At 47.2% G+C, this 140226-nt stretch overlaps 9 protein-coding genes and 2 long non-coding RNA genes across 23 annotated transcripts in view; 7 read left to right on the top strand and 4 right to left on the bottom strand.

The window, feature by feature from the left end:
* The window catches only part of pfdn1 (prefoldin subunit 1), a 36210-nt gene extending 31543 nt beyond the window's left edge, over positions 1-4667 (bottom strand). For all 3 annotated transcript variants that reach the window (XM_064351935.1, XM_064351936.1, XM_064351937.1), the window contains exons 1-2: positions 4562-4667; positions 2595-2761 (exon numbers count right to left, since the gene is read on the bottom strand). In XM_064351935.1, the coding sequence (XP_064208005.1) occupies positions 2595-2761; positions 4562-4636 (242 nt within the window). In that variant the 5' untranslated portion in view covers positions 4637-4667. The remainder of the gene's footprint in view (positions 1-2594; positions 2762-4561) is intronic.
* On the top strand, positions 3825-9220 carry LOC135263650 (uncharacterized). The gene is made up of 3 exons (XR_010332503.1): positions 3825-4005; positions 5992-6072; positions 8656-9220. It is a non-coding gene; the product is annotated as an uncharacterized LOC135263650 (long non-coding RNA).
* A 194-nt stretch (positions 9221-9414) lies between these two features.
* Positions 9415-15523, bottom strand: LOC135263648 (proheparin-binding EGF-like growth factor). Of its 2 annotated transcripts, none has more exons than XR_010332502.1 (6): positions 15258-15523; positions 14320-14535; positions 13418-13598; positions 11391-11546; positions 10625-10756; positions 9415-10477 (listed from the first exon to the last, which is right to left on the bottom strand). XR_010332502.1 is itself a non-coding variant. In XM_064351934.1 (6 exons), exons 1-5 carry the CDS (start codon positions 15298-15300, stop codon positions 10641-10643), a joined length of 669 nt encoding a protein of 222 aa, XP_064208004.1. In that variant the 5' UTR covers positions 15301-15523; the 3' UTR covers positions 9415-10477; positions 10625-10640. The 2 variants fall into 2 exon arrangements, 1 of the variants encoding a protein (XP_064208004.1); XM_064351934.1 differs by having other exon boundaries at positions 10625-10713.
* Positions 15524-18689: 3166 nt separating this feature from the next.
* On the bottom strand, positions 18690-27638 carry LOC135263646 (heterogeneous nuclear ribonucleoprotein H-like). 4 transcript variants are annotated; one of them, XM_064351930.1, is made up of 11 exons: positions 27506-27638; positions 26207-26319; positions 24995-25150; positions 24458-24601; positions 23519-23657; positions 21349-21533; positions 21095-21207; positions 20611-20746; positions 20370-20453; positions 20085-20183; positions 18690-19601 (listed from the first exon to the last, which is right to left on the bottom strand). In XM_064351930.1, exons 2-11 carry the CDS (start codon positions 26289-26291, stop codon positions 19492-19494), a joined length of 1251 nt encoding a protein of 416 aa, XP_064208000.1. In that variant the 5' UTR covers positions 26292-26319; positions 27506-27638; the 3' UTR covers positions 18690-19491. The 4 variants fall into 4 exon arrangements, with proteins under 4 accessions (XP_064208000.1, XP_064208002.1, XP_064207999.1 ...); XM_064351932.1 differs by having other exon boundaries at positions 21355-21533; XM_064351929.1 differs by having other exon boundaries at positions 20081-20183; positions 21095-21533.
* A 1103-nt stretch (positions 27639-28741) lies between these two features.
* On the top strand, positions 28742-33897 carry zgc:110540 (deoxynucleoside kinase). The gene is made up of 7 exons (XM_064351933.1): positions 28742-29439; positions 30544-30656; positions 30816-31009; positions 31561-31708; positions 32495-32610; positions 32957-33056; positions 33303-33897. The coding sequence occupies exons 1-7, from the start codon at positions 29346-29348 to the stop codon at positions 33327-33329; spliced, it is 792 nt and encodes a 263-aa protein (XP_064208003.1). The 5' UTR covers positions 28742-29345; the 3' UTR covers positions 33330-33897.
* A 4470-nt stretch (positions 33898-38367) lies between these two features.
* Positions 38368-98633, top strand: ankhd1 (ankyrin repeat and KH domain containing 1). Its single transcript, XM_064351927.1, is given in 36 exon segments — positions 38368-38826; positions 60389-60542; positions 65180-65336; positions 67018-67172; positions 67845-67985; positions 68434-68667; positions 71794-71888; positions 72506-72743; positions 73365-73556; positions 73949-74058; positions 74614-74701; positions 75283-75410; positions 76055-76198; positions 76594-76696; positions 79772-80677; positions 83473-83606; positions 83684-83795; positions 84814-84959; positions 85383-85525; positions 86152-86365; positions 86746-86921; positions 87179-87341; positions 87540-87635; positions 87945-88061; positions 88577-88745; positions 89090-89597; positions 90276-90431; positions 91621-91770; positions 92263-93221; positions 93224-93292; positions 93295-93876; positions 94928-95101; positions 96533-96790; positions 97067-97242; positions 97563-97727; positions 98003-98633. Coding segments are annotated over 36 exon segments (7848 nt in total). The 5' UTR covers positions 38368-38550; the 3' UTR covers positions 98063-98633.
* On the top strand, positions 52898-56382 carry LOC135262407 (uncharacterized). The gene is made up of 3 exons (XR_010332218.1): positions 52898-53467; positions 53518-55569; positions 55774-56382. It is a non-coding gene; the product is annotated as an uncharacterized LOC135262407 (long non-coding RNA).
* Positions 98634-101002: 2369 nt separating the features above from the next.
* LOC135263644 (eukaryotic translation initiation factor 4E-binding protein 3-like) lies at positions 101003-108372 on the top strand. Its single transcript, XM_064351926.1, has 3 exons — positions 101003-101451; positions 104050-104214; positions 107707-108372. Exons 1-3 carry the CDS (start codon positions 101325-101327, stop codon positions 107736-107738), a joined length of 324 nt encoding a protein of 107 aa, XP_064207996.1. The 5' UTR covers positions 101003-101324; the 3' UTR covers positions 107739-108372.
* Positions 108373-114497: 6125 nt separating this feature from the next.
* On the top strand, positions 114498-121116 carry mat2b (methionine adenosyltransferase 2 non-catalytic beta subunit methionine). 3 transcript variants are annotated; one of them, XM_064351920.1, is made up of 7 exons: positions 114498-114660; positions 116412-116606; positions 116969-117083; positions 117396-117542; positions 118053-118246; positions 118895-119008; positions 119783-121116. In XM_064351920.1, the coding sequence occupies exons 1-7, from the start codon at positions 114631-114633 to the stop codon at positions 119957-119959; spliced, it is 972 nt and encodes a 323-aa protein (XP_064207990.1). In that variant the 5' UTR covers positions 114498-114630; the 3' UTR covers positions 119960-121116. The 3 variants fall into 3 exon arrangements, with proteins under 3 accessions (XP_064207990.1, XP_064207989.1, XP_064207991.1); XM_064351919.1 differs by lacking the exon at positions 114498-114660 and adding an exon at positions 115117-115343; XM_064351921.1 differs by lacking the exon at positions 114498-114660 and adding an exon at positions 115384-115518.
* A 431-nt stretch (positions 121117-121547) lies between these two features.
* LOC135263643 (cysteine-rich and transmembrane domain-containing protein 1-like) lies at positions 121548-132136 on the top strand. 3 transcript variants are annotated; one of them, XM_064351925.1, is made up of 4 exons: positions 121548-121801; positions 129920-130058; positions 130119-130337; positions 131521-132136. In XM_064351925.1, exons 2-4 carry the CDS (start codon positions 129941-129943, stop codon positions 131619-131621), a joined length of 438 nt encoding a protein of 145 aa, XP_064207995.1. In that variant the 5' UTR covers positions 121548-121801; positions 129920-129940; the 3' UTR covers positions 131622-132136. The 3 variants fall into 3 exon arrangements, with proteins under 3 accessions (XP_064207995.1, XP_064207994.1, XP_064207993.1); XM_064351924.1 differs by having other exon boundaries at positions 129920-130088; XM_064351923.1 differs by having other exon boundaries at positions 121552-121801; positions 129920-130337.
* Positions 132137-137740: 5604 nt separating this feature from the next.
* Positions 137741-140226, bottom strand: part of LOC135263639 (teneurin-2-like) — a 135364-nt gene continuing 132878 nt past the window's right edge. For all 3 annotated transcript variants that reach the window (XM_064351914.1, XM_064351915.1, XM_064351913.1), the window contains 2 exons: positions 139150-139280; positions 137741-138571 (listed from right to left, as the gene is read on the bottom strand). In XM_064351914.1, coding sequence (XP_064207984.1) covers positions 137828-138571; positions 139150-139280 — 875 coding nt within the window. In that variant the 3' untranslated portion in view covers positions 137741-137827. The remainder of the gene's footprint in view (positions 138572-139149; positions 139281-140226) is intronic.

Genomic DNA, 140226 nt, shown 5'->3' with positions numbered 1-140226 from the left:
TCCACTCCACTCCACTCCACTCCACCCCGCCACCCACCTTAGATCAGTGTCCTGTACTCCTGACCACCCAGAGAAAAAAGACCCGGAGAGACTGACAGGGGGAGCCAGAGTGCAGAGAAGGGGGGGGGGGGATTCCCAGAGACACAGAGCGTTAATAATGGCCACCGAGCGTGCAGGAGCGGGACCGCGAGGGCCCTGCGGTGAGAAGGGGAACGGCGTCTCCGCGCGTCACATTCCGACGGAGACAGAAGCACCGCCCCCCTCAGCTTCTCTACGCCTCAAATGTCAGCGCGCCCCTGCACAGGGGGGCATGCGATCGGGCGGGGAGATTTACACCTCCCCCTGGGGGTGTGTGTGGGGGGGAAGTCCCAGCGGGAGTGCTGTGTCCTGCACTTCCTGCTCCTGAGCAAGCTGCATCATGGGCCAGGTGCACCTCTCCGCTCCCTTTCTCTCTCTCTCTCTCTTTCTCTCTCTCTTTCTCTCCCTACCTCCCCTTCGCTCTTCTGTTCCACAGCACCTGGCTGACACTCATCCTGACCCCCCCTCCCCCCAGAAGGCCTTCCTCTCCTCTCATTCCTCCAAGTTTCCCGCATCCAGCAACACCTGTGGAACCGGGGGGGTGCGGGGGGCAGGGGGCTGTCTAAATTAATGTGAGAGGAAACTCAACATCACCCCAAAAGAGGTGCATGTCACAGTTTTTTTAATCATTATTTTGGACCCCCCCACCATCCCTGGCTGCCTCTCTTCCAGGCAGGTCAGACAGTCAGACAGGCCCAAATAGCCCAGAGGGGGAAATGAATAGCACCCCTGGTATACATAACAAGTGTCTGTCCCAGAGCATGAGGTCAGCGAGGGGGAATCTGCTGGGGGCCACCAGCAGGACCATGCCGGGGGTGGGAGGGGTGGGGGGGTGGCGATTGGGGTGTGTTCCTGCTATTTATTCCACAAGAGATCAAACTGAAATGTACAGACAGACAGACAGACAGACAGGCAGCTGGCTTGCGCTAGCATTCCGTACCTGTGTTTGCCAAGGGCTCTTTGCACACACACGCACACATACACACACACGCACGCACGCTTACACACACACACTCGCACACGCGCACTCTCACGTCGCGAAGAACGCACGCACTCCTTTGCGAGAAGCTCTGGTCATTGTCCCGCTTCCGTTCTTCAACTACCTGATGAGATTCCCAGCTGCTGGAACAACGCACTTCCACATCGCCATGGAAACAGCCCATTGTTGGACCAATGACACATAGGGTGAGAAGTTTGTCAGGAAGCACCAGACAGGGCCACACACACATGTTCCAGGAAGAAAGCTGCAAAGGCAAGTCCAGCTGACCCACCGACACAGGCCCCGGATTCATTTTAAATGCCACCCACAACAAACTAGTCAAGAAAACACAAGAAATGGGTCTTACAGACAAAGAGAATAGCGGTTGCATCACCATACTAAGACCCTTAACCTCTGTGAACACAATGTCAAGGCTAAACGGCACCGGGAATGGAAACACGACTCCCAAAACATAGGAGTCATTTGTGAGTCACTTCCACTTGAATCAAGCATGTTGTGCTGACTAGAATCCCCCCGCAGAACGGCTCAAGCAGCTATGCACAGAGAAGCGTTTCTCATCTCCGGTCAGCCTCTGACAAAACGATGCGGACGACCCGCTTCTCAAGCGCTCCAGTTTTTAGAGATCCCCGTCGGAGGCCTACCCACAGGGGACGTCCCCCTCGGTGCCCCCGATAAGCCGGCCTCTTCGTGCACCCCCAGCCTCCGAGGCCTGGCACCCTTCCCCACGCGACGCGGAGGAGTAGGAATGCCCCCCTCCCCGCTCCAGCGGCCGAGACTGGCAGCTCCCGGAATAGCCGCTGCGTGACGATGACTGCACGCTGCTATTTATGCGCCAGGGGGCTGGCACGCCAGGGCTGGCACGCAGGGGCTGGCACGGAGGGGCTGGCACGGAGGGGCAGGGCAGGCAGGGCATCAGCGGCGAGCGAGCACGCTCCGCTCAAACTGCGCTTGCTGACATCACCGTAGACCCGCTGAACCATCCAGACGGCTGAGCTACCCCGCGCGCGTGCCTTCCGTGCGTGTCTGCCGTACTACTCCGGGACAGGGGTGTTGGCAGACGGCAGCCCTGCCCCGGAGGACCGCGGGGCCTGGCAGACATGGTGTACCCGGCAGGATTCTGTGTTGACACCCCTATTTCTAGGACGCTTCACTCAGGGGCGGTTTTTGGGGCTGTGCGAGAGGCGCTGTGGCCTGCCGGCGTTCGTTACGCACCGCGGCCGAGGACAGAACACCCGCCGCCGCCGACACCGTCCCAGGTCAAGCGTGAGGTCATGAGGTCACTGTCCCAGGTCACGAGATCTGTGACAATATTCATGAGACCTCAGCAATATTTGTGAGATCCAAGAATATTCGTGAGATCCAAGGTCTGTGAGAATATTCAAGAACCCTGGGAGAATATTCGTGAGATCAGTGAGAATATTTGTGAGGCCTGTGCGAACGTTTGTGAGATCCAAAAAGCTGGAACACTTCGCCCTGAATGGGACAGAAAGGCATTTTTCCGCGCGGCTGAACTCACATGCGGCCGATGCCCTCGTACATGCGTGTGGTGTTGGGCAGCGTGGCGATCTCGGCGTTGGTCAGGTTAGCGTGCTTCTTCACGCGGCTGAGCTGCTCGATCTGCAGGTCAGCCAGCTTTGCCTTCTGCTGCGTGTCGATCATCTTCGCCTGCAGCTCCGCGAAGGCCTGTCAAGAGCACCACCGCCAGCGTCAAATTTATCCAGCGCACTACAACAGAAAGCCTTGCATGTCTGGGCTAACACACCCTTTTGACTATTACATTACACCGACATTACATTACATTTTAGCAGATGCTCTTATCCAGAGTGACTTTCACAGATTTTACATAGCATTTACATTGCATCCATTTATACAGCTGGATATACCATACAGACAATGCAGGTTAAGTACCTTGCTCAAGGGTGTCCTACCTGGGAATCGAACCAATGACCTTTTAGTTTACAAGACCAGCTCCTTACCAATTATACTACACTGCCACCCCCGACTATCACCTTTGGTAGTCAAAACGAGCATTGCTGTGCAATTATTTAAATTTGTGTCAGTAGCACATATTAACGCGCATCAGAATATCATAAAGGTTTTTTTTTTCTTGCCATACATACGAGACCTGGAGCTTCTTGGTAGAATGCCTTTTTTTCTGTATGGCTTAATTACTGTTGCTTGAAAATGAAATCTAATTGGCAGGTATGGTTGGTGGGGGGGGGGGGATTGCTAATACACCAATGGAGATTATGGATAAAATCTGTCAGACAAAAAAAATTAAACTTCATCACAAAAACCAAATTGTACCAGTATATCAAAATCCTCAATGATATCATGGTCTTAGAAAGGAGGCATATTTGGCAAGGTGTCAGTAATGCGATCAGACAAGCAGCTGGTGGGACAGGGAAATCAAGGCCAACTATGCCCTCCCCGAGTCCCTGGGTGATGCTATGCCCAAATACGCACTGCCAGCGAAAATCTGCACCGTCACGGCCGTCACAATTCAGCTCGTCAATACACTGAGCATGAAGGTTTTAGCTGGACGTGACATCAACCCAACGACAGTCTTTAAATTAAATATCATAGAGGCGCATGATACAAAACGAAGTGCTTTACGATTATTGTTATTTCTCTGTTTGCCTACCCGGGCATGTAACGTTAAATTACTTAAACTAAACTGTTAAGCATCAAATCTTCGCATTTCACGAAAAAATATTATTTACAGGCATTATTCTAAATGGTTTTGGCGTTTTAACCAGCTTCACCGAATTCATATGGCACAACAATGATCACAAAAAAATTAGATTTTAACGTCTCATGTGTGCAGCAGTGCGTCATTTTGATCGGTTTCATTAAAGTGATGATCAGCTAGTGGGGATCAGCTAGTTATACTACGTTAGCTAAATAGCATTCTCTGGAACCTGGAGGTCAGTTTTCTTGCGCATTTTCTATAATAAGTCAGCAGAAATATGTGCTTTCGATGTCTCAGGGATCAAACCTGTTGTGCTAGGTTAACAAAGTGTTGTCAACTTGCCACCATCAACTGTACCTCTCGAGAAACAGCAAATCTAATACAGAGCCTTAACTAGCTAACACCAAACCAGCTAGCCTACTTATTGATGAAGAAGCAAATTAACAAGATAAAAGATTCAAGACACCAACCCCTCACTAATGAACGGATTCGTAAATTTAGTGTTAAATACTGATGCTTTCAGGTAATATTCGCTAATGTGCTTTTCCTACAATGGATAAACCAGGAGGATAACCAACGTTGCTGATTTAGCCACCCAATGTGGTCGGTCAGCCACGCAGAGCATGCTTTTCAACATAGCAGTACTAGCTAGCTAACGCTACGACGTATACATATCCTTTCTCAAATCCCAAACCTCTGTGTATACTAAGTCATCGTGGTTTGCTAAGCTACTTCTGTACAAAGCGTTGAAAGAAATAAGTTACAAAAATCAGGAGACAGTGATCATTTACCTTTTTCAATTCTAGGTCTATGGGGGTCGCCATCTTTGAAAATGACCGCTTATGTATGAGTATGCGCAGTAGCATGAGCAGGTCGGGTGTGTGATTTGGAGGAAGTGTTTATGTTCAGTCTCCTTAAAGCGTGGCAATTTTCGATTGAGGTTTCGATTGTGTTAAGTATGTGTTGTGTTATGTATTGCACTTACATTTTAATTTTAGTTTTGTAAATAAATAAAAACGGACACCCTTTACAGGCATACATAATTTTGTGATACACATTATGTGACCCATACAATGTTGCCTGAAATATGATTAAATGCGGAATCAATCATGTGGGAAAATATTGATTATTATTATTATTATTATTATTATTATTATTATTATTATTATGATAATGATGAAAATGGAATCAACCAAATGGAATCCACAAATTATTTCAAATTATAAAATTATTTCAAAAAACATTGTGTTGCAAATATTAACATCCCTGTTTTCAATACTTTGCAAAACCTTCGTTTACAGAAATAACATTGCTGGGTCACCTATAGCCTATAGCACTTCAAAAGATTAGTGGATATATTGGGGGCAATCTTTGACCGTTCCTCCATATAAAATCTTTCAGGACTATCCAGATCCCTGAATCTGTGATTGTGAACTTCAATCAAAACCACACATTTTTTTGAATGGATTCAAGTCTGGAGACTGAAATGACCATTGTAAAATAGGAATTGTGTGGTCTTCTAATCTTTTTTTAGTTGGCTTTGAGATTTATGTCATGCCATTTTCTGCATTTTGCCTCCAGAGGTTACAGATGTGTATATTATTATTATTCTTCAAAAAATACATTTAATCTTGCAAAAGGAAAAAGTCTGCACAGATGCAAAATAACCCCTTTAATGTTGCTATATATAACTGACCACAATGGTGTTTTATTTTGCACCATTAAAGAGCTTATTTTTGCATCTGTGTTCTCCAGTATTTTTCCTTTTGCAATCTTACATTGTCCTTTATCTGAGAAGCACCGGATTGCCCTTTGATTGGTCGGTGCACGGTGACCTCCTTTTTGAATACATTTAATCTTATAAAATAAAACTGTTAATTGCTAAGGACAGTTTATCAGCCTTTTTTAAAAAACGTTTTTAACCATAAAATAAGGTCACTTAACACATTTGTGCACAGAAACAGGCCCTTTGTCCTGCTTGCGATTACTTTCTCCATAAAAACATTTCACTCCACATATGCAGAGATTAACTTAACACGTGCTTATGACTAGCAGCAACTGATATTGTTCTGACCTGTCATAACATCATACGACATATTTCACAAATGCTACTTAGCTTGCATACAGTATTTGTGGAGCAATAACCTTCATGTTTAGCACAGATAAAGAATTTTATGTCACACCTGCTGTGGCTCATTTTCCTGTTATGTCTGTCTTTCAGATTTCTTCACATCATATGACTGTATCTTCCCACAACTGCTTTTTTCCTGATACCCCAAGGGTACGACCATAAATAAGCAAGGTCTGTGTAATGGCTTATTTGTGTGTCTTCTTGCAGCTTTAGGAAATGATGTCATCCAATTAAGACAGTGACAGTGTTCTCTCAGCTTCCTCCTTTAGATTTGGCTCTAGTGGTGTTGTGAATGGAAGGGGTAACTGCCTTATGAAAACAAACAGCACCCGTAATGAGTATCTCCTGGGTACACTAACACCAGAAATATCTCTAGCCTACAGCTAAAGCATGGCTCTGTAGAGTATGGAGAAGGATGATGATGATGACGATGATGATGATTATTGTTGTTGTTAAAAATAATAATAACAAAAACTGCAATAATAATAATAATAATAATTATTATTATTATTATTATTATTATTATTATTATTATTATTATTATTATGTGGCATTCGGTCTGGTGGTGAACCGGACTGGTCTCAGCTGCGTCGGCTGGTGGAGAGAGCACACGCAGCTGGGTTGGGTTAGCTAATCAGCCCAGGTGCGTAAAGGTGTGTTCCTCACCACAGTTTGGGGTTGAAACCGGGAGCACACACTGAGAGGGCGAGTTTTTTAGTTTTGTTTCATTTTGTTTTGTTTTCCTGCACACTAAAAGACAAAAAAACTGGTCTGCTGAAAAGCTGGCCAGCAGATCCCAGCGGTGTGCTGAAAAGCAGTCGCAGGGTTTTACTTTCTTTACTATTTTAGTTTGTTGTTTTCGTTTATTGGTTTTGCCTGGAGCCTGTGAGGGGAAAGGGTGAAGGTGTCTGTTTATTTGATTTCTGTGTTGGTGTGAGTGCGCTCTCTCTACCTCCATGCAGCGACCAACGGTCCAGTCCCAGAACTGCCGCATCTCCCTCCCAGGGATATCACACCAGTGTGTGACTAATAATAATAATAATAACAATAATAATAATAATAACATGTGCATAATAGATGTCATTATCCAAAGCAACTTGCATGTGTTGAGCAAAAACATTTAACAAACAGCATTCCAAAAATGAAACATTTTGGTGGATCCGTAATGGTACAGTTTCCTGCCATGGTTCAGCTGTACTCCTACCCTTTGAAGGCAGGTCAGTATCAGTTATTACTTAACGGCACCAAGTGTCCGTCTTCACTTCAAGACAAAAGCATTCCTTCCCAGTGGAGAGAGGTGATGTCTGAGATGACAGTGTCCTCATCACCAGAGTGTGAGTAGTCATGCAGCGATTCAAACAGCATTGTGACACACATTCATAATCCATGTCACAGCCTTCTTGGTCATCAGATCTGAACCCAATCAAGCAATAATGGGACATTCTGCAGTGACACCCAAGAGCAATTTTCCACTTCCTTCAAATGAGATGATTGACTTGCGTGTGGAAGAGTACTGTCTCATTGTTTTACTGCAGAATTCCAGACGCTGGTTGAGTCGGTAACAATAGCGCATACAGCCTGTACTGTACATGCATTGTAAGGCGTCAAATGAAGTGAATTAACATTAGTGTTTCTGCTTTTGTGTTAAGGAAGTGTACACAGCTTTCATTTTGACATACTATCCATTCAAACAGCTGGATATAGGCTAAAGCAGTTCAGGTTTAAGTACTTTTGCACAAGGGTACAACAGCAGCATCTCACCTGAGATTTCAATCTGCAACCAACCTGGGCTGCAAATCCAGTCCCTTAATATTACACTGCCCCCCTAGTGACATGTGGCACTCTGGGGTTTTGTCTGCTGTGTGTGTGTGTGTGTGTGTGTGAGAGAGAGAGAGATAGAGAGAGATAGAGTGAGATGGATTGTTTTTGGGACCCATGTTTTTATGCTTATGCATGTGTCCTTTTGTTTGTTTTGGAGCTTGTATGTGCATGTCTGTTGCGTTTGGTCAGTTGTTTTTAGACATGTGGGTGCGTGTGAGAGGTGGGTTGTTTTTGGGCTTGTGTGTGAGTGTCTGTTGCGTCTGGTCAGTTGTTTTTAGACATGTGGGTGCGTGTGAGAGGTGGGTTGTTTTTGGGCTTGTGTGTGAGTGTCTGTTGCGTCTGGTCAGTTGTTTTTAGACATGTGGGTGCGTGTGAGAGGTGGGTTGTTTTTGGGTTTGTGTGTGTGTGTCTGTGCGTCTGGTCAGTTGTTTTTGGACACTGTCGTGGTGGGACGGTGTTGTGTAGTGTGGTGGTGTGTTTTGGACTGGGGTATGGTACATGTCTGTGTGTCGGGTCAGTTGTTTTTGGACCTTTGGGTGTGTGTGAGAGGTGGGTTGTTTTTGGGCTTGTATGTGTGTGTCTGTGCGTCTGGTCAGTTGTTTTTGGACCTGCGGGCGCGTGTTTGAGGTGGGTTGTTTTGGGATCGGTGTCCGTGGCATTTGCTCACAGCAGTTTCCCACACACGTTTTTCCTGAAACAACAGCACTTTTTATAAAACTCACTTATTAAGGGTACCAACAGCTGTCTAAAGATAATTCTGTACACTGTAATAACAGACAAAGTGCAAAGTTAGACACAAGAACCGTGGCTTCTGTGGTCAAAGTCTCACAAATTACAGCAAAAAAAAAAACATGACAGAGACAGAAGTTTCAGCCGTTCTGTCAGCTGAATGTGTTTAAATGTCTGAGTGTGGCTGTTGCTTTATTCTGGCAGGGGAAAGCAGAGAGGGTTACAGACAGACAGGTTGGACCACAGCATAGATAGTACCATGGCAGGGAATCAAACCCTCAACCGGGCGGGGGAGAGGGGCAACTTGTAAATGGTCAAGGAATCGGCTGCCTCACGGACTATGCCGTACACTTTGCCTGAAAGCCCAACTGTAACACAGGACTTTGACATCGGAACATGTCATAAGAAAGGTTTCAGCCTTTCAGTCTGTGTTGGTTCAGCTGCGTTCAGTTACTCTGAGGTACAATTACATTTCCCCACAGGTAAAAAAAAAAAGGTCCAGTTATGGTGGATTGTTATCTTGTTTACTCCTTCTGAGTCGCACGCAGCTGCAGCTGCGGCTGGCAGGAAGTGCTTCCTGAGAAGACTTCCTATCGGACAAGGGGAATGGGGTCTTACGGCATTGCCCCCTCCTGACGGCACAATTTGTTCTGGCAGTAACCCGCAGCAACAGGACTAGAATGGCTGAGTCAGCGAGGAGTCTTCAGTTTAATCAGCTCTTGGTATTTGTCACCTAAAACATCTGCCACAGTAAAGATGATCAGCAAAGTTCTGAGCTTTGTCTTTCAGCGCGTGTACTGCTGCCATGATAAGGTATGTGTTGGTCGTGGTCCTTATTACATCATTTCCTGTCTCACTTCACTCCAATCCATGATGTAATATCAACTTCCATGCAAGTTAACACCTTCGTTTACACACTGTAGATCTTGATGAAAATTACATAGTGACACAAACGCTGTTAAGTTTTCAGTTTAAAAAAAAGGTTTATTTTCCATTCAGGCATAATTTCACAAAACTTCAGTTTATTCGAAACATTAGTTTTGAGAAGCCAGACTGTTTTAAATTCACATTTTATAAGCTGAATTAGTTTAGCTTAACCTTTACATCACACAGCCCTTGACCAGTGGGACGGCAGAGATTACTTAAAGGCAGTTTTTAGTGGTAAAGCTAAGCATGGCTTTGTTTTGTTTTTATTTCATAACTCTGCCAGTCTGATATATATATATATGTTTTGCTTTGCCACAGATATAAACCACTGAATAGGAATTACTATCAATGCAAAAAAGCTTTCTTACAAAAAATCTAACCACTGGGTCACTTATGCCTTTACCATATTTAATCTGAATAAATATCAAGTTGGATTAACGGGTTTTCAATATAAAAATAGACAAGGACATGAATGTTAACTCAATGTTGAAGAACTGGCAGTACATTTTCAAAACAGGCTAAGCTAGTAGAAATCTGAATAAATACCACTATACCAGAACATAAATAAATAAATTAAAATACAGATGGTATAAATACATTTACAGGACATACAATGATGAAAATGTGTGGAAAAAAACAAACAAAAAAAATCAATCGTACTACACCCCAAACAAAGAACAAGTGGCTTTCTGCTATAAAAGCACCTTTGAAAGATACCATGTCCCTGTCAAAAATGTGATGAAGAGCTGAATTTAGCCTCCACATGCCACCCACACCACCAGAGAATTGTTCTCCCATTGTGACTTCGCTCAGTCCATCTTACCATTGAATCAGTTTTCTAGTTTCAGACAGACGTCTGTCTTAGTCGGCCGGCAAACTCGGCCCCCCCGCACCGCCTCCCCCCTTTCCGACGTCCCCCACCCGCCTCCAGTGTGTCTGTTCAGTCTGTAGGTCTGTCAGTCATTTTGCGGGGCGACAGTCACATGTGCCAGACACACTTGCTCTCTCCTTCTTCCCGAAAAAACGTGTGTTCCTCTTGGCACTTCTCCATTTTGTTTTTTTTTGGCATTTTTGAGGTAGAATTTCCATCTCCTTCAGGCTGAAACAGAGAACACGGTGGACAGGCCATGAAGGATCCAGCAGCGCACCAGTGCAGAAGGATTTTACTCTTAGTGGCAGCACAGTGTCTGAGGGTTATTTGAAAGAGGCCGTAGGGTCATGACCCCTGTTGCCATGGGGAACTCACCTTTCTCTCCTGCTCTTCAGTGGTGTGAGGTCATTCCCAATTTGACCTTTTCTTCGCTCTCGACGTCATAATCACCTTGTTTGTGGAACCTGAAACAACAGAGGATTTAGGCCCTCTGTCCTGGAACCTTTCCTACCAAGAAGGAAGAGGAGCTTCAAACGTTGAGTTTCAGACAAAACAATCAAAAACACTGGACCGCTCATGCTGGACCAATGACATGTAATACAAGACAGGCCCTACTGAAAATGACATGACAAGTGCACTCTCAGAAAAACAAGGATTCTTTGGCCTGTCTTCAGAGGGGAACCCTTTCTAGTTCTTTATGGAACCCTCTATGGTAGGTGTGAAAAGTGTGAAAGCTCTAAGAACAATTTTGTCTGACAAAGAACCCTTGAACTACACAGGGTTTGTCTATGGAGACACAGAGGGGCTTTTTGGAACCCTGTCTTCTGAGAGAGATGAATTTCTTCCATAAAAACTATCGAGGCTTTGTTTTTTTTTGTCCTTGCAAACAAAAAGAATGTAAAAAAAAGAATACTAGGCACAGTAGAGTAGCTGTGTGCACATCCAACCTGTTTTGAGGCCAGGTTCAGGATAAAAGTACATGTGAAGATTGAAGGAAAATGGATATCCGCACACTGCATTATTTATTGGGAGCTGTAATCCAGTGTGCGGATATCCATTTTCCTTCAAAAAAAGAATACTAGCGATCGTTTTTTTGGGTCAGGAACGGCTAGTTTTTTGGGCGAGGAACCGGGCGGCTGACCTGAGCGCCAGCAGAATGCCGATGATGGTGAGGCAGATTAAGGACAGCACCACAGCCACCACAGCCAGCGCCGTCGTCCGGTTGTAGCCGCCCTCCTCTTTGGAGACGGGCAAACTGAAGAGGTGACACCGTTCCCCGGAGAACCCCGCTAGACATCTACGGACGGGGAGAGAGAGAGAACAAGGGAAGGGGTTTAAAGCACGCGATACAGGCTTACAGGTCAGATGGGACAGAAAGAGATTGAGAGAAAGACAGAGAGAGAGGGAGAGAGAGAGAGAGGCAATAATTTGTGGGACTGAGCAGGAAAGGGAGAGATTGAGAATGAGAAAGTGGAGTGTGGAGCATGGTACAGGTGAGACTACAGACAATACAGGGAGAAAAGGAACATACTGGTTTTATTAATTAACCACACCACTGGTGTCATTGTTATTGCGGTTCTAGGGTTTGACAAAATGACTTCCTGTTTTGCATTTATTTCTCATTCAGCATTTTTTGGGGGGCTGGGGGGGCTGGCAGAATATAGCTGTAGTATATCATACCAATAATAAAGCACTACGTCTCAGCTGGAAACAAACTGAGAAGGTAGTAAATGGGCCTGGAGACCGCAAATGCTGGCAAATGAGGAGTCATTACAAAGGGTTGGATATTTAATCCCTTTATGGTGGGGAGTGTGTGACAGTGAGCGATATGAAGCCAGACACACTTTCAGAGGACGGGCTGGGCCAACACAAGCATCGAACCCGAGGTGCATTCATAGCAGAGCTAGCCAGTCCAAGACATGTCTCTCAGCCGACTAAGGGAAAGGGTTATTTTTATATTATCCCCCCCCCCCCTTCCTTCTACTTGCCCCTAAGAGCCCCCCACCCCCCGGGGGCCTCTGAAGAGTAAACAGCCTGAGCTGCAGTCTGTGCGAACCTGAAGATCCAGCAGTTGACTGGTGCATTATGGGAAGGTCTCACTTCTGCTCCGTGTTTAAAGTAGCCTATACACCTGCAGTTTCCAAACTTCCCAAAAGCCTAATACCCACTCCATGGGTGAGTACACTTTCTGCAAAACACACCTCATTAAAATGCACCTTAAGATTTCCAAAGATGAAACTGAAATGCGCAAAAGTTGTATTAAAAAAAGGAACGTTATCCTGGCTTCAAATACAGTAAATAATTATCCAAATGAAGAGGTGCTCATTGAGAGGTGAGGTTCAGGTCCAAGTAGAAGAAAACACCAAAAACCTCCAAGGCAATCAATCTTCAAGAAAAAAAACTCTGATGCACCCTGATGATGTCAGTTGTTACCAACACGTGTTGGTGTTGGGTTTGTTAATGTCATTTCTTTAGTATTTTGTAGTTGTATTTTCTTCTACTTGAAACTAAAATGCTATTTTAGCATAATGCTAACCCAACTACATGTATGCTGCGGTGCAGATAACAAGCACAATGTGCAATTCTGTGGCTGACCGCCAATGTCAATGGAAAGAGTATTATTTACGGTGTTATTTTTGACGGGTATATTATGTGACCCGCTTCAACCCCCCCCCCCTCCCACAACCCACCAGTGGATTTCGACTCAGTTTTTGAAAGCACTGCTCCGTGGCACTCAGTCACCCTCAGTCACTGGCGGTGGACTGTCACAGCGCTGCCCTGCCGAGCCACACGACGGCTTTCATCAAAACACTCACGGGCTGCCAAACAGCTTAACTGCAGACGCGCACGCAAACACACAACACTCCCAGCCTACAGATGGGAGATGCATGTGTGGATACATGTCACACACTTGGTGTTTCACAACGGACAGAATCAGAAGGGACTTCCATGACGATGGAAGTGTGTGTGTACGTGTGCGCGCGGGGGGAGGGGGGTTGAATTGTAGAAAGAAAACGTCAGAGAAAAATCATTAACTTACACAACTATACATTGTTTTTACTGTGACATATTTACTGTTCACACTCACTGTGTAGGTACATTTGGGGGGAACGCCTTGGTTCGTTTTGCCAGTTGAGCACCATTTAACGGAACAGAAAAGAGACTCACATGCAGGATGGAGCGTGTAGGTCCTTCAGGTACTGACAGACGCCATTAATGCAGAAATCCTTGTACTTCCTCAGACAGGGGTTCCTCTTCCTTCCTTTGCCCTTCTTCTTGCCCTTTCCTTTTCTCTTCCTCTCGGTGGTCAGGACGACGGACGGGTCCTTCGGTTTGGTGGAAAACGCCACTAAAGCAACAAGGGAAAAGAGCCACATCTCAACGTTTCGCCCTCGCTTACCGTCACGCAAGCGCGCGGTGGAGCGCATCCAAACACCAATGATCATGCTTTACGGTTGTAGCCTGGAACATTAACATTGCACTATATATTTACGCTTCATTGTTAATAATACACGGTGTAATTTAAATGTATATGCAATAATTTAATGAGTTTACGCATCCCATTCACTGAAAGGCCTGGGGTTGCCGTTGCTGCCCCGCACACTTGGCCAACAACAGAACATTCAATTGACAATAGGTCATTAAACAAAACATAAACGCATTGTTGACTAAATATGTTGCCTCGCTACTGGATTACCAATGCAACAGCTTTTTTCCTGAGAAAACTAAACATAGGCTAATTGTTATCGCCCAAACATTTCTGCATGCTTGCATTTTCAACTCCTGAGAATTAAACAACTATCTTTCTGTCTTTCACTCATCTTCCTCATACCAAGAAATTATAAATCACGCCAATTCTCGGTAAAATAAAATCGCGTCATCTTCCAAAGAAGGCGTATCAGAAGCATGTTTAAATATTTGAATGCCTTCATATGTCATCTTCTTATTTTACATCATAGTAATCTAAGTGAATTACATTTATAAACTTCCAAGGGCAACTGGTATATTACCCAATGCTACGAAATCGATTCTTTCAGATCGCATTTGCATGTATTTCCTTTCTTAATTACCCCTGGGGAGTTCGAGTCCATAATCCCCTGACAGATAATCCTCTTCGTCCTCTTCATCGTAGTAGTATTCATCCTCATTCCCGTATTCCACGTCTCCATTATCTTCCACGCTATTCATGTCGTTCAGCGCGTGCAGAAGATCTATCACAGCAGTCTGCGCCGGTTTGGCGCTCTCATAGCTGTCAACAGAGGCGCTGCCGGCCAATCTGGACACCGCTGAAAAGCGAAGACAACATTTTATTTGATTTGAAAAATGAGACGTCACCTCAGACAAATTTCTAGCGTTCAGCACAGTGAATAAATACTTAATTGTGTGAACGCTACACAATTGCAGACTGCCGCTCGTAACAAATTGAGACTTATTCATAGTTTGAGATATGTAGGCTATTCAATTAAAAACAAGTTCTGATTTTAAGTCTAGTCGACTTCAGTCTGCATTTCTTTAAAATACACTTTTATATTTTAGGCTATTCGCTGGTGATATTTCAGAACTAGCTCAAGCATACTCAAAGGTTAGGCTATTTCTGAAACTCGAGTAGATAACCGAGCTAACATAGCCTACTATTTTGACACACAAAACGTGACGTTAGACGTATATGCAACGGTCATAAAATATGTTATGTTACATAAAGCATGCTTTAGCATAGCCTCTTTTTTGACCTGGGTCTTATTTTCTAAAACGTCGTTCAAATGACTTAATGAGGTCGTCTTCAGACAATTCGAGTAGGACAGCCGACATTTTCAGAAGTTCAGAAATTATTACTATAGCTCGGCATAACGTTTGCCCTCTATTCCAGACCAGCGATTCAAACAAATCGCCTCCTCTGTTGTCTCTCCGTTTTTCTCTCTCAGGTCCAAGAATGAAACCCAACCCGGGCGACATGTGGCTCGAGTTGAGTTAGCTCGGCTGCTATCGTAGCCTATGTCTTTGCGCTTACCGAAGCCATGGGCAATTAAGAGGGCAATCCGAAGCAACTTCATATTTCCAGTTTTTGAAAAAAAGAATATATAATAGAAAAGCGAGTTCCAGATGTAATCCCCACTGCTTGTGCCCGTCCGTCTTCAGATCGCTGTCAATATCCTCGCCCTGTTTGCACTGCCGAAACCCCCTCGCAGGGTACGTCTGTTTGCTCGCAAGCTTCACGTAAGACTGCGAATGTCAAACTCCAGCTTGGCACGGGACGTCGAAAAGAGCACTTCACAGCTCTCCTCGAGCATTTATATATAAGCTGTCGGTGAATTATGACCACGCCTCGATGTTCAGCAACAACAATGTACCCTATTAAAGGTACATAAATTCTCTACGAATAGACTATGTCGTTTTAAAGTAAACAGAAACACGGATTCTTCTACTTTTAATTTGGTTCCACTTGCAATCTCCATGTCTAATGCCATACAATCTCGATTCAATCATTTTAATCCTTTAACATCCCTGAGGTTTAAAAGTTTGGGACTTGACCTTACAATTATAAGCAAAATATATTGTTTTAAGAAAAAAAAGGGGGAAAACTCCTTTCAAATGTAATGCTTATTGCTTCAGGTGTTAGGGAGTTAGGGATAAATAAAATATGCTGTAAAATAATGCAATAGCCTACAGATTGTTTTCAAAGTTACTGATAACAAATACAGAATATATTTAGGCAGTATTTCTTTTTCTGAGCTATGTACTTCGCCCCTTACTGGAAATGCTATTTTGAAATAGACGAAACACTTTTTTCTAATGAGCCCAACAGTCTCTCAATCTTGAATATTAAGACTGTTGTCAAATCACTGTGTATTATAACCAGGTAAGATGCTGTACCAGCGTATACCGACCACAGTTCCAGAAATAAAATTCGGGGTTATTTAAACTCCAAGAGAGTGGCGCTCTGACACGCGCGCGCACACACACACACACACACACACACACACCACTGTATGCAGTGTTCAATCATTCGTTTCCCCCTACCTAATGTGACAATTTTGGAGAGAGGGATGCATTTTTGCAAATTTGGGCAAATTCGATTCCTCAGTCTCGGTAACTTCTCGTAGCCTATTTAATTGATCGATTTCTCAGTATCGCTAACTTTAACTCGTAATTGATATCTGATTAAAATCATTTCCAATTGTTGTTTTTGAATGTATTTCAATTTTAGTTTCCTGACAAGCCTGAACATGCCTTTACAAGTTACAGATCAATATTTACGGTGCATGGATGGCATACCCGGCTACGCGGTCCTTTCACTGTCGAATGGTCGTCTACCGGCATCTAGTGGAAAGCGCGCGCTTCAACTCGGTTAGACTTGACAGAGCATACTTACATATTCTGCAGCTCTACGTTTAAAAACTGTTTTTATATCAAATATAGAATAATGTTTATATAGAAAACATAGACAATCTTAGCCTACTTTACGGAGAAAACACTTTTATTGATCTTAAATTATTCTAATTTCACCACCAACATTACATATTACATATATAATAATAATTATATTTGAACAAATGCTAAATGCACGTTTTTATTTCCATTTAAGATACTTACATTTCTCAGGGAGAAACTATACCTCCATCTACAACTATAAATTCCAGCGTCTTGTAGTACCAAATGGAGAAAACATATCTGCCTCCACAATAGTGACCAACAATTTTATTGATATCATAGAACTGCCTCCTAGACACACAGAAAGACTTGAATCCTTTACTCCCATACTTCTGAGCAAAATAGTGAAATTAGTTTCTTCTTTCAAATCATCCACCTGTAGCCTACGTTTGACCCCATACCCACCGAGCTACTGAAGGAACTACTGCCTCTTCTTGGCAAATCAATTCATATAATTCATTCGTCATTGTTGTCTGGTTATGTTGCTATATCCTTCAAGATGGCAGAAAACAAGCCGCATACTCAAGAAATCAAATTTGGATCCTACTGACACAGCTAACTACGGACCTATTTTAAACCTCCCATTCCTATCAAAGATCGTTGAGAAATGCGTAGCTTAACAGCTCTCCTCTTTCTTACAGGATAACAATGTGTGAGAAGTTTCAGTCTGGTTTTAAGACACATCATGATACTGAAACAGCCCTTGCCAGAATATGAATGATCTGTTTCTCTTCCTTGATTGTGGCTGTGTCTCTGTTATTGTTCTACTTAATCCAAGCGCTACATTTGATACCATAGACGACCATATTCTCCTCTGAAGGCTAGGAAAACCAGCTGGTGTCGCTAGGCAAGCCCTTACGTGGTTTAAATTTTATTCTGTTGACATCTCAGTTTGTTAGGGTAAACAATAAGCCCTCGGAGTATTCCAAGGTAAATTTTGTGTAGTACCTCAAGGATCTCTGTTCTTCTCTCTGTACATGTTCCCCCTTGGGGCCATCATAAGCACACATGGTGTTTACTACCTCTGCTATACAGATGATACATAACTTTATCTCCCTTTTAAACCAGACAAAGTTGATCTCCTAGCCAAATTAGAGGCCTGTTTCAAAAGATGTAAAGTCTTAGATGACCCAACACTTCCTCATGTTGAAATTTTAAGGCGGAGATGCTGGTAGTAGGTCACAGATCTCTTAGAGCACAGCTATTGGGCCAGCAGGACCGAGGCACAGCTGGGCCTTAGGGCTCAATTATCTTATTTCATATTAACCAGCCAGCCAGCAGGTAGTTCTGGTTTATTTGTGGTTTCCTCCCAAAGGAATGGCTTCACTGTTGTGGTTTCCGTCAGCCATGGCAAAAGTGCATTTGGGAGCTTAAGAGCTTACTGTCGGTTCAGCAGCACACTTACCCAGCACCCCCGTCCCCCCAAGCCCGGGGAACATTTGTCTGTACATACCTGCCCCCCCCCCCAGTCTCCACTGGTGAGATACTATAGAAATGAGATGTTCGCGTGCACGTACATAAGGTGGGTGGGGGTGTCAAAACATGCTTTCAGAAATATTCCTACATGCAAGTGTCATACCTCTTGCTGTACATTAAGGATAGTTTACGATGGCACCTCACCCACTGCTTGGCAACCTTTCCCCATGTATATAATACATACCACTAGACACACTCTCAATGGAATGGCCATTATACTGTTAATTTAAAGAACACTACAGAGGCCCATTAACATCAATATATTTAATGAACAAAACATGGCAACTTACTCGTGGAAAGAAAATTAATGAAAAATTAGCATCCACCTTTTTAGCGCGACTATAACCGTTTTCAAATCTATACCGATTTAAGGGTGCTTGTATTAACCACGTCGCGAGCATGCGCGTTTGCATGTATAGGCCATTAATCCTTTACGATCGCTCCATGCACGTGATGTGCGCTTGGACTGAAACCAACCATTTTTCCCGCCTTTCGGACCACTTGCTCATCCACTGTAGTAAAGACGCACACAACATCCAAGTGACATGTTTATTTACTCTGCGCAATACAAGAACCACAAACAAAAAATAACAAAAAATAATATCATTTAACAGAGGGATTTGGAACTTCTATTACAACAGAAGAAATGATTAAAATTATTTTTGCCGTTTGTATTGCATCTGAAGTACCCCACCCCTCCCCATTCTCAAAACGTGTTTTTTCTCCCCACCAATTTTTGTTATTTTTTTAAAAAGGCAATTCAAACATGCTCATTCGTAATATAAAAACCCAAATTCACTCCGGATTAACGGCCGTTAGCCTCAATAAAGAACGGTGGAAATGTCTGTAAACCCAGAAAAAGAAAAAGGGGGAAAAAAGTCACATGTGGATTATATTTACAAAGCATGTTTTGGTTCATGCACTTTTACAGGGACGACACACGCACACAGTCTCTCAGCCTTCAACTTGACCCACCATTCACTTACAGGAAAAATGTACAGGGACTAAAATCCCCCAATGGTTTCAATTTAACTCTATATAAAAAAAAGAAAAGAAACAATTCTATAAACACGGTGAAATTCAGTCTATGGGGGGGGGGTTTATAAAGAAAACTATTGCCAGTCAAGTTTGGTGAATCTCCTCCCCCTCTGTCTCACACAAGCATTTTAGAAAACCTCCCCACCCTGCTCTCTGTACAGAATTTTAACGCCTCTCCAACACAAAGAAAAATAAAATTAAAAAACCAGTAGCTCAAGGGGCCCCTTTATCATCAGTGCTGGCACTCCAACAGCACCCCCGGCCCCTCCACCACCACCCCCCCCCCCCTCCTCCTGCTCCTACATGCCCCACCCAGCCCCCATGCTCATGCTGCCGTTCAGCCCGTTCATGCCCACGGAACCCCGGCTGCCGCCTCCATAGTAACTGCTGTTCATTCCGCTCTGATTACCTGACAGGAGAGAGCAATACTCACTTTAGGACCTTTATATCAGTTTACACTTCTTAAGCCTTTAAGGGGTAAGATCACAAATAAGTGAACGGTGATGTCACAATCACTTCTGCTAACTGAAAGCAGCAGAGTTCTAGAACACTGACTAACGATGTAGAAAAATACTGCACACAAAAAACCTCTTCTTCAAAGGGTAAATTACATTACATAAAAGGGTTAGGTTAGAAAGCAATAATAAAAAGAGAATGTGAATATTCTCTAAACTGGTGGAGAGAGACGGGCTGCTCAATGATCTGTAGCAAGCTGCCTGCGGTTAGTGTAGTGTGCAGTATACTAAGGCGTCACAGTCGGCCACTTTAAAATGTGGGGGACCAAGTTTTTAGGTGTTGAAGGGTCGGGAGGAAAAATGTACGTTTACTGGGGCCGGGTGAAGTTTACGACCCCCCCTCCCCTCCACCCCCCCGAGGGAGAGCTGATACTCACTGTAGTCACTGTAGCCCCCCATGCCCGTCTGGCTGCTGTAGCCCCCGCTGTAGCCCGTGCTCAGCTGCTGGCTGCTGGGCCCGTAGGTGGACTGGTTGGCTGGGGAGGAAGAAGAGCACTTTAATTCCACAAGGCCCACATCACAGGGAAGGCACATCGTAGGAAGGTAAGCAGCTGAGTGTGAAACATGAAGACAGGCTTCCCCCCCTCCCCCCTGTCAGTGTGGGTTACTAGCTCACCCTCCCTACCCTTCCTGTGTTGGGGGGGGGAATTAGGGACACTCACTCATGGCCCCCATCATCTGACTGCCGTAGGACCCGTTGTTTCCTCCAGCGGTGGAGTTCAGAAACAGCTCAACGTAGCGGTGCTCTGGAAGTGGGGGGGGGGGAGGAGATACAGCCAAGTCAGTGACATCATCAGTCAGCGCCCTACACTCAAAGTGCACACACAATCAGTCCTTCCACACGCATGCTACACGTGAAAGTGCTGCCCGAACGCACGCCCCAAACACTCGCTCCAGACTCACGCATGTTGGCTTTGTCCTTGGACATGGCGGCGACGGCGTCCTCGTGGGTGGCGAACTCGACGTCCGCCTCGCCAGTCACGCGTCCGTCCGGGCCGATCTCGATGTGCACGCGCACCGGGTTGAGCGGAGAGAAGAACTGTAGGGCAGGGGGGTGCGGGGGACAGCATTACTCCTACTGGACACACTAACATGACAGCAGTGTGCTGCATGCAAATAACCAAATAGCTCATCTCTGCTACAAGGGCATCAACCAATCAGAGCTGCTCATTTCATATACATGACTCATTTCCAAAACCTGGCCAGATATCCCCCACAATGCTCATTCTTGTTTCCAAAAATGTTCTATCCAATGGAAAGGGAAGAAAACCGCTCAAAACACCAAGAGTACAACATATGCTGTGAAACCCTGCCAGCCTGTGTGTGTGTGAGAGCACGTGTGTGTGTGTGTGTGTGTGTGTGTGCGCGCGCCTGTGTGCACACTCACGCTGTAGATGTCGGTCTCAGTGGCGCGGTACGGAAGCCCTCTCATGTGAACGCAGTGGCCGGTCGTGCTCTGGAAGGAGGAGCCGCTGTCGCCATAGCGCCCGTCCGACACGCCTACAGGAAGAGGAGGAGGGAGGTGAGCTCGTTTACACCCCATCGCCCCCTGCCCAACAACAAAAATAAAGGGTGGAAGAGAAAGCAGATACAAGAAGCAGGGAGGAAAAAAGGAGAGAATTAAAAAAACGAATAACACACCCTCACCTACGCCGTAGCCGCCCCGGCGCATGCGATCGAAGGAGCCGCCGCGGCCCGCGCTGTTGTAGCCCCGCCCGCCCCCGGGCCGGTCGTAGGGGCCGGGCCGCTGCATGCCCATGGCCTTGCGGGGGGGCTCGTAGTTCGTCCGCACCTCCGCCCGGCTGCTCTTGAAAATCTCGATGTACCTGAGAGCACACAAGGCCGCGTTAGAGCCGGGGGGGTGCGGGGGCGGGAAGCAGAGAGCACCCAGTCGCCACAATTCAGCCAGAAAATCTCCTAAAGTGTCCACTGCCAGCCGAGCTGCTCTTACATTACCCTTACACCCATTACAGCAGGGCAAATCAAAGCTTAAACCCGTCTGCTGTCTATGGTATCAAACCTTGCAAGTCAGTTCTTATAATAGTACAAGTACTGCTAGTTATGATTCCAAACGTGTGTTATCTTTTATGCAAGGTTCAGGGTGAACACACACAGGTGGTGTACATACTGACAGACCTTCGTATATGGAAGGTACAGAGCAAACTGAACTTTTCTTATGGTTACCAGGAGGTCTTAGCTTTGGCGTCAGCTTTGGCGTCTGCCTGGACGAGCAGGACAGTGGTGTTTCCGGTGGTACCGGACCCTGGCGGCCTGGCGGGCCCAATCGGAGCGTTTACCTGTGACTGCAGGATCCAGGCCCGTGTGAAGAGTGGACCTCTGGGGAGGTTTTTACACCTGTGTGTGCGTGTGCGTGTCTCCTGTGCGTATCTACACCAGTCTTAGTGGTGAGCGATTGCCTTCACGTGTAAAACTGACGTCTACAGTCACAAGTTTCAATAACGCCCCAAGAAAGTAACGTGTAAAACCGGTCACTTGTTTTAAATGAAACCTAGTGTTGTGGTACTCAGGTTCTGTGATGACTTTTTGTATGAGGTGGTACCACATGATAACATGAACCCAAGGACACCATTTTAGCTTGGACCATAATGAATTGGATTAAAAATGTGATGCTTCCAAGCAAATAATCTGCATTCAAATTACCAATGAAAAGCACTGGACAGTCGATGTTTGTGACCTCCACACCGCCTTCAAAATTTAGCATTTACTTCACAAGACCTGACGACCAAGCCAGATTTAAAGATCGACGGGTCTGTGATCATGGACTCGCCCCACTCCTCCAAAGGATTGTGTGTGACACTCAAAACAAACTGGGCAGATTACATTAAGATCTGGAGCCCGAGACCACAGCTCCACGTGGCCTGGCCACGCCAGTTTAGCACGTCAAACACGTGTGGGTCTTACACACACCCATCAGGCACATACTGGCGTACACCGCTCCAAAGTCTGGTCTAGTGTGCGGCCCACCTTCAACTAAGAGGAAGTATATTCAAAATGGAATTTACCTTTCTCCTATTCATGTCTTACTCCTCTGGATGAAACAGGCAATCGCTCAGCACTAAATTTAGACTCGATATACAGGCTGAATGAGTGGGGCTTCTGTGTGGCCCCTGTGGGTCTTTGTCCTTCAGCGGCACCTTAACAGATTTAAGCGAGCACAAGCACACCTCGCGTACACAGGCCACTTGTCCTGAATATTTCCATTACTCAAGGCATTTTGTAGATGTCCTTATCCAGAGCAACTTCAAGTACAAGAAGTTCAACAAATGCATGTAATGTTAATCAGGGTTTAGAGTGCCAACACCTTTCAAAACATTATCCAGACTGTTTTTCAGCTTTGTGTTTGACCTCTGTTAAGCACCATAACTCTGCCATCTCTGATCACATATACAAGAGATCACAGGAAAAAAGATTTACTCACCGGTCGATTAGATATTGTTAAATTTCAGTGGCTGGTACGGAAGAATCAGAAAAAAATGCAATGCTTGTTAAATCTGTTATGCTGCATTAAGGCAAAAGCCACAAGGGGTTTGGACTGAACAAACCCAATTTTTAAATGTAAGGAACTGGACTCCTTAGCTCCCACAATGGATATGAATGACCTGCTGTGTGTGCAAGTGTGGGTGTGTGTGTGTGTGTGTGTGAGCTCATGACAGTATGTGTGAGAGTTCTGTGTAGTGTGCCATAACCGTGTGACCATGAGTGGAGCAGGTGTCTGTTTGCAGCAGCGGGAATGTGTACCATAAGAAAAGCGGCTTTATTTCCAGCGAACCAACCAACCAACCAGCCCCACCTGTGCCCTATTCTTTCCTTGTGTTTCTTTAGAGCCTTTTCGGCTATATCCTGAGACGCAAACTGCACGAAGGCCTCCCCCGTACTCCGCCCCTGGAAGTCCACCGGCAATGTAATCCCATTTGGCACGATTTCCAACCCTTCAACCCAAGGACAGATAACCCCAGCGGGGGACATATTAAATCACATGCCCAGTCACATCGTTTCTCTTTCTCTAACGTTTTTTTCTTTTTCTGTTTTTTTTATTTATTTTTTTTTTAAAGAAAATAAATAAAGTAAAATAAAGTTTTTAAAAAAAATCAATAAAAACAAAACCTCAGAACATTATGCATAGCAGGTAAGAGTTTGACTTTACTTTCTTTTTTTTGGGGGGGGGGGTGTTTACTGTGGTTTGAGGGAGATGAGGGAAGAGGGAGGGAATGGGTATGAAGTCAGCTCTGGCCCTTTTGGGGATTTTTAGAGTTGTGTCCATTTTAATATTTACAGAAGGGTGTGTTCTGAGAGGGTGTGTGTGTGTGTGGGGGGGGGTGACACAGAAGGTCCATGTTGCTCTACAGCACCTCTCTGACCACATAAACATGGTCAAGGCAATCTGGTATATACAGCAGCTAGACAAAACAAAATGGGCCACGCTGGATCCAAATTTCTTTTACAGAATCTATGGGGATGTGGGGGGGGGGGGGGGGGTGGTCACAATTTTAGATGAATTGCGAATGAGGTTTGTTCTGAATCAAAATAAAACCAAAAAATTTTTGTTTGAAAACTGAAACTGAAAAAACTTAATATACTACATGCAGTAAAATGAGAATATCCCAGTACATAATTCACAAAGAAAACCACTCAACGCTCCAACAGGAAGCGAGCTTGAGAGAGAAAGCAGGGTGTTGGGGAGAAAGGGAGGGAGGGGAGGTGGAGGGGGGAGGAGGCGGCCTGGGCGTACCTGAGAAGAACTGCACGATCTCCTCCTTGCTGCAGCCGAAGGGGAGCCCGCGGAGGCGCACCAGGCCGTCCCCCTCCGTCTCGGGGGAGTTGGGCCCCGTGTGCTTCATCACCCAGTCCATCTCCACGTTGTTGGACTTGAACACTGCAAGAAGAAAGAGCGTACGTGTGTGTGTTAACACCCCGAATAACAGCACACCAGTCCTGGGTCAAATACGTATTTGTTTTGGATTCAAATACTTTTCTGTCATCTATTGATCTTGCCTAGTGTAACTGAACCTGCCAATATGACCAGAAGACGGGGTTTGCACTTTTTGAGTGTTTCATTGGTTCCAATACACCAGAACAGATCAGTAAAGCGTAGAAAAGTAATTGAATCCAAAACAAATACGTATATGATCCAGGTCTGCAACACACTGGGTGCACTCCAAAATGGAGGAATTAAACTGAAAACCAAAGGCGTGGGAAACGACACGCCCGAGAAGAGGGCGACCACGGTTCGGAAAAGGAAAAGGGGGCCAGGAAGCGGACGCCGTACCTTCCACGTATCGGTGGCCCATGGTCTCTCGGTCTTTCTTGACGGCGATCTTCACGTCGTCCTCCGACTCCATCTCCACGAAGGCCTCGCCGCTGGGCCGGCCCTCGCGCGTGTACGTGAAGTGGATGCTCGTGCCGTTGCTCGCGATCTTACAGTCTGGAAAGGTACGGGCGCGTTACAACTCAGCAAGCAAAAAGGCCTTTCTCTGCGGAGGAAGAAACTTTCCAAAAACATCCAGCAGTAATTAAACCCACTACGCGTACAGTAAAGCTGAGGACTGTAGGGTGTAAAACAGATACTGGCTCACAGGCAAGCGAGTGCACTTCAGCTACAGGGCTCTGTACAGCAGTAACCACACCAGCAACACTAAAGATTACAAAGTGTGCGTGTGGCAGCCATTACAAATGGGAAACAGGAACTGTACACCAACTTCAGGTTATGGTTCGTACCTTAGCTTGTTAGCTTTGACTTTGCGGCACTGTATATTACAGTTTTTGGAACAATTATAACCAAGCATGAGCTATACCTATAAGTGCCTTGTTCCAAACGAGAACCTGTTGTTGGACATTCTGGTTTTACCCAACTGTCTTGTTTGCTTGCTATTCACAGCCAGGCAGAGATTGGTATGAAGGGTGTGAAGCAGTTAGTGCCACTGTTTTCCAGCCAACAGCTCAAACTATATTAAACCAAAAAAGGGATCGTTCATGATGGATGGGCACCAGCGGGCATGTTATTAATCCAGCCAGTATTAAAATATCAATGGCCGCATACTGGCAAAATGCCCCGGCTAAAATTATAGTTATATAAACACCAAGCAAAATAAGCACAATTCTAATGGCATACAACCAACAAAACTAAGACTGGAATCGCTGACGTAAAGGTCTTAAATGAAAAGCCAGTTCTTAAGCGAGCTTGCATTCCATTCAGCACAAAAAACAAACTATTAACCCCCTTGTAATAATGGTTTAGAACTATGAGCAATGGAGAAGCAGATGAGTGTGGTAAGAGAGTGGGATACGGAGGGTGAAATCTGGCCCGCTGGTGTTAAGTTATGCCCATGAGCACCAAGTGGTGTGTACTGTCTCAAGGGCACGCAGCTTACTAAAACTGGAAAGTGCACATTCCTACATTAGACGCGAGGGGATCGGTCTAAACTTAGAATCCACACTAGCAAACTGCAGTATGAAGCACGTTGTGTGTTTGGGGCATTACCTGAGAAAAACCTCTGCACTTCATCCACAGAGCAGGACCACGGCAGTCCGCGTATGCGCACAACGAATCCCTCCCCATCGGCCATGATCAATAGCTGCGAGTTAACTTATTAGCTGGGGAGAAAAACACAAACAAAAACAGTGTATATTTTTCGACTCAAAGTAATTAACGCGGTAAGAATTACAGAACTGGATTTTATAAATGTTCCAGGTTCAGACATTTACATTCTCATACTTCAATAAAATCAAATGTTTAAATGGTAGACTTCTGTAGTGATATCCATATACACTTACTACAGCTATATATTATATTTAACTAGCTTAGGAAGCAAAAACTTGTACGTTGCTGGCGAAAACAATGTTAGCAATTGAACCAAGTAGCTACCTAGAATGAGTCTTCTATCGATCATGAGCAAACTTAACGTTACTTTGTTACCCACGACCTACCAGCCTTCCCGCCGTTGCGTTACTTGGCTAACAAAAGAGCATCAACCCATTTGTCTAAGGACAAATGTAGACCTTTCTAGCCAAGTAAGCTAGCTTCCATTGAAAATGCTTTTCTAATCGCGTACAAGTAAAAGCTAACGGAAAAGTAGATAAATTGAATGCTGGGAGAGGTAGGCTTGGTCAGCGCAGCGAACTATTGGGGGCAGCCTGGCGGTTTGTTTCCTGGTCTTACGATAAGCAATTTTAAACATGGATCGTGTTAGCTAGCTAGCATACATAGTTAGACTCAGACAGTACTCCGAAATGTAACTGGAAAGATCGGATCAATTCTAGAGAAAGCAATCCAACGTTATTTACAAACACCACGATAATGTAGCCAGCTATCGGGCCATCCATATGCCGCTTTGGGAGACTTGCCGACATTTTAATGTCTAGTTCGCTAGCTAGCTAAAATTAACCCAAGCAGCTAATCCAGCGTGTTGCTAGCCAACGTTAGCACTGATAATTCACCAATAACCACATTAACTGTGTCGGTTTGAATATGGGATAAAATTCCGGTAAAATATATTTAGCCGGTAAGGACAGCATATTCACTACCCAGACAACTTAAGTTCTTAAAATGTTATCTTGATAGCACACCGCTCCAAACAGCGCAGCCGGCGCACACTTCGCAGGGGGAAACCGCTCTAGACAAAGACACAGGCCTCGAAGCATCGTATCGCTAATACTAATATCTAAAATACCTTAAAATGTAGCTCGTCAGATTTAAAAATCAATAGTGACCATTTGTAAGGTCACTAACAATTCGAATGTGCCTGAAAATTCAACACAATTAGTAAAAATGTGAAAATACCTTGATTTTCTTGATGTTGCAGTGCACGGCGTGGCTACTTTCCACTACGTTAACTATCGTTTTGGGCGCATGCGCAGTGCTACGTTACATACTACCCTCATCGATCACGCCCACGGATGACGTATGAGCGCAGTCGAGTTGCCAGGTTTTTGTGAACTCCATCGTCTTGATTCCAGATGCTTAGGACTGATGTGTTAGGCCAACGCATCATAACACAAGGGACAGGTATGTTTTTTACACGTATGGGATTACTGATTGTTCATTTTTCCCTAATTATGTTACATAGTGTGTGTATGGACTCAGCCTACCAGTCTGGGGTTGAAGGACTTGGAAGTCTATGTACCCTTGGACGATTATTCTGCAAATTTTGGAGAAAAAAATAGGTTACATTAGGTCACATAAACATCTATGCTTCCTCTGGTGGAAATTCCAGCTACCAGCCTAAAATGGAGTCCAGCTGGACCCTGCTTCTGCTCCAGCTGGATATCATCTGGAATTTGATGATGGTCTGTTGCCCATACCAAGCTGGCCCATCAGCTGGGCATGATCTTGCCCATATGATTGCTATCTCAACCATCTTGTTGCCAGCTTGACCGACTCCAAAGCCAAACCAAAGCCAGGCTGGAACCAAGCTGGAGTTTCCACCAAGGTGAAGGGAACGGCTGGTTGCTTATCCACTGTCAGACCCCAGAGGTAGCAAAGGTATTCTAAAGCCCTACCATGTAACACATCCTTGGTGTTTGGCTGTATACAAAAGCAATATATAGCCTACATGCTTCCTTCCTTTGTCCGATACTGTATGGAGCACAAAGGGTGAAAGGCAATGTGAGAAAAACATCTAGTTACGTTAAGGTTCAGACCACTGAAATGTCAATGGAAGGACTTAAGAATATTCAGATATTCATGATACTCTTAATTTCTTCAGCAACAACAATAAAGATGTAGATTTGTGCAGCTGTTGAAATGAGGACTGTATGAGAAATGTAGTTGTCCCAGTAACCATGATATGCACTTTTGTACGACGCTTTGGATAAAAGTGTCTGCTAAATAAATGTAGTCTAAAATGTAATGTAATGTAAGGACACTGTGTACGGCTAAAAGAAACGCCCAGTGACGCGTGTGTGCCACCTCGTGGCCCAAAGCGGAAGGATGCTTGGAAGGTTGTGAACTTCCGTTCATATAAAGAAAACGCAAAGATTCTCACCCAACATACGCCATCTGGCAAAAAAAAAAAAAAAATTACAAGCGGAAACAGCTCATTGCAGGCGCAACATTACAGAATCAACTTTTAATTCATTGTACAAGCTATGTATACTTACTTACATGTATATTTACTTTAATCATATTTTATCATCTGTAGTGTAGTGTAGGCGTTAAATTTAAAACATATTTGTGTTTTTTGATAATTGGCGGGTGATACGAACTCTCCGAAACAGTTTCACGCAGATCTAGCGCATAGTGCTACTTGACCACGCAGGGATATCAATTAAGATTGACTGCGCTACATTATATAGGCTACTTTGGTATCGCGCAGGGATGGGCATCTTTGATCGCAAGATAAGTGTAGCTTATCCATGAAGTATACGCTACATGGCAGCTCCTAAGAACAGACCGCTGTAACCAGCTGGATCACGCGAGAGTACGAAATAACGCGAGTTTTTTTCCCGGAATTTAATGTTTTGGTTCTTGGCGCGCCGTTCAAATTTTCAGTGACTATTGTGAATGTGGTCCGAGTAAGATAAGGAGCCAGTCGGTTATAAATAATATTGATTAATCTTTGGTACAATTAGTTTAATCTATATTTTCTCTTACTCGTAATTTATTGACATTGCATCTCAGGATGGCTACTCCTCCGAAGAGAATATGTCCGAGTCCAAATTTTGACAACAGCTTTGAAAAGAGGACAAAGAAGATTTCTATTGAAGGAAATATCGGTAAGTTATAAAGCTAGTCTCGCTAGAAGGCAACATTTAGCTAATTATACGGTGAGCCAAGTGTCGTTAAATATTATTTTCATGTTATTCCATGACGTTAACTTTGCTAACCAAGCATTACTGTAACGTCCATGTGTTGATGCGCGCCAGTTTGCTGGCTTAACGTTATGTTGGATAACTTGACTGATTAGCTAAACATAGTTGTACAATTGATTTAGTGACGTACTGGGAATGCTGTTGGCCACAACGTGGGTCTATATTAATCATAAATACGGTAAATGGTCTTATGTTCTCCTACAAATCGGTCTGGATTAGGGCATAATGGGTGTCATGTAAGGTCATGTAACTGATGGATAGTTTCGCACTCGGTCGCTTTTAGCTAGCTAAGTTACTACAATATGAAATGAATAATATCTAAGTAGTTTGTCAGCTAACGTTATTATTGGCGAATATGCATTTGCATCCTAGCTTGCTTGCACATCTTATGAAGCTAACATTGTTTATGATGGATAACTTTTTTTAAGTGAATTTAGCTGGTTGGCGCCAAAACGGTTGTCGGTACTGCATTGTTAGCTACACTACACAAACTTAGCAGACTCATGTATCATTTATCTCAGGTTTGCTAGCACTTTGTTTTGTAACTTACAGGTTAATTTTGGTACTAGCTTGATTTTAATAACTGCTCTGAACCCTGGGGAAGCTGTAAAATTATTTTTTTAGTTCCTAACAATTCGCTACCAGGAAGATTTCTAAATGTCATGTCAGTGTGACGTAGCTAATTTATCAACCAAATAAAAAAAACATATAACAGAAAACAATCCTAACCAAATGGAATAACAATGCCCTCTGCGTAGTTTGTTCTGGAGGAAAAAGGGCCAAATTCAGTAGCCTACCGTGTATCTACAAATTTGTCACGAATAATATGCGGACAAGGGTACTTCTGTGAGTCTATTTCCATTTTATTTAAATGATGTTTGGAAAGAAGTAGTCTTGGGACCAAATATCTGAACAAAATCCGTGAGAATTCAGGCAGTTTGGTTAAAACGACCATAGCTGGTTACGTCACTATTCCTCTATCCGGAAACGCGCCTCTTCCTTTTTCAGCTGCTGGCAAGTCGACATTTGTGCGCATTTTGGAGCGGGCGTCCGATGAGTGGGAGGTTATACCGGAGCCGATCGGCAAGTGGTGTAATGTACAGGCCACGAACGAGTACGAGGTGAGTCTAGGTCACCTCGCCCAGGAGCCTTCCATGTTATTAATTTGTTTAGGATTATTTTTATTTTTATTTATTTATTTTTTTTCAAGATTAATTTGCAGCCATTTGAACCATTTCTTGTCTAATGGTGGGTAAGTGACTTGGCTATTCAATCTCTAGGAGCTCAGCACGTCTCAGAAGAGTGGTGGAAACCTGCTTCAGATGCTGTACGACAAGCCCAAGCGCTGGTCCTACACCTTCCAGACCTACGCCTGCCTGAGCCGCGTGCGGTCTCAGATGAAGCCGCCGTCCGCCAAGCTGCAGCAGGCCGAGCGGCCGGTCCAGTTCTTCGAGCGCTCTGTTTACAGTGACCGGTGAGTCGCTCTCTCTCTGTCTTCCTCCGTCGGAAAGGGAGTCATTTACATTATATTACATTTATTTATACAAAGCGATGTACAGTAAGTGCATACCAAGGAAGACAACTAACACAGGTCCGATTGGACAATACATTGTACATTATTCATAACATGAACAGTGAGTCCGTTTATTAGTAAACTAGAGCCTTACAATAACAGACATACAGCCAGTGCTGATGGTTAAGGTACATGAAGTGCACAGTAGTACATCAGTGAGCACAGGTGATTTATAGCACTGAGTACTGTTAAAGTCATGTTGAAGTCTATGGTTGTCAAGTAAGTCCTGCCTGTGTTCTTCACCAGAACTCACAGCTGATTCACTATTGAGTTCTACCTCCTGGCTGAAGAATTATGCTAATTAGCAAATCCAGGTGACTGGAACAAAATCCTGGGGGTGACTTTTACTTTCTGGGCCTGGATTTTGCCCCTCTGGTTGAAGGGAACCCCTGAGTTATTGTGAACAGCAAGTGATGTGCTCCCTTGGCTCACCTCTTGTGCTTCCTCTTCAGTTACGTCTTTGCCTCCAACCTGTATGAGTCTGGGGACATGAATGAGACCGAGTGGTCCATCTACCAGGACTGGCACACATGGCTTCTGTCCCAGTTTGAGGCGGAGATCGAGCTCGACGCCATGATCTACCTGAGGGCCGACCCACAGGTAAGCCCACGCCCACAGGAAGGGTTGCCGCGGCTACAGAGACCACGTCCTTTTGAAAGTGACCCCTTGTTCTTAAGCCTCGACTCGTTTCAAGATACACTGCTGAGTCAAGTGCCTTCTGGGCCTGTCGTATATATCTTTTATTTGTAGGTTTGAGGGTCAGTTGGCCTGTTTATTTTACAGTCGTCCCAACTTCATCTTAACTGAAAAATGTTGGGTTGTGGGTCTTTTTTGTGCGTTGTTAAAATCCCTTTAAAACATTTTTACTTTCCTGATATTGTTGTGGTGCCCGTAAAGTTGACATAGTATTGAAGTTTTGAAATCCTTGCACTCGATCTGCGTAGGGGAAGCTGCTTTATTGAACTAATCTATTTAAAGGGCCATTCCACCCAAAAATCTATATTTCATGGTTTCCTACTTTCATTGAGTGTTCTTGCTGCATCCAGATGGTTTTTTGTAAAGCAAGAGCATTTGTCCAAATCAGTGGGAGTCAATGGCTTTAAAAAAATGCACATTTACTGTCAGACAGACTTCAGTTCAGTTTGTATTCCCGTAATTGTAGTAATATGGAATAATAATGACCATGTTGGGTTTGTGGTCTGTTATTAATTATAAAGATATTTTTTAAATGCAAGTATTTTTTGACCCCTTGTGAGAGAACTGTGTGGAAAGTGGTGATTGATGAAAGTCTGACCTGTTGGTAATGTAATGTAATGGAATTGTGTGTATGAGCACTGGTGTAGTCCATGCTCTGCATTAACTCTCTGGCGCCCTCTTCTGTTGCAGAAGTGTATGCAGAGACTGCATCAGCGAGGCAGGGATGAGGAGCAGGGGATCCCGCTGGAATACCTGGAGCAGCTGCACTACAAGCACGAGTGCTGGCTGTACCAGCGGAGCACTCGGTGAGTGTCTATAAGTCTGTCTTTCTGTTCTGGCTGTACCGCTGCGTAGCGGGTGTAACCGGGCGCTAACGTGGCTGTACCGCTGCGTAGCGGGTGTAACCGGGCACTAACGTGGCTGTACCGCTGCGTAGCGGGTGTAACCGGGCACTAACGTGGCTGTACCGCTGCGTAGCGGGTGTGACCGGGCGCTAACGTGGCTGTACCGCTGCGTAGCGGGTGTGACCGGGCGCTAACGTGGCTGTACCGCTGCGTAGCGGATGTGACCGGGTGCTAACGTGGCTGTACCGCTGCGTAGCGGGTGTGACCGGGTGCTAACGCGGCTGCCATGTGTGCTGCGTTTCTACAGCCTGGACTTCGAGCACCTGAAGGACATACCCATCCTGATCCTCGACGTGAATGAAGAATTCCAGAAGGACAAAATAAAGCAGGAGGACTTACTGGATAAGGTGGGTTTGGCTGGTCGAGGTGTGCTTGTGTGTGTGCGCGCATGTGTGTGTGAGTGCATGCGCGTGTGACAGAAGGCACAAGCCTGCTTGGTGGAGGCCCACATGCACTCTGATATCTCACACTATTATATTCCTGCCGTATGTGTGCCTGTCCCTAGCTGCTCTGTAGCTGGCCTCAGTCCAGAGCCTTTCTCATGTCTGCGGTAAGGCTGTGCTGAAGTGATGTCATTCTCCCGTCCTCTGCAGGTGACCGAGTTCCTGAGCACGCTATGATGTGGGAGCGCCCCAGCCGCGCACACAGGACTGCTTCTTCACAAACCCCACGCCTGCTCTAAATGTTACATTTGCTGGCGCATGTCCATGGTGTAATTATATTTGTGTAAATGTGCTTGTGTGGTACGCTGTCTTGCAGAATGGGGGAAGGTGAAAAGTTCTCCTTTTGGAAATAACATTTTTATTTTTCCGATCAGAATTAAAATATACATACTAGACTGGATAGTTTGAAATACAGTACTCCCATTTTTTCTCCCGAAAAGTGATGTCCTCCCAAAATAATTTTTCCACTTAGGGCCATGTGATCCTTGGGGGGAAAAATGTTAGTGTAGCGCCCTGAATACTTTTTGAATTTTTTTTTTTTAATGTAGACATTCAGATATACAATGAATTGCCTTTTTTTAAACCTGTTTTATATGTTAAAATTGTGTGATCTGTAGATAACTGTACATACCTTTTTTACCTGAGTGTAAGTTGTGGAGCTGCGCTGCGGTGCCGTATAGTAGCTTGCAGTTGTACAGACGTGTATTTATATTGCTGTGATTTTGTATTAAAACCATAGCAAGTGTCTGGAGTTTGTTTTTAGTGTCTAATGTACGTGTGTTAAGTGCTGTATGTGTGGTGTTCTGGGGTTCCTGGCTGGGATTATGAGGTGTTCTACAGGGGAGAAAAATAAAAATAGTGGTAGGAATAAACGAGCGGTGTTGCGCTGAAGGCCCTGTTCTCGTCTTACGTTATGTTATGTTATAATTTAATATTTCCAAATTTACCATGTGCCACTCATTCGTCCTTTATCATTTCCTTTCTGGTCACAGAGCCTTGATTATTACTCTCAAAACTCATTTAAGTAAACTACAAGATTGCAGAGCTATAGTACCTCGGGAAAGAAAGCTCATTTTGGACTCTGGTTTTTCATGTAATTCTCTGACAAGTACACATTTACTGCAGTGGAAAACTGGACCACGCGTTTTCGAAACCCTGTTTTGGCTATTTATGTTGTGTGAACGTATTTGTTCAACAACTGGTGATACAGATGGGGTCCCTGCAGTAATACAAACTGCAATTCTGTGTTTCCACTAGATGGCAGAGAAATATCTGTTGGATTTTATTAAATTATAACGTTTCTATTGTGCTATGGTTATAAGCAATTTTTTTTTCTGAATGGGAGGCGGTTCAGAATCAGTATGGTATTCTGGAGCTGAAATAATTTGATCAGAATTTAAAATGGGATACTTAAATTTTGCGGATTCCTTTAACTAGGGCAAGAGCTTGAATTATCAATTATGCTCAAGATTTTACCCGTTTCATAGTTGAATGTACCCTTCATTCAAATAAGTCACTTCCCTGAGTGTAATGGTTTTTAAACTTGGGGCTGACTGAAACATGCAGTAATTAAGGAAACCAAAAAAAAAAATAGCAAGAACCACAGGATCCCCCTTTAGTCTGTTTACTATGTGCATATTATATTTCAGTGCATTGTGTGACAAAATGAATGTTTATATAAATGTATTCATTTAAAATAAAGATTTGCAAACAACCACTTGTGTTGATGTTTTATAAAAAGAGTTGATGCTGTTCTGTGGAAATCAATGGATATTGGATACCCAGGGAAAAAATGAAAGCACACAAATAAACTTTTACTAAATCTCTTGTTTTTTTTTTTTTTAGTTGCAATTACAGCTTTGAGTCTTGGGCATGCCTGTGAGCTTTCCATTTAGATTTAGAATTTTTTTGCCCATTCCTCCATCCCAATTTGCCCCAAATATACCAGGTTAGACCGCATCGATGGACAACAGTTTTCAGGTTATACCATAGATTTCCATTGGTGATTAAGTCTGGGCTTTGGCAGGACCAGTCCAAAATACTGTAATACTAGTAATACTTGTAAATCTTCACCCTAAATGCAGATCTCTAGTGGACTGAAGCGGGTTCACCTCAGAGATTTGCCTGTATGTCTTCGTCCAGCTTGTCCATGAAGGTGACAACTTCTCAGTCGTTCCTGCTGAAAAGCAGCCCAACAGCATGATGTTGCTACAGCCGTGCTTGAAGGAAGAGATGGTGTTAGCAGGCTGAAGGCCTGAGTTTGGTTTGCAACAAACGTAGCGCTTTGCTTTCTGGCTAAAGAGCTCAGTATTCTTCCGAAAGGTTCATTGGGCTCTGTCATATGGCTTCTGGGAAACTGTAGGTGTGACTAAAGTTCGCCGCTCTGCGAGATGAGATTGAATCTGTGAAGGGCTGAGGAGATTGTTGATCACTGGACATTTTCTCCCATTTCAGCCAATGAGCTCTGCAGCTCTGTCAGTGTTGTAGCTGGCTTCTTAGTCACTTCTATGACAATTTCCCTTGTCTGGTTCCTCAGTTTTGTAGGATGGCCTGATCTTGGTAACGTCTGGGTTAAAACATATTTTGTACATTTCAATACAGTGGATTTAATGCTGCTCCTTGGAAGGTGCAAAGCTTTGCCAGACTTTTTATTAACTTCTCCAGCTTTTTACCCCCTAACAACTTAATCTCAAAGTTCCACAGGCAGTTCCTTGATCGGCATGACAAATCTGTTTTGAGTGATCACTGATCAGAAGTACTCTAATATTTGTTATATTGATCAGAAGCATTCTAGAGTTTGATCATTGAAGTAGTCTTATTTTTGATCAGGGCAGCTCAAACACAGTGCTACACCTACTTAAAACTCCTTTCACAATAACATTCAGATCTCACAAAAGTTTTATCTGAAAAACGTTTGTAATTTCACCTCTTGACTTCACAAAACCCTGGTGAAACTCACAACATTTCCAGGTTTTATGAGCCTCACATTGTGTAGCCCATTCCTATTGCTGCAGTGATAACTGAATAACTGGGGCTGTGTGGCTCACTCAGAGGTGGATCTGCACTGTATCACACATTCACCTCCTCTTTATTTCTTATAGTAGCATTTATAACGGTTGTCACAGAGCACTTCACACTGAAGATTTCCTACAGGAAAGTAAAAAAACCCCTTTTGAGCCTGTGTGGGAAAAAATTTAATGTTGCGCTAAACTGTTAAATTATTAGATAAACAGAGGAGTTGAACTTTAACGCACTAAACACAAAATTGGGGAACCAGATGGGGAACTAAACAAGAGTTCCCTAAGAACTGTTACCCCAGTGATAAAATTTGAATAGATGACTGAAAATGTTTATATCAGTTTAGTCCCTCAGCTCAGACCCCAGAAAGGAGTCATGGTGGTCCCTTACAGGGACTGGCTCCATACTGTAGATTGACATTAATATTGAGGCAACTGTTGGGCACTTTCACATTTCAAACAGCTTGAAATCCTCTTGGGGTTGCCTGGTTTATGTGCGCACCTGTAACCCTTATGTTTGGTTTGGGTCAAATTGAACAGTTTGAAAGTTTTAGTAAAAGAGGAATGACACTTTTGAAAGATGTATTTCATAACCAGCGGCTAAGCAAGTGTAAATTTGTTTCTTGTTTGGTGTTTCTATTTGTTGTTCATCATCTGTATTTGCTTCATGTCTTTTTTCCTATAAGGCTTCTTTGAATATAATTAGATAAAGACAAAAAATAAATGATAATGTCGTTCAAAATAATAAATATCACTAATCTGCTGCATGAAAACCTTGTTTCATTTGAATGTTTCACAGATAAACGTGATTTATGTACCCCACGCCTTCATTATAGTGGATTTATATAAATCACATCTGTACCACAAGAAGTAAATGACAGTTTAATTGTTAACTGTGATCTAACAGGTAAATTGCAACCATTAACCATATAAATTGTTTGGAATTGAGATAAAGATGTTACATATAGAGTATTTTTGCATAAATCTTATTTCTGTGTTGCTTTAATGTCCTGGTTATATTTGACCCAGGCTAACAGTGATGCCTTTAAGTATGGACCATGGATTATACCCACAACAAGCACCCTCACTACATCAATCCACACTGATCAGTGCAGGGTTAGGGGTCATACCTTTATGTCTGAGTGACAGTTGAGATCAAGTTTCCTGCAACACTGAGCTCATTGCCCATTGTGCATCTGTCTCAGAACATTTGCTTTATTTGCAGACATACAATGCTTGTATGAGGCTGTGCAGTGAATCTCAGACATTCATCCTCAAACCTATAATCTGTACAAGCCTTGTAGGGTGCCACTACCGATAAACCAGAGGACAACAAAAGAAAAGGTTTTGTTATTTTAATGAAAAGTATGTAAGCAGTGGATGTTTTAGTTGTTACTTGGACTATACTCAAATGGGTCGTTTCAGGACACACACATTCACATTTTGCAGTGATGCACTTTTCTCATAATGGGTTGAAAAGAGGCTCTAAAAACTTTGCTGTGTAGTTTCCCTGTGCCAAAAGATATGATTTTTGGATTGGCAAGAAAAATAATGGGGTTGCAAGGGCAGATCTGCCATCAGAACTACAATTCCCGTCGATCAGTTGTAGATGGTGTTCGTTTTGGTCAGAAATATCCTCGACCGCACACCTCGCTTGCTCGCTAGTAGGTTGCGCACTTTCAATGAATTTTGCAACATGCAAATAAATTTTCCACTTGTCTGTTGCAATGAACGCATAATATTGGCTGACAGAAGAGGTAAAATCGTTTTTTTTTAGCCTGTAAGGCAGGACGTAGAGGTTGCGGCGACACAAATGTAAAATAGCGGTGCATTTTCTTATCCATTTATTTCCCCAGTCACTATAACAGTGGTGCCAACTGTGAGATAAACATTGTTAAACATTGTGCTGCGTTTTTCGTGGCTCAAATTCACTTGGATTCACTTTTTAATAGAAATACAAATAGGCGGTGCTTGTGGGTGGGAATTTGTGACAGACTCGTGAACGGCCAATCGTGTTAAAAGGACTCCGTTTCCTCGCGTTAAATCGCAATACCCCACCGCCCAAGAGATCCTGGTAAACCTAACTTGACGTTGCGTGATCGTACATGACAAACATTCAAGGTAGCCAATCAGTGGTCAGAATTTTATTTGATTGGCCAATAGTCATCATAAAACTTGACTAGAGGTGGGCTTTACAGAAATGTTACGTAGTGTGTTTGGTTGTTAGAAAGTTAATGGCTGGGGGGAAAGAGATTCTCTTCTCGCTTCAGGAGAGTTTGAGGATTTTCTGAAGTGAAAACATCATAATTTAAAACTGTATTACCCCAAAGCAAGTTTAGGACAATATTACATTTGTTAATATACATAATATTTAGGAAAGTATGCAGGATGCAGTAGCCGGGACAGCAATGCTGACGGACGGCTTCGAGGACGAGATTGACTCGGTGACTCCGCGCTCCCCTGCGGTAGGGATGGGGGTTGGAGCCACACCAGGAGCCGGACTCGGGGGCCTAGGGATTGGTGTCGGAGGAAAAAAAGTTCGCTTATTCGGCGAGGCGGGTGGGTCCGCAACAGACAGGCTGGATTTTAAACTCGCTGCGGCTGCAGTGCTTTCCTCCGGCCCTGGATCCGGCAGCGACGAAGATGAGGTTTCTGAGGTAACGTTAAGCCTAGCTAGCTAGACAAGATCGTATTTAGTCAGCCAGCAAGCTAACTCCGTCCCTCCCTCCCCGATGCAATTTCACAAAACAAACACATTTTAAGCCCAATATGTGTCATGTCAACCATATACCCCATACATTGTATTATTTTGGAACAGTATTGAGTGTACACACGGACATATTTTTAGAATTAGCCACAATATGCAATGTTTTATTTACGTCGAAGGCTGCGATCAAGGCCTAGCTAGTAGTTGCAGCGCATCGCAGCAGTGCTCTCACATTTAGCCACAACTTTGCTGTTTTTTAGGCAGCCAGTCGCAATGCCTGCCAGCCACGGTTGTTGGCAAGCACGTCCCAGTTAGCACATTTTAAAACGTTAGACGTATGTCACCCTGCAGACACCACAGGTATTCGATTTATCGCCTTACCCTTGTTTGCTGTCAAGTGTTGATAGCAAGCTAGTTCACCAAGTAAAACAGGCGGACGAAGACTTGCCTAACTAACGTTAGCTATTTGCTAGGCGTCATGGGTTCTCAGAAGATTGGCTGATTACGAAGTCCAACCATTTCTCCTACGCGTCAGGGCCCTGGGGATATTATCAATATCCTTCGTTGGACATTGCTAAGACGCTAAGCTGGGTCGGTCGGTCTCGGCTCGTTCTCCCAGTTTAAGCACCGTTATAAACAAAAGGTTCGCTGTTTTCGTGTCATTTGCCTTGGTTCTGTCACAACGCCTTCTGTCCTCGCTTGGACATTTACCCGACAGGACAACCCGTGCCGACCATGTAGCCGACAGCTGTGACGAACCCTCGTCCCCAGGAAAATGTGTTTGCGTATGAGTTTAGCAAGCCAGCCATGTATGCACAGGTGGTGGGTACGAAGCTAGCTTTGCACGTCGTCTCTCCAGTGTCTTTAGGGTTTAACTGCAGGTTTCTTAACGTCTTAATAATCTGTTACAATCTTTGGCTTCCCCTTAAAATTGCCCAACTAACATATGACTAGTTTCAGTTGCAGGTAAATAATTAATGTGTGGGTTTAAAGCTTAGTCATCATCGCTGTGAATGTGTGGTTTTTCTGTCAGATGTACTGGAACTGGCCTGGCACGTTGTCAGACAGTGAGACCTCTGTCCTGCGTGTAAACACCGGGCTCTCAACTCCCATGAATGCGCAGGTCTCACCCAGCCGGATACTGTTCTCGGCTCCAGTTGTTTCCCTCACTACCTTGTTTGAATCACTGCTTAATGTCTTTTAAACGCCCTTTGAAATCGCAATTTCCTCTTCCTTACAAAGCAACGGATCCTGCAAGTTTAGCAGTCGTAATTTTCTTTTTTTAATGCTGTGATGAAATGGGTCCTAATTACACGAAGAGCCAAATCTAGGTTTTTCACGTGTGTAATTACAAGACCATCACTTTGAATGAGCGTTCTCCTCGACCTTAACTGTTTAAAAAAAAAAACACAATCACTTAGGAATAATGTGGGAATAACACAAAAATAGAAGGCTAAGTTCACTGTGTCCCACATAAATTGGTTTAAATGTATGTCTGAACTTGTACAGAAGGACCTATGGCACCAGGTAATTTGTAGACAAAGCGGTCACAGTTGAGAGAGGTCGGGCAGATGCTTGGGGCGGTCTCTGCTTCTCTTTCTGCCGGGCATGGGTGCGACCGCGGCCTTTTATAGCTCGCAGAGGGTGGCACTTTTCTCCCTGGTGTAGACTGTTTGACCAGAATGGGGAGAGATCAGGATGTAGCCTTTGGGATAGCCTGGCACATCTGCCACCCATGCCTGCAACGCTAGGCCCCAGACGTACACATGGGATCTGCCAAGGACCTCGCCATGGTTCTGCAGTCCAGACGGTCCTCAGAGGCGCTACGTCTTTCCGCGTGTTGACCAGGAACAGATTTATTCTGCAGGTGATTGGCACAAAGAGGAAAAAATGCCCAGGTTCTGTGCTGAGTGGGCACAGAGTCTCACCCAGGTTCTGCAGGAAAACACACCCAGCTCCATACCCAGCACGTGCCAGGAGCGATTTGCTCAGTTTCCACTCCGTAAAGTGGCCACAAATTCCATTATCTTGGGTTCCACCCCTGTTGGCGTGGTCTGAGAAACGAAAAGCCCAAAGTTGCATTAATTCATTGCAGGGTGCCGGTTTGCACGGATGACATATGACCTGCAAATGCTGGTGATCGTACCACGTTTGGAAATGCACCCGCTGGGTTCAGTGTACACTTGTGTTCAGTGCTGTTGAACCACTTCAGGGAACCAAGGAGCTACGAGAGAAACGCAGGCCAGTTTGCTGAGTGGACGTACCTTTGGAACATAAACGCAGGGAATGAGGTGTTCCGCGTATCACGTGCCAGCATCCTGCCCACAGTGTGCAGATCCAGGACGCTCGGAGCCGTGGGCCAAGCACTTTCGCTCGGGTTGCAGGGTTGTCGTCACGCGCCAGACCAGCCACTTCTCCTTTTGGATCTCTTGGAAGCCCAGAAGTGCCTCATAGGGAGGGAAATGGGAAGGAAGTGATGTCAGAAGCCCATGGTGTTCCAGAAATTCAGGGAACTGGAGCGGCCAGTTGGCATGAGTGACAGGCGGTGGGTTTGAGGAGACTGGTCATCCTGCTGTAAGGGGTATAATAATCCATAGCGCTTAGGCCTCATACACATGCATACACATTGATATCCGCAGTAGTAGTAATGTGGCTGGTCTCCAGGATTGAGTGCAAACAAAACCTTAACATAAATGGGCATTCTTCCTTTCTGCCTTGTGGGCCTCCAGTTGAGCTCTCACTGGGAAGACGACTTTACCAGCAAGCCTTAATAATTGGTTCATTTGGCGCATGGCAAATATGTGGTGACAGTCATTGCGAGTGACTGGACCCTGAGCCAATGGGCAGGGCGATGCTGTGGGTTTGACCCGCCTCCAGCGGCGTGTAATGGGCTCAGTGTCTCTGCGGGTCACGTCAGAAGGCAGTGACACGGGCATGGTTTACACAGGGGAACAGTAGTAACTTTGAGCCGGCATTACGCACAGCTGAAAAATAAGCTGTTTGGGGTTTGGCGACAGAGAACAAATGTTGCATTGTAATCTTTCTACAGCCATTTAACTAGTGGTGTTAGGCACTTGGATCAGGTTTTACTTTAGGGGCAATTGTCCAACTAAAAGATTGTCTGTTTGTCTTCAAACGCAAAGTCTTTCTGTTTTATAAGCAACGTGTGTTGCTTTAAAAAAAAAAAAAAAAAAAACCTGACCTGTGATCTGACTGTTTTCTCTTAGTATACACACAAGCATGTAGCGCATACAGGATTGTGCCTGTACATAATATTCAGTGGAACAACAGGATTATGGGTATGCATATAACCTTCAGAAGAGCAGGGCTGTTGTTGTGTATATAACCTGCAGTATAACAGTGGAATTGTGGGTGACGTGTGTATATAACCTGTAGAACAGCTGGATTGTGGTTGTGTATGTACCCTTCAGTACCACAGTGGGATAGTGGGTGTATATATAACCTTCAGTGGAACAGTGGGATTTTGTGTGTATATAACCTTCAATAGAACAGTGGGATTATGGGTGTGTATATAACCTTCAGAAGAACAGCAGGATTATGGGTGTGTGTATATAGCGTTCAGTAGAACAGTGGGATTTTTGGTGTGTATATAACCTTCAGAAGAACAGCAGGATTATGGGTGTGTGTATATAGCGTTCAGTAGAACAGTGGGATTTTGTGTGTATATAACCTTCAATAGAACAGTGGGATTATGGGTGTGGTATATAGCGTTCAGTAGAACAGTGGATTTTTGTGTGTATATAACCTTCAGAAGAACAGCAGGATTATGGGTGTGCGTATATAGCGTTCAGTAGAACAGTGGGATTTTTGGTGTGTATATAACCTTCAGAAGAACAGCAGGATTATGGGTGTGCGTATATAGCGTTCAGTAGAACAGTGGGATTTTTGGTGTGTATATAACCTTCAGAAGAGCAGCAGGATTATGGGTGTGTGTATATAGCGTTCAGTAGAACAGTGGGATTTTTGGTGTGTATATAACCTTCAGAAGAACAGCAGGATTATGGGTGTGCGTATATAGCGTTCAGTAGAACAGTGAGATTTTTGGTGTGTATATAACCTTCAGAAGAACAGCAGGATTATGGGTGTGCGTATATAGCGTTCAGTAGAACAGTGGGATTTTTGGTGTGTATATAACCTTCAGAAGAGCAGCAGGATTATGGGTGTGTGTATATAGCGTTCAGTAGAACAGTGGGATTTTTGGTGTGTATATAACCTTCAGAAGAACAGCAGGATTATGGGTGTGTGTATATAGCGTTCAGTAGAACAGTGGGATTTTTGGTGTGTATATAACCTTCAGAAGAACAGCAGGATTATGGGTGTGTGTATATAGCGTTCAGTAGAACAGTGGGATTTTTGGTGTGTATATAACCTTCAGAAGAACAGCAGGATTATGGGTGTGTATATACCCTCCAGATGAAGATCAGGACTGTCAGTGTGTATGTAGCTAACTTTCAGTAGAACAGGGTTATTATGGCTGTGTACATAACCTGCAGTGTAAAAGGGGGATTGTATGGGTGTGTAGTGTTCAGTGTAAATGTGGGTGACATTGTGGGTATTTCTACAATCTTCTGGAGAACGACAGGCTTTTTGTTGTGTGTTGAGCCTTTGGTAGACAGGGTGTGCGTGCGTGCGTGCGTGCGTGCGTGCGTGTCATTCAGCAGAGCAGCAGGGTTGTTTTTATTTACTGTGTTCCATAGAATATATTGTGTGTGTGTGTGTACTCTGTAGAACAACCAGACTGTTTATTTACAGTGTTCTGAAGAATAGTGTGTGTGTGCTTCTGCGCATGTGTGTGTAGCGTTCATTGGGAGTAGGGCTGAGGTGGTTCTCATCTGTTCTTGTTTGAGGGAAGTCTGCAGTGGCAGCTGCGATGGAGTGAATGTGATAGCAGAAAGGAGGAGGAGGGAAAGGTTAGAAAGCCGCTGTTAATTCTCTGTATCTCCTTCTGAAAGGCTGTTCTCTTATCGACTCGCATTCTACATTTTTCTGTCAATTTTGCTCTCGCGTGTCTTGATGGATCTCTGCTGGAATATGAGGCAGAACATGCATTGTTTTGAGGTCCAGCTGACAGCTGGGTGTTCTGGGCCATTGCTACACACCGCCAGTCTTCTCCTGTCTCCAGAGTGAGCATGTGCAGTGGCCACCTGTGCACCCTGGGAACTGTAGTTTCAATGGTGCCGTTTGTTGTCAGTTATGCGTGCCCTTTGAGGACCAGTGGAACTACAACCCCCACAGTTCATTGTGTGACGCTTTCCTTTTGTAAACATTCCTCAGTTATGCAGTGTGCCATTAGCAGTTGCTGTTTGCATGTGTGTTGGAGAATGTTTGTCTGTGTCCATTTAATTTACTCACAGCAGTTGTACCAAGATATATTAATTAAAGCTGTAGAATTAAAGGCGGTTAACTGTGTCTTCTGCTTGTGCTGCTTTTGGAAATCCAAACTATGGAAACCAACCTTTTCCAGGCTGCCTGATTATTAGAGGGGGCGGGGGGTTACTCTTACAGTTTCAGTGAAATTGTTGTAATTTCTCCGAGTGGCTTTATTTAAAAATAAAAATAAAATTAATATATATATATAATATTCCATTCCTGAAATACTAGAGGTCTTCTTGCTTAGGCCAGCAGTTCTGAACTGGAGGTACCCAAAGTGCCGTTGTGGCGTACCTGTGGAACATGAGGAAAATTAAGAACGGAGGCTGTGGAATGTGCCTTATGGGACACATCCTACGTTCATCAGTATTGATTTAGCATCGAGCTTTGGACATCTGCATTAAATGAGTGATTTAGATTACAATAAGATGAGTAGTAATATGACTGAGTCATCTTTGAGGTGGGTTGTTTGATGACTCGTACTGAGGTGACAATGTATGTTGCCTGAAAGTGGCCCTGATCCACTGCTTTGGTCAGAAGCAGCTGTATAACTGCTCTGTAGCTCATTATTCAGACCTACTCTTGTGTGCGTGTGTTAGCATGGGCCCTTGAAAACTTTAACCTTGAACGCTGCTTGAATTTTACTGATAAGATGAAATGATAATGCTTGAATTTTGAATTGTGTACATACTGCAAACTGTACATCCAAAACATCTTCATGTCTTACTCTGTTACGCATGCGAGACAACAAAAATAAGACCAATTCCATTTGAGGGTTGTGTCACTCGAAAGTTATGGTGTCGTCTCCAAAGACCTGCAAACGTGTTTTTTTTTTTTTTTTTTTTTGAATTAAAGTTATCGGTTATTCTATAGGCAATATCTGTGAAGTTGATGGTGGGCGCATAATTTTTTACGCGTGGAAAAACTGCCAAAACGTGGGAAAGAACTATAAACGCAGATATTCAGAGTTCTTTTTCAAATCTATTTTAAATAGAAATCCGCCTTGCGCGGTTCTTATATATAATGGTTTTTTTTCTTCATGCCGTCACTGGTTAGAACTCTCTGGAGGCGGCACAAAATTTGATTGAGGCGGCTTCCTGAAAATTCTCTACACAGGAACAACCCTGTCAATTAGCTGCATAAATTCACAAATATAAATGAATAGAATTCATTGCATCTTACCATAATCATATATGCCTTCATCTTTGAAATCGCAATAACCCAATATTTAGGCTACATGTTATTTATCAGAAAATGCCTTAATGTTAGTTGATCAAGCTCAGCGTATTTAGAGAAGCTAAACATCTGATTAATTTTACGAATCTTTGTTTATCAATCATGTTACTGTTTTTTTGTTTTGAATATTAAACAACATATCTTTGTCATCCAAACCTATAAAAAAATGACAACTTTTTGAACATATTCACTTCCAGTCCAGTTACAGCTACATCTAACCTCTTGGCTGATTGTAGAAAGAAAGGCAAAACAGAAAATTTCGATTTGAGGGAATGTGACCTTTGACCTAACATAAATTTTCTTTTTAAGGAAAGCATGAGAGCAACATGCAGCTCATATCATGAATGAAGATCGCTCTTGAAGTGACTGTGTTTTCATGTTTCCAGCGCGGTGTCTGATACAGAACAGATGTAGGTGCGTCCCCCCCCACCCCCCTTACAGATTCCTCAGACAGCTGAGCCCTTTCCTGGCTCAAATGGCTTGTAATCATATTTGAAGTGTTATTTAAACAGCCGTCTCGGTTACTCTGGAGCAGAGAAAGAGAGCCCAGCGAAAGAGGCGCTGTCAGGTTAATCTATTTGCTTCCTGCCATTTTAATTTGTCTTTCGCACTTCTGGATGTTTATTTTAGCTGGAGGACCAGGTCGAGCCTCCTGCTTTTCGGCGTACGGTGTGCAGCGTGCTGCGATGGCTGAGCCGCTCGCCATCGACCCCCTCGCGCAGGTCTAGCGCATGGTGTCTGACTCCAGTCCGGGAGGGCTGCAGCGTCTGCTGTGTTTTCAGCGCGTCTCAGCACTAGCCATTAATTCATGTCTTTGATTGGCCAGTCCACACACTGTGTTCCCTAGGCCTTAATTGGCTGCTGATTGAAAGAAAACCACAAATACCTGCAGACGCTGTGGCCCTCCAGCACTGTAGTTTGGCAGCCCTCGGCCTGGACACCAATGTGGGACCGGGGGGGGGGGGGCTCTGTACCACACCAGGGAGTCACTTGCACGTGAAATCATTAGGAACTGCTGGGGTAAATTACTTCCATGAATTACTCAGTCCGGCCATTACACTGTCCGGCCAGGACTGCAAACCGGACACGTTTGAGTAATTTTAAATGCGGACATTCCGGTCGAAAACTGGACATCTGCCAACTCTAGTCAGAGGCGGCACAGTCTGGAGTCCATGCCAGACGGTGGGGCCCATCCCCTGCACTAGAACAGTGCCTTCTCTGGATGAGCCGCCCAGCAGCCCCCTGGATGCACTGTTTTACAGCCCCGCCTCTGATTCCTCCGGGACGGAGTGGCTTTGCAGAGCGTGAGTTCGAGGAGGCCGCGCGTTAAGCACGCTGGCTGTTCCGCTCGTGTCCCTGCGTGGCTGCAGGTGGCCCCCGCTTGCCCCGGGAATGCGAGGGAGTCACTGCACTTACGAATTCACTGGAGTTCGTCTCCGCTCTCTCCCCCCCCGTCTGGGCCCGCCGAGGTATCCGGGCCCAAGTGCGGAATGCCGGCCCAGCGCTTTCTTGAACCGCTGCTTCGGAATGCTCAGCGGCTGCTCCCGCCGTGGACCAATGGGGTCGCGGCATGGCTGTGTGACATCACCAGCTGTGTGCTCTGCGGCTCGCTTGAAAGCATGCGGTTACAGTTGCCGTGGTAGGAATTCAGCTGTCTTGTTCGCACAGGTGCATTTTGATCAAATGTATTTTTCACGCCTTCATTCTGGGGCGCCAGTGTAGTATAATGGATATGGAGTTGGTCTTTTAACCTGAAGGTCACAGGCTCGATTCCCACTGCTGTTGTACCCTTGAGAAAGGTACTTAGCCTACATTGCTTCAGTATATATCCAGCTGTATAAATGGATGCGTTGTAAGAAGTTGTGTAAGTCGCTCTGAATAAGCGTATCTGCTAAATGCCTGTAATAGAGTAGTGCCCACAGGTCAAGCTCCATGTTGTCCACCCAGGATAATTTACAACTCTAGATTCATCTGCAGCTGCATTTTTTGTGGCACTACTTTATGGAGAGTGTGTGAATTTATGTTCTAGAGGTTTGTTTGTATGTTTACATCCGAGAGGTTAATGGAGATTTTGTGGGCCGGTGGGCAGTCAGGTTTGTGCGTTTTTTGGGCATGGTTTATTTTTAAGGACTGTCAACCACAGGAAGTTGCGTGCTCATGTTTACGCCTCAGTGTGAAAGTGGGGTAGGAGGACGCTGGTGTCCATACTGAGTGGCAGCCTTTATATCTGATCATGATCACTGTTGTGACAGTGAGCTGCTGTCCCTCAAAGCCAGGGGGGGTCTCCTCTGGGGCAGGGCGACCTGCCCCGCTGACTCATGGGTAATTTCTGCTCTCGTGCCCCCTCACGCTCCAGATTGGGGGGTGCGGTGAAGGAATCTTGCTATTTATGAATGTGTCCTGGAACTGCAGGCCGATGTCACTGATGTCATGCAGGGACTTGTGTGTCTGTCAGCTTCCAGCTGAGGTGCGTGTGTGCGTGCGTGCGTGCGGCAAAATCATAGAGAAAAGGCTTGCTGTATCTAATTGCTTTCTGTACTCAACAACAAACACACATGTACGTATAAATACATTACTGTAATGTGTTCTGCACGAATAAAATATGTTTTCTGCTCTAGACCGTCATTAGTGTAACGAGTGTGTAGATGCGCGCTGACTTTTAAAGACGTAATTAGAGCGTGTGTGTCACAATATTTTATGTCCTATTAAAAGGTAGTTGATAGTGGAGTAGTCGACACATTAATTACCATCACCAGAGAAACCTACACAGATTCCTCAAAGCCAAGAGACGAAGAGAAAATGAAAGAATAGATGAGGGATTGCATCTGAAGAGGAATGTAGTCTTTAATTCCCTGCATATATTCCCAAGGTTTGTTTTCTTTGAGCCCTTAGCTCTTCATTAGCCTCTAAGTGAAATGTCCTTTTGATGGTAGGCTATTTGTCGGGTCAAGTGGTGAGCAACGTTTCGGCGTTCTTGACTAAATTAACGCGTAGACGTGACGAGCAGCAATTTTCGGGGGACAAGGGAGGACTCGTGTGTGCGTGTGCGTGTGCGTGCGCGTGCGTGCGTGTGTACGAGAGGTGAAGGTTTAGAAATACTCCCGGAACCACATGCAAACCGAATTTGCATCCAAACCGCTCTTCGTCATGTGACGTCGCACCGTGGCCAATAAAATGCAAATGATTCGCATGCAGCTTGGCCTTTCTGAGGCTAGGAGACAGTGCTGCTGTTTTTCAGCTGTGGGGGATAAATGCAGCGTTTAATGGTGCTCATTACATGGCTGAAATGTGTAATACGGGTCTGTGGTTACTGGTTACACACATTAGCCTCAGTAGCCTCTGTGTGAATCAGGCGATCCCAAGTGCTCCAGAGCGGCTGTTAAACTGTGAACCGTTGTCTTTACACGCATGTCCAGGGCAGTGGGCAGCACGTAATGCTACTATGTCTATAGTATGATTCACTCTTCGGTTCTGTGTGTGTGTGGAGGGTGGCAGCAGTTGGAAGAACTGTGTATGCAGGTATGATGTCATAGAGAGCATGGTTTGCAGGTTCGGTGTCAGAGAGAGAGTGAGAGTGTGAGTGTGAGAGAGAGTAAGAGAGAGGTCTCAGTGGTTGTGATGGAGTTCAGAATTGGAAACACCAGTGATTGTAGCTGTGAAGCTGTGGTGGTAGACATTCTCTGGCACAGAGTGTCACTCTGTAGGCATGCTGACACACTGACACACACTGATGCTTGGTTCTATCTCACGTGCACACCCATAGGCTGCGGCAGGTCTGTACGTTCCCACTGTCCGGAGATTGGCCGCAATGAAACGGCAGTCTAGGGTAAAGACAGTTGACCTACATTTCATAAACAGCCTTGTAAGAAAAATGGTAAATATGTTCCGCAGTTATTGTATATTTTTCTAAACTTCTCATGGTTTGAGGATGATTTAAAACCAACTCCTCCCTTATCGTCTTTCCATCTAGACTGTGATTATGCGACTCTCTCCTCTCTGTCTCACTCGATCACTCTCTGTCTCGCTCACTCTATCTGTCTCTGTCTCACTCGCTGTCTGTCTATATCAATCTCTGTCTCTCAGAGAGAGAGGGGGGAGGGGGAGAGAGAGAGAGGGGAAGGAAGGAAGGAAGGAAGGAAGGAGGGAAGGAAGGAGGGAAGGAGGGAAGGAAGGAAGGAACAGACCATACTGAAGCTGGGTTGGGATGACCTCAGATGAGCTTGAGTGGGGTTTTTTTTTTTTTTTGCACTACGACCCTACCGTCCTGTCGGAGCGAATCTCGATAGCGCGCTAGCTAGCTCGAGTTCCACAGCCCGCGGAGCGCTGCTGGCGCTGGGAACGGGGCGGAGCCAGAGGCGGTGCTCAGACGTGTGTGGTCCCGCCCCCACCCCCCGCGCCGGCCCGCGTGCACATACCTGCTGCTGCTGCTGCAGAGGAGGTGCTGGGCCCCCCGGGGGGGGTCTGCCCACGCGCCAGTCCGGCGGCTGCCTGCAGCGCTATTTTCATGTATTTGTTCAGCGGGCGCTCTCATCCAGAGGGGCTCACGCTGCCGCTACAGAAGCAGCCTGACCGCAGGCATACGAGCCAATGGCCGAGCCGCAGGACATAGGAAACGCACAGGGCTGTGAAACTGTGGCACGGTGTTGGCATGAAACTAACAAGGCATAAACATCGCCATTCAATAGCAGACACAGCGCCTAACGATGGTCCGCAAGGGCAGCCTAACTCACATGGTCACGTGCGTATTCTTATATATTACTATACGTATTAGTGCCATACGAGTGGTCTGTGTGGTAATGTGACCTCACGCCGCTAATGCACGCAGTGTGCGGCAGTGATCTGTAAGTTATGTTACCCAACACCGCGCTGACATACATGGGTTTGTTTGAATAGCATTCCAGCTATGCGGCCTTCACCTTGAAAGTGATCTATAAGCGTAACCTTACACTAACACACAGGTCATGTGTAAAATGATCTCTCTAATGTTTTCTCTGTTGATGGCGGGGATCGCTGCTGAACACCGAGACGCGGGTAACCCAACACCGCCGTGTACGTCACGTCTAACGGTGATCTATAAACGTATCGGTGAAACCTTTCCTTTCTCTCCCTTTTCTTCTCTCTCCTTTAACGGCTCTCTCCTTTTCTTTCTCTGGAATATTAGCTCCCTCTTCCTCAGTCCGCCTGTTTCTGATAGGCTGCTGCCTCTGCTGTGTAAATATGAATGGATGTGAATGAACCTCGGCCCTAGGCAGGTCTGGGTAAACTCAAACCCTTCCCTTTAAACAAATGACCCTCCGTCACGCTTCCAGAATGTTCTGGGACGTCGGTTTTCTCCAGCCGGCATTGTTTTTACCCATCATCCCTCAGGATGACACCGTACGGCGTTTGGGGCGTTCGGCAAACGGACACTGCCAGCCGTGCAGGCCGGTTCCGTGCGTTAAGACATCAGCTGGAGCGCTGATGACGGTTTCACCGGAGACGGCCGCCGGCGCGGTTAGCCACTAAGCGCCGATCCCAGCGCTTCTGCCAGTCGGTCGGCGGAGAGAGCTCCATTAGCTCCGCCTCCTCCGCCCCCGGGTCCGCGGCCCGGCTCCCGCCCACGCGCCTGCTGTGCGTGCCGCCGCTCGGACCCCCCTGCCCCTCCGCCGCCGGAGTCGGATGTGAACGCGGCGCGTGGAGTCGGATGTGAACGCGGAGCGCGGGGGAATTAACGGTCAAGGCGTGCTGCCTCACTCTGAGAAATAGGGCTGCTGGGTATTATTCTCTGCTGGGTATTATTCTCTGCGTTCTCCATAAGCAGTGAAGTTGGGTGGGCTCTGCAGATGTGGAGCATGAGAGCATGCGTTTTGGCTCTGCAGATGTGGAGCATGATCACATGCGTTTTGGCTCTGCAGATGTGGAGCATGATCACATCCGTTTTGGCCCTGCAGATGTGGAGCATGATCACATGCGTTTTGGCTCTGCAGATGTGGAGCATGATCACTGCGTTTTGGCCCTGCAGATGTGGAGCATGATCACTGCGTTTTGGCTCTGCAGATGTGGAGCATGATCACTGCGTTTTGGCTCTGCAGATGTGGAGCATGATCACGTGCGTTTTGGCTCTGCAGATGTGCAGCATGATCACATGCGTTTTGGCCCTGCAGATGTGGAGCATGATCACAGGCGTTTTGGCTCTGCAGATGTGGAGCATGATCACATCCGTTTTGGCTCTGCAGATGTGGAGCATGATCACATGCGTTTTGGCTCTGCAGATGTGGAGCATGATCACATGCGTTTTGGCTCTGCAGATGTGGAGCATGATCACATGCGTTTTGGCTCTGCAGATGTGGAGCATGAGAGCATGCGTTTTGGCTCTGCAGATGTGGAGCATGATCACTGCGTTTTGGCTCTGCAGATGTGGAGCATGATCACAGGCGTTTTGGCCCTGCAGATGTGGAGCATGATCACATCCGTTTTGGCCCTGCAGATGTGGAGCATGAGAGCGTGTGTTTTGGCCCTGCAGATGTGGAGCATGAGAGCATGCGTTTTGGCTCTGCAGATGTGGAGCATGATCACTGCGTTTTGGCTCTGCAGATGTGGAGCATGATCACTGCGTTTTGGCTCTGCAGATGTGGAGCATGATCACATGCGTTTTGGCTCTGCAGATGTGGAGCATGATCACATGCGTTTTGGCCCTGCAGATGTGGAGCATGATCACATGCGTTTTGGCCCTGCAGATGTGGAGCATGATCACATGCGTTTTGGCTCTGCAGATGTGGAGCATGATCACATGCGTTTTGGCCCTGCAGATGTGGAGCATGATCACATGCGTTTTGGCTCTGCAGATGTGGAGCATGATCACATGCGTTTTGGCCCTGCAGATGTGGAGCATAATCACTGCGTTTTGGCCCGTCGGTACAGACGTGGCTCTTGGCTGTGTTGGGACGTGCTGGCAGGCTCTGTGTGGAGCAGAATGCGCGTGTGATCTGGAGTACAGCCGATAAGCACCGTGATTTATAAAGCGTGACTCCACCGCGCAGAATTCGGCCCCGCCCCGCCCCAGGCCGGCGGCAGCCCGTCTCGGCCAGCGGAGCGTGTCTCAGGGCCCTGGCGGCGGCGGCGGCGGCGGCGGCTTCTCCTCTCCCGCGCTGCGCAAGAGGGAGAGGAGGGCGGAGTCACAGTGGAGAACCGCCGTGCCGGAGATGAGAAAGCAGGAGGGCGGGAGGTGCTGTGAGTGGGAGGTCCCTGGGGGAGAAGATACGCCGCTATATTCCGCTAGGGGCATGGGTGGGGTGAGGTCAACCAGTAACCCGGGTTTCACCCCTCTGCTCTGAGCGCTTTTTGGCGGTAAGGGGCTCCGAAACGCGTGTCTATCTGGGCGGCGCTGGCCTGCGTCTTTCTGCAGCGACCGGGCGCGCTCCCCCCCCCCCAGAGCACCCCCCCATCACACGTGTGGCTGTTCGCAGGGGCGAGCGTTTGCGTCCGCAGTGCACTACGTCCACTTAGCGCACGCTCTGCTGCAGCGGTGCCCAGTCACGAGCCACGGAGAGTATGCAGGACTTGAGGTCCATCCAGTCGCTCCTCCTGCTGATTTCACGGATTAGTCCCGCCTCTCTGGTTGGAGGTATGCTATAATTGGTGAAATTTGAGGTCGAGTGATTAGTTGGAATTGAAGATCTGCATACCCGCAGCCCTCCATGGCCCGTGATTGGACACCACTGCCCTGCTGTGTTCAGAGAGCTGTACAGTGCAGGAGAGCGTGGATGGCGCTCGCCTGATTTACATGAGTAAGACTGCCGTACCAGGCTAGCTGCATTCCCACACCGCCAAGCATGTAGCGGCACTGAAGTGCTAATGCAAATCAGCTGCGCTGAGCTTGAGCCAAATTACAAAGCCTGAATATGTCCACATTACATCTGTGACAAACCCTGAAAAGACTAACCTCGAAACATAAACAAACCCCAACCAGTGCAAAAGGTAGGAGTGTTGGGGGTTCTTTATGGTTCGAGGTTAGTCTTTTCAGGGTTTGTCACAGATGTAATGTGCGTATGTTTGTGTCTGAAGGTTGACAGCAGTAGTGTTCTGACATGTTAGCTCTGCCCAGCTGTGATTGCTGTATGCAGGTCAGGAAACTAACTTTTTTTATCCAGTGCCTGGTGCACCCATGAATTCTCCAGCCAATATAAATTTAACCGGACAACTAGATATTTAGAATAGAAGAGTACCTCCAAGGGATGGGTGGGTACCTGCCAAAGACAAACTTACCAGCCACAGGTGAATTTCACCTGCATTTGGATGGTGGCTGGTGTTAGGTTCCTACCCCGGCTGTATGGTAAAGGTCCTATTGTGGCTGTCAGTAGCCGAATGCCCAGGGGTCCACAGTAGGACAGCGTTAGCCTTGGGGTTGGGTAGCTGATGTCATAGCTCCTCCTAATAGCTCAGCTGGAGCCACGTGTTATTGGTGGTCATAATATGCCTCCTCCTCTGATTGGCTCAAGCTGGATGGATGTAGTGCTGTGGGTCCTGTAAGCTGTGAGGTGAGGGCTGGCTCTTGGGCAGATACAGGAGACGAGTGCTTAGCGACAGGCGTTGTTGAAAACACACAGTTGGAGACGTTAAGGGGGGGGGTGAAGACTCCGCGGCTGAGGGTGATGTCATGCGCTGCGGCTCCGCTCGTGTGCTCTGCAGAGACGCGCTCGCGCTGTTCCCGGATCAGCCTGTTCTGGATCAGCATGTTCTGGCTCCGCCTGCCGCTCGCTGGCTCTCTGGCTCTCGCGCTCTCATGCTCCGGTAGCTGATGCTGAGAGATTATGTCTGTGCTCCGGCTTTCCAGCTCTGGATGTTCAGTGAGGCAAAAGTACAGCCTGTTTCCCCTGATCCCAACTGTACTGCACATACAGCCTGCTCTCACTGATTCAGCTGTACTGTAGAACAGGAGTACAGACTGTTTCCCCTGATCCCAACTGTACTGCACATACAGCCTGCTCTCACTGATTCGGCTGTACTGCACATACAGCCTGCTCTCACTGATTCAGCTGTACTGTAGAACAGGAGTACAGACTGTTTCCCCTGATCCCAACTGTACTGCACATACAGCCTGCGCTCACTGATTCGGCTGTACTGTAGAACAGGAGTACAGCCTGTTTCCCCTGATCCCAACTGTACTGTACATGCAGCCTGCTCTCACTGATTCGGCTGTACTGTAGAACAGGAGTACAGCCTGTTTCCCCTGATCCCAACTGTACTGTACATACAGCCTGTTCCCACTGATTCGGCTGTACTGTAGAACAGGAGTACAGCCTGTTTCCCCTGATCCCAACTGTACTGTACATACAGCCTGTTCCCACTGATTCGGCTGTACTGTAGAACAGGAGTACAGCCTGTTTCCCCTGATCCCAACTGTACTGTACATACAGCCTGTTCCCACTGATTCGGCTGTACTGTAGAACAGGAGTACAGCCTGTTTCCCCTGATCCCAACTGTACTGTACATACAGCCTGCTCTCACTGATTCGGCTGTACTGTAGAACAGGAGTACAGCCTGTTTCCCCTGATCCCAACTGTACTGTACATACAGCCTGTTCTCACTGATTCAGCTGTACTGTAGAATAGGAGTACACACTGTTTCCCCTGATCCCAACTGTACTGCACATACAGCCTGCTCTCACTGATTCGGCTGTACTGTAGAACAGGAGTACAGCCTGTTTCCCCTGATCCCAACTGTACTGTACATACAGCCTGCGCTCACTGATTCAGCTGTACTGTAGAACAGGAGTACAGACTGTTTCCCCTGATCCAAACTGTACTGTACATACAGCCTGCGCTCACTGATTCGGCTGTACTGTAGAACAGGAGTACAGACTGTTTCCACTGATCCCAACTGTACTGTACATACAGACTGTTTCCCCTGATCCCAACTGTACTGTACATACAGCCTGTTCCCACTGATTCGGCTGTACTGTAGAACAGGAGTACAGACTGTTTCCACTGATCCCAACTGTACTGTACATACAGACTGTTTCCCCTGATCCCAACTGTACTGTACATACAGCCTGCTCTCACTGATTCGGCTGTACTGTAGAACAGGAGTACAGCCTGTTTCCCCTGATCCCAACTGTACTGTACATACAGCCTGTTCACACTGATTCAGCTGTACTGTAAATTCTGGCTGTTTTCTCTGATTTCAGCTGTACTGTAGATTCAGGCTGTTTTCTCTGATTTCAGCTGTACTGTAGAACATGACTACACAATGTTTTGACTGATTCTAGCTGTGCTATAGAAAGGGACTACAGGGCATTTGGACTCAGTCCAGCTGTCCTGCAGAACCGTTAACTGCTTCTGGCTGTGCAACCCAGTACCTGCTCAGCTCCATATTCTTAACCGTGATTGTTCTTCCTACCATTGAAGATCTTGAAAGTGTTTATAGTGGGGCATGAGCAGATACAGCCCTGTGTAATGGATGCTCTTGGAATCACCATGTTGAGCCAGGGAGGGGCAGTTCCAGTCCTGGAGAGCCGGTGTGTTTGCAGGTTTTTGTTTCCTCCAGTTGCCCTGCCGAAATGAGGCAGCTGACTGTATACTCCAACACCGGCTCTCTCCTCCATTAGATCACCGTAAAGGTTTCACATAGGGACACAAGCACAGTCTTCGGGTGTCATTCATGTGCTGCTGAAGAAATGTGGCTGAAATATCAGACAGTGTGAATGTTAGGGCTGGTTACGTAATGAAGGCCAGAAGTTGGCATGAAACACGGGAGCAGATGTGGCCCTCGTTGCCCACCCCTGTGCGGAGCTGTGCAGAGGCTGGCAGTGCCAGCCGGTTGCTCTGTTGACTGGTTGGCGGTGCTGAAGGACATCCTGCCGGCCTGCCAGTCCCGCCATGGCGCTCTGCCGCGCGGCTGAAAGCAGGTGTGGGGAGGTCAAGGTCGTGGGCGGGGGCGGGGGAAGGGGCGGGGCTAACGGGCTGATCAGCTCATCTCTGCGCTTACTGTAATTCCGCCAGAGCTCAGGGCCTTAACGTTGCGCGGCCGCGCCCCTTCGTCGCCAGGCAACGAGGGGAGTGGGGGCGGAGCTGGGTCGGTGGGTCAGAGCGGCGTTGCTGACCCCCTTCACTCACGCTTTGCTATGGCGCTATGGGCTGTGACACTCTGTGACCTGACCTGGGCGCTGTCGCTGCTGAGCACTGAGTGTGTGTTGCTGTCGGTTGTCTACAGTGCTGTGTTCGTGTGTGTGTGTGTGTGTGTGTGTGTTGCTGTCAGTCGCCCACAGTACTGAGTGTGTGTGTTGCTGCTTGTCCTCCCGTCCATTCCTTGATACGTGGTGTTTTTGTGAGTTGTCTTGTGGGTGATCAGCAGTAAAGAGCGTGCTGCTCTGTCAGTGGTTTCCCCTGTGGAAAGCACTGCTCTGAGACGAGCAGCAAAGACTCGTCTGGGACAGTTTGTTTTCATCTGTGCAGCTTGTCCCCGTAAGTCATGTGTGACTGAAGTCATTTTCTCTGAATGGTGCTTTTTGAGTCAGCCTTCCTTTTGATTTGGAAATGCCTGAAACATTCATTCAGTATCATTTATTGAACAAACAATATAGGATGGTACTGTGTGTTTGTGTGTCTGTGTGTGTGCGCGTGCGTGCACGTGTGTGTGCATGTGTGCGTGCCTGCCTATGTGTGTGTGTTTCGCGCAGTTGGCTTCATCACGCTGAAGGAATGTAATGGACACTATCTAACTGCACTGCCTCCATCTCTGTTGAAATGGAGCGAGACTCTACCTGCCGGTGGCTTACCTGTCTGCACCGCAGCCTCTGACACGTGGGCCTCTGACGCACTGCGCTCTGACACACTGCGCTCTGACACACTGCGCTCTGACACACTGCGCTCTGACACACTGCTCTCTGACACACGGGCCTCTGACACTGCGCTCTGACACACTGCTCTGACATACGGGCCTCTGACACACTGTGCTCTGACACTCTGCGCTCTGACGCACTGTGCTCTGACATACGGGCATGTGCAGTGCCGCGCTCTGACTGTGGTTAGACCGCGACCGGCCCTTTAACAGCTGGAGGCCTGTTAAACTGCTCTTAAATAGACCCGGGAGTTAAAGCTCCTTCCCTAATCTTCTGGGTTAAACAGTTTATTGCCAGAGTTTCATCATCTGGCCCGTTTGAACCCGCAGGGTGGGGAGCTAGCACTGTGCTAATGCAGGCGCACAGGTTACTTGCTAGCCTGTTCCACACAGATCCTGGGGTCGCTAATGCAGGCGCACGGGTTACTCGCTAGCCTGTTCCACACAGATCCTAGGGTCGCTAATGCAGGTGCACAGGTTACTTGCTAGCCTGTTCCACACAGATCCTAGGGTCGCTAATGCAGGCGCACAGGTTACTTGCTAGCCTGTTCCACACAGATCCTGGGGTCGCTAATGCAGGCGCACGGGTTACTCACTAGCCTGTTCCACACAGATCCTGGGGTCGCTAATGCAGGCGCACGGGTTACTCGCTAGCCTGTTCCACACAGATCCTGGGGTCGCTAATGCAGGCGCACGGGTTACTCGCTAGCCTGTTCCACACAGCTCCTGGGGTCACTAATGTAGGCATGTAGGTTACTCGTTAGCCTGTTCCACACAGCTCCTGGGGTCGCTAATGCAGGCGCACGGGTTACTCGCTAGCCTGTTCCACACAGATTCTGGGATTGTTAATGCAGGCATGTAGGTTACTCGCTAGCCTGTTCCACAGAGATCCTAGGGTCGCTAATGCAGGCATGTAGGTTACTCGCTAGCCTGTTCCACACATCCTGGGGTCGCTAATGCAGGCATGTAGGTTACTCGCTAGCCTGTTCCACACATCCTGGGGTCGCTAATGCAGGCGCACGGGTTACTCGCTAGCCTGTTCCACACAGATCCTGGGGTCGCTACTGCAGGCATGTAGGTTACTCGCTAGCCTGTTCCACATAGATCCTGGGGTCGCTAATGCAGGCGCACGGGTTACTCGCTAGCCTGTTCCACACAGATCCTGGGATTGTTAATGCAGGCATGTAGGTTACTCGCTAGCCTGTTCCACACAGATCCTGGGGTCGCTAATGCAGGCATGTAGGTTACTCGCTAGCCTGTTCCACACAGATCCTGGGGTTGCTACTGCAGGCATGTAGGTTACTCGCTAGCCTGTTCCACACAGATCCTGGGGTCGCTAATGCAGGCGCACGGGTTACTCGCTAGCCTGTTCCACACAGATCCTGGGATTGTTAATGCAGGCATGTAGGTTACTCGCTAGCCTGTTCCACACAGATCCTGGGGTCGCTACTGCAGGCATGTAGGTTACTCGCTAGCCTGTTCCACACAGATCCTGGGATCGCTAATGCAGGCGCACGGGTTACTCGCTAGCCTGTTCCACACAACTCCTGGGGTCGCTAATGCAGGCATGTATGTTACTCGCTAGCCTGTTCCACACAGATCCTGGGTTCGCTAATGCAGGCATGTAGGTTACTCGCTAGCCTGTTCCACACAGATCCTGGGGTCGCTAATGCAGGCATGTAGGTTACTCGTTAGCCTGTTCCACACAGATCCTGGGGTCCGCGGTGCCACTCTGCTAACATACGCACGCAAGAGTTTTTTCACTGAATGCAAACTATTTAGCTGTGAATCAGTTACGCAAAGTATGTCCTCCCCCACAAGTCCCCACGGTTGAGTCTGCCAACCAGCCCCTGATTTCCTGGTAATCTGTCTGACTTTATTGCTTATAGTCCCTGTGGCACATAGGGCTGGGTATCGAAACTCGGTACCACTGTGCCGCTGGTTCCCGTTGGACCGGTACCTACCCTACCAGACTGAATTGCATTCCAATTTTAACAAAAACATTGTTTTGTTGGTAGATCTCCGTGAATAGGGCACTTTTTTTTTGAGGAGGTTGCAGGGTTGAATCCTGGGTGGCTGGTTTCCCCTGGAGCCGTGCACTCATGCTGGATTAATTGTGTAAACATCCAACTGCATAAATGAACGCTCTGTGAAACGCAAGTTTAAAGTGACTACGGCTATGGCAGCTCTGGTGAACTGGGGTGTGGTTGCGGTATTTGTTCATCTTGCACTTTTTAAAATGTTGGTTAATCTGTCAGCGTCTTCAGAACATACAGATAACTGCCCAAATGAGAATAACTCCAAGGAGACTATCCTTCAAAAGTTCTTAGTGGACTGTTCTTGTTGTAACTGCCTGCTGACCTTCAACTGAAATTTGCAATCGGCCGTTTCTGGAGTTGCTGGTCTGTTTTGCCCTGCATCTTGGTTGAGGAGTATGCGCTTTCATCCTTTGTTGCCCCTGGCTGATGTCCTTCCCTCAGACTCCTATGCTAACATCGCTGTAGCCACTGTGCCTTGTGAATCATCAGAAGGTTCAGCGGTCTTAGTCACTGAGGCTCCAAACGTGCCCCAACAACCACTGCTCCGTCTGAGTCGCTGAGACCTCCACTTCTAGCCATGTTAGCCAATCACAATTCTCGGATCTATCTTGTACCAGCCAATTGAACATGTTCTCTCCACTGTACATCGCTCTGATCCTTGCAGTTAATTTTGTGCCTGACAAGATGGCGGCTTCACCTACATAGGAATTAATGGACCCTCATTGGTTTAGCAGTTGTAGCTACTTCATTTTTGCTACAGGCTGCAGGTTATGTGCTGCGTATGTATGCACCTGCATGAATAGATTTGCTTTCGCAAATTCAACATCTGGAGTCCTATCAGTGCGGTATATCGTTGTGCACGTTAAAACGGCGATACCGAGATCCCTTCTGGACCTTGACAGCAGAAGCTAGCCTTTCTTTCGAGGGGCGAGTGGTTGCTGCTTCTCAAGGCCTTTTGTGGAATGTGTGGCCATGTACTTGAGTTTTATCTCGATGGGGCTAACGTGTGTGTGTGTGTGTGTGTTCCAGGTGGAGTCCTTCATACTGGACCAGGAGGACCTGGAGAACCCCATGCTGAAGACCGCGTCAGAGCTGCTCCTGTCCAGTGCCGCAGACGGGGCTGACCTGAGAACAGTGGACCCAGAGACGCAAGCCAGACTAGAGGCCCTGCTCGAGGCCGCAGGTATGTCCCCCCTGCCCCGAAAAGGGCTTCTGTAAGGCCTCCTTTAGTGGGCGGGCCTTATTTCCTCAGGCCAGCTTAACGTAGACGATCCTGATTTTCTCACATTGATTTGCGATCGTTGTTTACCTGTAATGGTGGAAAGAGCCTGCTGTTTAAGGGTAAAGGCACATGTCACAGTTAAAGTCGGATGAAGAATAAACGGTTTTACAGTGTTTATTTTTACCTGCTGCATGTTTGTCGAGCGCCCGTTAGCGTAACAAAACTAGCCTGCTGGAGTTGTGTGCACGCTCACACTTCTGCATGGAGGCGAGGGGAGGGGCGACCTGCCTGTGGGTCTTGGTTTGTCTGTAGGCTGGACTGCTAAGTAGGACCACAGTCGAGGGATAGATCCATGACATCACGCAATGAGCCTGATGGGGGTATTCAGATCGATTGGGGGGGGGGGAGGTGGGTTCTTCCAGACGTTCCTAGAAAACTGCATACTAGTTTTTTTAATTAATGCCTTTGCCATCTACTGCACTCTTTGTATTATTTGGTAATGTATCTGAATTGGACATTTATGTGTGGGTGAAATTATAAGTGCTGTCATTTTCTGAGTGTCAAGTGAGTTCAGCTGCTGTGTGTCTGAGTCTCTGTGTGTGAGAGAGTGAATGTGGGTGGGTGGGTGGGTGTGTGTGTGTTTGTGTGCGTGGATGCATGCCTGTGTGCACGGTCATGTGCGTGTGTGTGTGTGTGTGTGTGTGTGTGTGTGTGTGTGTGTCTGTTTCTGTGCACGGGTGTGTGTGTGTACATTTGGAACAGGTTTCCTGCTGTTCATGGTCTGTTCACCTTTTTTTCTCTCTGCTGCATAGTACCGGAACCTGATCAGACAAAAGCATGCCTTCCACAAGCGGTTAACTTTGACCATTTTCAGCCATTTTTTAAAAAAGTGAACAAAATGAGTAAAATACTGGAAAATGTGAAGAGATTCCCGAGACCAGGTTGTTGGGCACACGGAAATAACATGAATATCTGAGTCTTCAGCTTTGAGAGGATATGGAGTAAAATGGAGTAAAATGAATGAGCATGATCTCCTTTTTCAGCAGCATGGCCTTACGGTGCTGTTTCCCACCGCGCTTCCCTCTGAGGCGGCAGTGCTCTCTAAACTGAAATACTCCCGAGGACAGAGGATCACTCTGGGTCTAGATCTGCAACTGTTACTTCTTTGGCCCTCAGTGTAGAATGAATGTTATTTGTGTTTGCAGACTGAAGGTAACTGACCTCACCTTTCAAACTGCCGTGTGCTGCAATATTGACAGTGCAGTTTGGGGTTTCTTTTCTGTTTCTTTTTTCTTTCAGTATTAAAATGGCCTAGTTGTGGCCCATGTTCATTGGCGCCATCTTGGTTTTGGATTGCTGTTGGACGCTTGTCCCTTTTTTTTGCCATGTTTATGGTGACGAAGGTGATCCCTCGCTTGACCTCCACACTCAGCAGTGTGCTCCATGACGCTTAAAGACCTTTCACCCGATTGGGCAAATAGACTAGAAGCTTGTATATTTATTGGCTGTTTGCTAGTCCGATGGTAGATGTACGTTTTTTGTATTTTTGGTAAACCCTTAATAAACTGGTCTATATGTTGCCTTTTGCCCATTGAACTTTTTGGTTTTGGGATATTTCGGACTAATTTGTTTTTGCACAGCTATATCAGGTGTTCTGTATAAATTTTGGCTGCAGTGATTTTTTTTTAGGTTATAAAAATGGGATTTGAATGCCTATCCACGTTTGTAGTTGGGTAATCTTGGTGGTGGAGGACTGGATTAAGGGAATCGAGGTTGCGTTAGCGGTTGCGTCCCTTGCCGATGGCGTTTCCGCGGCCGCTTGCCGTCGCGGGACGGGGGCGGCTGACGCCTCTGCGCCGTGAGGAGGTGGGGAGATCCCTTATGAGCGCTCCTGCTGTTATTACTGCAGCCTGTACGCTGAGGGACCGTTCCCCTCCAGCTTCTCCTCTGAGACTCGCACATGCTCTGTGAAGAGCCTGTGGAACTCTGGGAAATGTAGTTGCTGTGCCTGGGGTAGTCAGAATGTTCCCAGGAACCGGTGTTGCCCGAGTACAAAAAAAGAAAACGCACAGTGCTTCTGCGGACGCTAGTGTGGCACGGTGTATTGGTTAATTTGCCCTCGCCTGATTGGCTGTGCTCGCTCTCTGGAATCCTCAGAGGACGTCCCAGGGACGTGGCGGGCCAGCGGACACGGCGGGGCATTCCAGATTTGGAACGCGTCCAACGTACTGTCCTCTGGGTTCCCACAGGGACGTCCCGTTGTGGAATCCCGTGCAGACAGGCCCCGTACTGTCCTCTGGGTTCCCACAGGGGCGTCCCGTTGTGGAATCCCGTGCAGACAGGCCCCGTACTGTCCTGTGCGCTGCCACAGGGGCGTCCCGTTACAAGGGGGCTGCAGACTCGGAGGCCCTGTCATCGGGGCTGCTGTGCAGAGATTAAACATCCTGGACAGGAACAATGGATTTGAGCACAGCAGCAGCAGCTGACATCATGACTCAGCACTGGCTTTTGCTGTACTGCTATACTGTTGTGTATGTGTGTGTGTGTGTGTGTGTGTTCGTGCTCGCGCGTGTGTGTGTGCACGCGTGTATGTGTGTGTGTGCGCATGTGCGTGTGCGTATCTCTGTTTGCGTGTCTGTTTCTGTGTGTCTGTGCGTGCCTGTGTTTGTGTACACGTGCCGCATACATACTGTTTTGTGACCGTACCTTTGTACGTAGGAGCTGTGAAAATGGACACTGGTTCTTTTGTTGAGTCTCTAATATTGGGGAAATTTCCCATCTACGTTTTAATGGTGCTGTTGATTTTGGCATTTTAATGCAGTTGTGAATAATTTTTGCCCCCTAACAACGAAGGCTATGTGAAAGCGCTAGCTCATTCACGCGGTTCTACAGGGAAATTTTGGGTGGCTAAGTGCTCTGGGGTTATTGTGTTTCTAGGTAAGACGCTAATTATTAGACCTGATTTGCTTTTTAGCACACTTTGTGCTAATTGAACAGGGAGAAGTTCAGGCTTTATTAGGCATTACAGTAATTGCTAGTTGTCTAGCACCGCGGGGGGGTAAAGGTTTTTTACACCAATAACACGGTGTAAAACCTGGCAGCGTGATTTATTTTTGTCTAAATGTGTTTTGAGTTTGTGCTCTTGCAGGGTAGTGTGTTTGTAGGAGAGAGCTGTTTTTACAGGGTTGAGGCGGTGAGAAGGACCAAAGCAGAGAGAGGTTTATCGCTTGCGCTCGTACACAAGCGTACGCTGCTCACCCAATTTATGGATGTTTTGGGGTATCCACCCCACCCCCCCTTCCCCTTTGCTGAATGGCTATGTAGGCCAGCAGAACAAACAGTCTGTTCTCTCACTGTTCTCATGCACGCTCTCTCACACACACACACACACATCCCCTCAGTGCTGTTTTTTGTGCTCGCGTGAAAAGCTGTACAATCTGTGACCCATCGGCGAAAACATTGGGACTTCCTGGAGTAAACCGTAAATAATAACCCCCTGCGGGGATATAAACGGTTAAAACTACCACTTCTACAAGTTTTATATCAATACGTCTGTGCTGAATCCCCATCTCCATCTTTCCAACAGCTGCTTGATTTGACTTGTCAAAGCTTAAAGGGAATATTTGATAAGGGAAAGCGAGCTTTGCTGATTTTAATTCAAAACTCCAGCATTTTCATTCAACTTTTTAAACAAGGCTTTGGGTTTATCCTCTGAATTTGGTCCACCTTCCTAATGGCATTTTGAAAAAGCTTTGACTGAAAAATAGTTTTATGTTTCTGTTGAAATATAGTGCCTTTTATGCTTGGTACAATTAAATGTTACAGGGGAACTCTGTTTCAGAAATCATCATTTGGTATGTTCCATTTTTTACCATGAGAATAATTGGTTTGACCTGTATTTTTCATGTCATAGTTCTTGTAAGTAACATCAATTTGAAAATACTGCGTGATGGGAACAAATCTATTCTCTTGATATATCTGATTACTATCACAATATGGAAACCTAACTGAAGGTTTGTCTTGGCTCGTTTAATTTCAATGTCAACTGCAGCTTCTCCTACATTTTCTGAATCCATCCTGTAATGGGGGCGGGGCTTTATGCATTTTCTTTGTGGGTTAAAGTGTTATATGGCAGATTATAAATTAGAGCTATTCTTTTACAGGTGAGGACTGATGATTTTGGCTAGAGTTCCCCTTTAACACTACAGGTTATTTGTTGCATTTCTTTTTTTGAACAGTTGCTGACTCTTAAAAGAGAGTTAGTTTTGCTTTTCTGTAGCCTCTGCTACCCAGCTAACACAAAATGTTTTCCTGATGTTGCGGGAATGTTGTATCAACGTTGTAACATTGCCACCGCATGGCAGCGACGTTGTGAGAACGTTTTGCGTTAGCTGGGCGCCAGATTACATTCATTTAGCTGAGCGGCTACACAAGCGCATGTAAAGTAGGGAGATGTGGAGCTGCATGGTTTGAACTGGATTAACACCAGCTTTCTGTGTGTGTGTGTGTTTTTTTTGTGTGTGTTTTGTGTGTGTGTGCTGGTCCCGCGCCGGTACTAACCCTGGATGCGTGTGCCGCCGCGTGATTGGCTCCTGGAGGCATTGGTAAACTGTCCACCGCGGACGGTAAAGCGTTCGCAGATCCCGAGGTGCTGCGCCGCCTGACGTCGTCGGTGAGCTGCGCGCTGGACGAGGCCGCCGCCGCCCTGACGCGCATGAGGGCCGAGAACACGCTCAACGCCGGCCAGGCCGACAAGTATGTATCTCTTCTGTCTGCCCCCCCCTACTGTTAACCCCCACAATCACCCCTTCTCCCGCGTCGGGGTACTGAGTGATTATCTGCCCCCAGCACTGCTGTCTGCCCCCTCCTACTGTTAACCCCCCACAATCACCCCTTCTCCCCCGGCGTCGGGGTACTGAGTGATTATCTGCCCCCAGCACTGCTGTCTGCCCCCCTCCTACTGTTAACCCCCCACAATTACCCCTTCTGCCCCTTATCTGGGTACTGAGAGATTATCTGCCCCCGGCACTGCTGTCTGCTCCCCCCCCTTACAATTACCCCTTCTGCCCGCCGTCGGGTACTGAGAGATTATCTGCCCCGCACTGCTGTCTGCTCCCCCCCCTTACAATTACCCCCCACAATTACCCCTTCTGCCCTGCCGTCGGGTACTGAGTGATTATCTGCCCCCAGCACTGCTGTCTGCTCCCCCTACATTACCCCCCACCACAATTACCCCTTCTGCCCCTTTATCTGGGTACTGAGTGATTATCTACCCCCAGCACTGCTGTCTGCTCCCCCTCCCCCCCCCTACAATTACCCCTTCTGCCCTGCCGTCAGGGTACTGAGAGATTATCTACCCCCGCACTGCTGTCTGCCCCCCCTCCCCCACAATTACCCCTTCTGCCCCGCCGTTGGGGTACTGAATGATTATCTGCCACCAGCACTGCTGTCTGCCCCCCCCCTTACAATGACACTGCCCCCCCACCACATTACCCCTTCTGCCCCTTTATCTGGGTACTGAGAGATTATCTACCCCCAGCACTGCTGTCTGCCCCCCTTCCCTGCATTTACCCCTGCTGCCCCTTTCTCTGAGCACTGAGTGATTATCTGCCCCCAGCACTACATGTCAGTTCAGCAGCAGTGTAGTATAATGGGTTAAGGACCTGGGCCTGTAACCTAATGGTTGCAGGTTTGATTCCCAGGTAGGAGACACTGGTATTGTACCCTTGAGCAAGGTACTCAACCTGAATTGCAACAGTATGTGTCCGTCTTTATAAATGGATACTATGTAAAAAGTGCAAAAATTTGTGTAAATAGCTCTGGATAAGATCTAATTGCCTGTAATGTCATTACACCAGTATTTTTACACTCTTTAATTGCAGGTTTTATTCTTGCTCTGAGTGTATTTTGGTCCCTTGTGTCTTGGCTCCCGTGTTTGGGTGCCCAGTTGTATTTGTCTGGCCTTGCCTGTGGACCTGTCTCTGTGAATTTGGGAAAGGTGTGGAGCAGCGTGCGTCCCCCTCAGGGTGCGTACTGCGGTTCAGCACCACCGCCATTTCTGACCCCGCGGCTCACCTGCTGAGCCGTGCAGACGTTGTGCTGGAGAACCCGCCCCTCCTTGGCCCTGCGCGAGGAGTGGTGAATTAGCAGTTAGGCGGGGGGGGGCGGGTGCACTCATCCGAGGCGCAGGCCCGGTCCGCGGCCCTCCCAGGGGCCCCGATTAGCCCCGCCCGTCTGACACGGTCAGAATGTCACACTGACCCGCTGGCCTCCGCGCTACGCTAACGAGGAGCGCTTTCGCTGGACCCCCCCCGGAGAGGCCTGGTAGGCTAGCGGACGTGTCGCTCTGACTTCTCCTTACTTTTGTAGAATGTTCCATTTCTGCGTTTCCCCCCCAGCGCAGTCCCAGTAATTGTAGCAGTTTGGTTATTTTCAGCCGTAGCCTGGCAGAGGCCTGTTCGGACGGAGACGTCAACGCCGTGAGGAAGCTGCTGGACGAGGGGCGGAGCGTCAACGAGCACACGGAGGAGGGCGAGAGCCTGCTCTGCCTCGCCTGCTCCGCCGGCTACTACGAGCTCGCACAGGTACGCCCCTTCCTCAGGAGGCTCCTCCCACTGCCCCGCCCCTTCCTCAGGAGGCTCCTCCCCCTCCCCCTTCCTCAGGAGGCTCCTCCCACTGCCCCGCCCCCTTTTCCTCAGGAGGCTCCTCCCACTGCGCCGCCCCCTTCCTCAGGAGGCTCCTCCCCACTGCCCGCCCCTTCCGCAGGAGGCTCCTCCCACTGCCCCGCCCCCTTCTGCAGGAGGCTCCTCCCACTGCCCCTCCCCTTCTGCAGGAGGCTCCTCCCACTGCCCTGCCCCCTTCTGCAGGAGGCTCCTCCCACTGCCCCTCCCCTTCTTCCTGATGCTCCTCCTCCCTGATCTACCCTCTTTCTCCAGATATTCTGCCTCCTTTCCCTGTTACTCTGCCCCTTTCCCCTTGTTACTCTGCCCCCTTTCCCCTGTTACTCTGCCCCCTTTCCCCTGTTACTCTGCCCCCTTTCCCCTGTTACTCTGCCCCCTTTCCCCTGATACTCTGCCCTTTCCCTGTTACTCTGCCCCTTTCCTCCTGATACTCTGCCCCCTTTCCCCTGTTACTCTGCCCCTTTCCCCTCTGCCCCTTCCCAATTGCCCTTCATCAGCCTTCTGCCTGCCGCCCTCCTCCGGAGACTCTCCCTCTGCCCTCCCCATCAGGCTGTGCCTGCAACGCCTGCTCGCCCTGGTCCTGTAGCCATGCACGCTAACGTGGAGGATCGGGGCATTAAGGGTGACATCACACCCCTCATGGCGGCAGCCAGTGGCGGCTACGTAGACATAGTCAAACTGCTCCTGGTGCACGGGGCGGACGTCAACGCACAGTCCTCCACAGGTGAGAGCACTCACACACACACCACACACAGATACACACTCTCTCTCACACATACACACACACTCTCTTTCTCTCACACACACACACACTCTCTCACACACACACACACACACACCCACACACACTCACACACTCTCTCTCACACACACAAACTCACACACTTTCCCTCTCACACACCCACACACACTCACACTCTCTCTCACTCACACACAAACTCACACACTCTCTCACACACATACACTCACTCACACACACACACTCTCTCACACACACACACTCTGTCACACACACACACACACACTCTCTCACACACACTCACACACACACACACACTCTCTCACACATACACACTCTCTTTCTCTCACACACATGCTCACACACACTCTCGCACACACACACACACACACTCACACACACACTCTCACCCCGCTCCTCCTCCTCCCTGTAGGTAACACAGCGCTGACGTACGCGTGCGCAGGCGGCTTCGTGGACGTGGTGAAGGTGCTGCTGAAGGAGGGCGCCAACATCGAGGACCACAACGAGAACGGGCACACGCCGCTGATGGAGGCGGCCAGCGCCGGGCACGTGGAGGTGGCGCGCGTGCTGCTGGAGTACGGCGCCGGCATCAACACGCACTCCAACGAGTTCAAGGAGAGCGCGCTCACACTGGCCTGCTACAAAGGTACGCTCCGCTCCGGGGCTCCAGTAACACACGCTGTTACTGTCTGTCTGTATCATTACACTCAGTACCATTACACTCTCTCTACTATCCCACAGCCTTCAGTAACACACGCTGTTACTGTCTGTACCCTCAGTATCATTACACTCTCCACTATCCCAGGGCCTTCAGTATGCTCAGTGTACACGCTGTTACTGTCTGTACCCTCAGTATCATTACACTCTCCACTATCCCAGGGCCTTCAGTATGCTCAGTGTACACGCTGTTACTGTCTGTCTGTATCATTACACTCAGTACCATTACACTCTCTCCACTATCCCAGGGCCTTCAGTATGCTCAGTGTACACGCTGTTACTGTCTGTCTGTATCATTACACTCAGTACCATTACACTCTCTCCACTATCCCAGGGCCTTCAGTATGCTCAGTGTACACGCTGTTACTGTCTGTCTGTGCCCTCAGTATCATTACACTCTCTCCTCTATCCCAGAGCCTTCAGTATGCTCAGTGTACACGCTGTTACTGTCTGTATCCTCAGTATCATTACACTCTCTCCACTATCCCAGGGCCTTCAGTATGCTCAGTGTACACGCTGTTACTGTCTGTCTGTGCCCTCAGTATCATTACACTCTCTCCTCTATCCCAGAGCCTTCAGTATGCTCAGTGTACACGCTGTTACTGTCTGTCTGTGCCCTCAGTATCATTACACTCTCTCCACTATCCCAGGGCCTTCAGTATGCTCAGTGCACATGCTGTTACTGTCTGTCTGTCTGTACCATCGGTACCATTACACTCTCTCCACTATCCCAGGGCCTTCAGTATGCTCACTGTACACGCTGTTACTGTCTGTACCCTCAGTATCATTACACTCTCTCCACTATCCCAGGGCCTTCAGTATGCTCAGTGTACATGCTGTTACTGTCTGTCTGTCACCTCAGTATCATTACACTCTCCCCACTATCCCAGGGCCTTCAGTATGCTCAGTGTACACGCTGTTACTGTCTGTCTGTGCCCTCAGTATCATTACACTCTCTCCACTATCCCAGAGCCTTCAGTAATGCTCTGAGTACACGCTGTTACTGTCTGTCTGTGCCCTCAGTATCATTACACTCTCTCCACTATCCCAGGACCTTCAGTAATGCTCTGAGTACACGCTGTTACTGTCTGTACCCTCAGTATCATTACACTTTCTCCACTATCCCAGGCCCTTCAGTATGCTCTGTGTACACGTTGTTACTGTCTGTATCCTCAGTATCATTACACTCTCTCCACTATCCCAGGGCCTTCAGTATGCTCAGTGTACATGCTGTTACTGTCTGTCTGTGCTTTCAGTATCATTACACTCTCCCCACTATCCCAGAGCCTTCAGTAATGCTCAGTGTACACGCTGTTACTGTCTGTACCCTCAGTATCATTACACACTCCTCTATCCCAGGGCCTTCAGTATGCTCAGTGTACACGCTGTTACTGTCTGTACCCTCAGTATCATTACACTCTCTCCACTATCCCAGGGCCTTCAGTATGCTCAGTGTACACGCTGTTACTGTCTGTACCCTCAGTATCATTACACTCTCCCCACTATCCCACGGCCTTCAGTAACACACGCTGTTACTGTCTGTCTGTGCCCTCAGTATCATTACACTCTCTCCACTATCCCACGGCCTTCAGTAACACACGCTGTTACTGTCTGTCTGTACCCTCAGTATCATTACACTCTCTCCACTATCCCAGGGCCTTCAGTATGCTCAGTGTACATGCTGTTACTGTCTGTACCCTCAGTACCATTACACTCTCTCCACTATCCCAGGGCCTTCAGTATGCTCAGTGTACACGCTGTTACTGTCTGTCTGTATCATTACACTCTCCCCACTATCCCACAGCCTTCAGTATGCTCAGCGTACACGCTGTTACTGTCTGTACCCTCAGTATCATTACACTCTCCCCACTATCCCAGGGCCTGCAGTATGCTCAGTGTACACGCTGTTACTGTCTGTACCCTCAGTATCATTACACTCTCTCCACTATCCCAGGGCCTGCAGTATGCTCAGTGTACACGCTGTTACTGTCTGTACCCTCAGTGTCATTACACTCTCTCTACTATCCCAGGGCCTTCAGTATGCTCAGTGTACATGCTGTTACTGTCTGTATCCTCAGTATCATTACACTCTCTCCACTATCCCAGGGCCTTCAGTATGCTCAGTGTACACGCTGTTACTGTCTGTATCCTCAGTATCATTACACTCTCTATACTATCCCACGGCCTTCAGTATGCTCAGTGTACACGCTGTTACTGTCTGTACCTTCATTATCTTAATAACTCTCCACTATCTTGGGGCTTTCAGTATGCACAGTGTACACTCTGTCCCTGACTGTTTCTTCAGTATCATAACACAGTCCACTATCGCAGTGTGTGAGTAAATGACTGTGTACATGCTGTCACAGTCCTGTAGCCTCAGTATCATAACACACACTCCATCTGGCACCTTTAGAAATGGTAACACACTCCTCAAAATGTATTTCATATGAAATGCATGCTTTCATGGAGCTGTGCCAAGTTATCTTTGCTGTGTGTGTAGTGAATGACCTATCGCCAAGAAAACGCTTTGGCCTTCCCTAATTAAAGACACAGTATCACCTTATTTGCATTTAAAATGAAATAAACAGGTGTTAAATTACCAATTAAAATACGGGCATTCATTGCGAACTCAAGAAGGAATTACAGAGCTACTCTGCAGAGAGAAAAAAAAGATCAATAATTAATGTACATCTAAAGTCACTAATATGCGAAGTCCGCATAAGTAAAACAAATTAAAGTAAAATAAATAGCTGGGTGCTGGACTCAGAGGGTGGTAGTGCTGTATAATTGGCTTTTAAGCCAGAGGTTGCAGGTTCACTTCCCAGGTCGGGCACAGTCATTGTGCCCTTGACCGCAGTGCTTGCTGCTTCAGTATATATGCTGGTGTGTATGGCAGCTCTATGAGACGCTAGGGGCAGGCTGCTGCTCAGCGTGCGTGCGTGCGCACTGATCCCGCGCCGGTATTAACCCTGGATGCGTTTGCCGCCGCGTGATTGGCTCTGGAGACATCGGTAGACTGTCCAGTGCTCAGTGTCTCCCTCTGCTGGTGTCGCAGGACACCTGGACATGGTGCGCTTCCTGCTGGAGGCGGGGGCCGACCAGGAGCACAAGACGGACGAGATGCACACGGCGCTGATGGAGGCCTGCATGGTGAGGGGGGGCTCTGGGGGGGGGGGCTGCGCTTGTTTCCGGGGACGCTGTGCATGCACAGTTACGCCATGTTCTCAGCCCGTTAGCTGCGATGTTGTAACCTGACCCTGCGTTTGGGCCTGTGTGCAGTCAGTAAATATCCAGCTGTGTGAGTAGATGAGTGGAGCTGTTTAAGCAGCTCTGCAGAGGGTTATAAGCTAAGCTAGGAAATAAGGACTTAAGGCCTGGTTCCTCAGACATGGATTTAGCCTAGTGCTGCGCCGAGATGTTTTTCAATGTAGATCTTCATTGAAGTTTCTTTTAGATGGACTGGGCTTAGTCCATGGCTAGGAAACCAGCCTTAAATGCTTTGCTGGGTGAAATTATTTATTTAAACTTGGTTTCTGTTCTCATGGAAGATGAAGCAAACTGCACTGCAGTGGGGATTAGGGTATTTGGGGTGTGTGTGTGAGCACACGTGTGTCTTGCGTTTTTGTGTGTGTATGTGTGTGCGTGTGGGTGGGTGGGTGTGTGTGTGAATGTACACTATGTGTGTGCTTATGCGTGTTTGTGTATGTTTGTGTTTGTGCGCTTTTGTGCGTGTCCCTGACCCCTTCCCTCCCCCCGCCGTGTCCCAGGACGGGCACGTGGAGGTGGCGCGGCTGCTGTTGGACAGCGGGGCGCAGGTGAACATGCCCGCGGACTCCTTCGAGTCGCCGCTGACGCTGGCGGCCTGCGGGGGCCACGTGGAGCTGGCGGCGCTGCTCATCGAGCGCGGGGCCAACCTGGAGGAGGTGAACGACGAGGGCTACACCCCCCTGATGGAGGCCGCCCGCGAGGGCCACGAGGAGATGGTGGCGCTGCTGCTGGCGCAAGGCAAGAGCCCCGCCCCCTTCTGCAAGAGCCCCGCCCCCTTCGGGCTGCCACGCGCTGTCACTCCTCCCGTAACACGCACATCAGGGCTGACCTGGAGTGCAGCATCCTGCTCAAAGGCTGGCTGCCAGATCTGCATCCCTCCATCCCTCCATCCATTCACCCAGAGGCAACCAACCTGTTCCTGCAGATTTACCATCCTGGCAGATCTCACTCCAACCCTACCAAAGCACACCTCATCCAACAGCTACAGTTCGTGTTGAGCTGTTAATTGGTTGAGTCAAGTGTGCTGAATTAGGGTTGAAATGAAAACCTTCAGGACAGTAGATGTCCACAAACAGGGCTGGCCAGCCCTGAGTTACATTGTTTGGCCATGTAATTGCTTACAATGCAATGAATCACCAGAATCTGGCGGAAGCCAGTGTCCACAGTGTTTTTTAACCGGTTCAGTAAGGTGGTGCTGCTTTGCTAGGCTGCGCAGGTTAGCGTGACACATAATCCACTAGAGGGAGCCAGTGCGGAAACTTGCCTAATCAAAGGGGCAAAGGTCTGCAGGCCAATGACCAGGTTTTCTGTGGCTAAGATCCTGCCCCCCCTCCTTACCTCGCCCCCCCCGTCCCTCAGGTGCCAACATCAACGCGCAGACGGAGGAGACGCAGGAGACGGCGCTGACCCTGGCCTGCTGCGGCGGCTTCCTGGAGGTGGCCGACTTCCTGATCAAGGCGGGGGCCGACATCGAGCTGGGCTGCTCCACCCCCCTGATGGAGGCCGCGCAGGAGGGCCACCTGGAGCTCGTCAAATACCTCCTGGCAGCAGGTGAGGCCCCGCCCCCTTTCACCGCCGCGCAGCTTAGCGCTTAAAAGGACCCGCAGCCCTAATCAAGGTTGCAGGTTCAAATCCGGATTTGGGAAGTGCTGAGAGTCCCTCAGGCTGGTCGTTATTTCAATATTATTTGGTCGTTGTGTATCCCGTTGTATAAACCTGACAAAGAGATTTTGTGTAGTTTAGCATTAGCTTGTAATAAAATAAAACTGACCTGAACTGAACGTAGTTCAGTCCTGACTCCTATCAGTCAGATATTTAAGTATGTCGGCCTGTACGAACAGGGTAATTGAATTAATCCTGAATCCTGAATTAATATGAGCTCTGCTCTAATTGGTGGGTCCCCTTGCCCTCTATCCCTCACGCCTGGTCTCATTGGTCCGCAGGGGCGAATGTCCACGCTACCACGGCGACGGGAGACACGGCGCTGACGTACGCTTGTGAGAATGGACACACGGACGTGGCAGACGTGCTGCTGCAGACCGGGGCTAATCTGGTGCGCGCTCTCCCTCTCTCTCTCCCTCTTCCCGTCTTTCTCTCTCTCTCTCCCTCTTCCCGTCTTTCTCTCTCTCTCCTCCTCTTCCCGTCTCTCTCTCTCTCTCTCTCTCTCTCTCTCTCCCTCTTCCCGTCTTTCTCTCTCTCTCCCTCCTTCCTCTTGCTTTCTTTCTCTCTTCCTCCCTTTTCCCCTCTCTCCTCCCTCTCGCTCTGGCTCTCTCCCTCTCTCTGTCTCTATCCCTCTCTCTCTCCCCCTCCTGCTGTCACTCCTCCTTTGTTCCTGTAGTGTAGACAGGACTTTCCTGCCCACGCCTGAGTGAAATGCCCTCCGTCTGTGTGTGGGCCAGCTTGCTATGGCCCAATTCTATTGACTGTGTCTCTGAGTTGCGTGTGTGTGTGTCTGTGTGTACGTGCGTGTGTGTGTGTGTGTGTGTGTGTGTGTGTGCGTGTGTGTGTCTGTGTGTACGTGCGTGTGTACGTGCGTGTGTGTGTGCGCGTGCGTGTGTGTGTGTGCACGTGTGCGTAACCTCCACTGACGGGTGTATTTCAAACACAGGAACACGAGTCGGAGGGAGGCAGAACCCCCCTGATGAAGGCGGCCAGGGCGGGGCACTTGTGCACCGTACAGTTCCTCATCAGCAAAGGTGCGTTTGCCCCTCCCCCCTCACTCCGCATTGGTTGGAGCCGCCTGAGTGACAGCTGCATTTCAGCGCTTCCAACCCTGCTGCTGGGAGAACATAACTGCACTTTCCTGTTTTGGTCCTCCATTCTCCCCAGATACATACAGAGACATGTTTTATGACAATGCAAACATTTCAGCACTGGTCTTTTCATTTGTGTTTTGGAGGGTGGTGGTTCATTATTCATCCCAGTACAAATGACATCATGTAAATTACATGAGATTAGACAGTGCCCAAAAGCACATTAACCTCATTAAAAGCCAGAAAGTACGCCTATACATGTAGTTCTCTGGCATATTTAAAAGTGTAATAAAGATAATTCCTCAATACTAAATGCAGTACAGCAAGCCAAATATGTTCATAATAAAGATTTTAAAAAGCAAGTTTAAAAGGCTCAATCAATTGATGATTGGCCGTTTCCTCTTATGTTTGTGTGTGAACAGAAGCTCTAGGAGGGCTAAATTGAAGGCTGTAATGTCCTTGGAGGGGCAGAGAACTCTGTTGGGCTCACTGGGGATTTTGTGTGCCCTTCCGCCCCCTCACAGGTGCTAACGTGAACAGAGCCACGGCCAACAACGACCACACGGTGGTGTCCCTGGCCTGCGCGGGGGGGCACCTGGCCGTGGTGGAGCTGCTGCTGGCGCACGGAGCCGACCCCACCCACAGACTGAAGGTGCGTCCCCCCCCCCCCCTCGGACCGGGGTCCCCCCTCAGCACCCCCTCCCTTTGGAGGGGACACCTTTCGGCAGGAGCTCTGCACCTGGAGGCACCAGGCTAACGGACGACTGACTTTTAAAGCTACTTTTCCATAAACCCTTGTGTAATTCCATTAGCAGTACCCACTGGAAGCCTGTTCTTTACCGTATGTCCTAACTGTATTGTGTTTCATGTCCATTTTAGTCATGACATAGCCTCACTGCATACAACGTTAACTGCCACGAAGGGGTTTCCCATGAGAGCACGCCTACCCAGCCCTGTTCCTGGAGATCTGCCATCCTGTAGGTTTTCATTTCAACCCTAACCTGGCACACCTGACTCTACTGATTGGCAGCTCAACAAGATCTCTAGCTGTTGAATGAGGAGTGCTTTGTTAGGGTTGGAGTGAAAACCTGCCGGACTGTAGATCTCCAGGAACATGGTTGAGCCGCCCTGCGGTGGAGGCGCGTTCTCTCCGCATTTCTCTTCGTTCAGTCAGGCTCTTTGGTTCGGTGAGCGAACGTTTTGACCTCGCTGGCCGATGACCGGGGTCTCGCGGTCGAACCGTGGACCGTCCCGCTGAGCAGAACGTGACTATCTCCTCGTTTTTCCCCCCGCCAGGACGGTTCGACCATGCTCATCGAAGCTGCCAAGGGCGGCCACACCAACGTGGTCTCCTACCTGCTAGACTACCCAAACAACATCCTGTCCGTCCCCGCGCCCGACATGTCCCAGCTCACGCCCCCCTCCCACGACACGTCTCAGGTGAGCACCCTTCTCCCCCCCCTTCGGGCCTCCCTGCCCTGACCAGGGCTTCTCCTTGCTCAGATTTGTTTTTTGTGGGCACTCTTTTTACACAAACTTGTGGGGACCAGATAAGCTTGTGGGGACCTAGTTCTAGACCTGCTGAATGTAGGCAGATGGGTACAATCTAGTGTGTTTGAGTGTGTATGTGTGTCAGAATTTTGAGAAATAAGCAGAAGGAGGGAGGGTTACCAGGGTACAATACTGTTCTTCAGAATATCTCTCAGTCTCTCAGTGCCCTGCTTCCTGTTCCCTGTTCGCTGCTTCTGTGAACTTACGGAATTGTGGAATAATGTCTGGGGGAGCTGGGAGTGACGCACCTAAATTATCGCCCCCCCCCCCCCCCCCCCCCCCAGGTCCCTCGCGTTCCATTCCAAGCCCTTGCCATGGTGGTGCCCCCCCAGGAGCCCGACAGAGTGCCCTCCACCATCACGGCCCCCCCGCCCGTCACCAGCAAAGGTCAGCACGTCGCCATGTGTGAGCGTCGCTTCCTCCCCACCTTCCTCTTCCTCACAGAGCAGGCAGAAGACGAAGCCGCCTGGTTTCCAACCAATCAGTCGAGGGAAAACTGTGCCTCCAATCACACGCCTTAAATCATACACGTGTGTCATAATGCATATGTGTGCATACGTCGTACTCCCACATGATATCAAATATATAGACATCGTACTTATGCACGAGCACAGGTCACACACACCCTTGTGTGTAAAAATCATATGAATATATAGAGTGTACTCATGGAGTAAAATGCATATGCAGAAGTGGTACACAGTTGATATTGAAGGGGGACTTAGTTTGTTGGCCCCCGTGGTGGAGAGCGAGGTGTGTTTGTCTGAATGCTCACCTCAGCCCTTTCACATAAGGGGGTACGTGTTTCTGAGCCTCCCCCTTAAATAAATATTTTCCTTTTCCCCCAGTGAAGGGAAGTCTCTCTAGGCTTTAAATGCATTCCAGATGCAAGCAGCCATTTATCTTTGTTTGGAGGCACAGGAGTAGCACAGGAGGACTCTGATTGGCTGGTGGAGGCCAGGTCCTCATTCCTCTGTCCGCTCTCTGCGTGGTGATTGGTGGAGCCTGACGTGTTCTGTGTTTGTGGGGTCAGCCGCTGGTTTTGTTGATTTCTTCCCTCTGTGTATGTGTGTGTGTGTGTGTGTGCATGGGTGTGTTTGTTAGATTTGTCATTCTTCACATTCTTTAGTCACCCTGACCGAGCTCAGTGTGATAACTGACTGGAGCTCAGTGTGATAACTGACTGGAGCTCAGCGTGATAACTGACTGGAGCTCAGTCTGGTAACTGACTGGAGCTCAGCCTGATAACTGACTGGAGCTCAGCCTGATAACTGACTGGAGCTCAGCCTGGTAACTGACTGGAGCTCAGTCTGGTAACTGACTGGAGCTCAGTCTGGTAACTGACTGGAGCTCAGTCTGGTAACTGACTGGAGCTCAGTCTGGTAACTGACTGGAGCTCAGCGTGATAACTGACTGGAGCTCAGCGTGATAACTGACTGGAGCTCAGTCTGGTAACTGACTGGAGCTCAGTCTGGTAACTGACTGGAGCTCAGTCTGGTAACTGACTGGAGCTCAGTCTGGTAACTGACTGGAGCTCAGCGTGATAACTGACTGAAGCTCAGCCTGATAACTGACTGGAGCTCAGCCTGATAACTGACTGGAGCTCAGCGTGATAACTGACTGGAGCTCAGCGTGATAACTGACTGGAGCTTGTTGTATCTCACCGGTGTCAACGCCTGTAATTCCAGGCTGAGTCACCGTGGAGACTGAACTGAGCGAACGGAATTCATGTCACGTCAGCGTTTCGATGTCGTTAATTAATCGCCCGGTAATTCATTCGTAATTACCTTTGAATCAGTAATGAGTAATTAGCATCGATGCTTTTACAAGTGGAGCCTTGTCTTCGGGGGACCTGTTTTATATGAGGAACGGTGTGAGGAGTTGAGCTCTTAAAATCACAAAAGGACAATAGGCTTGTGCTCATGCACCATCAAACTCGCCTGTCTGCCGGAACACAGGCTGCGGTTCAGAGAGGAGAGGTGTCCTGCTGAAAGTTGAGCTCAGATTCGCGCTGGAAACGAGACACGATGCAGGGCCACGCTAGTGCTCTAAATCATTCCCTCCTCAAACATCATCCGTTAAACTACGTCCTCCTGAATTCCCCATAACTCATCCACAAGTCCAGCGTAAGTGTTATATATGGCAAAAGAGAAACGCTGCATAGGCTGCTTTCTTATAATCACTTACTGAAGATTGATTGGCTTTTTTTAAAAAAGCTAGTTAACACCATATGTTAACACCGTAAGTGCTGTTGTGACAGACTCAAGTATGGAGAGTTTACGGTACTTTTTTTGCGCCCTCCTTGAGTATAAGTTTGGACATGGTTATCATCAGACAGGAAGTATTTTAGCATATTTATACACACACAGCTCGGGCGATGACGTTTCTGTGGTTTATTGATCCTGTAATTGCAAATCCCACTGATGAATTGGAGCTTTTTTATTGGGAAGGGCTGATTGGGTCCAGGCCTCCTGGTTAAATGGCTTTTGCCTGCTTTGGACAGCAGCCGTCACAAAGATGTGTTGCAGTCCTTACTGAGTGCGTGAACCGTTCTGGCCAACGTTGAGCGCCTGTTTAATCAGAGCAGAAGCTTAACGCAGGAGAGGTTGAGTTCAGTTTCATTTTTTAACTGCTCTGTTTACATAACATTCCCTGAACTGAATTCTCACATTTCCGAAGCGCTCTAAAGATTGTATGCAATAGAAATGAGCTTTACTTCAGGTTGGTTTAACCCTTCAGTAGTCGGGGAATAGCAGTGCTGTAATTTGTGAAAGGACATTGGTTTGCTGGGGGAGTCTGATTCCAGTTGTGTGGCTGGTAGAATGTGATGTTTTCAATGTGCAGTCTGCACCATTTGCAACTCAAACCATTTCCCCTGTTCTCTCCCGTGAAGAATTTCTCATTTATGGTGAACACACTGAAGCTCTGCGAGTCAGTCATTCGTTCATTTTGCATTAAGTTCCATTGGTGGTGATGTATAATGAATTGGGTCATGTGACTGGTGTAGCGGGCTCTCCTGTGGTGTGGAGGTGTTTGTGTTTTTGGGGTGGGGGGGGAGGGGGGGTTGTTCCCGGTCTGTTTTTCTGTCCAGGTTCTTGTTTGTCCCTGACTCCCTCTTCCTGTAGTCCTGCATTTTGTCATTCATGCAGCTGAATTAATGGTTTGTTGTTGAGTACCACAAGTCCTTTTTTCCTGCATGGGCCAAAGTTCCTTTTTTTGGCACGCCCTTGTTTTATTTTTACACCCCCACCTGTGCCAAACTGCCACCCATTTTTTTTTTGCACTTTATTCATGTTTTAATTTTTTCTGTCCTTTATTCATTTTCCAAATTTGATAAATTTACATCCTGTTAATTAACTTTTTTTAAATTTTTTTTTTATTAGCATTTTTTTGGTCCTGTTTCCGGTTTCTTTATTTCGATTTCTTTCCCGCAACCTGGTGTCCTGTCGCCCCCGTTGTGTCTAGGTGCGCCCAAGCAGAGGCAGAGCCCCCTGCTGGCCGGGGGGGCGGCGGCTGCGGGGGCGGGGGGGCCGGACGCGGACCCGCTGCCCCCCTTCCACCCGTACCAGCCGCTGGAGTGCATCGTGGAGGAGACGGAGGGCAAGCTGAACGAGCTGGGCCAGCGCATCAGCGCCATCGAGAAGGCCCAGCTGCAGTCCCTGGAGCTGATCCAGGGGGAGCCGCTCACCAAAGACAAGATCGAGGAGCTGAAGAAGAGCCGCGAGGAGCAGGTGCAGAAGAAGAAGAGGATCCTGAAGGAGCTGCAGAAGGTGGAGCGGCAGCTGCAGCTCAAGACGCAGCAGCAGTTCACCAAAGAGTACATGGAGGCCAAGGGCCTGCGGGACGACCCGGGCGACCCCTCGCCCCCGACCCCGCCCCCGCACCCCGCCCGCCTCGGCCCCCCCGAGGGCCAGAGCGAGGACGGCCGGCTGCTCCCCGCCGAGCAGGACGAGGAGGAGGAGGAGGAGGACGACGACGACGACGATGATGAGGACGACGACGATGAAGAGGACGAGGAGGAGGAGGACGAAGAGGGGGAGGAGCTGGAGGAGGCGGACTGCGCCAAGCTGCCGCAGGTGGACACCATCCTGATCAGAGAGGCGCAGCAGCCCCCGCCGCCCCCGCCCCCCCAGCCCGGGCCCCCGCCCCCCCCGCTGCAGCCCGGCTTCGTCCCCGTGCAGCCGCTGGCCGCCCAGCAGTCCACCGACTTCGGCAGCGCGGACTACTCCGACTGCACCAGCGCCGACCTGCAGAGGGCGCTGGCGAGCCAGCAGATGCTGGGGCCCGGACTCCTGGCCCCGGCGCCCGACGGCCTCATGGTGGCCACGCCTGCACAGACACTCACCGACACGCTGGACGACATCATGGCAGGTGTGTTAAATGCACCCCCCCCCCAGTTCCCAAGTTTTATCTACTTTCCTTTTTCTTGCTTGTCAGTCATGCCCCCCTACTCCCCAACCTACCCCCAAACAGTTTTTTTTCCCCCTTTTTCCATTTGCTGTTTTTGAGGTCATGTTTGATGGACAGTATGGTCTGAAAAGGGACTAGGTGCGAGTGCCCTGGAGGTGTGAAGCTTTTATGCCCCTCCCTCTTTCCTTCGGTCATGTGATCGCATAAAGCGTGACTGAAGTTTTGCGCCATTTTCACAGTTTTATCGGTGCGGCCCCATGCCCTCCACCAATAGTCAGACTGTCTCCATCTTTCAGAAGCAAGAAATATCTCTGTTAATGGCAGATTTGTTTTGACGCAGATGTTAATTGGGCTTCTACATGTCCCTCAGGGCCTGTACCCTGCCTGTTGGTAGACAACAGCAGTGTCATCCTCACCCCTGGAATTCATTGGTTCTTCCTTTTTTTATAGGGCTATGTAAGTGTTATGGCAGGTTGTGGAAACCCAGGTAGAACATTCAACCGAATATTTCAAATCTGGGAATATGTGATTATGGGGCCTTTTCAAGCTCGTGCATATCATGTATAAATCAAAATGTCAGAATGAATAATAAGTGCGAATTTAAACCATTGCAGTTATGGAGCTGGGCGTTTTACCTCCATGGCTGTAGGTTCAATTCCCAGACCGGGCTCTGCTGTGGACCCCCAGGCGCAGGAGTAACAGCACTGTAAGCTGTGTGTCACTCTGGGTTCCTAAAAAAATGAATGAATAAAAATCAGATCAGTAGAGCGTCACTGAGCTGCGGTATTCCTGGTGCCTTTCCTGGTTTGGACACCAGGGGGCAGCGTGAGGTCCATCAGGGAGTTCAGGCCCTTTTAAAGGTCGTAAGGGTAATGGGATTAATCGCAGACAGGAGGCTCTGCAGGGCTGGATCGGGTTTCTCAGCGAGGTCCTGGGAGGGGGGTAAGAGTGAAGGAGGAAGCTGGGCGCGTCTGGAAGCCGCTTCCCCGTCGCGCTCGAGCGTCCCATCACTGCCCACCGAGGCCTGGCCTGGGCGTTATTCAGGGCTTCAGTGACCCGCGCGCTGACGGTACACCATTACCCATGATGCATCTGTTATTTTGACTTTCAGTCACTCAAACTGTTTTTAGGCCATGCTTTTTTGTTACTATTTTTCTAGTGCTTTTTTCCTTTTTTTGCCCTCCCCCCCCCCCCACCTCTCACAAATTGATTTCTGTTTACTCGTCACCCTCAGCTGAACGTGTTTGGCTCGAGGCTTGCGTGGGCTTGTTCTGGAGAGAGTGAACATGGCTGTGTTAACAGCGCTGTGTGTGTGTGTGTGTGTGTGTGTGTGTGTGTGTGTGTGTGTGTGTGTGTGTGTGTGTGTGTGTGTGTGTGTGTGTGTGTGTGTGTGTGTGTGTGTGTGTGTGTGTGTGTGTGTGTGTGTGTGTGTGTGTGTGTGTGTGTGTGTTTGTGTGGGGAACAGTATCCCGTCCTGTGAGGAGTCCGCAGGGAGACGGCCCCAATGTGAGCTTTTCGTCTTTAAGCAGACGTCAGCACATCTGCTGGGCTTGTAACGTTTGGTCACGTTGGGTCAGCGGTTCCTGACCTTGGACCCAGAGAGCCACAGCGTGTGTGGGTTGCAGTGGTCACTTACTGCTTAACTGGTGAAACACAACGGGCCATCGCATGGATAAATCACCTTTTTTAGCCCCAAATCTGTGGCTGTTTTTAATGTGAAGCTAAAAAGCCGCAAACAAGGACCATAGTTTGGGGATCCCTGATGAAGACGAGTTTCAGATCTGAAGATTACGTTTTTTGTTCCCCATGTTTCATTTCTCTCCTCGGTCACGCACGTAGCCTACAATCGGAACGCTAAAATGAAACTCCACATTACAGTTTGCGTTTTAGGGGTTTGGTTGACCCTGTCCAGACAGAATCAGTGCACAAAGCAAAGGATTAGATTCATAAATCACAAGCGTCCCAAGTAACAATGAGAGTGTAGTGGTCTGGCCATAATACACCAGTGATAAGTAATCCCTTTATAATCAACGCGTGGAAGGGGAAGTAGAGAGGTTTCTTGGTAGGGAAATTTAGAAAGGGAAGTCTGCCTCTCCTACGGCATCTCCCCCCCGTATCCATGAATCCTGGCCATGCAGTGTGTAGAGCGTTTTTTTTTTCAGCTGAACTCTGGGTTAATTAGGATTGGTTGAGCTCACCGTTTGTAGTTGTTACTTAGTTGCATGTGTTTCATCTGCTATAAACCCACTGTTAGAGGACCGGGCTGTTGTGGGATGTGTGTGTTAATATCAAACTTGTTGGTCAAATATTCTTAGTATCTGCCACTGGGAGGTGGTCTCAGTTAAGTGGTTAGAATGTCCTGCTCATTAACTAGTTATGTCCTCTGCAGTGGTAAAGGTTTATACCTGTCCATATTGCTCATGTAGATGGTTCATCCTTGCAGAAGGAACTTTGCTTGTGATCGCCTGTTTTCAGTCAAATGTATTTGGCTAATATCTGGACAACATCTCTTGATTATTTATTTTGTTCTTCTGCACAAACTGCTGTATGTAAGCTTATGTTTTTACATAAACATGAATAAAGCTCTATTTATAAGCCCAGTTTGTAAACCACTCTACACTGCCATCTAGTGTCCAGGATAGGTCTATGTCTGGTGAACAGCTGAAATAACCATTTAATTGACAGGCCTGAAATACATGATGGGAAGTGTAGTTTTCTCACTAACATCTCTCTCCCCGGCCCCTCATGTGTGGCAGCTGTGAGCAGCAGAGTGCCCATGCTGAGCACCACCACCTCGCCCACCCCCCAGCAGTCAGCGCAGACGTCCGGCAGCGGCGTGTCCCCTCCCTCCATGCTGCCGCTGTACCCCTCCGTGGACATCGACGCGCACGTAAGGCCCCTCCCCCTCCGCTCTGACCCCGCCCCCTCCCCGCCGGCTGCGAGACTGAGGTTGTTTCTGATTGGCAGACGGAGAGCAATCACGACACTGCGCTGACGCTGGCCTGTGCCGGGGGCCACGAGGAGCTGGTGTCTGTGCTGATCGCGCGCGGGGCCAACATCGAGCACCGCGACAAGAAGGGTGAGGAGCGTGCAACGTGCACGTATACGCGCGCACACACACACATACACACGCGCGCGCACACACACATACACACGCGCGCGCACACACACAGTATACACATACACACACACACACACACACACACACACACACAGTATACACATGCGCACGTATACGCGCACACACACACGCACACACACAGTATACACATGCGCACGTATACGCGCACACACACACGCACACACACAGTATACACATGCGCACGTATACGCGCACACACACACACAGTATACACATACACACACACACACACACACACACAGTATACACACACACACACACACACACACACACACAGTATACACACGCGCACACACACACACACACAGTATACACACGCTCACACACACACACACACACGGTATACACATGCACACGTATACACACGCACATGCACACACACACACACGGTATACACACGCACACACACACACACACAGTATACACATGCACACGTATACACGCACACACACACACAGCATACACACACACACACACACACACATGGTATACACATGCGCACACACACAGTATACACATGCACACCTATACGCGCGCACACACACACACACAGTATACACACACACACACACACACACAGTATACACATGCATGCACGCACGCACGCACACACACACACACACACAACACACAGTATACACATGCACACGTATACGCGCGCACATACACAGTATACACATGCACCCGTATACGCACGCACACACACGTACACACAGATACTCATGCGCATATACACACATGCATACACCCATGCACACTAAATAATACTGTTGACAAAGCCGTCTTCTGAACAGCCTCTTTTCAAAACTCTTTGCTCTCGAGGTTTATCTGTATCATGGGTTAGAGTACACACACACACACACACACACACACACACACATGAATTCATGCAGCCGAAGGAGCAAACAAACAGCCTTGAATAACCTGTACCCGATCTCTCTCTCTCTCTCTCCAGGCTTCACTCCTCTGATCCTCGCAGCTACAGCTGGTCACGTGGTGGTGGTGGAGATTCTGCTGGACAAAGGGGGCGACATCGAGGCCCAGTCTGAGAGAACCAAAGACACCCCTCTCTCCCTGGCCTGTTCAGGGGGCCGACAAGAGGTACGCGGGGACTCCCCCCCCCCCTCGTCTCCCCGAATCCTGCTCCAACCCCTCCCACATTCTCCACCTGCTGAAACCTTCACTGCACTCTTAATTCTCACCCCAGCTAATCAGCACTGAACGCAAAACCTGCACTACCTACTGAAACGTCCACCCACCCTAGCACATCAGCACCACCTACCCAAACCTTCACCCTACTAAAATTCTGAAAATGCATGAAAATGTGTGGTAAAATTGGTGAGATTTGAATAAAATACTGAGTTAAGCACAATGAAAATGGTCCCTGTATGGCATGAATACGTGTATGTGTGTAAGGTCTGAGTACCAGCTGTCTGTCCCATACGGTACTGGGGTACGTATGCACGTGCCCCCTCCTCGGTGATATTATGCATGTGTGTGACCCCCCTGATTTTTTGGCTGCAGGTGGTGGAGCTCCTGCTGCTTCGTGGGGCCAACAAGGAGCACCGCAACGTGTCGGACTACACCCCCCTCAGCCTGGCCGCCTCGGGGGGGTACGTCAACATCATCAAGATCCTCCTCAACGCCGGCGCCGAGATCAACTCCAGGTGCGTCTGACTCCGCCCCACTTCGCCTCCGCCTCAGTCTCAGATTGGCTGAGTGTGCTCCTGTGTCTGTGTCCATTCCCTCTGTCTGTTCGGCTGTCCATCTGTCCTCGACTGCTGTTTTGCATGACTGGCAAGGGGCGGAGCTAAAAGGGGTATTACTGGGAAAGGTTTCCCAGGTACTAGCAGGTCCGGGGGGGTCCTTAGCAGTGGGGTGTGTCTGTGTGTGTGTGTGTGTGTGTGTGTGTGTGTGTGTGTGTGTGTGTGTGTGTGTGTGAGAGAGTGGGCAGGGCCTTTCTCATTTTTTTCTTTGCACAGATCATTCATAGATCTGTCCCTGTTTCTGGCTGCCCCTGGTTATCTGTCTGCCTGTACCTCCCTCTGAGTGTGCTTATTTCTGCTTGTCTGACGGGGGCCGTATGTCCCCAGTAGTCTCTGTGTCTTCCTGGCTGTGTCTGTGACTGACTGCTCCCCGCGTTGCTGTTGATTAAGTCCTGATCTCAGAGCCTGGGCGCTGCACTGTGGCTGCCCACTGCTCCTAAGTAGCTATGATGGGTCAAACGCTGAGGACAAACTACCCCACAGGGTTCAATAAAGTGTGTCTACCTTCTCCCCCCACCCCCCCGCAGGACGGGCAGCAAGCTGGGCATCTCCCCCCTGATGCTGGCGGCCATGAACGGGCACGTGCCGGCGGTGAAGCTGCTGCTGGACATGGGCTCGGACATCAACGCGCAGATCGAGACCAACCGCAACACGGCGCTGACGCTGGCCTGCTTCCAGGGCCGGGCCGAGGTGGTCAGCCTGCTGCTGGACCGCAAGGCCAACGTGGAGCACCGGGCCAAGGTGAGATCTAAGGGCTGGCGCTCCTCAGGGGGGAGCCCGGTTCTCAGGGACGTCCTCCCAGCAGCTCCATGCGCTCGTCATTCCTCCAGTTCCACAGCCGTAGTTTTTTTGTTCATAGTGAGGTGGTGCAGCACGGTTTGCTTATCATTGGTCACTCATCATTTTGTCTGCCAAGATGCACCCTGGGCCTGTTTTATTTCATTTTAATGTGTGTAATATTTGTTTCTGTTATTTTTAAAAATTTGTCCTCCTTGTCACATCCATGTTAATTAAAGCCGCATCAATGGCGAACTGTTTTAAATGATCTTTCGACATTAGCTGTCACAGCTTAGAGCTCAGTCTTTGTGAGGTAACCCTTCCCCCCCGCCCCCCCATCCCAGACCGGTCTGACCCCGCTGATGGAGGCTGCGTCCGGCGGGTACGCGGAGGTGGGGCGCGTGCTGCTGGATAAGGGCGCCGACGTGAACGCCCCGCCTGTCCCCTCGTCCCGGGACACCGCCCTCACCATCGCTGCTGACAAGGGCCACTACAAGTTCTGCGAGCTGCTCATCAACAGGTGAGGGGCGGGGCTTAGGGCACCGTGAGCTCTCACTGGCCTCGGCTGCCGTGCTTAAAACCATCGCTTTGCACATTCCCTCTCTCACTCACCTCAAACCACCTCTCTCTCTCCCGCTCCCTCTTAATTTCTCCCTCCCTCCATCCTTCTCCCCTCTCCCTCCATTCCTCCCTCTCTCCTTCCTTTCTCCTGTCCTTTCTCTCCCTCTCTCTGCCGCCCTCCGTCCATCCCTCACTTTCTCTCCCCCCCCCCCACAGAGGAGCTCACATCGACGTGCGTAATAAGAAGGGGAACACGCCGCTGTGGCTAGCGGCTAACGGCGGGCACTTTGACGTGGTGCAGCTCCTGGTTCAGGCCGGCGCCGACGTGGACGCCGCCGACAACCGCAAGATCACCCCCCTCATGGCGGCTTTCCGCAAGGTAGGGCCCCCAAAGGCCCCCAAACTGCACCCCTAATGTACATCCTCTCTTTCTCTAAAGACTAAAGACAAGGTGAAACAAGGACTTCTCCACTTTGCTGCATAACCAAGTTTGCCTAAACTGTACCCACCACATCATATCTCTCGCTGAGTCTCTCTGCAAAGCGGTTAACCTCTGACCCCTGACCTCTGTTTGCAGGGTCATGTGAAGGTGGTGCAGTACCTGGTGAAAGAAGTCAATCAGTTCCCCTCTGACATCGAGTGCATGAGATACATCGCCACTATCGCCGACAAGGTGAGATACGGACACCCCCGCTGTGGGTGCTCTGTGTGTGAGCTTAGTGTCTGAAAGGGACAGAAATGGCGGCGTTCTTTTGGGTCAAGTGTGTGTGTGTGTGTGTGTGTGTGGAGGGTGGCGGCAGCAGTAAGAACTGTGTGGTTCATGGGTGTGATGTCAGAAAGAGGCGTGGTTCATGGGTGTGATGTCAGAAAGGGGCGTGGTTCATGGGTGTGATGTCAGAAAGGGGTGTGGTTTGCAGGTGTGATGTCAGGAAGGGCCATGGTTTTCAGGTCCCTGGCTGACTGCAGTTGTGTTGTTCCTTAGGAGCTGCTGAAGAAGTGTCACCAGTGCATGGAGACCATCGTTAAAGCCAAAGACCAGCAGGCGGCCGAGGCCAACAAGAACGCCAGCATCCTGCTGAAGGAGCTGGACCTGGAGAAGGTGCGTGACCATGTCTTAGGCCCTACTTTCTGCTTCCTGCTGCCTTTCAAAATACATTTCTGATTTATTTCTGTAGCGCATTTTACAACCACAAAACAACCACAACCCTGGTGTAACCACAAACACAAGTTTAGGGCAATAGTGGCAATGATACCATGCCAGTCTGTCACAAGCTATAAGCTCCCTACTATGTCTCTGACTGGGCTCGTTTTTGCCCTATTCTACTGTTTCCAACTGTATATTTTTACTGTTTCTGACTCTACACTTCTGCTGTTTCTGACTGTTCAATTTTACACTACTCCTGCCTGACCTTACTCTCCGATTCTTACTCTAATTTCTACCGCTGTTATGACTTTGCAGTCCACTGTTTCTGACTCCACCGTGTTTTCTGACTGATAACGTCCTGTCCGAGATGGCAGATAACCCGTTTGCGTTCTGAGACGCAGCCTGTTGCTCGTCTCCTCCCGTGAAAGGCAGAGTTCGGGCCTTAAGTGTTTTTAATCCCGATCCGACAGTCGAGAGAGGAGAGCAAGAAGCAGGCCCTGGCCGCCAAGCGGGAGAAGCGCAAGGAGAAACGCAAGAAGAAGAAGGAGGAGCAGAAGAGGAAGCTGGAGGAGGAGGAGGAGGCCAAGGTGAAGGAGGCGTTCTCCGAAATGCAGGACCAGGAGAAGGACTCTGCCGAAGGTAAAAGATCAGCGTTCTCTCCGTTTCCCAGCGCGCGCTCCCGTGTTGAGTGTGTGCGTGCGTGAGCACCTGTCTGTCTCTGTGTGTGGTTATAAGGGCACGGTAGCAGTTAAACTGGGTTTGAGGAGTGTCTGCCAAATGGGCTGAAATGTCTGCCATGTTTTTTTTTCCCTCATTTCCTGTCTTATTTTTGAGTTAAATTTCAAGTTTAAACTTGACTAAAAAGACTGAAGGCATGACAGGCACTGTATGAGTTTGTGTGTCTGTGCGATGAATGGCTGGACATGCGCGCTCACCTTTGACCTCTCATGATTTCCCCCCCCCCCCCCCCGGTGTTCCTGCAGAGGCGGAGGTCCCCATCGAGCCCCCCAGCGCCACCACCACCACCACCATCGGCATCTCGGCCACCTCCCCCACCTTCACCTGCGCCTTCGGCAAGAAGCGCGCCGGCGCGGCCACCACGCCCACCGCCAGCCGCAAGAACAAGAAGAACAAGACCAAGGACTGCGCCAGCGAGCCCATCATCCTGCAGGACCCGCAGGTGGCGCTGGCGCAGCAGAAGGCCGACCGCAACAAGATCCAGGGCGAGCCGCGGGGCGGGGGGGCGCCGGGCGGGCACAGCGACTCCGACAACCTGGACAGCGCCGACTGCAACAGCGAGAGCAGCTGCAGCGGCAAGAGCCAGGAGCTCAACTACCTGCCCGACCTGCCCTCGTCCTCCTCGTCCTCCTCCTCCTCCTCTTCCTCCGGCCCCTCCCACCCCCCGCCCGTCCCCGAGAAGCGGCAGTGCCCCTCCCTGCACAGCGCGCGGGACGACAAGGTCACCGTGTCCATCTCCAAACCCCAGCAGAAGTAAGCCGTGAGCTCCACTCTGTCAGCTCAGCGATGCGTTCGTGCTTCATGGTCTGATATAGGCAAGAGTTACTCATTTGCCAGGGTTTAGAAGTGTTTTTAGAGGTGCAGGTTCCATGGAAATAAGAAACAGCTGAAAGGGAGGTACTGAGAATGGACTAGCCTCTTACAATGATGGGGAAAAAACTCACCTGACAGAGTGCTGTTATGCTGTATATCAGCAAAGCTGTGGTTTGGTCATAGCCATGAGGTCACAATAAAAGCTAATCACAGACAAGCTGTTCTATTGTATAACAGTTCTACTAGCCTGTTAGTTATCTATCAAGTCATGAATGAGATGACCGATTATGATTTTTTAAAATCATTTGGCTCCCAACAAATATAGTTCTGTCATGATTCCGTTGTAAAAAACTTTTTTTTTTTTAAATTTTTTTTTTTAAACAACATATCAATTAGAATGCCAAGCAGAATAATGTGTTATTGTAAAAGGTTGCTGTGCTGTTGTACTGCACGTCAGCACTCCAACAGAATAATCCAACAGAACTAACTGGGTATGAATGAGTATATCTTGCTCCTTTGAGAAGAAGAGGAGATAACGTGGATGTGCTAATATATTTATAACTGGTTCAGACTGGTTCAGACTGGTTCTAACTGGTTCATGTGCTCTTCCCCCTGCAGGGTTCCTGAATCCACAAGCGACTTGACTCACCACTCCTTTTCCTCGGCCTTGAAGACGATGTCACTGCCCGTGTCGTCCCCCAACAGCAAGATGAACCTCACCAGCCCCAAGAGGGGCCAGAAGAGGGAGGACGGCTGGAAGGAGGTGGTGCGAAGGTCGGTGTCCCGTTTAAATGGATCCCCCTCAAACATAACCTCACTCAATCCTAATCTTCCTGTTCACCAAAACATTTTCATACAATTTATGTGGTGTGAAAAGTTTAAAGGGTTGGAATGATTCAGTCAGTTCTACAGTGGAGTGTGAAAGGGGTATAATGAGCCAGCCTGGTTCAGCTCTACAGTGGAAAAGGGGTATAATGAGCCAGCCTGGTTCAGCTCTACAGTGGAAAAGGGGTATAATAAGCCAGTCTGGTTCCAGTTCTACAGTGGGAAAGGGGTATAATGAGCCAGCCTGGTTCAGCTCTATATTGGGAAAGGGGTATAATAAGCCAGTCTAGTTCCAGCTCTACAGTGGGAAAGGGGTATAATGAGCCAGCCTGGTTCAGCTCTACAGTGGGAAAGGGGTATAATGAGCCAGCCTGGTTCCAGATCTACAGTGGGAAAGGGCTTTAATGAGCCAGCCTGGTTCAGCTGTACAGTGGGAAAGGGGTATAATGAGCCAGCCTGGTTCAGCTCTACAGTGGGAAAGGGGTATAATGAGCCAGCCTGGTTCAGCTCTACAGTGGGAAAGGGGTATAATGAGCCAGCCTGGTTCAGCTCTACAGTGGGAAAGGGGTATAATAAGCCAGTCTGGTTCCTGCTCTACAGTGGGAAAGGGGTATAATGAGCCAGCCTGGTTCAGCTGTACAGTGGGAAAGGGGTGTAATGAGTCAGCCTGGTTCCTGCTCTACAGTGGGAAAGGGGTATAATGAGCCAGCCTGGTTCAGCTGTACAGTGGGAAAGGGGTATAATGAGCCAGCCTGGTTCAGCTGTACAGTGGGAAAGGGGTGTAATGAGTCAGCCTGGTTCCTGCTCTACAGTGGGAAAGGGGTATAATGAGCCAGCCTGGTTCAGCTGTACAGTGGAAAAGGGGTGTAATGAGCCAGCCTGGTTCAGCTCTACTGTGGGAAAGGGGTATAATGAGCCAGCCTGGTTCAGCTGTACAGTGGGAAAGGGGTGTAATGAGTCAGCCTGGTTCCTGCTCTACAGTGGGAAAGGGGTGTAATGAGTCAGCCTGGTTCCTGCTCTACAGAGGGAAAGGGGTATAATGAGCCATCCTGGTTTAGCTCTACAGTGGGAAAGGGCTAAATCTCATGGAAAATGTGTAGGTGCACACACCTGACCTGAGCCTTGTCCGTCTGCTCAGATCTAAGAAGCTGTCTGTCCCGGCGTCCGTGGTGTCGCGGATCATGGGCAGAGGCGGCTGCAACATCACTGCCATCCAGGACGTGACGGGCGCCCACATCGACGTGGACAAACAGAAGGACAAGAACGGAGAGCGCATGATCACCATCCGGTACCCGACCCCTGGCTGCTCGTTACAAAGCCATGTTTTACCGGCCAGTCACACAGTCACTGCACTCACAAGCTTCTAGCCCTTTAAGGTGTGAGATCAGAAATGTGTGATTAGAATGTTCGTAACTGAACATTCTAATGCTGATGTCACAATCACTGCTGGTAACTGAAAGCAGTGGGGTTCTAGAACACTGACTTGGAATTTTAAAAAAACATTGCAAAAGCCCTGCTCTTCAAACAGTGATGTCTCTACCAGCCTACGTAGCTTGAAACGAATGCGTTTCAAAACTTAGTACCGATAAAGATACAGTAAATGTTAAGTTGAAATTTTTATTTCACTAGGTTCTTTTTGGCATGAATGAGCGATTGAAGTCTAACCAAAGCTACACGTTTGAAGTGTGGGCGTGTGTAGTAGTGTTTTGTGGGTCTTTAGGGGAGTGTGTGCAGTGGGGCTGTTGCGTGACGCTCTGGCGTGACTCTGGCGTGTTCTCAGGGGCGGCACGGAGTCTACACGCCACGCGGTGCAGCTGATCAACGCGCTGATCCAGGACCCGGCCAAGGAGCTGGAGGACCTGATCCCGCGAAACCACATCCGCGTGCCCGGCACCAACACCAAGATGGGCTCCACCTTCACCACGGCGACGGGCTCCACCAGCACCGCGGCGGCCGGCTCCAAGGGGCTGCCGTCGGTGGTGCCGTCCTCGGGCGTGTCCTTCCAGTCCTCCTCCTCCTCGGGCCCGCAGGGCGCGGGCAAGGGCGGGAAGAGCCTGTCGCCCGGGGTGCGGCCGCCGTTCGTGTCCCTCCCGCTGGCCTACGCCCACCCGCAGCTGGCCCTGCTGGCCGCGCAGACTATGCACCAGATCCGCCACCCGCGGCTGCCCATGGCGCAGTTCGGCGGCACCTTCACCCCCTCGCCCAACACCTGGGGGCCCTTCCCCGTGCGGCCCGTCAGCCCGGGGAGCGCCAACAGCTCCCCGAAACACAACGGGGGCGGAGCCGCCGCCACGGCCAGGTCCGGCCCCTCCCACGCCGAGCACGCGGCCCCCGGCCCCGCCCCCGTCGCCCAGGCGACCACCTCGCCCTCCGGCCCGGCCCCGCCCTCTCTCGCCGGCACCCCCACCCCCTCCTCCGTCAGGAAGCAGCTGTTCTCCGCGGAGCCCAAGGCGGCAGCGGCGGTAACGGCGGTATCCAGCGCCGCGACCAGCGCGTGCAGCAGCGTGCGGTCCTCCAGCTCCCCCGCCCCCCTGGTCTCTGCCCCGCCCACCACGCCTCCCACCCCGCCCCCTCCTCCGCCCATAGCCCCGCCCACACAGCAGGCCCCGCCCCCTAAACCCGAGCCCTGCGCCGCTGCCACGCCCAGCAAGGAGAAGTCCTCCTCAGAGCAGCAGGCCACGCCCGTTTTGGGCGGAGCCACCGAAGGCGCCGGCCCCTTGTCTTTCCCGCCCCGCCCGTCGCCCTCCCCCCCCAGCCCGAGCTCCGGCAGCAGCAGCTCCCAATGTCCTTCGCTCCGAACGCAGACCCCTCCCCCCTTCGGCCCCGCCCTGCTCCGGCCCTCCCGCGCCGCGCCCTGCGGCCGTCTGCGTTGGCTCGGTCTCGCACGCGGGCCCCACCCTGCCTCATTTCACCGCCCCCCGCTCCTCCCCCCGCGTGCAGCCCGCCGGGCCATTCTACCCGCTGGCTCCAGGGGGCGCCCTGCAGGACCCGCAGTCCGTCTTCGCGGCCCCCCAGGAGCCCCTGAAGCAGCCCCCGCCCCAGCAGCAGCAGCAGCAGCAGCAGGGCATGGCCCCGCCCTCGCTGCCGATGGGCATGATGAACGGCTCTCAGATGCACCTCCACGGCGCAGGGAAAGGCCCGCTGCCCCCCAACTTCGGCCCCGCCGCCCTCTTCAACCATTTCAGCAGCATGTTCGACAGCAGCCAGGTGGGCAACAGCCAGGTGTGGGGCGCGTGCCACCTGCCCGCCCGCACCCCGCCCGAGCAGGCCTACGGCGCCCCGCCCGCCTACATGGGCGGCATGGGGCAGATGGAGGGCGTCATGCCCCCCCCGGACAGCTCCAAAGCCCCCGGGTACCGCTGCGGCTCCCAGAGGATCGTCAGCAGCCCCATCGGTGAGACACGGGGACCCCGAGCGGGACCCCCCCCCCTTTCTGACACAGGGACCCCCAGCGGGACCCCCCCCTTTCTGACACAGGGACCCCCAGCGGGACCCCACCCTTTCTGACACAGGGACCCCGAGCGGGACCCCCCCCTTTCTGACACAGGGACCCCGAGCGGACCCCCCCCTTTCTGACACAGGGACCCCCAGCGGACGCCCCCCCTTTCTGACACAGGGACCCCCAGCGGGACCCCCCCCTTTCTGACACAGGGACCCCCAGCGGGACCCCCCCTTTCTGACACAGGGACCCCGAGCGGGACCCCCCCCTTTCTGACACAGGGACCCCCAGCGGGACCCCCCCCCTTTCTGACACAGGGACCCCCAGCGGGACCCCCCCCTTTCTGTGTGTCAGGGGCCCCCAGCAGGACCCCCCCCCCTTTCTGACACAGGGACCCCGCCGCCTTACTGACACAGGACCCCCAACAGGACCCCCCCCCCCTTTCTGACACAGGGGCCCCCAGCAGGACCCCCCCCCCCTTTCTGTGTGTCGGGGGCCTTTCCCTCAGGAAGAATGTTCTCTACATGTTTCAAGAAATACATCTTGTCTGGTGATCGCTGCAGTTATGAGATGTATTTAGAAAACTAAATAGCTGTTTGTGTAAGCACTCACACGGGCACACACGCACAAAGCACACACACGCACAGCCAGTTTAGTTTAATTGAGGCATAATTGATCCCGCTATATCCAATTTAATGGAATGGCAGATTAGACATGCTTCTATTTACAGAGTTATGTTAAAATAGCCAGTGCAGTCCTGCCTGTGTGTTTATTGTGGTGCCCTTGGTAAGGGTCACTGCTGTCATTTTTCTCCAGATTAACTGTCGCTACTGTTATTATCAAATATTATTACCAGGCTGATGGTATGTGATGCAAAGTGCCCACAAATGATGTCAAGAGTCCACATTTGGAGGGAAGACAAGTAAATTAGTTAATAAATTAATAAATGTTGGATTTCAGAAAACCGTTCAAATGGCTACCTCATCTTCTCGCTGAACGTTTTCAGGCATGCACCCCATGGACCCTTCCGGAAACTCCATCTCTACGTCCGCCGCGCTGACCAGCTTCGCCACGAGCATCTCGGGGAGCCCCGTGTTCCTGCAGGGCCCCGCCCCCGTGACCACGCCCTCTTTCAGCCGCCAGCACTTCTCCCCCCACCCCTGGAGTGCTTCCACTTCCTGTACGGCAGCCCGTAATCCCCCGCCCTCTTCCTGGTTACGTAGAGGCATTCAAAACCAACGCAGCAGCGGTGCATGTTCACAAGAGAGAAGCAAGTTGCACATCTTGATATTTTCATGAGGGTCTTTCTCAGATTGGCTTCTCTCTGCACACTCTCTGCTTCTGTCTGTCTGTCTGTCTCTGTCTGTCTGATTGCCTGTGTTCAATCCTGTCAGATTCCCCCTTTCACTGTTCTGTGCTCTTGTCTTTATCAGATTCACCTCTGTCACTGTCTGTCTGTCAGTCTGTGTCTGTCTGTGTCCATCTATCTGCCTGTTTGATGGGTATTATTGACCGTTTGATTGGTATTATTGACCGTTAGGTGGGTATTATTGACCGTTAGGGTGGTATTATTGACCGTTTGATGGGTATTATTGACCGTTAGGGTGGTATTATTGACCATTTGATTGGTATTATTGACCGTTAGGGTGGTATTATTGACCATTTGATTGGTATTATTGACCATTAGGGTGGTATTATTGACCATTTGATTGGTATTATTGACCATTAGGGTGGTATTATTGATCATTTGATGGGTATTATTGACCGTTTGATGGGTATTATTAACCCATTGATGGGTATTATTGATCGTTAGGTGGGTATTATTGATCGTTAGGTGGGTATTATTGACCGTTAGGGTGGTATTATTGACCGTTAGGTGGGTATTATTGACCGTTAGGGTGGTATTATTGACCGTTTGATGGGTATTATTGACCGTTAGGGTGGTATTATTGACCGTTAGGGTGGTATTATTGACCGTTAGGGTGGTATTATTGACCGTTTGATGGGTATTATTAACCCTTTGATGGGTATTATTGATCGTTAGGTGGGTATTATTGATCGTTAGGTGGGTATTATTGACCGTTAGGGTGGTATTATTGACCATTTGATTGGTATTATTGACCGTTAGATGGGTATTATTGAACGTTTGATGGGTATTATTGAACGTTAGGTGGGTATTATTGACCGTTTGATGGGTATTATTGACCGTTTGATGGGTATTATTGAACGTTAGGTGGGTATTATTGACCGTTAGGGTGGTATTATTGACCGTTTGATTGGTATTATTGACCGTTAGGTGGGTATTAATGACCATTAGATTGGTATTATTGACCATTAGGTGGGTATTATTGATCGTTAGGTGGGTATTATTGACCGTTAGGGTGGGTATTATTGACCGTTAGGTGGGTATTATTGACCGTTTGATGGGTATTATTGAACGTTAGGGTGGTATTATTGACCGTTAGGTGGGGATTATTGACCATTAGGTGGGGATTATTGACCATTTGATTGGTATTATTGACCGTTAGGGTGGTAATGCTCACTCTTGTGCCCGTCTGTGCCGCGCTGCCCGGTGTAACGATTGCGTCTGCTCCTCTCCCCGCCCCCCCAGGTGAGTCCCCGGTGCCCTCGGTGTCGTCGGGGGCGTCCTCCCCGCTCTCGGCGTCGGTGGCGGCGCCGGCGATGGTCCAGGCCAAGCCCAGCAGCGCCAACCAGCAGGACCGCAAGGTGCCGCAGCCAATCGGCACCGAGCGCCTGGCCCGCATCCGCCAGACCGGCTCGGTCAACCCCGCCGCCATGCTCACCACCAACTACACCCCGCCCGTCGGCCAGGGGGGCATCTGGTCTTTCGGCGTTGGGAGCGCCTCTGGTGAGGATTTGGCGGGATGTGGGGGTTTTATTTTGGGGGGTGGGGGGCTAAGGAGTTTAATGCAGTGATCCTCAGCATGATTTACTTGTGGGACACAGTGATTTGGGCTGCATTATCGCTACGCTCTGGCCTTAGTGAGTGTGTGATGCACTGATTTGGTGCGAGTGTCTGTGGGTGCGGTGAGTAGGAGTGGCTTGAGTGGGTGCATGTGGTACGCGTGTGCGTGTGGTAAGCGTGTTGGGTCGTTCTGACCCGCCCCCTGCCCCTCCCCCGCAGAGGCCATGTCGGGCTGGTCACAGCCGCTGATGAGCAGTCACATGATGCAGCAGCAGCTGCCCGAGCAGTCAGCCTTCTCCCAGCACCAGCCCATGGAGAGGGACGACACGGGCATCGTGGCGCCCTCCAACACCTTCCACCAGCCCCTGCCCAGCAGCTACATGGACTTCCCCAAGGTCAGTGCGCCGCCTCCCAGAAGGAGGGGTCCCTCCCAAAACTGGGGTCAGCTCTCCCAAAACGAGGGGTCCCCTCTCTCAAAACCAGGGATTCCCTCTAAAACAGTGCATTTTACTCCAGATTTTCCAGGCTTGTTACCGTTTTCCTCCCTGTAATGCAGGCTAATTGGAGGCCTGTTGCCTTGCTGTGCATTCAGTCAAAGCAAGCTCTCCTCACGCTGGTTGCTTTTATGTTGATGGGTTGTGTTTTATTTTTTTGGAGCTCTCGTCAGATTGTAACTCTGTTATGTTTCGGGTTGTTGTTTGTTTTTGTTCCTCAGGGGTTGCCGATGTCGATGTACGGGGGGGCGATGATCCCCCCGCACCCCCCGATGGCGGAGGGCCCGGCGGGGCCGATGTATAACGGCCTCCACACTGCCGATCCGGCCTGGAACCCCATCCTCAAAGTGGTCCCCAACAACGCCGAGAACTCAGACCCCCAGCAGGTAAGGGGGAACGCTGGGTATCCACCCCAAAACATACACACCAGCTCACGCGCACACACAATCACTCCTACACGCACGCATGCTCGAGCACACACATGCGCACGTACACACACTTGCACGCACACTTATACACACACGCATGTACACACTCTTAAACACACGCTCGCACACACACACACACACACATGCTTGCTCACACACAGACACACACATTCGCGCGAACACACACTCACACACAGTAGTGTGTAGTCTAACAGAATGCTCTGTCTCTCCAGGTCTGGCCTGGCACATGGGCCCCACACGTCGGAAATGTGCACCTGAACCACGTCAACTAAAACCATCAACCACAAACAAAATGGCGCCCGAGGCATTGGACCAGTCAAAGAAACACAACCTTCTTTTTTTCTCTTTTTTTTTTTTTTGTTTTGTTTTTTTAAAGAAGAATTACAAAGAGGTTAACCTGGTAGTGTCCTAAGTGATATTAAAAAAAACACCCAGTAAAAAATTGGAAGGACGGACGCTATTTTTGATGTGCCTAACTAAATAAAAGAATTCAGTGTGGGCTTTAACCCGTTTACCACGGTCTATGAACAAATGGATTGCCTGTTCAACAGGACACGTTCTCTGCGTAGTGTAGCCATTTTGACTTTAAAAAACCCACATAAACTGTTCTTGGTCAGCAGGGCTCAACAGGACTGTAAGCTATTTATACATGGCCAAGAACTAGATTACTGCATAAAGAGATAAATCAGACCTTTTAGAGTGGTAAATACATGTATAATTGTTTACATACTAAAAAAGGGTTCAAATGAGAGTAAATTTCATGTCGTATAGTGGCTCTACTTTATGTAGCCTGTATTAATGTGAAATATTTACCTTAATATTCAATAAAAAGATGGAACTGTATGCTTTGCCTTGTTTTTTTATTGTTATTTTTTAACTCGGGTAATTTAATACTTTGAATAGTATCTGGTGTAATTCTGCTTTATCATTAATCCTTGTGCCTCTGGCTGCATTCATTCAGACTAACCTAACCGAGACTGTCTGCAGTTATTTCAAAATGGCTGCCGCTGTGATTGGCATATTACACTGCATGGCCAAACGTATGTGCGCAGCTGACATCCAACATCTCATGCAAAATTTATAGACATTAATATTGAGTTGGTCCACTCTTTTCTGCTATAACAACCTCGACTCCTCTGGGAAGCTTTTATACTAGATGTTGGAGCATTATCTGTATGCTGTGAATGTGCGTACGTGGGGTATAAATGTGGTAGATGACCGAAGGGAAGGGTGAGTCTAGAAATACTCAGTGCAGAAATAGCTTTAAGGGATATGCTTTCCAGTAATGGCCACACCATATAAGAAATGCAGAAATGACTTGCCCTGTACATGCGGCTGGTCTTAATATAAGATGGAACATGGTATGTCCATATCTGGCCGTAATGTGTAGCATCCATTGTTTTTAAAATACATTTTAAAAAGAGTGGGTCAGAGTAAATTTATTTGTTCCTTAGCTTGGTAGTGGGGGCTCTCTTAATTATTCACAGTATGTGCACTTGTCCGCGTGCACGTTATGCCGCGTGCTGGCCAGCAGGGGGTGCTGTCGCTCCTGTAACGTCGTCCGTCCCGGACAAGTTTGTACATGAATTTCAGGTGCCAAATTCTGAGGGGTGGTGTGCGCCATCATGGGAGCCCTTTGCAATCCTATACTTATAACCACATCTGAAATGACCTGGCCTGGGATGCTTGCGCGTCTCTTGAGAAAATTATTTCTGGACGGCGCAGACAATGAAGCATGCTGCTCTGTCTGGCCGGTGAGAAGTGGAACGCTGAGCTGGTGTCGGGTCAGCGGGTTCGGAAAGGTTCAGACTGAGTTCACTGCATTTTAATTACATATCCCGTATATTTTAAAAGTTCAGATTTGGGCACAAACTTTTATTTTGGCCATACATTGATTTTAAGCTAATTATTTCGTATATGTTCCAATGATATAAACTATCCAGGTCAGTATGCATACAGACAATATTCGCTGATACATTCGCTACACCATATGTAGAATTTACTCGAAATTGTTTGTACTGCCCCTTTGCTTTGGATATACATTAGCTACATTAGGCACCGTATTCATGCCTGGGGACGATCTGATCTGCTTTAGGAACGATGTAGGTCAGTAGCCCCCCCCCCCCCGTGTATGCATTTTCTTGTTTTGAGGAATTGTCCTCTTAAGACGTGTTGTGTTAGCAATAGCTGTGCATGCGATGATTAATAAAATCCTATGTCACTTATTGTGTTGTTGCAACATTGTCATATTGAGAAAATAACAGGCGTCGTAGATGGCTGAGAACCCTGTAAATTATGTAAATATGTAAATTATAAAGATTTTAGACAGCGCCGAAGATTGGGGTACACCTTTTCCCCCACGTCTAAATATTTATTTATTTATTGCTAACTGTTGAGCCAGAGACACTGGCTGACACATTTTCTTATCAGATATGTATTCGTTCGTGTCCGCTTAAATTCAATGTTTTTTTCTGTTTAGCCTTGGGGGAACGACGCCATCGGTGACTTAACAAGAAAAACATGAACAGAAACTATCATGCCTGAGACGAAACTTGTTATCTGCAGCTGTAAACAAGCGTGATGACGACGTTTGGGAATCTTACACCTGTGTGTAACACCTGCCTGCCTCAATATATCATTGCTGTTTGCCTCTTTGGTATATAGTACCCACTATGGATTTCATACCATTATATAGCCGTCAAATTAATTAACTTTTTTTGTCCCCAATATTTGGTAGTGTTTTACCAACTGTGTCAAGGAAAATGCAGAGCACCCATTTATCGTACCTTTTATGATACAGAAATCATGCAAGTAAACAACATACGCCATAGCTCCCCCCATCGCCCGCCACCTCCTGATCATACGGCAACTCATTTCCATGGGGAGAAATCGAAGAGTGTATTTTCATCAACTTTTGTGAGATTTCCCAATTGTTTTCGCGACTTTTTAATACACTATGTAATCTGTCTTTTTTTGCAAAACAATCACTGATGTTTCGTGTGGACGTATGTGGCGGTTTTTGGTGGTATATTCCACATTACATTCGCATGCATGTTTGCATAGGCTATGTGTGTTATTTGGTGCGAATATCCGCACGTGACCCTTGCGAGAGTCTGACCGAAAAAAAATCTGACCAGTTTTGAGTTGTGATATGTGCGTACCCTGTCACGTGAGCGGGAGTTCGCCACCCCCCTCTTATCTCACCGCTCTAAAATACAGGCGCACGTGGTCATAAACTCGCACATTCTCGCTTCTCTTGCGGCTGTGCAGACTCCGGGCGACACCAAATTTGCAACGAAATTATTTCAAGTTCTTCTCGACCCTGCTACTGCAAATCTAATCCGCTAATTTCAGGTTTTATTTTCACTGGAGAACATTGCTAGATTGCGTTTTTTTCTTCTTCAACTTCAACTGCCTCTTTATGCAGGCTACGTTTTGTCCTCACCAGTAGCAACTATTTTTGTTGAATGGTTACATTTTGTTCTGTTCGTGTCAAGACGTGTAAACACCAAGAACTATAAACAACGCCAAGCCATGTCCGCCAAGCCGAGCAAAAGCTGTCCCATTCCAACACGTGTCCTGCACCTGAAAGACTGGTCTCAGCTACCTGACTGCTACAGCCAGACGCCCGGCGGAACGCTCTTTTCCACCACGCCTGGAGGTAAGGCTCGCCCTCAAATTTGCAGGTCGTCTAAAAATCCGTCCAAGTGCAAAGGTAATTTGCAGAATGTTAACAATTGGACTTTTAAAAAATCCCATTTAGGGGGGTCAGTGAACTCAGTAGATGTATCAAAGTGTAATGGTGGGTGAAGTGGGGATAATCTACAGGCTCACGTAATGTGTTTGCATCAGTTGCGTAACACATCCGAATTGGTAGTGGTCCGAAGTTATTTTTCTGCAGTATTCTCTCGGCACTACTCCGTAAACAAATGTCATGAAGGTCAGGCGAACTCTTCAAACAAGTTATAATGTAGACTTAAAACGACGAGGCCCTGAACTTTGTTGCATTGATCGCAGCAATGCCGCATTGATGTGGTCCAAATAAAAGCGTTATATAGAAGTGTTAAACATTCTCACACAGCACTTATGGCATGCTAACGCAGAAAATTGCTTGACACCACATCCTGACCAGGTTGACAAAGAGAAACGTGACGAATGCAACAATTGCGCTTAATGTAGCCTACAGTGGGCCTCCCCTGGTCTTTTGGAATATGTTCTTGCTGTGTTTGCGGTTCTTTTTCGGTTGAACAGAACTGGTTTACCTTTGCGATGATCTTATCACACACAACAAATATCCTACATCACCTCCAAACATTTATTCGACTTTCCTATTTCTTGAATTGTGTGGCAGCAAATGTAACTTTTTTGTCTCGCCCATAAATCCATACAAGTGCTAAAGATAGTAATAGATGCAGTCATTGTCGGTAACGGGTAGGCCTGCAGTAAATCGACATTTTCTTGCATTTCAAAACGTTTTAAGTTTTCTGTCTATATTATGCAATGCACTGTATCCGCTTTTTCGTATTTGAACGTGATATCCCACAGGGCCCCAATAAAACGTTATGTTTTGTAAGTTGTGGCTACGTGTTTCCACGTCCGCAGTTAACCATATCGTTACACCTTAGTAGCTTTCGGGCCTACTGCGAACAACCTTTACCAAGAATCTAAATATTTACGCCTCTGGCTTGACTGCAGAATAAATGACTGATGGTGGCAAAAATAATTCGACAACAGTACCGTTGTTGCAGTTGCTGCTATAGCTGGCTCAGAGCTATGTTTGTGTTCAGTGAGGAGTGGGCGTGGTTTTGCCTAGGTATTACGCAATGTTCTAGAGTGCAGCCTGCCTTTCTGTGCATTCTAGGAAAGTTATGCCGCTGTTTATCACGTGTCAGAAGGCGTGTTCTGCTGCTGATTTCCATTGGTCTAGGGGGAACAAGCCCCTTTGACCTATAGCCCTCCGGGGGCCGTGCATTTTGGTGGTGATTGACACTCTATGGGTGAAGATGTACACAGACTGTCTTACAGGGGCCCAGGGTCAGGGGAGGGGAGTGTAAAGATTGCAAGAATTACTGGAAAACATTCTGTCCTCCTATACAAGAGTCATGGCAGGGGGTGTGGCCTGTCTGAGAGAATGATTTCTGGAGATGTCGGAGTGCCAGAACTGGGGGCCCCAATCACAAAGCAGGATAACGGAGTCGGGTGGGTAACTGCGTTGAGTAAAACGCAGATCAGCTCTGTCTGTGTTCCAGATTTGGGAGGATTCGTGGTTGCTCAGTGCTGTAATCCAGCTAAATTAGTAATCCTGCTTTGTGATATAGGCCCCTGGGTTTGGAGACCTACCATATCTGGCATTTCATTGAAAGTATTTGAATAAGGAGTGAGTGCTTATCACAGTAATGGAAGCTATCAGAAAGGATCAGCTACACACTAACTCGCACTACAGAAGGCAAAGTTATGACAATTAATTATCATAATTTTTTGCATTAGAAGATTTATCATATTCAAAACGCCCAGTGCAGTATCTTACAGCTGTATTTACATACAATAACAGACATTAAAAAAAACATTGGGACAGGACAGGGTGTGTGTGTGTGTGTGTGGGGGGGGGGGATTAAGGCCTGGGAATGAGTGGGGCTGTCGTCATGGTGCCCCTGACCAGGATGTGACTGGCATTGTGCTTCTGTCTCTCTGTTCCAGCACATTCCCCTGCATCCCACCCCCACCCCCACCCCCACCCTGTCCCGTCCCGCTTTGTCTGTACAACAGGCTCATTGCATAACATGTTTTTCCCTCCCTGAGCTGATAGGCACTGTGTGGTACAAACTACCCCACCCTGCGGGGCGCTGACTTGGGCTCCTGCCAGACGCCTGTCATGTCTCCCATGCACACGCACATTCAAACACATACACACACACGCGCACGCACATATATGCACACACGCATGCACACACACACAAACACGTGCGCGCACACACAAACACTAGCACATGCAAGTGCACACGTCTGTGCACAGCAGGTTAGGAGTGCTGTCTCTTCTCTTGGTGGAATTCTGCTGAAGGAGAAGTGTCCCTCTGTGAATGTGTCCAATTAACGAGAGTAATTTTACTGAAATAGCATGTGGTTCATTGTGACCCGTGTAGCGTGCGGTTCTGACCCGGTTCATTGTAACTCTCGTACCGCTTGGTTCTGACCCGGTTCTGTTTGCCTGTTGCTGCTGCTTTGCCCCCGGAGGTTGTAATCGCACCCTTTTCTTCCGCAGGGACCCGGATCATCTACGACAGGAAGTTCCTGCTGGAGTGCCGGAACTCGCCCATCGCTCGCACCCCGCCCTGCTGCCTCCCTCAGATCCCCGGGGTCACCGTTCCCGCCCTGCACCCCCTGGGAAAGCTGGAGGAGCAGGAGGAGAACGACAAGGACCTGACTGGTGAGCCCCGAAAACCTGACCCTAGGCTTTCATGTCCCATCAGTCACCTGTGCAGCTGACCCCACCTCACTGACGTTTGCCCCTGACCCTCCTCTCACACGGATGCATGTATGCGTGCGTGTCTGCGTGCGTGGGTGCCTGTCTGTGTGTGGGTGCGTGTCTGGTGTGTGTCTGTGTGCGTGTCTGCGTGCGTGGGTGCCTGTCTGTGTGTGGGTGCGTGTCTGGTGTGTGTCTGTGTGCGTGTCTGCGTGCGTGGGTGCGTGTCTGTGTGTGTCTGCTGCGGTGTTCTGTGTGTGGTCTGCGCTGGTCTGTGTGGCTGGGTGGCGTGTCGTGGGTGGTGTCTGTGTGGTGCTGGGTGCGTGTCTGTGTGTGTGCGTGCTGGTGGTGTCTGTGTGGTGTCTGCGTGCGTGGCTGTCTGTGTGGTGCTGCGTGCGTGGGTGCGTGTCTTGTGTGTCTGCGTGCTGGGTGTGTGTCTGGTGTGTGTCTGCGGTGGGTGCGTGTCTGTGGGTGTCGCGTGCGTGGTGTGTGTCTGTGTGTGTGTCTGCATGGGTGCGTGTCTGTGTGTGTCTGCGTGCGTGGTGTGTGTCTGTGTGTGTCTGCGTGCGTGGTGCTGTGTGTGTGTGTCTGCGTGGTGGTGCGTGTCTGTGTGTGTGTCTGCTGCGTGTGTGTCTGTGTGTGTCTGCGTGCGTGGGTGTGTGTCCTGTGTGTGTGCATGCGGGGGTGTGTTCTGTGTGTTCTGCGTGCGTGGGTGTGGTCGGTGTGTGTGTTCTGGTGCGTGTGTGTGGTCTGTGTGTGTGTCTGCGTGCGTGGGTGTGTGTCTGTGGTGTGTCTGCGTGCGTGGGTGCGTGTCTGTGTGTGTCTGCGTGCGTGGGTGTGTGTCTGTGTGTGTGTCTGCGTGCGTGGGTGCGTGTCTGTGTGTGTCTGCGTGCGTGGGTGTGTGTCTGGTGTGGGTGTGTGTCTGCGTGCGTGGGTGCGTGTCTGTGTGTGTGTCTGCGTGCGTGGGTGCGTGTCTGGTGTGGGTGTGTGTCTGCGTGCGTGGGTGCGTGTCTGTGTGTGTCTCCGTGCGTGGGTGCGTGTCTGGTGTGGGTGTGTGTCTGCGTGCGTGGGTGCGTGTCTGTGTGTGTCTGGTGCGTGCCTGCGTGCGTGCCTGCGTGCGTGCCTGCGTGCGTGCGTGCGTGCGTGCCTGCGTGCGTGGGTGCGTGTCTGTGGGTGCGTGTCTGCGTGTGTGTCTGCCTGCGTGGGTGTCTCCGTACGTGCACACTCCAGTTGATTAGCAAGAGCCGCCACTTGCAGCCTGTTATCACATATGACTTGAAATGGAAAAATTTCTTGGCTCATGAAAAGCATATAACAACGTGGGTAGGACAGAAGCGTAGTCACTGTGTTTGGTACGTTTGGGGGAGTGGTGCAGACTCCTTAAACTGCACGCTAATTCCCCGGAGGCGGTGTTGTCCTTTGCAGTCCGTGTCTCTGTTCTTGGCCAGTCTCTTCAGCTGTTGCTCTCCCCTGCCCGCCCCCCCCCCCCCGCCCTGGCAACGGAGTGTGGAGTTTAAAAATACCTCGGGTCACTCAATCCCTGTCCCCCCTTCTTCAGGGCCATCTGTCTGCTGGGCAGCGAGGCCAGAGGACCTCTCTCTCTCACTCAGACCTCCGCTCGCCTGCTCCAGTAAATCTGTGTTTACTGGGAGGCGCAGGTTTAGACCGATAAAGAAGGGACTTTGGGCTTATGTTTTTATATCTGTGTGCGTTCCGCTGGTATTTATAATGTGCTAATGGGCTTGTATCCCTGAGCTCAGTGAATAGGATGAGACGGCCCAGGCGGAGTTTAAAGATCAGAACCTGTGCAGCATTATCTGTCTGTGCTACATTTCTACAAGTCAAACGAAACCCTCCTTCTGTGCTTTGACATTCTCGGATCTTTACGGTGGGTGGATCTGGGAGTTGTTGTTATTCCTGTGAACAGTATGAGCCATCAGAAGGATGCATCACAAAACAATTTAGAGTCTGACCCTCTTGTGGTATTTGGGGTATTGGTCCATCTAAGTGAGAGGTGTGGGGGGGGGTGTGTTCTCGTGACTCGAATGCTTGCCTGGGAGTTGTGTGCACCTTTGCGATTCCTGAAGCGACGGCGTCGTTTGAAAGAAAGCGCTGCGGATGGAAGTGGCGAAGGCCGCCGCCCCCGCCGGTGAGTCATCCCAGCGGCTGCTGCTGACGGGGCTGTGGGGCTGAAAACAGGAGTCTGTCAGAGCCTCGCTCTCCTCAGAGGCCCCGGGCGTACAAACAGAGATCACATGTTCTCCCAAAGAACATGCTTTTTTACATTCCTGAAGCTGTTTTCCACTCCATGTGGTCCCTTGCCTTTAACACCATACACACCAGACGCAAGTGTGACTGCGGTTAGGGAACTGGGCCTGCAGCCCCCAGGCCTGAGGTGCAGTGCCCAGGTGGAGCAGCGTCGTACCCTTGACCCATGGCACTGTGGCCTGAATTGCTTCAGGAAATTTCCAGCTGTATTAAATGGATTTCATGCCCAGTAAGTTGATTTGGATAGGTGCATCTGATTAATGCCTAAAGTGTATGGCCAGTATCTTTCTAGTCACAAATTTAAAGGTGATTTATATCCTGACGATTTGTTTTCTGTTCTTAAGCACCTTTTAGAATACATAACCCAAATGCGTTTTTGTTTTATTTTTACTTTTCCATTACATTATCTCCCCACTGGATGTAATATTTACGGTTTATAGTTTCTGGCTATCAACCTTAAATCTCCTAAACTGCTGGCTCTTTTCTCTAATCTTGTGTTTCAGTGGAACTTGGGATGCCCTCTGGGGTTGATTTGCAAGCTTAGTGGTACTTAAGCAGTTTGCTTGGGGAAAACATGTTCAGAATTGTGCTCGGAAAAAGTATAAACTCAATCTTTTTTTTTTTTTAAAGGAAATTCATTCTTAAAAATAAACTATGGTGCCGGTCAGAGAAATCGCACCTTGTAATTTCAGGTGCTGTATTTCCTGTTTACTTGATCAGTGTTTACTGGCCTAGCTGAACATTAACTCACTTTTCAAAATATGAGCCTGTATATCACTGTAATGTAACATGATGAAAAGTTGCATTTTGGAACCCATGTTCTTTTGCCAAATGAAACTTGGACTCTGCTGGTGGTACAAAGTAAATTTATCTTATTTCCCTCTTATCTCTTGTTATTGCCATATGCCAGTTATTGCCATGTTGCTGTTCCCATTGACAAAAGCAGAAGTGGACGTGCATTTAGAAATGAGTTGCTATGGGTCTGGGGTGAGGATGGCCAATCAGAGGCCTGTGCCAGCCGTCTCAGCCCTGTCACTCTCACATGTATCCACTCTCCTGTGCAAATTCAATGTGAATTCAACCAACCAAAATGCCCAGAGTCCAGATTAGAGTGTTTTGATTGGCTGTGTAGTCCTTGTTGAAAAAGCGACGCTGATACCCTTCCTCCCTCCGCTTGTCCCCGTGCAGCTGACGACAGCCAGTTCGAGATGGACATCTGAGCGACGCCATGGCGACCGCTCGTCTGTTCGGAGGGTCCTGCGGTCTTCTCTCCAGATCCTAGGATGACATCATCTCAGCTTGATTTCCTTTCATTATGTAAAGATACTTTTTTTGATTTCTTCAGGAAACAAATGTCAAAAAAAAAAAGTGGAGGGTGGCATTGGTCCCCTGGGGTGGAAGGCAGCAGTTCAGTTTATGTTGTGAAGTTGGGGGGGGTAGGTGGGAGCCCCAGGCTCTGTCCTGGTATTGGGGGGGTTGGGGGGGTGTCTGGAGAAGATTGAGGATGACAGCACTGCGTTGATGCAGTGTACTTTTTCTTTCTTTTTTTCTTTTGTACATATGGTACTTTGTATTGTTTAATGTTAATGAATGCATAATGTATGTTTATGCAGGCTGAGGATTTTTTTTATTGTTATTTTTTTTAAAAGGTAGCCTTATGTATGTAGGCTTGCTGCCATGTGACCTAAGGTTGTGGGTGGGTAGGTTTGGGACAACACGTGTGTCCTGAGCAGTATATGTGTGAGGGCTGCAGCCTGTACACACAAACACTGCTGCACCAGTCAGCATAGCTGTCTGAAATGTGTAAAATAAAAAAAATTAAAAATGAAAAAATACAAATACAGGAAGAATTTCCATCTGTGTGTTCTTCATCCAGATCTTGCTGTGTGTGTGCGTGGTTGTGCATGTTTGTGGGGTTACCTGGCAGGGGGTTGGGTTGTATGCTCGTTCTTCTTGTAGCGCCCCCCTAGTGTAGTGTGATGTATTTACAGTAGAAGTGTGTCTGACTTGGATCACTGCCCAGACATGTTCTCTGCTGAACAAAATGCAAACTGCACACTAATACACACAGCAGTAAGTGCTAACCAGGCAGGGAAGTGGTGTCGTTCTGCAGAGGAGGTTGAGGCTAATCGATACCTTTCAGTGCTAACTTTTTTATGAGCAATAGCAGCTATGAAAAAATGGCAGTTATTGAATGCTAAGGAAGCATGCATTGGAGAGCCTGGGATAAAGCACCACGTGCATATGAAGTGTAACCATATGACAGTCTGGCTGCAGCTCACCTTCCATTGGTTTGAGACCCAAGGTCTTCACTGTTTTGGTTCTAATTTTTTTTGTGGTCGAAGGGAGATATTTTCTATGAAATGAAAATGGAGGAATGGATAAAATTCCCACTGTTCCAAAGGCTCCACTACAGCTCAGTGGTCTCCATATTCTCTTAGCTGAAAAGAAATTGTTCACTTATGCGCTTAGGGCTGGGATACTTCAGTTAATAGAAATACTCGATGTCATCCACAAGAGGAAACTCACTGCATTCCAGTCTCTCAGTGGAGAATGTACACATAAGGCCTATATGATGGAGGCTGCACTCTCTAATGTGTCCTGTTGCAGATCCTGTCCTGCCTTCTGTTTTCACAGTTGCTGCTGTGAGAATCGTAAAACTCGAGGAACTGGCGTTTTCTGCATATTTGAAACCCTGCCTCAAAGCTACTCTGGACAGTCTGGCTTTTTGAGTTTATTTTGGGAAGCATCTTATGAGGACTAAGCAGGGAATAGCATTGATCTCAGAAGTACAGCAGTGAAGATTGCATCTCCGTGAAGAAAACAAACATCTAGCCAGCATGACTCGGCACAGTTGTGCTTCAAAAACAAAGTGCCTCCAGTCCAGACATGACCATGACATGAGAGTGCCAGTTTTACTCACTCACCCCTGATTTCTCACCAGAGGTGGAAAATCCAGGTTCAGAAACTAAAAGCCTGCCCTAGTATGTTCCAATTGCCAGGATTTGCTAATTAACACAGTTCTTCAGCCAGGAGGAAGAACTAATTAGTGAAATCAGCTGGCTGAGTTCATGGGTGGAAGAAACACATGGCAGGACTTTTACTCTCTGACCCCTGGGACTTTCCACCTCTGTCTCTCACCCAGTTATTTTCATTGAAACAGGTGGTGGGGAACAGCATCCGCTGCTGATTGGTAGGAAACCCTGCCAGTGACCACTCCCCTTCTATTACGTTCCTAATCAGCTTAAAGGAAAAGACAAGAGGGCGGGGCCACAGAGCCGACACACACGACCAGTTCTAAGAAAACAGACAGCGATACCCTGGAGATGGCCATTACAGGGAATATCACGAGTGCAACAGACAACACAACAGTGTCATTTTCCCCTCCAGAATTACACATGGAAGCCAGAGGTGTCCATCTTGCGTGTGCGTGTTCATTTTCACGTGACGTGTCACTCAGCTATCCCCTGAATTTAGCTTCAGCTGGGGGACACCAGCTGACCTCTGAACCCAGCTGACCCCTGAACCCACAAGGAAATCTCCACCCCTGTTCAGTGACTGGATCGCAGCTGTGCGTAGAGCAGCGCCAGTGGACAGATTGGCCATGTTCACATCTTTGGGTATGTGGGAGCCTTACCTCATGAATCTGTCCATGCCAACCTAAATATGAAAGCTGTCTTCATGGTTAACTGGAGATACAGCTCTGGATAACAAGTGAGACTACTCCAGATTTTCAGTATCACAGTTTATGGGTATGTGTCTGTGTAAGATATAACTTTGGATATTCTTTCATAAACTATTGATCACATTTGATTTTAAATATAAACAAAAATATTGTCATTTAGAACATTTGCAGAAAATGACAACTGTTCAAAATACAAAAAATACAGTGGCTATACACCGAATGATTCAAATTAAACAGTTTTATACCTATAACGATTGTATTTAGTGGAGTAACCCCCAATTCTTCTTCAAAAAATAAAGGGTGATCCCTTACGTTTTTCCTGAGATGTGTGTTGCAGATGACAAACTCATCCTATCTATATTGGAATTTTGCACAGAACCTTTTACCGTTGGTTTAGATTTCAAAGGAAAGAACAACCCATGAATGAACATTGTAGAGTCCGTGCTTTCAGTAATGTGAGGAGTGTGTGTGTAACCTGCAGACGCTGTTAGTATGTGTGTGTGTGCGTTTGCATTCATTTGCATGTGAGTGTACACAGCCATACATATCCTTATTTGTGTGTGAGTGTACATGTATGCGAGGGTTCATGTGCTTTTGCATACGTGTCAGTTTACATATGTACTAGTGTTTATACGTCAGTGTGTGTGTATGTGTGTGCCCCTGTACCAGTAATTATATATATATATATGTGTGTGTGTGTGTGTGTGTTCATACATATCGTTGTACGTATGTGAGGGCATGTTAATGTGTGTGTTTGTGTGTCATTGACTTCAGCAGCAGTTGAATGTGGTGTCCCTGAGATCCTTCCAGAAGCACACGTGCAAAGGTGAATTGTGTCAGGATGTCAGGGACGCATTTTCACCTCTCACCCCTAACAGTATCTGTCAAAAGCCACCGGTTCCCATTCCACTCCTCAGCCGGTGTCCCTGGGAAACCCTGTCCCACGATGCACCTGGACACACAAACTGCATCCAACCCCCACTCAGCGTACCAAGGTCCCCTCTGCATGACCTCTGACCCCTCCCCCTTCCAGGTGCCCATCACACCGCCTCTTCTTTCTGTCCCTCTGTGACACAGAAGAATAAAAAAGCGGGTGATAGAGGGGTACAGACACAGGAAGTGAACCCTGGATGTGACCTGCATCGAAGGCGAGTATCACTTGTAATATGAATTTATTTCACAATGCAGACACAGAAAGCCTTTAAAGACTCTCATAAATAAAAATGTTATACTGTACTGCTATCTTTGACCTATTTAAATGACAAAAATTTAAGTGTAAATTAATTCAATGTTGATTTAAAGGGGAAAATATAGTTATTCTATTCTATTCTATTCTATTCTATTGATTTAGTCTTTGAATTCTACTTGAATTCCTCTTGACTTCCTCTCTTCACCTGTAAGAAAAATATCATGACTTTATTTGCCAGTAAAATTTTTGGTGGATGTCATAATATCCTCGATACAGAAAACAGAACAGTGACACAGCCTCTTACAAGTTTGCATAATTGACTTGATCTATATGGATTTGAATTATATATATTTAACTTTAGCTGGTGATGCATGTAAACAATTTTACATTGAGATAAACTACCATCTCACATTTTGAATGCTTCTTATAAATGGCTGTAATAATGCTAAACTGAGGTTAAAAAAAGAACAATGGAAGTTTCACCATAAGGTTGATGGCCTCAATGTAGTTAATTCTAGAGAGCATATCCATTTCAGTTCTAATAAAAATGCAATTTATGCAAACACCTGTCTATAGCTAGTGTGGTTTCCACAGGGTGTTGTCATACCAACAGTTATCGACACCAAAGCGCAATTCACACGGAAGATATATATTTATATCTTGCATAAGTCACTCAAACAAAATGGCTGAAGTAAAAAAGCAGTGTGGGCAGGCAGCAATGCAACTAGACTTATAGCCAGACAGTTGCTAGCTAGCACGTTGCAGTGCCCTGGAACACTTCTGCAAGACCATGTGCTGATCCAACTACTCAAGCTCATTGAAATAGGACTCGGCACATTTCATAGGTTCTGGACTGCAACTGAAGTAGCTTGGCACCACGGGAATGTGTCTCTGCGGGGGATGTGCTTGTTGCCACAATATTGTTAATGCTAAATCCTTCAATCATCCGATATCAGGATGGAAAATTCTTGTTCACCAGTAAACATCAGTTGCAAGTCAACTCATCTGATATATGTATATGCTGAGTTGTCCATGCAGCCTGTCATAAGTCATATGTAGAGTCAAACAAAATGCTATGCAGTAAAGAACACAAAACTGCTATTATGCCCGGTAATATGGACTATGCACTTGCCAAACATTACACAGAAGCATATCATGGGTTGTCCTCTACTTTGTTCCTTTTTGGGATCAAGCAAATTACTTAATCAAGTAGATGTGGGAATATCCTTCATAATTTTCCCAAATGGAAATGTTTTGGATGCTCTCTCTAAGAACAACGATCCCAAATGATCTGAATGATGATCTTTGTCTGAAATAGTTTTTGAAAAACAGTCTATTTCCATCCTGTAATTTCACTGAGGTACAGGCGACTGTGTTGCTATGAGATTGACTTACTGAATCTGGGTTTGTGATTGGTTTTGTCAATGATAATAATTCTCAGCTGGAACTTGTATGCAACATGTATAAATAACTGACACTGAATGTAGTTGAACAATTTTTAAAGAAATGCATTTTTGAGTGTCTTATAAATACAAAGTGCACTGAAAGTAATCTGTATTATTAATTTTATTTGTGGGATTCATTTTTTTACTTCACAGTTGTTGCTCTCTTTTTAGAACAAAAAAAGATATTTATTTGTGTTACATCACGGTTGACTTCTGGTTTTTAACTTAATGTGCAGGTACATGTTACAGACTGTCTTAATCATGTTTGAATAACCCTCCAACAATGGTGTGCCTGAGTGTTACTGCCACTCTGTTCCTCTGCATTGCAGACACTCTCCACCTGTTGGCTCAACCAGGGCTTGCCAACCACAGGAATGTTTGGAATGGCACTTTGCTGGACATTCTTGTGGTTACTGGGACTGGGTGGGGTGGGGGTGGGGGGGCTCTTGAGTGGGGGTTAGTCTGGGGCCCTCTGAAAACACCTGCCCTCTGTTGAACACTTTAAGGCATTTGTGAGAGTATGCATTGCTGGTTTAGTGGCTGTCTGCTCTGCACACTATGGCTAATTACATTTAATTTAGCTATGTTTTAAATAGACAGTAGGCTTTAATTTTTATTTTAATCAAGTCCCTCTAATCATTTGAAAGCGTACGCTCAAAGTTAAATAATACAAGATAAATTACAAAAATGGAATGATCCCTTTATTACAATTCGCCATTGTTATCAAACCGTGGACAGATCAGAGTTGAGAACGAACCCTCGCATATCCTCACTGTCTTTGTGCTCGCGCTCCATTCGATAAAATCAAAAACAGGAAATTATATATATTTTATTTTGTCAGGGATTAGAAATAAGCATGCATGTAAATACTAAATAGTCACGAAACGAGCAAGTAGAAAAACACATTTAGACTGACATCTAGTGGGCATAATGAAACTCAAAAATAATTTAATGATAGATTTGAAATGATGGTAATCAATGATGTTTGTGAGATCTTGCAGCAGACAACACGCACATGATCTATAAAAAAAGCACAAATTCCGTGCGTTATTGTTTAAACTGCAATATGACTAAAGTTTAAAAAGAGAAGGTCATGCTTAAGTAGGCTTGAAGTTGCACTTAACTCGTGTAATATGGGGTGTTATTGTCTCCAAAATAAATAAATAAATAAATAAATGCAACTGATCCACAAATAAATGCAGCCTATCCACAAATGAATGTAGCCAATCCACAAATAAATGTAGCTGGTTCAGATTTGTGCATCGCCTGTCACTTGCATTTATTTGTGGCTTTTTGAGATTATCTTAGTGAGAAAAACTAATCTTTTTTTCTTTTTTTTCCTTTTTCTTTTTGCAAATAGTGCCAAAAGGTACTGTCTCAAAAATCCACAAAATCCTTGTGGGTCAGCTGCATTTATTTGTGCGTCAGTTACATTATATTTGTGGATTAGTTATATTTTATTTGTGGATCACTTGTATTTATTTGCGAATCTGCTGTATTTATTTATGCATCAGTTACATCTATTTGTACATATAACATATTATTGCAGAGAATTACGGGAAATAATGTAATAATGAAGGCCAAGCTACCCTATTAATATTTGTCCTGCTATAAAAATCACTATCCAACTACCCTTTAAGAACACTATCCCTTTAAAAATTAACGTGCTGCCAGTCCATAGTACAGTAAACACTGTATTCAACCTTTTGTTGTAAGATTGCACGGTTGCCAGAATAGTTCGTTATCTTTAGCTAGCAATATTTATCAACTACATCAAGTCATATTGAAGCAAAATGCCTGGGTTTCCGTATGGGGACTTTCAGGTAAGAACATATTTCTAAATAAGCGTGCTTAACGATTATCGTACTGAGGAAAGCGAAAGCATCATGACACAGCTAGCAAGACTCTTAATTAAGTTAGCGTAGCATCTGATTTCCTAGTGTATTTAGCTTGTGTACCTAAATACTAAAAGGAATTTGATAGTGGGGATTGCTTCAGAAAGTACACCTAGCAAAGTGCCGGCAAATACACATACTAGCCTAGCTCATAAATTAGCTAGGCAGCTCATTTGAAGATAAGAGACGTTCAAAGCGGAAACTGATAACATTGCCTAAACTGTCTGAATTACAGAAAATGATATATGATACAATGCTAGCTAGTTAAGTTGTGAAACGATGGCTGTATAACTAAAAGGAACAATTAGCTAGCGGTCTCGTTTTGTAGGTAATGTAGGGAATTGGCGTGAGAATAATCTATCGGTAGCCAGCTATGTTAGCGAGTTAGCGGTCTGCTGTGCACATCAACCAAACGTGCTCTGTGACACAGACAGTTACAGGAAACAGCTGATGTAGGAAGGTAACCTGAAGTCAGCTGCGCAACAGAAACAATACCGTCCATGATCGCCCAGGGATTTAAAAAACATTAGCAAGCCAGCTACTTAGAAATGAGCATGAGGGACGCGGAACTGAAGATACATTTCACACCCGGACACGTAGAGCTAGTGCAGGTAGGAGTGATTAGATGGAATCAAACACGGCATCTTACTTTCGGTTACTGATATGTATTTAGAAGGAAATATATTTTAATCCATATCGGCTGTTTACTAGCTAACAGCAAACTGTTCTCATATCTTTTTCCACTTTTAAAATGTGAGAACAGTTCCGGTGGTCCTTTATGCAAAGGTAATTTTCATTTCTTTAATTAACCATGTTAAACGATTGAACGCGATTCCGTAGGAGTGCTGAGAGAAACGAATGTACCATTAATACGTTGTTAGCGAGACAAGTGACACCTGAAACGCACCAGAGATAACGGATAACCTGGGTTACCAGTGCAGTTTAATCCACAACATCATAAAATCTACGTATGCGCTTTGCAAATTTAGTGGGAAAATAAAGCCATTCGTAGTCCCCCTCTCCTTATGGTGTTTTACGCAGTAAACGCCCTATGAACAGAGGTGACCACTGGGTTTGGGGCACGTTTTATGCTTCCTGTTTAAATCGCATCCACCACAACCCCCTAGCTCCGATGCTACATTTCTCCCAGATTTATCCACACAAATGCATTGTTTTGTATAAATTATAAGAGAGAGAGGTCTATTTTCATAGATATAATACGCGGAAGTAAACAAATTTCTTGTCAACACAAGCACTAGCGCCCCCCAGTTGAACAGACGTAATTCAAATTCTAACCGAAAATAAATTTATAGTGGGCACGACTGCAGTTCTTGACATTTTTTAGTGATGTACATCTTTCCGTCATATTCGTGAACATGCACACGCTTTAATAAAAAAAAAATAAATTGAATAATTCTTTTGATTTGTGTCTGTTGTAGTCTAGCTTTTAAAGTACGTTTTCAGTTTTAAATGCATATATTGTGTCTTCAAAATACAATATGCTGTATTTATAGCAATAATTCATATAAATGACCTGGAGTTTGAATTAATAATTAAAAGTTTATATTGCCATATAAATGCACACATCTTTTGTAATCCAAAGCAGATTTTTCTGTCAAAATAAAGTTGTCCATCAGCTAATTCACAAATGTTCTCCGGCCTCTCTGTCTCTTTTGCAGGAGAGCATTGACACTCCGTTTAAGCGCGTGCTGGTGACTGGTGCCACGGGTCTCCTCGGGCGCGCGGTCTATAGAGAGTTCCAGAACAATGACTGGCAAACCCTGGGCTGTGGCTACAGCCGGGCACGGCCCCGATTCCTCAAATGCAATTTGATGGACGAAGATGCTGTGCGTGGGATTATACAAGATTTCCAGGTAACGCCCTGTTATTTACCTCGTAGTTTTGCTTAATAATGAATAATGAATAATAATAATAATAATAATAATAATAATAGCAACAACAATAGCAATAATAATGAGAGGTTATGGTAATGAAGAAGATGACGACGGTGGTAAATAAGTTATAATTAAAATAACAGTAAATGTACTACTAATTATAATTATTGTTATTATTCATTGCTGGTATTGTTGATGGTGATGATGATACTATGACTATGATACTATGACTATTAATGTCTATAATAATAGTTAATAATAATAATAATAATAGTAGTAGTAGTTTTGAAACAGTTTTTGGTGTAATTGTTGCTGTACTTTGTCTGTAACCTGTCTCGTAGCCCCATGTGATTGTACACTGCGCGGCGGAGCGGAGGCCGGATGTTGTGGAGAGGCACACGGAGGCCGCCATGAACCTCAACATCCACGCGTCCGCCACGCTGGCGAAGGAGGCAGGTCCGTCACGGCGTCTCCCGCGCACGCGCGCGTCTCACGCGTTTCACGTACGGAGGGGGCGTTTCTCATTCACAACGGGCCATATCATTCTTACAGAGCCATGAGCTGGTTTTTGGAAACCAGGGAAGGTGTATTTCATTTATTTAAGTCTGCAGGTGAAGGTGGACCTCATAGTTAGCGCATACTGTTTGTCAGCTTTTTGGTGTAATTGTGTACACGGTGTGCCGATGTGCTGTCAGTCCTTCTTATGGTTCTCATCAGGCCTTACCCTGCTGCTTGCTTCGCAGTAACTGTGTCGTTTTCACTTCGTAGCGGGGATTTTCCTCATCTACATCAGCACGGACTACGTGTTCGACGGACGCAACCCGCCCTACGGGGAGAACGACGCTCCGAGCCCACTGAACATGTACGGGAAGTCCAAGCTGGAGGGAGAGAGAGAGGTTCTGAGGCACAACCCGAGTAAGTGTGCTTCTGGGCACCCTCGCTCTCTGTGATAACTGTCACTACCATCATCCTCATCTTCATCACCAACAGAACCCGCTCTGACTTTCACAGACAAGCTGTTGCCTGTCTGACATTCCAAATGGAAGTTTCTTGGGCTGCACATTTGTCTTCCCTAAAAAGAAGGAAAAAAAAAATATGGCCCTATACACCAAAAATGCTCATCGTCATCGCTGTCAACATGCAGAACAGTTTCTTTGAATTACGGAAATAAATACACCATTAGAATTCAAATGAATAGAAATAAGCTCTCTGTCTCTCTCTTTCTTTCTCTCCCTCCCTCCTCCTCTCCCCTCACTTTCTCTTTCGATCTCCCCTCTCACTCTTCACCATCTCTGTCCCCCTCCCTCTCTCTTCTCCTCCCTCCCCCTCCCTCTCTCTCCCCCCTCCCTCTCTCTTCTCCTCCCTCCCCCTCCCCCTCCCTCTCTCACCTCTCCTCCCTCCTCTCCTCTCCCCCCTCCCCCCCAGGTGCAGCAGTGCTGCGCGTGCCCATCCTGTACGGGGAGGTGGAGCGGGTGGATGAGAGTGCGGTGACGGTTCTGTGGGACCGCGTGCAGGAGGGGGCGGAGAGCTGCACCGTGGACCACTGCCAGCAGCGCTTCCCCACCTACACCGGCGACGCGGCGCGCGTCTGCCGCCTCATGGCCGAGAGGAGGCTGCAGGTGAGGGGTGGGGGGAGGGGCCACGGGGAACCCGCGGCTAAAACACCCAGGGGTGTCTAACTCTAACCCCTGAGGCCTGGAGAGCTGCACTGTCTGCAGGCCTTTTCCCTCTCAGTCAGCTGGTAATGTGGGCCTTCAGATACACTGTCTAAAGTCTGTGGATTAAGTTAATCACATGGCCCTTAATCGCATGGTGCTGGAACACACTAAAAACCAGCTAGTACAGCGCATAGCACATACATGCATTATGCAACCTGCTTATTCCTGGTCAGGGTCACAGTGTCACGGGGTGGGGGCTGCCTATCCCAGCATGCATTTGCGAGAGGCAGGAATACACCCTGGACAGGTCGCCAATCCATTGCAGGGCAAACACACCATTCACTGACACACACACATGGACTACAGGCAGTGTATGTCCTCCAGTTAACCGACCCTGCATGTCCTGGGACTGTGGGAGGAGCCCGGAGTACCCAGTGCTACCTGCTGTGCCACCGTGCCGCCAACTCAGCATTTTTATGTGTGACAGGGCAGCTCGGGTCTTGTAATAGCTAGCTGTACGAAATGGGGGAGACGTCCAGGGACTATGGCGCTATCTCACCATCTGCACGTCTGTCCTCACGTCCGTCCGTGCGTCTGTCCTCCTGCCAGGACCCGTCGTTGCGGGGGATCTTCCACTATTCTGGGAAGGAGCAGATGACCAAGTACGAGATGGCGTGCGCCATCGCCGATGCCTTCAGCTTACCCAGCAGCCACCTCATACCGGTGAGACTCACTAGATCTGCTCATTCAAGCACAGTGATGATGGATGACAAAATCAGGCTTCAAAGCCGGATAGTGCTATCTATGAGTGAACCAGGCTTCAAGGTCAGATAATGCTATCTATGAGTGATAATGGATTCCCTGACCAGGTTTCAAAGCCGGATAGTGCTATCTATGAGTGAACCAGGCTTCAAGGTCAGATAATGCTATCTATGAGTGATAATGGATTCCCTGACCAGGTTTCAAAGCCATATAGTGCTGTCTAAGAGTGATGATCGATTTCCACATCAGGCTTCAAAGCCATATAATGCTATCTATGATTGATGATGGATTCCCAAATTAGGCTTCTGAGCTAGATAATGCTAGATAAGACTTTAAAGCCATATGGTGCTATCTATGAGTGATAATGGATTTCCACATCAGGTATTGGGTTTCAAAGCCAGATAATGCTATCGCTGTAATAAGGTAACTGAGCAGGCTGATGTACATCTTGATGATAGTGATTACTTTGAATATGAGCGTATAAGTTTCTTAAACAATGAAAAAAACATGTTTTAAATCATTTTCGTGTGAGCCCATGAGGACAGGGATTTCCAGAAGCATTCCCAGAGGCCCAGTTTTCCCAGGGAAAAGTTAATGTTATTCAGCGATGTCTTTTTGCCAAGGAATTTACCTTGTTAAACCTCTCCTCCCCCCTCTCCTCCATCTTCCTCTCCCTTTTCCCCCTTTCCCTCCCCTCACCTCATTCTATATCTCCGCCCCCCCCCCCCCCCATAGCTGACGGAGCAGCCGGCGGGGGCGGGGGCGCAGAGACCCCAGAATGCTCAGCTGGAGTGCTCGCGGCTGGAGTCGCTGGGTTTGGGCGTAGAGCCCACGCCCTTCAGGACGGCCATACGCGACAGCCTCTGGCCCTTCCTGTACGACAAGCGCTGGCGGCAGACCGTGTTCCACTGAGGGGCCCGGGGGCCAGGGGCCTGTCTGTGTGCCGGGAGGGGGGGTGTGGTTGGTGCCACCCATTTACAGCGTCATATTCCACCCCACCCCCCCCCCCCCCCCCCCCCCAAGAATATTACTGTGGCTCCTTTTTGAATTTACTCTAATGCGATTGTAAGTGAATTGAACCACGGCTCGCTGTCTCTCTGACCGTCTCTGCTCTCTGCTTTGTGAGCTCACTCCTAGGTTTTCCTGCTGGCTGCAACATTTCAGAATAAATAATGGCACGTATTGCGTGGGGTCCAGGGTTGGTTTCTCTCTGGTATTAACATTCCCCCAACTGCAGGCTCAGTACTCTCCTGATAGCTCCTGCCAACGACCCCAGTTTTCTTTATTTTGATTGTTTTTTTTTTCATTTAAAGTAGTTTTTTATTTGAAAGCAGTTAGCTGAAACACTTTGGGTCCATTTTATTTTTTTTTCCTGACAGATCCTGAAGTTTTAGACTTTTGGATTTCAGTATAAATACGTTTTAAACTGAATACGTACTTGCTCTGCATCTATAGCACACTTTCAGGTTATACGAAAACACAAAAAAGAGCACAAATGGAGTTCTCACACTTTTTCTAGAGCAGGGTGTCCAGTCATATTCCAAAGGGCCAGTGTGGGTACAGGTTTTTTTGGCCTGGCACATTGACACCTGATTCAATTAATTAACTCATTCCGGCCTTCAATCAAGACCATGACAAATAAAATCAGATGTCTTGGGCTGGGCTGAAACAAAAACCTGCGTCTGCAACAGCCGTTTTCATTGGACACACCTGCTCTAGGTAAATGGCAATGAATTTGTACTGACGGCTAAACGTGTCGACGAAATGTTTTGGACACGTGCCGTTGGTTTGCGTGATGACCTAAAGGTGTGCATTTTTTCAGAGCCTACAGTAGTTTATCGCTAGAGGGCAGCAAAACACTAAAGGTGAAGTGCTGTCTTCAAATTGAAATTTAAATAGGTCTGACCGTGAAGAACATTAATTTGCACTGTCAGTTTTGTTTTCTGTGAACTGTTGCTGTATGGGAGTGTTGTAGATTCTTCTGATGCTTTGAGATGTTCAAAAAATCTTTTATGGTATTTGTCAGAAGAGTCCTTGGTATACATTCAATAAACTATAAGGGAAAACAGTATGGTGTTTCTCTTTGTGTGATATGCCCTGTGATTGAGCAAAAGGGTAAATGTATGTAGTGCAAACTCATGTGGTAGTATTGAATGCATCCTTATAATTTGGAAAGTGAAGAGATTTTATGCGGGGCCCCCTGTAAATAAAATATTTGTAGAAATATTTTTTCATCATTTTGTGTAAATTTATGAGCATAGAAAATATCCTGCTGTAATCGTGACAGAATAATAAATAATTGAAATGGCCCCAGGACAATTTGTTCATGTCAAAACCACTGGTTTACATGCTGTTCAGTTCTCCCGTTTCATTGCATCCTGATTAAGGTAGACGGAAAGGTCATTTTGTGGAAATAACGGTAACAGCGGTCAGAGATTCTCTGGTGTTCATTTCCCGTCACAGTAAACGTCTACGTCATCCCCCATGCCTCTGTTCTTTACGGTGCTTACGTAAGAGAGCTCGAGGAGGGGAGGGGATTGTAGCTTAATTTTTCCTGGAATTGTGAATTAGCCTCTGCGGTCTCTCACGACCAAATCCACTGTTCAAAAGAAAGGAGAGAGCGGTGGTGTAAACCAGTTGATGGATCGATATGTTAAAGTAAGCAAATATTATAAAGACAATTAATTGGAGAAGGTCCTCAAAGTGTCAGCTAAGTGGATACAACTTCAACACAAAGAAGCCATTCCATCCAAGGTAAATCTCATGATGCATTTTTTTTGTTGCGAATTAAGCATTTTTGTTTACGTTTTCTCGTTTTCACTTTGTGTTGATAGAAAGTATTAATATATGGTCGATGCATTATACTACTTTACTTGGCTAATATGCATACGGGACGCCAGGTTGATACGCATGGGCAAAGAGATGTCTGATTAAAATATTCTTATCTTGCTTGGCCATATAAGCGAATAGTACGAACTATCTTCTACTTTTTCTCTTGATTCGTTTCATTCCGGAAGGTCCGTCGGTGGTTGTCATCAAAGAGACTGCCTGCGATTTTCCAATTATTATTATTTTTTCTATCGTCCGAACCAAGATAATTACGCTAATTCTATTGTCCTTGTCCGTTATGGTTCTCTCTTTAAACCTCCTGGTTTTTACGGACAAAATATCCCTGGTAATTAAAGTGTTAACAACATTCAGTTTGAAGCCTACGTCTGTTTGGGGGTGCTGGAAGTAGCAGTGTGAAGCTAGCGACAGTAAGGACTTTCGCGTGGGTCTGAAAATTTCAAAATAAAAGTACGACGATAAACCACTGTTACGTTCAACAAAATGAAATTAATTAAGGACAAATCGGACTGCAGTTGTCCTAAAATATGAACTATTCGTTTTCTATTTGTACAATATTAAAACAACTTCGATTTTAAACACAGACATTATAAAACTATTCACAACACTAATATTAATTACAAACAAATCTGTCTTCATTCTATTTTTTCCCCTACATTTTTAACAATGACAATGCAAAAAATTTAAAAGGAGAATTGAAGATAAAATATACCCATTACTTTTAATTATTATTACAATATCTAATACAACATTACATCAGTACATGAGTTTAACTGAATGGTAAGGGAAAAATTTGAGTAATTTAAAATGCATTACTTCAACATTCTGTGCTACCTTGTAACATCAACTATGTGCTGCTGCCTTCCCTGGACATGTTGTCTCAATGATATGGGGGTGTTTTGAATACCTTGGACCCTCCACTCTTCAGATATGGTGTCACTTATATCAAATAAGCGTCATAGAAAATGTGGCTGGGGTTTGGAATTTTGCTCAATGAAATTTTATTCAATTAAGTTCAAATTGCTTTCTGATACAACAGTTTGTAAAACAGTTTGCCAACAGTTTAAGCGTACCATATCCAAACTGAATAAAGTCAATTTGTGTCAGTCTTCATCAAGTGCCTTTGAGAACCCAATGCAATACAGGAATGCACTTACCATCATAAATAATTTTGTAAGCCAAAATTTAACATCACCTTTTCTTGCAAATGATTTACTGTATTTACATATCCTGTATTCTTTTGAATGCAGCAAATGTAATAATAGTTTAATGCATAGCCAAAATGAAAAAATGACTGTACTTACACCAAGTGGAAGTTCTAAAAAAGCTGTTGAAAAATCAATACTGTGTCATGATTCAGTTCCTAAAAAACGTGCCTGTACAATTTGTAGACATGAAGGCAACCTTGAATTGAAAAGGGTGCATAAAACGCATTTACCAAAAACTATGCTTGTGCTTGCAAAATGGTCTGAAAATGAAATTGATGAACTATTGACCATGTCCTCAATTTATAACCAAAAATTATATGAAGTTCGAAATATTATGTATTTTGCAAGCCAAAAGCCCTTCGTAACTTGGTGCAAATTGAAAAATGGAAAGTGGTATAATAAAACTATAATAAACAATGATTTAAGTACATTAAAAAAGATAAATTCAGACTTATCTGATTTATTTCTTGCAGCATATGAGGTAGAATCATGTGAAAAGCTACATGATATCCAAATTTTCTAGATAAGTCACACATGCACTGACCAATGTCACAATGAATTTCCTTTTAAAATTAATGAATTGCCACAAAATCCAGGTAGGGATAATACATCACCAGCGGATCTAGATTTAATTAAAAGTGGAAGATGGTTAAGTGACCAAATAATCGATTCATACTTGGACCTCCTGAAAAAAAACTTAAAAGAAAATTATGTATTCATGGTCGCTTCAACCTTTGTCAGTCAGAATTTGAATTGTTTATTTTGGGAAAATATAGAGGTTCTCCCAAACATTTTCAAAAGTCAAAGAAACTGGTGGTGCTTTGAAAACATTATAATTCCTTTAAATATCAAATCAACTCATTGGGCTGTGATAATCATTGAAATGCTAAACATAAAAGACAAAGAAAATAATATTACCCTAAAAGTGAAAATTCTTGATTCATTAAAAACATATGAAACTGATATAATTACTGTGCTTTTCTCTCTTCAAAAGTATTTGGTTTTAGAATATTTGGCATTATTTGGCACAGTTGTGAAATTATCACTAAATTTTGAATTCTCCCACAACTGCCCACATTTTCACAAGCAACTAGATGCAAGTAGCTGTGGATTGTATGTGTGTTTTTTTACAAAAATGTTTTTGTTTGGTAGGAATATTAATACATTTTTCAACACAGATATGGGGACATATCTGCACTATGAATTAAGTCAACAAGTTTTGCTTTTGTAAGTCACACAAAAAATGTCAAATGTCAAAAATTCTGTTTATTGTTTATAGTTACTGCTTAATGTGAAGGCCAGTTGTACTTCACATCCTGTTACAAGCCCAGGTGTCCAATACTGGCTGTTTCCTGCTATGAAATGTATCATGACCAATGACTATAGCCGCGTTTCCACCGCAGGAACTATACCCCGGAACTAGGAACCTTTTGAGGAACTCAGTGCGTTTCCACCGCAGGAACTAGGGTCTAAATTTAGTTCTGGGGGCTTTGTTTTACCCCCCAAAACGTTCCTGGTCGGGGGGTAGTACTTTCCGAAAGTACAGGAACCTTTTGGGTGGAGCTTGCAGCGCTGAACATTTCTGATTGGTCGAGTACTCGTAGCATTTGTGTTGTATTTATTTTCCGCCATTACCCGCCATGTTTGAAAATATGCAGCGGCAAACCAATTTATTTTCATAATAACTTCAAATCAAACTTGTATGTTATGCGGCGCAGTAGCCTACTTTTGGTTATAGCCTGTCAACGTCTTGGAATTATAACGTGTGCTCTTCTGTTCTTTTCTTGCTTTAGTATTCGTTTTATAAAATGCTAAGCATTCGTGCTGGGACAGCATATTACGTAGGCTACCAAAACATTCAAATGGATTAATTCGGTTGCTGAATATTTTCTTCCGGATTTTCTTTGTTAGCCCGTTGTAATTGACTCAAAACGTTTGATACAGTTATGTGAGGTATGCGGTAGTTCTGCATAATTAACATTGGTGATACAGTACAAGCAAACTGGAAATCACCTTCCGCACTTTTTATCCGGGTAAAATAACAGGTTAATTCTAGTAATCTTCCCTTTAGCTTTTTCAGACTGCCGTAATTTTACTCAATTTTACTGCCATTTTTCAATTCCACGAAAAGACCAGGAAGACTATGGACTCATTTATGGTGCATGGTTCGCATCTGGAGGGCACACTTCGCTGCTCGGCTAGCAGTAACTTCGAAGGAAAGCAAACGGTGGCTGTACCACTACTAATTTACATTTTCACGCAAGTCCGAGTTTTCGTTCTATTCTTGTCATTTTGCGATTAGCCTATATGGAATTGACGACGAGAAAGTAATAAAACAGCAAATTGTTTACAACGTGTGCATGTTTTCTGCTGTTAAATAATGTGTTTGAGAGGATATATGAAAATCAATAAATACAAAAGTAACCATATATAGTCATTGTTGGTAACCCGTTGTATATAAGTGGAATAAACCCCTCCGGGCTGTCCCGGTTATTAGAAAATAATGTAGGCTACTTCGGTGGTAGTATGGGGTTACAGAAGAAATCATATGACAGATGGACCGACGTCAGTGGGCTAATTTGCCTAATCTTCGCGGTACTTTAGACCCCGGTGGAAAGGCAGACAACCATTGGCTGAAGGAACCTTTTAGTTCCTGGTAAAGTAGTTCCTGGGACTGAAAGTTCCGGGTAATTTTGGTGGAAACGCGGCTTATGTGTGTCATATTCTGAGTTCTTAAAGAGATTTTAATGCATTCAAGACTGTTTGACTTGTATGCGCACTCGTTAAAAACTGTATGTATTCAACAGTACTAGCAGAGGATAAGAATACACAATTTGCTGAGAAATTGCATGTTCAAACCCCAGCCACATTTTCTATGACGCTTATTTGATATAAGTGACACCATATCTGAAGAGTGGAGGGTCCAAGGTTTTCAAAACACCCCCATATCATTGAGACAACATGTCCAGGGGAGACAGCAGCGCATGTTACCTGTTATAGTATCAGAAAGCAATTTGAACTTAATTGAATGAAATTTGCCTATGTACTGCATGTTCAAACCCCAGCCACATTTTCTATGACGCTTATTTGATATAAGTGACACCATATCTGAAGAGTGGAGGGTCCAAGGTTTTCAAAACACCCCCATTTCATTGAGACAACATGTCCAGGGGAGGCAGCAGCGCATGTTATCTGTTATAGTATCAGAAAGCAATTTGAACTTAATTGAATGAAATTTGCCTATGTACTGCATGTTCAAACCCCAGCCACATTTTCTATGACGCTTATTTGATATAAGTGACACCATATCTGAAGAGTGGAGGGTCCAAGGTATTCAAAACATCCCCGTATCATTGAGACAACATGTCCAGGGGAGGCAGCAGCGCATGTTATCTGTTATAGTATCAGAAAGCAATTTGAACTTAATTGAATGAAATTTGCCTATGTACTGCATGTTCAAACCCCAGCCACATTTTCTATGACGCTTATTTGATATAAGTGACACCATATCTGAAGAGTGGAGGGTCCAAGGTATTCAAAACATCCCCGTATCATTGAGACAACATGTCCAGGGGAGGTAGCAGAGCCTGATGTACACAATCCATTGACCTGTACTAGCAGTAGAGAGGAATACACTGTTTAGTTGAACCACAACATTTTCTATCAAATTTTCTATCATGTTTATTTGATATCTTTGTCATCATATCAATTTAGTGAAGGGCTGTATGCATATTTAGACTTTCTGCACTTCCAAGAATCAACATGGCAGAAATATAAAGAAACCTTTATAAAAATGCACTGACTTTTTAATTGGCATTATAATTATAACGGAATATTTTTACATGTCAAAACGTCGCTAGTTTAGAAAATAAACTTACGCGTTAAATAAAGATACGCGTTTCTCGCTTTCGCGCAGGCAGACTTTTATTTTGAACGATTTCCGACGAATCTGCCGTCTTACTGTCGCTCACTGTCGCTCATTTCACGGAACTGCTGGAAGCTATTCTCAAACGGCCTGTGTGTTTTCCGAAATCTCCGTCTTCCTTAACTCCGTAGCCATCGTGTTTTTTTTTGTTCAACATTTTTGACATCACGTCTGCTATATAGCCCATATTTGCGGCTTTATCTATGTTTACGTTTTCTGTCCCTCCACACTTCTTTAGTGTCATTTTATTTACTGAAGAGAATATATTGGCCTAGTGGCATGATATGGAAATAAAAATGCATACTTTAGGGTCAGGATCATTTCATTCCGCAAAAATGTGCGCAATGTGAGTCTTCTGTGGTAGTATGGAAACTTGACGTTCCTGGCCCTATTTTTTTTATTTATTTTGTTTTTGCCTAAACAACAAGCAATTTTTCCTGCCCATTATCCCCAATAAAAGCATACTGAATATTTTAGAATAGAATAGCATACCAGAGGGAAGCAGCTGAAAAAGGTTGATGGGGTGGCTGAGAATGGTTAGACAGACATTTTTGGCACACTTTATGGTGCACTGAATGTGTAGAAACTCAGCCGAGGGGAGGTTTGGGCAGCTCAACGTCTGGAGTGAGAATAAATGCAAGTTAACCACAAAGATGAATTGGGCTTGAAAGACACTGGATTGATGCAAAGATCTGAATTTTTTGCCGCGGTTTTAGCCATTTAGCTGGCAAGCTAATGATCCCGCCTGCATCGCCATGGAGAGCATGTCTATATCCTGAGACTGAGGTTAATATTGAACTATTATTCATAGTGCTGATACTACACAGAGTTGCCTACTTTGGTCAGCTGGGTGGAGTGTGATTTATTCTGTTAGTTGATGGGGGGCGAATGGGAGAGATTGCACTTGTGGATGGCGGGTAGGGGGTAATTGTGACCGTCAACACAATTGGGGCGGAGTGGGGCGGGCGACTTTTTGCCAGTTTGTTCATTTAGGGAGCGCTTTGTTTTTAGTTTCTTTCTTTTTATTTACACTGTGATGCATTTCAGATAGCATTTGAGATAGGTAGAGCTGGATATTCCTCACGCCAAAAGCCTGGCTGTTTGTAACTCTGCTGTATGTAGTGTATAGTAATACATACTGCTTTGTTTTGGAGCCCATGGTGTTCAGGGTGAGGGCAGGGTGAACGTGAGCTCTGTGAGCTCTGTGCTGGTAATTGGGCACAGTTTCACTGCTGACCCAACATGGCTTGCTTAACCTGAACAGCCCCAGTAAGATCTCAACTTGCATGAATAGGTAATGTACAATATTCAGACTGTGCATTTTGATTTGATTTATTTATTTGATTTATTTATTTGCACTCATCATATGGTAAATGGACTGCATTTATTTATATAATACAATTGATGCCTCTCATTCGCCAGAGCAATTAGGGGTTAGGGGTTAGGTGTCTTGCTCAAGGACACTTCGACATGCCCAGGGCGGGGTTTGAACCGGCAACCCTCCGACTGCCAGTCAATCGGTCGCCCTTCATATAAAAATGACAAAATAGAACAAGTACACTTACTTAAAACGGTACAAAGAGGGCTATTGTAAAAAGTGAGATGCTAAAATGAGAAACAACTTGTAGAGTATTGAGTGCAAGGATTACCCATTAAGCCAGCAATAGCATGATTCCATAAGAGCAACTGCAAAAAACAAACAAACAACAAAAAAAAAACATGACGTGAAGCTGTCTCGAATTTAGAGACCAATTCCCCTGATGTCTTCAGTCGTATGGGAGTCCCATGACATGAATTAGGCTTCCTGTTTTTACTTGCAGGCATTCTTTGCTTTTTCTGTCTTTAAGTGTTGCTAAATATTTTAGAGAGTGGTTTGTGTTTCCCAGGTTTGGTCACTGCTTGCAGGAGGAGGAGGGTGGGAGTGGAGCAGGAGGGGGCGGAGGGGGCAGAGGGGGTGGAGAGGGGGAGGAAGAGGAGGAGGAGGGGGTGGAGAAGGAAACATGAATTAGGCAAACAGGCGTGTTGGCCTGATACAAGTCACGATGCTCCTGAACAAAGTCCCCTGTTCACCCCCTGGGCTAATCGCTAATGGCTCTGCATTTGACTGTTTGAGACCAAATGCAGTATGCGTGGGCTGAAGACTGCTCGCAGGTCCCTGAAAGTTCTGACAGAGCTTGGATTTCGCTGAGAGTCTAGGAACGAGCTCGACTTCCCTTTGCTCCAGTCATTTTACAATGATGTTGCAAGGCAGTTCACAGAAGTCTGCTTCTTATCAGACCCTCAAAGGAAAACAGACTGTTTACTGTGCTGTGCTGTCAGCGAGTGTGATCAGACCGTGCTCAGTGCCAGAACATCCTACTGGGTCAGCATTATGTGAACTTTAGGTTCTCCATAATTACAATGCAATCATGCTTTGAATTGTTGGAAAAACTGATGTCATGGGGAACAAGTTGTTGTCTTTAGTGGTGGGGTGCTGACAAAAGATCTTGATACCTATGGGTCAGCACCCAGCCAGATACAAAGGTTAACCTGGTGTGATATGCCTACAGAGATAGTGCACGCAGGATCATTGATATATTCAGTTTTGCCATGATTGTGTCTTTATTTGATGACTTTTGCTTTTACTTTTGAAAACATCTAATTACTCATTTAAAATTGATGAAAAACTAAGTGAAAATAATGAATTCAATTATAAATGCAAAATAATATGTTTGAGGTCATTTTTAAAACAAAAAAACATGTATTCTCTGGAAAAAAATGCATATGTTCATGTGCATCTTTTTATGGTCATAGGCACCCATGCTACTAGAGACAATTTTTGGCTGATCCGAAATGATCGAAGATGAACCCATGTCCTAACCTTTCTTTAATTTTATTTTTGCCCCTGCCCAGGAAACTGCCTGTGGCCCCTAGATGGATTTTGAGCAGCCCCCTCCATATCCGGGCCCTGGCCCCTCTGCCCCGGGATATCCGGCTCCGGGGTACCCCACCCAAGGACCACCTCCTCCGGGGTACCCCGCCCAAGGACCACCTCCTCCGGGGTACCCCGCCCAAGGACCACCTCCTCCGGGGTACCCCGCCCAAGGACCACTTCCTCCGGGGTACCCCACCCAAGGGTATCAATCCCTGGGAAACCCCGCCTACACAAAGCAGCCCAACCCCGCCTACCCCAACTTCCACCCGGGGGCTGGCGACCCCTACGCCCCCCAGCCGGGATACCAGGGGTACGCCGTGGCCCCCCACCCTCAGTACGGATGGCAGAATGCCCCCCCAGTGGCACCGGTGTATGCAGAATCCCCCAAAAACACAGGTGAGAGGGAGAGAGAGACAGAGGAACTGAGAAGGATGGAGGGAGGGAGGGAGGGAGGGGAGAGAGGGAGAGAAGGAGAGAGGGTGAGAGGGAGAGAGGGAGGAGGGAGGAGGGGAGGGGTGGGAGGGGAGGAGAGGAGGAGGGAGGGAGGGAGGGAGGGAGGGAGTCATCCCTCCTTTCTCTTTTCTTCAGTTGCCTTCTTCAAGAACCGAAAGGATTCATCAACAAGTCTAACAAATAATTTTGCCATTATTATGGAAGTGATGAGGAGATATTTAATGGTTGAATATATTTATAGTATATAGCTATAGTATTACTTATTTTATGATTTATGGTTGCATTTAATTATACTGCACATTCTGGAAAGGTCAGGCAACACCAAAATTAACCTTTTTTTGGGACACTTAGCACTCACACTTATTGATCAGTAAAAACAATAACAAATAATGATGGACTCATATTTTTTCGAAACCATATTTTCCTATGTGCTGTTTTCATGTCAGCTGAAGTATGTCTCTTCACTGATGATGGAAATGATGAGTGACTTTCCCACAGCAGTCCTGAGATTAGGTAAAAATCTGCTCTCTTTTAGAGGCTGTAAATCGTGTGAGAAATGGGTGCAATGTGTTTAGCCAGTTGGATCTCACTAACTGTGTGTGACTGAGCTCCACCGCCTTTGGCCCAGAATTACTACATGTTTTTCTTTGTTAATGTCACAGTAGATGCGGTCGTCTTCATCAGTGGCTCTTGTTAAATCAAGTCCACCGACCCCCAGAGTTCTAAACACCTTAAGGTCTATGTTCTGTGAATTCTAAACTCCCTGGATTTTAAGATCCCTGAATGTTTTGTTTGCTGACTTGTTCGAGCTGAGCTAGTTTATCTGTTCTGGCTTTCTTATGCCACTCTCTGGTTTGTGGTGCTTCAGGAAAGTAATAGATCTGTCTCGTTAACCTGTGATCAACACCCTTTTCATGTTGAAAGTTACTGAGTGTGAATGACGCACTCTCTTTGTGTCATAAACTGGACATTCCAATGTCGATGTGCAGTAGCAATCGCTACTGGCGATTGAAAGCAACATTCTAGAACACACTGTCATAGGATTGTGACGAAACATTCAAAAAACCTGCTCTTAAAAGGGTAAATCACAGAAAATGCTTCTCCTGTCCTGTGTGTCCCCTCTCAGTGCACTTGGTGGATGACGGAAGAAGAGGAGGTTCGGGGGAGAGCTGCTATCTCGCGGGCTGCTTGGCATTCCTGTGCTGCTGCACCCTGTTCCCACTGTGACCTCTCTGTGACCTCCTGACCTCTGACCCGCATTGGTCATCTGCAGGCCCATGATATTTAGGAATGGACAAATATTCAGTATTATATTTTTTATTTTTTTGATATTAATTTCAACCCCCCCCCTCCCCCTTGTGATGAGATGGGAATGTTGTTACAGCTAAAAAAATGTTATTTTGTTTTGGAGTCATTGTCAAATGTTGTTAGATTTAAATGTTCTTCAGCTGAGTAATTTTTAGCTAATTTCAAGTTCTGCTGGCACTGTGGGTGTACCAGGTGCTTTTAACTTGAACTCTGAATTGAATAAATTATCTGTAATATTACACTAGTTGTTTTTTTGGCAACTTTGGCATTTTTCATATTAGAGACATTAGCAGGGGTTCTCATACAATATTTGAAATCTGCTTTAATCTCTTTTTTATATTTACATTCCTACAAAAGCAAAGATGATTAAAAAAAATGATATCTTACGTAATTTTGCATGAAGATTATGGAAGAAAATAAACTTTTCAAAAGAGGCTCTTGTTGTCATGGTCTCTGTGCCTGGTCTTTTAATGTGTTGTGTACTGCATGCTGTTTAGTAGGTATTTTGTCCATGCTGTGTACTTGCAATGCTTATTTGTGTGGAGTCTTCTCATGCCTCCCAGTCTTGGGGGAGCAGAAGTGCCTTTGCAAAGAGGACTGTGACAGAAGTGGCTCTTCTTTTTGTGGGGAATGTACCCTGGTTAGAATATTGCTCTGTGTGCTGGTAATAGATTCTGAATAGAAGTGGCTTCCTGTGTGAAGAGTGGAATTGTGAGTCAGTCCAGGGAATAGAGTGGGTCTGTCTCGGCTCAGAGTGAACCAGGGACTTACTCAATAGGCGAAATATTCCGTTGTGTTTTTCAGTCTTCTGTGTGCTGAACAGGAGGTGGTCACCCCGAGGTTCCTGGAGGTCTGCTACGTGTTGCAGCACCCAGAGAGATTTCATATTTCATTTTCACCCTCTTTGGTTTCGTATGTAGAAACCATGGAGGGAGATCAGCTCCATTAGACTGTTGGTGGGTGAATGCATTTCAACAAGTTAAGTCAATTGGCCGCAGTATCACGGGTGTTGTTGGTGTGATACTATTGTCCTTCCATTCCATATACCTGTAACAGCCTGCAACCGATGTTCGGTTTGGGCCCGTTTCTGCTGTGATGTTCAAAAATAGCAAATGGTGACACTGTACAAGCTACTACTCACCTATATATTTGTCTAAAAGAGAATTCCCATGTGTATTTTTATTGCCTACAAATGGAAAATAAACATTAGCGTCAATATAACCATGGACTGGCCTCATATGGGAAACAGACTGTGATTAGCTTGGTATATGGGAAACAGACTGTGATTAGCTTGGTATATGGGAAACACAGACTGTGATTAGCTTGGTATATGGGAAACAGACTGTGATTAGCTTGGTATATGGGAAACAGACTGTGATTAGCTTGGTATATGGGAACAGACTTGATTAGTTGGTATTGGGAACAGACTGTGAATTAGCAAAGGTATATGTAAACAGACTGTGATTAGCTTGGTAAATGAGAACAGACTGTGATTAGCTTGGTATATGAAACAGACTTGATTAGGCTGGTATATGGGAAACAGACTGTGATTAGCTTGGTATATGGGAAACAGACTGTGATTAGCTTGGTATATGGGAAACAGACTGTGATTAGCTTGGTATATGGGAAACAGACTGATTAGCTTGGTATATGGGAAACAGACTGTGATTAGCTTGGTATATGGGAAACAGACTGTGATTAGCTTGGTATATGGGAAACAGACTGTGATTAGCTTGGTATATGGGAAACAGACTGTGATTAGCTTGGTATATGGGAAACAGACTGTGATTAGCTTGGTATATGGAAGACAGACTGCATGCGGTATCTGTAGGTCGGAAACCATAGTGTCTGCATGGTGAAAGGCCTGGGAGTGGATCTGTGTGTAGGGATTACATTGAAGGAGGTAATTACAGCATGTTGTGTGTAGGGATTAAATTGAAGGAGGTAATTACTGTGCGTCGGGCGAACAGAGTAAGAGATTGGCAGTGCATCTGGGAAATGGAGTCTGAGTGATTTAAAGCTCTCTGTCAGAGAGGAACAGACCGTGGGATTGGCTCTGCTTGTGAGTGAGAGACAGCCTGAGAGTTGTGAGTGAGGTTCCAACTGCAGTATACATGGTTGAGTGTCGCACCCACATCTGCTCAAGGGTAGAGTGAACTGAAGAAGAGGATGCATCTGGTTCTGTTCTACTAATAACCCTTTAAAGTGTGAGGTCACAAATATGTGATTAGAATGTTCTGAACTGAACATTCTAATGCTGATGTAATGACCACTACTGGCAATCAAAAGTAATGGAGTTCTAGGACACCAACTTAGACTTTTGGAGAAAAAAAAACATTCCAAAAACAACCTACTCTTCAAATGGTTAAAGATACTGTAAATACAGAGCATTGCATTTACTTAACTCATAATCAGGGTCGTATCGAGGTCTTGCTTGCGTGTGTTTGTGTGTGGAGACGAGACTAGCATTCGTCAATCGGTGCTAATTAACACAAGGTGGCTTTGTTTCCAAAACGTTCGGTGTTTGAACAGGCAGCGCAACATTCTGCAGTACCCTACATTGGGTTTAGCCGCTTGCGTAAGTTCTATACGTGAGCTGCTTCGGCTTGGTCATTTTGGCAAGAGGAGTGAGCTGTGTTTTAACACCTCTGTGCTAAATGCCCTATAGCTCAACTTAAAGCAAAGCAATTTCTATCGCATCTCGCTGTTATGCTACTTCTTAGCATGGGTTGGGGTTAGGGTATACAAGCTAAGCATTAACACCAAGTAAATAAAAATAAGTCATCACATGACCCCACTACTAAATGACCAGTGTTTTATGTGTTTGTGTTTTGTACGAGTGTTGATTGTGCTCATGTTTATCTTTGTTTTTAAAGCCCATTCGAATGGTCCCTTTGCAAAAGTGAGTTCCACCCAAACTGCCAGGAAATGATTTCCACAGCTTGTTCCTTACATCTCTGTCTATCTGTCCGTCTCTCTCTCTCTCTCTCTGTCTGTCTGCCTCTCTCTCTGTCTGTCCGTCTATCTCTGTCTGTCTGTCTCTCTCTCTCTCTGTCTGTTTCTCTGTCTGTCTGCCTGTCTATCTCTCTCTCTGTCTGTCTGTCTGTCTGTCTCTCTCTCTGTCTGTCTGCCTGTCTATCTCTCTCTCTGTCTGTCTGTCTGTCTCTGTCTATTTCTCTGTCTGTCTGCCTGTCTATCTCTCTGTCTGTCTGTCTCTCTCTGCCTGTCTCTCTCTCTCTCTCTCTCTCTCCCTTCTATCCGTCTCTCCCTCTCTATCCCTTCTATCTCTCTGTCTCTGTCTCTTTCTCTCTCTGATCTCCTTACCATCATTGTCTCCTTGCCTGTATTTTCAGTTCTGCTATTCTAATTCAGCATCGAGCGCTGTGGTTCTTGAAGGGGAAGCTGACCCACCTGGTTTGTGTGAAGATCAGTATCCACTGAACACGGAAGTTCTGGGAAGCACAGTAATCCTCTGTTAACCATGTGTAGTCATACTGCACACAAAGACAGTTGGCTGCTAATCTCTTCATACAGTACTAGAGCTTGGGTAAGCTTTGCCACACTGTCTGTCTCTCCAGGAGGACTGTTTCAAATGCATTTCAGTTATCCAGCCCCTAATCCGTACTGTCACATTAGTACAATATATGCACTCCCACTTCCGTGTGCTTGGCCTGACTTTAAACCTGCTTCCATCACACTTTTTCTCTATGGGTGAGCCCTCTGCACCCATGTCAGTATGGTGTACTCTTATAGTATTTAAGGACTGAAAATGCCATTTGTTTCGGCACCTAGGAACACTAAAACACAGAATTTTGAGGATGAAAACAAAACATTCAACCACTCTAGTCTCATTATTTTCATTTGCAATAAGCCAACAAAGTATTCATACCTGCACGGGAGTCCAAAAGAGGGAATTTTATGTTTTTGTCGCCATCTAGTGGCCACGATCAAGTAGCAAACTGTACAACAGCGATTATCACACACTCAGTGATGTTCACAAATCTACAATTGCAAGATGCTAAAAATAATACATCATATAACTTAACTATTTTGGCAGTTATTAACATTACGCTGCTTCTGTTATACATCATTTATCCACGGATAAAACAGATGCTAGTAGGTTACAGTAGCCTATACAACATTTGTGTAACAAACTACCACCAATAAAACAAAATAAAATAAAAATAAACAAAGAAATAAAATCAAATAAAAACAAGCCTGTTGCCCAGTATCGTAGCCTGAGTTTCCCACCGACTCAGTCATTCCACCACACCTTCTTTACCCAGAATGCCAAAGACCTCGTTTAAGACGAAGCGGAGCCACGGTGCTGATGGAACTTGTTGTTCTTACACAGTTCTGTGCTCGCAAACTTCTGCTCATGAGCAAAGGGGCATCTACTTCCGCATTGCGATGGAAACATATAATAAATAACATTATAATAAATACAGCATTGTGTAATACAATATTAGTATGTGTACATCGGAGATATTTGTGTGTGCCCAAATTCTAGAGTCGTAATTCTACTTATGATTTTGCACACACAGTACTGTGCTGCTTCCAGTTTAATTGAATTACTAAACTGGGAACCATTTTCAACAGTCTAGCATATGGCATAAGATTAAGTCTGTACTTTACATACAGGTATTTGAAAGCAGTGTTTCTTCACAGTTTCAAAGACTTTATTTAAAGTATAAACAAATTTTAAACACTTTACATATATTATTTTTTTTGTTTGTGACTACAGTTTGCTTATCGGCAAATTAAAATTAATATAAAAATCTGAATGAACAATTCTTACATATTGTACAAAAGAAAAAACAAACATACACCAATGTATATCCTCTTCAGTAAAACTGGTAACCCCTTTATGATTGTCATAGTGTACTAATAAAAATAACAATAAATAGATGAATAAACATCAAATAAATAGATTTTGATAGTTCTGCTTTTACTTCTTAACTGATGTGAATTATCTTGCTTGTCCTGTACAGAAATGGCTTGGTGTAAAATAAAAAATAAAATAAAACAAAATCACAATTCTACCTTGATGGAAACTGTACAAAACTGAAGTACATCCCCAAAAAACGTCTGCAAAGACTAAATAAGCCAGGTCTGACATTACTAACTGCTAACATAGCCACCATCTTTCTTTTTAACTCTAAAAAATAAAACCAAAAACATTGGACTGTACTTGATCTATTTTTATTTATTTATTTATTTTTTAAGAAATAAGCTCATTGTTCTTGGAACCGACCGCGTCAGCACATTGTAGTGTGCTGCAGGGAATTGTAGTTCTTCTGTGAGGCTGGTCATGTGGCCTGAGACGGGAGATTTTCCTTTTTTTATTTTTTATTTTAACCTTATCCAGTCTCTTCCCCAAAGGCCTAGACTAACATTTATGCGCTGTGTTCAGTCTGGTGTTTTTTTTCTTCCCAAAGAACATCCATCCACCAGTCCATCTCAATTCCAGGAAACCCATCCCCAACACCCCCCCCCCCAAACAAATGGGTGGAAAAATAATTTATTTTTAAATGCTTTTTATACCTTTTTCTTCAGAAAAAAGTATTTTATGTTTTCAACATTAGTTCTCAGTGCTTTCAGCTGTCTTTAAGAAAGGTTTTTTTTTGTTTCTCGTCTGTGACGTTGATCCGTTTTTTGTAAATGTTTTTTCTTTTTGAAAGTCCCTGCAGTGTCCAAAGCACTATTCCGTTTAGTCTCTGTAGGAGACGAGGGAGGAGGGGAAAGGAGGAGAAGCGGAGGACGAGAAAGGAGAGGGGGAGAGGAGTAGAGGAGGAGAGCAGAGGGCGGTGTGTGGGGGGGGGGTGCAGGGGGCGGAGGGCAGTGTGTGGAGGGGGTGGGGTGCAGGGGGCGGAGGGCAGTGTGTGGGGGGGTGGGTGCAGGGGGGCGGAGGGCAGTGTGTGGGGGGGGTGGGGTGCAGGGGGGCGGAGGGCAGTGTGTGGGGGGGGTGGGGTGCAGGGGGGTGGAGGGCAGTGTGTGGGGGGGGTGGGGTGCAGGGGGCGGAGGGCGGTGTGTGGGGGGGGTGGGGTGCAGGGGGCGGAGGGCGGTGTGTGGGGGGGGTGGGGTGCAGGGGGCGGAGGGCAGTGTCTTCGGGACAAGCGGCTCTGTTACCTCTTGCCCATCTCGTTCTGTCTCAGAAACTGGATGTTGGTGCTGCTGTCGGCCAGTTCGGGGTACTGCTCGACGGGGAGCACGTAGTAGCCCTCGTACCCCTGCACCCTCCCCGTGGCCACCAGCTGCTGGCGCTCGCCCTCGGTCCACAGCCGCCCCCCCTCCTTGCCCTCCTGCGCCTGGCGCTGCTCCCGGGCCCAGGCGCCCGCCAGCGCCCTCTGGTGGGCCAGCTCCAGCAGGCGGGCGCGCTCCTTGTCCAGCACCTCGCCCGCGGGGCCGTAGCGCACGCTCAGCGTTAGCGCCGCGGCGCGGAACTCCACCGTGGCGGCCCGCCGCGTCCGGCCGCTCACCGTCACGTTGACCCCGCCCTCCAGCGCCTTGCGCCCGCCCGTCAGCCCCAGCCCCAGCGCCAGCAGGTCCGCGTCCGCCGGCCCCGCCTTGACGAAGAAGTGGCAGTCGCGGCCGTCCAGCGTGTAGTGCGTGCCCTCCAGGTGGGTGGCGCCGTTGAGCACCTGCGCCACCTTGCGGGCGTCCTCGCTGGCCGCGCTGGACACCCGCGCCGTCACGTGACCCCCCTTCACCGCCAGCATCACGCCCCGGCCCACGATGGGGGGGCTGGTGCCGAACCAGTGGCCCGGTTTGGGGCGCTTCGCCCGCCTCTCCTTGTTGAGCAGCTGCCCCTCCAGCGCCATGAAGGCCTGGTTCTGCCGCTCCGTCTCCTGCTGCACCCCGGTGATCAGCTGCAGAGAGAGGTCAGAGGTCAGGGGTCAGGGGTCAGGGTGAGAGTCCCCAGCACCCGGCAGAAAAGTGAATAAGGAAATGACAGTTGTAAGACTTGAGGGCAACACTCTTTTTGAGAGATATTTATTGAATCATTGAAGGGAAAAAAGGAGACTGATGCATTTCTGAGACCAGCGCCTTCATCAGAGGTCTAACAGCTTTATATTCATTTCCTTGGACCACACACTTTTTTTGTATAATAGTATTATTGAATTTTCAAGTCACCATTTACCTCTACATAACTGTGAGGGAATGTTTTAATCTATTTTTCCCCCCTTTCCTCTTCTATCAGCCTGAAGGGGAACTGCACAAAATTCAGTCTGCCAGAACACTGCCCCGATTTTGGCCTCTGTACACAATGTTCTATTACTGTATAATATAAATGGACAAAGAATATCAAATAAATATGTTCTGCATAAATAAATCCAGTTTGTATTCATTTTATGTATAAATAAATAACACACAAATAGCCCAAGGCAGTTATTTTCTTTTTAAAAGCGACGGCCTCCCGCCGTTGCCGTGGAAACGCCACACCCACCTGCGCCTTCTCGCTGTCCTGGCTGGCCAGCAGCTCGTAGGGCGGGTCCACGAAGTAGAGGGAGTGGCGGGGGAAGCCGGGGATGATGTTGCTGAGCTGGAACCCGAACATCACCAGCCAGCTCTTCACATCTGCAGGCGGGAGGAACGGGACAGGTGAGAGGCCCCGCCCACAACGCCTTCAAACCGCCCCCGCTATCACCGCTGAACCGCCACGTCCACCGCGTCCGCGGTCGCGACTACCGCTGAGGACTCCCAGGCCATGTCCTCCGTATTTATTTTGTCTGTTTCCAAAGCCTGCACTTCATTTAATTCTTTAGTGAGAACATCAATTGCAATTCATTTAGGAGGGGAATGAGCAGTCTCTAATATTGACTCAAAGTGAAAGCTAATCTAGAGGCGTGCGTACAGCATTTACACCCTAAAATCCATCCTCAATTAAAAGACTAAATTAGAGGGTAAAAAGAGCATACCCTGGCCTAACCCCCCACTCCCCCACCCCATCCCAGCTGAGTCTCCTGATCTCTGTATTTTTTAGGGCTCTGCCTACACCCCTGATCACATCGCTCGCACGGAGATGACCGAGTGTGTGGAAGTTTTTACGGAGGGAAAGCCGGAGGTCTGGATGGGGAGCTGTGAAAAGCCTGGGGGGGGGGGGGGGGCTCAGAGAGGGTGTGACTGATTTACACTCACACCTGATGTGCTCTAGAGCCCATCGCAGACAGCCGAGTCTCTCCCTCCCAGCCTCGTCAGCTCTCATGCTCTTAATGAATGACTCGCCTTCAGAAAGCCTGCCAGATAATTGGCTTCTTTGTGTCTGCGCGTCGGCCCTTCTGTGAGAAACTCACTCTCGGGCTGTGTTTACGTTGGGCCAGGCTGGTATTGATATAGCCCATTAAGCTGTCATTGCTGAATAAATGATGATACTGCATTACGATAACCGTATTATGGCATTGTGGTAATATCATTATTACACTGTATCTACCTCACACGACCTCATTCTGATCCACTCAAGCAGGACATAAACTGCAGGAGTCAAACTCGACTGAATCGCGACTCCTTGACTCTCCTACCTGCG

This window comes from Anguilla rostrata, chromosome 9 (genome assembly GCF_018555375.3).
Source record: "Anguilla rostrata isolate EN2019 chromosome 9, ASM1855537v3, whole genome shotgun sequence".
Taxonomy (NCBI): Eukaryota; Metazoa; Chordata; class Actinopteri; order Anguilliformes; family Anguillidae; genus Anguilla; species Anguilla rostrata.
This window is presented reverse-complemented; position numbering and strand designations above follow the sequence as displayed.

Coding starts and splice junctions, on each gene's coding strand:
- LOC135263644 (XM_064351926.1), top strand. CDS start 101,325: ATGTCCGCCAAGCCGAGCAAAAGCTGTCCCATTCCAACACGTGTCCTG. Junction 101,452..104,049: donor CTTTTCCACCACGCCTGGAG/GTAAGGCTCGCC, acceptor TTTCTTCCGCAG/GGACCCGGATCATCTACGAC. Junction 104,215..107,706: donor GAACGACAAGGACCTGACTG/GTGAGCCCCGAA, acceptor GTCCCCGTGCAG/CTGACGACAGCCAGTTCGAG.
- zgc:110540 (XM_064351933.1), top strand. CDS start 29,346: ATGGCTACTCCTCCGAAGAGAATATGTCCGAGTCCAAATTTTGACAAC. Junction 31,709..32,494: donor ACCTGAGGGCCGACCCACAG/GTAAGCCCACGC, acceptor CTTCTGTTGCAG/AAGTGTATGCAGAGACTGCA. Junction 33,057..33,302: donor AGGAGGACTTACTGGATAAG/GTGGGTTTGGCT, acceptor CGTCCTCTGCAG/GTGACCGAGTTCCTGAGCAC.
- LOC135263646 (XM_064351928.1), bottom strand. CDS start 26,291: ATGGCCGATGGGGAGGGATTCGTTGTGCGCATACGCGGACTGCCGTGG. Junction 24,602..24,994: donor GGGCCACCGATACGTGGAAG/GTACGGCGTCCG, acceptor TTCTTCTTGCAG/TGTTCAAGTCCAACAACGTG. Junction 19,602..20,084: donor GGGGGGCTACAGTGACTACA/GTGAGTATCAGC, acceptor CTCTCCTGTCAG/GTAATCAGAGCGGAATGAAC.
- LOC135263648 (XM_064351934.1), bottom strand. CDS start 15,300: ATGAAGTTGCTTCGGATTGCCCTCTTAATTGCCCATGGCTTCG. Junction 14,536..15,257: donor CTTAATTGCCCATGGCTTCG/GTAAGCGCAAAG, acceptor TTCGCTTTTCAG/CGGTGTCCAGATTGGCCGGC. Junction 10,714..11,390: donor GGCATTCTGCTGGCGCTCAG/GTCAGCCGCCCG, acceptor CTGTTGTTTCAG/GTTCCACAAACAAGGTGATT.
- mat2b (XM_064351919.1), top strand. CDS start 115,281: ATGAGCATGAGGGACGCGGAACTGAAGATACATTTCACACCCGGACAC. Junction 115,344..116,411: donor GACACGTAGAGCTAGTGCAG/GTAGGAGTGATT, acceptor TCTCTTTTGCAG/GAGAGCATTGACACTCCGTT. Junction 118,247..118,894: donor TGGCCGAGAGGAGGCTGCAG/GTGAGGGGTGGG, acceptor TCCTCCTGCCAG/GACCCGTCGTTGCGGGGGAT.
- LOC135263643 (XM_064351923.1), top strand. CDS start 129,941: ATGGATTTTGAGCAGCCCCCTCCATATCCGGGCCCTGGCCCCTCTGCC. Junction 130,338..131,520: donor AGAATCCCCCAAAAACACAG/GTGAGAGGGAGA, acceptor GTCCCCTCTCAG/TGCACTTGGTGGATGACGGA.